We start from the raw sequence: 139,342 nt of genomic DNA, 5'->3' as shown, positions 1-139,342 counted from the left end.
TTTCCGTTCATTCGGATTCCGGATTAGTTTTCCCGCATTGATACATTTAGTGAGTAACGTCATCTATTCTAAACCGGCAAAAATTATTTCACACACCCAAATAAATACAAAAGCGTGCGTCGAGCCGAAACTTACGTGTGCTTCCAGCCGCTTTAAGGCCAGACTGTTTTTGTTCAGCACGGACCGTGGCATCCAGTTGCCGGCGAGTAACTGCTGGTAGCACTTGTCGTAATGTTGCGTCCGGATAAACTCTTCGATGATGTCCTTAATCTCATCCTTGTTCGCCTTCAGCGGTCGATACTTGAGGCTCATTTTGTGCGTCTGGAAACCGAGTATCGTGTCCAGGACGAGACCGGTGGCGAGATCGTCGTTTTCGGACAGTTCCTTCGGTGTCATGCCCGTTCCGGGCGGCACCTGCGCTAGCCGATGAATGTTGCTACGCGTGGATCCCCCGCCGCTGCAGCTGGGACCTCCTCCACCGGCAGCACCGACCGTCTGATGGCTGCCGGCCGTACCCGACGACGAATGGCCGCCGCTTCCGGATGATGCGACAACCATTTTTCTGCAGCCGCCGCCGCCGCCTCCGCCGCCGCCGCTGCCGCCGTCACCACCGCCTGCTGCCTGGTCCGCTGGAATGGTTGGGCTCCCACCAGCCGCTTCCCCCGTTGCCCGCGTCGGCCCCCCTGCCGCCCTGCCGCCACGCTGACTGAATTTGCCCAACGGCAGCCTCAAACCGAAACGGACGAAACGATTCCGCTTCTTCTGCGAAATGTCCTCGTCTGCCTACACCCGTCTCCCGTTCGGGCGCGCACCACCCCGCCCGCTAGCAGTCTGCTCCGCCAAGCTGCACTTTCGCTCAGATGCACTTAATTCACACCCGCTTTCTACTGGAACAGATCTCTGTCGTAGCCGTTTCTTCTTTTCTCTTAAGTTAAGATGGTGTGGCGGTTACAGCACGGTGAGATCGATGAGAGGAGAGCTGCTGGATTGGTTCAGCTAGGGCCTGTTACGTTACCTATTGTTCTCCGTAATACTCACGAGCATTTTCCACCCGGCATTAAGTCTATGGATGTTTGCTCGAAGAATGCTAGTTCATTTTCATTATTTGCTGTTACTCTGCTGCTCGCATTTCCGTCCTAAAATGGAGAACGAAACATAAATGTTAAATACTCATCTATCGCTTAGCGAAACATCTCTTCTTCTCATTTCGGCACTGGGCATTCCGGCTTCATACTGGGATTCTAAAAATTCTTTATAACGTCAACTTGGACTGTCTCGACACGAGACGTGAGCGAAATCGTTGATTCGGCATGATGGTTGATTGATTCGGTGTTTGAATGCGTTTTTTCGGTTCTCGGTTGATTGACCACCAGCACACCAGGCCCACGCATGAGGCACAAAAAGCAATCGTCCAAATGCTCCATTGAATAGTCCTCCCAATATTTCTACCATTGCGCACTATCTAACCCTGCCAACAGTTTGAGCGTTCCATCCCTTCATTTGAGTGTGGAAATCTGCATGATGCACTAGCTGTTTGAGACAGCCTTCATCTGTCGTTTTATCGACATAGCTTTCTTTATGAAAACAATCATCACAGCATGCGCATTAATTGCGCGAGTAGAAGGTGTGCCTGAAGAAAGCACTAGCACACACCAAGAGAGAAGGCGAGTGAGCGGAAGGAAGAGATAGCGAAAGGGAGACAGAAAGAAAAGAAAGAGAGAAAGAGTGGAAGAGAAAGGGAGAGAGAAAGAAAAGACAGAGGAGAGAGAGAGAACGAGAGGGAAGGGATAGCCAGGGAAACAAGATATTTTGCTCCGATAGACACAACACTTACGCTGCTCAGCAGACGCAACATGCAAGTACCAATCCAATAAGGCCAAAACGGGCGTACAAAGCACCCTGCTAAAGTCAATTTATATCAAGTCATACCAATAGCTTGTATAGGATTGCTTCGTTCGTTAAAACACTATTAAAGATGTAAACAAATCCGCTTCCGCCATCACCAACATTGCTGCATAGCCGTGGCTGACAGCCGTCACCATCGCATCAACTCCATATAAATAAAATTAAACGCATGCGCTGCCGCAAAATGACAGCGAGTGTACACTACACCACGCAATTATGCTGGTGATGGCGGAAACAGTTCTTGGAATTCTTCACACGACACTAGCTCAGGCCACAAATTAGTCGGCGGGACCTCCTAGCCCTTATTCCGAACGGCTCCTACTATCCTATCCGCACCTAGTCAGAACGGGTGCCTGCACTGAACTGTTTTGCATGACATCAACACACATTAGAAACGTATGATGAAAACTCGGCTGGATGACGCATCTGAGATGGATGCTATATTCTATGGCAGAGCGTATGAACGACAATGTACACACACACACCCAGGGCACAGTTGCCCACAGAGCCAATCGCATCCCGCACCAACACTACCAGAGCATAGTTTCGTTTCATGGCTGTGCGATGAATTCTTGGATGAATTCAAAAACGAGCATGAAATGTTTCTAGCTAGCTCTGTCGGTAAAAAAATATCAATATGTTGGCGTTGTATGCACCAGAAAATGGTCGTATTTCGAAACTTTTCGGTACGGCCAGCCGTCCCCTTTACCGCCCTCCAAGCGAGTGCGTTTCGACACATTCCTGGGAAAGCATGAGTGTATCGTTCCCAGGCCGTTCTATTCTTTGGTTAATTGTATAATTTTGCTTTTGCTTGTTGCTGCTCTGCTGATGTTGCAGAAGTACAAAGCACGATCATAGAATACGCACTAGAAATTCGTACGAATACAGCTTCGCAGGGGCAGCCGGACACTGTTAGGCACACTTCCACTTCCAAAAATTAAATTAAAATTTATTTTTGTATATAGTCGATGCTGGCCCCAAAGTCATTTGATGAAAGCGAAGCTAGTTGTTTGCATCGTTTGCATTGGCTCCGTAATTGTTTCAGGTGCCCCGAACTTCTGTTTCTCAAACTGGACTTGAGGCAAGATGCTGCGGCAGTGCTAGCAGCGTCTGTTGTCGCGCTGCTGGAATGGCTGAGATGGCCCCCCAGCGGCGAATTTGCCCAACAGATTCCGCGCTTCCGCGAAATGTTCTCGTCTGTTCGGGCGCACCACACCACCCGCTAGGCACAGCAGTTTACTCCGCCAAGCTGCACTTTCCCTCCGATGCACCTTATTCACACCCGCTTTCTACTGAAGCAGATTTCGTAGCTGCAGCCGTTTTTTTTTTTTTTTTCTTGAGTTAAGTTGGTATGGCAGCGCGTCAATGAGCGACGGGATTGGATTGGGTTCTCCCCCACACTTATTGTTCTCCGTTTTACTTCTTTCCGTAATACTCACGAGCATTTTCCACCCGGCGTTAAGTCTTTGCGTGTTTTCTCGAATAATTCTGGTTCAATTACATTATTTGCCGTTGCTCTGCCGTTGTGTTCTCGCATTTCCGTCCTAAAGTGGAGAACGAAAAATAAATATAAAATACTCATCTGTCAAATAGAAGGGGGAAAAAACATATAGTGGACATAAAATACAGTAGTGAGACTGCTGCGAAGTGCTGCTAGTACTCGTAAATGACAAGGACCACGTTCTCTTCATGTACGGTCGTTTATTGCTTTCGTTTCAATAACATTAGCTAATGTGATTGAAATATGAACGAGTGTGTGTGTGTGTGTGTGTGTGTGTGTGTGTGTGTGTGTGTGTGTGGGCGTATTTATATTTTAACTGTAAATGCAACGTGCCGCGTCATTGTTTCGCTTGCACCATCGAAACTTCTATTTAATAACGGTCTAGAAAAAATGCTTGCGAATTGCGCGATTGCGCCTGAATCAGACGTCCAACCGTCTGAACGTCTCAATTGGCTAAACACGGCGTTCGGTTAATCAATATTACCGTAAAAATGGGCCAAACGTCCTGCTTCCTGATTGGTTTAATATTGGCGTTGGCATAGAGTACTGTTACTGTTAAATAGAAGTGCGTAAAGTATGTAAGACTCAATATGGCAAGCTGAACCAAATTGTTGTGTTCTTGCTCTTCTATTTTTCAACTTCACACACGCGTGCGTTCGATTGCTTGCGTGTGTGTGTGTGTGTGTGACGATGGGTGGGTGCGTGTGGGACTGTGTGCTGCAAGTCAAGCGAAAACGAACGACAACACAACTTTGGTCCTCGGTAAAGTTGATTCGGCGTGATGGTTGATTGATTCGGTGATTGGATACGTTCTTTGACATGACATTGGCTTTCTTATTTTTCTTTTACCGGTTCTCGGTTGATTGACCACCAGCCACCACACCAGGCTACGCATGCGGTACAGAAGGCAATGGTCCAAATACTCCGTTCAATTGTCCGTTCCCAATATTTCTATCCTTGCGCACCAACATCCATCCCCTCCAACAGTTAATGTTTCTTTTTCTTCGCTGTCTTTTGAGCGTGGAAAAACACTACATGCACTACCACGAGCTTCTTTTTTTCACGGGCCAACGTTTTTATCGGCTTAGCTTTCTTTCTAAAAAGCGCTTGATCACAGAACGCGAGTTTTCACAGCTGCCCAAAAAGTGCCGAAGGAAAACAGCCTTTATTCCTTTCGCCTAATGTGGCTGATCGCACGAGCAGGCACGCTCCTGCTGAGGAAAACATTTATGTGAAAAAGGGTGAAAAAGAGAGGGTTCAGTAGAGATTGAACAAGCGAGAGCGCGAGAGAGAGAGAGAGAGAGAATAACCAGGAAACAACACATTCCTCCATTAGACACGGCGCTTACGCCACTCAGCAAACGCAACATGCACGCACCCAACTACATAGGACGGACGGACGTACAGAGAGACCCTACAACACATACAAACTAGTATATCGCTATCGGCACAGCTCGATGCTGCAGTCCCACACATTGATTTTGATGCTTTCTGATCAGCATTTTTTGCTGCCGTAAATCTGCGCAGCACTCAGACAAATCAATAGAAGTTTAAACGATAAAAATTGGCCCAGCCACTTGGGCTCCACGAGAACAAACATTAAAATTACATCGATTTCCACACATACATACAGCACGTAAATATATAGTGTGTGCATGAGTGTATACATATACCACGTATCGGGTCCGTACGTTCATAGAAGTATGGATTTCTTCCAATTTCGATACAATTTCAAATACAATGCAGTCTACTGTCATATCGGGACGTATGACAGCAAAACGATTACGCACACATCAACACACATTAGAAACGCATGATGAACACTCGGGCTGACGCATCTGAGATGGAAGCCTATGTTCTATGGCAGAGCGTATGAACGATAATGCACACGCACACAGAGGCACAGTTGCCAGCCAGCACCCGCACCAACACTACCAGAGCGTAGTTTCGTTTCATGGCTGTGCGATGAATTCAGAAATGAGGATAAGGCATTTCATTTCTGTGGGCAGAAAATATATCAATATGTTGGCGTTGTATGGACCAGAAAATGGTTGTATTTCGAAACATTTCCGTACCCTTTATCCCCTTCACCACCCGCCATGTGAGTGCATTTCGACACTTTCCTGGGCATGAAGTTATGGGGGTTCTGTAAATTGTATACCTTGTTTTTTTTCGCTTGTCGGTGCTGCTCTGCTTTTGATGTAGAGAATTACGATTACCCACGATCATATAACACGCACTAAGAACTCGTACTCGTTATAAAGACACACAGCTTCGCAGGGGCAGCCGGACACTAAGCTAGGCACATTTCCAGATAAACACACACACACACACACTCGTGCACCGTGGGCGCAGCAGCAGCAGCAGCAATTGATTTGATAATGTGGCTCTAGATCGGTAAGATTTCGAAGGAGCTTACTTTTCCTGGCCGCCCAAGGAGTGAAGGAAATCGTCGAAGGAAATCTATCCACGATCGTCTCGATCCACGCCGTGGCTGCCTTTTCGCGTTGGTGATCCGCGATCCGTGGCTACTCCTCCGTCTACATACTTTTTCCCGATCTCATACACGATGGCCGACGATGCACTAGTACACTTGTCGGGGACGACGACGACGACGACGATGACGACGACGGGTTTGCTGCTGCTCTACCGCCGCGTATACTGTCTTCCATTGGACTAGGGGCTCTGTCCGTAGCTGCCGCTGTCTGCCAGAATCGTTCCCGACGCGACCAGCCAGCCGTCTCCCGGGAACACGGTTGATGATCGCCCAGTGCGCTGCGAATAGGCCAGCGGCAGCAGTTTAGCCGACCGTCCATTCCATTGTGCACCCGGTGTGTGTGTGTGTGTGTGTGTGTGTGTGTGAGTGGCGTCGGGACGAGCGATCGGTTCGGATCGGTGAACTTATCCGACGGCGGCGGTCGCGCTAATACCAGTCTGGGCCAGTTTTCTTCCAACACACCGCGCTGCTTGGTATGGGGTTACGAAAAGCACTGGCCCGACGTCCGACGTCGGATGCCGCAGGCGCTTGTCGTCGTCGTCTCACGATGAACGCTCGCTTGAGAAGAGAAAAATGGGAATGACAGACCACCGAGAGGGAGTGAGAGAGACCACCGCACACGCTTCGCTATCGCTTGCATTCTCTCCTCAACGGCGGATATCCTTTTCACTCTGGCGCATGTGCTCTGGACCCGTGGGCCTATCGAGACATCTATCGATAGCTTCTTCTAATCGAGGGCAGTCTTACGTCTAAGCGCGATAGTTCACTCGCTCTAACAATAATGGAAGACGCTGAAGTAGACAGGGACTTGTGGCCACAAGTGTGTTGGTGTAGTGTGTGGTGATAATTTTCATGTAAGCGATCTACATCGCTGCAAATGAGAATGCATCAATGGGTTCACGCAATGAATGAACGTACACACCGCAATTTGATGAACGATACGGTGGCCTTTAACTTTACACTTAAGGACCCTTTCAGTGACCTCGGAAGTCGGTTGAGTCAGCTAGAGAAAATCTTAACAATACAAATTTTGCGACTGACAATTCGTTTAAAGATTTCCAATTGTTTTCAAGGATTCACCAACTAACTGCGCGGTATGTTGTGGACGGGTTGCCCTTTTTTGGTGATGAACCAGAATTCAATTATTTTATATGGAGTTGATTCAATGATGATGGCTGTCAGCCACGGCTATGCGGTGATGTTGGTGATGGCGGAAGCATTTGTTTACATCGCGAATCAGTCCCTTGGAAACCCCTAAACGAACTAGGTAACCCGAACGAAATATGGATTGCTTAGAGTTTCTCTAGTAAAGTCAACCAACTTTGGGAACCACCCGAAACCGATACGATAAGATGCTTCGTATTGAATCATTTTGAACATTCTGATGATGATTGAGGATTATTTTGTTTAGTTGATGGCCTGTATGAAATCAGAGCAACAAATGCATGGAGCTAGGCGAAGCTTTTAAATAGCAATGAAGGATGTCAGCAAATGCCTTCGCCACCATCAATTCAAGAGCACAGCGAACACGTGCTGTCATTTTGCAGAACTCTTTCCGTGTCTACACCCATTCAACAAATTCGTTTGACGTTTGCAAGAACTGTAGATGTTTTGTACAATACCGCGGCGGGGAACTCGTCAGATCGGAGGGGAGAGAGTTGCGAGCACGAGATTCATCAAATCATAGATGGGGTATGAGATAGCGAATCGATGCCTGGTGTCATTTACCCTCTAGACAAAAACGGAGAAAGGCTACTACATGTATGTAGCAGCTATGGAGCTGTGACGGTATTATAGAGAGGTATAAAAATCACTGTTCACTGTATAGTGGGATATGAAAGGTGTGGTGTACTATGCGTTAACAGCTCCTAAAGAAAGGGTTTATGGACAACGCTATTGTAGGGAATATACATTAAAACACACGTCAGCCCACATTAATACCGTCTTCCAGCTGTCTCACTTGTAATAATTTGTAAAAACAAAGAGCATGCCTGCTCGAGCAAAATAGGCTAAAACCAGTGCTCATCAAGTCTGGTGGGTCAGTCTGAACACTGCCGTACAAGTAATAGGTCGACATTTGAGGAAGTTGGAATAGAAATAAAAGATATCACATAAGAGAGAATAGACGCTGGAATAAAATAGAAGATATCACATGGCGACCGTGCAGCGTCACGAACCGAAGATATCACATGGCGACCGTGACAGTTAAAATATCACACTATCAACAACGCAATCAATATGTTTGAAGCAAGCTTTGGCCATAAAATAACTAGAATGGGATATAAGAGATAATAAACTGATTTTTCAACATGACAATGCTCGACCATACATCGCAAAACCGATCAAAACTGATGTCGAATGGGAACTGTTAAACTGCATGAATGTTGATTATAATTGAGACAAACATTTTTTCATGACATGCTCATACCTCCTGCTCTCGCCCCCACTCAATTCAGTGGTCCAGCTGGATCCAGTCTGCCCTATGTTTTTAGGTTGAAGGTTGTTCAATGAATAAATCCAATTTTGACAAAAAACGCGCTTCTTACCAGGGCGCTTCCTTAGTCTTGTTACTTTTCAGCCCATGTGTGCCCAAACATAAGCAATCGTCATCACGAGCCGAAGTGCTTGTCGCTGTTTTCTGGTATTATAGAGGATTTGAGTGGTAGCTTCTTTCGTCTCTTTAGCATGGCGATGGCTGTCAACTCTGTATATAAAAACAAAACTGTAGCGCGTGTAAAACGCACAGAGGTGAAATTAAGGAGACGAATGTAGCTTAATCGCTCAAAGCGCTATAATTAATTAACAACAATAACGTAGGATGAGGATTTGCTTTTGTATTCATTTTTAATTGGTTTCCAATTAGTTTAAAGTTTATTAGTTTGAATATGTAACGATACACAAGCTATATTCGGTCTTTCCCCAAAAAACAAACACTTATACTTAAATTATTCATCAAGATTTGTTCCATCAAGACCCCGTCAAAGTAAGGCAGTTTTGAAGTAAAACAAAATACAGTACAGAATCCAACCTTCCAAACATACTATACCGTATGCTACATCCTGCGGTCGAGACCAACTTTGGCACCTTTTTCGACATTTGATTCTATGTAATCAACTCGGGGTACCTTTCTCGAAGCAGTCATCCTAGATGAGTGAATGGAACGAATTGCTTTGAAGAACTCTTTCAATTTCAACTCTTTTCACGACCTATGTCATCCCGAAAACATCACCCAAAACCCTACGAATCAGATTCAGATCAATTAATGAATCATTATTGAAGTTTTGACAATTCTTCTTGGTCTGCAAAGCTTTAATGATGATTTTGCCTGTCAATTGCTACTTTTCAGAAATGTGTCAGGCTCCTGCGCAGCGTTTGCGAAGGATAAGCCATTAAAGCATTAACGACCATTTCCCAAATTTTCTCTGCCATACCAATACCATTCAAGCTTTTGTGTGTTAAACAACACTTCGTACGATTTCACCCTGAAGCTTCGTTTGGAATCATAAAATTTAATTAACTTAATGATACAACCAAAAATATAATACATCGTCTACGTATAATACTAGCGTCTTCGTGGCATACGACTAGTTTGGAACGAATTTTTTTATGATAATGATAAGATAAGCCAATTAAATGTTGCCCCTTTTCAATTGGCTGTGCCGATATTATCAAAAGCATTGATTGCGTGTCGTAAGATAGCGGTCCCGAACGATGAAGCGAAATTTGTCACTAAAACTTCCTCTTTTCACTGGACCAGCTATTGAAACTATAATTATGTTTACGACCGACCACAGAGCCGGGTGTCTGCTTGGTCGCTGGTTGCTAGACGTCGGGCTGAACCCCGGGAGTCGGCAGATGGCTTTCCGCAGGTAGTTGTGCAGCGCGTACCAAGGTTGCGACATTGGTGTGTGCCTTCGGTTTTGCGCGTAATCGTTCCCCAGCAGCGGCTGCTGCTGGACCTGGACCAGGACCAGCTCCCGCTACCGCTGCGCGTCGAGGACGCGTTATGTGCCTGCCTGCAGGCGGCTGGGAAACCAAAATGTCCACAAGAATCGATCCGCGGCCGAAGGCGCTGCAGTCTGTCACCGATGACCCATACGAAGCATGCGGTGTGTGTTGATATAACTCTCGCGGCAAGGCGTATATTCGCATCCTCGTTCGGGGAAGGGGACCAACCAGTAGCACGCAACATCAACACACACTCTGTTGCCTTTGCTAAAATAGCCAGAAAGTTGGAAAACGCCAGCGGGAGCGAGAAGAAGACAAAAAAACGTACACATGACGGCGGCGGCGGCCAGGGCCAGAGCATTACGTACACGACCCCGTCCCGTATTCGGCACTCTCATTCATCAGAACGAAACGGAAAGCCGCTGGTGCTTGACGTTCCGAAAGCGCGATCGGGCTGAACGAGTGCAACATCCCGCATATCCGAAGTCAGAGAGAGCAGAAGAGACAGACAGACACACGGGGAGGCACAGAAAAAGAGAGGGAGAGAGAGTCATCGGGCCGTCCGTTTGTGGCTGAGTTCCGGATTGTGAGCATACTTTACCACGGACCTATCAGTCCAGTGTGTGTGGCGCAGGGGTTTTGTCTAACGAGGTCTGATCCGAAAGTGAAGTGCGCGTGACTCGGTGTGTAAAACCCATTGAACCTGGGGCCCCCGGGTGTGTGTAACGTTTCACCGTGAAAAACAATAGTACACTTCTGTAAAACAAACCATCCTTCGATTCAGTCATCGTATCCGCAAGTTTTCCGCAGTTCAGTCACTCATCATAGGTAGTACCCGAAGAAAGGATACGACGGTGAATTCGATTCGATTCGAATCGAAGCTCTCCACGCTCACAGTGACCCGTGAGTGACCGGTTCAGTCCGGGTGTGAACGGGGAGCGTATAGTTGTGTGTTATTCAGGTTGGTATTTTGTACTACAATGTGTCACCGCTCTATCCCTTCCCATGGCAGGGAGTCTTGCACCGTGTCACACTGTGCACACCCGAGTCACACAGGGACAGGCAGGGTGAGGAGAGCCATGGTCCCTCCAGTGAGATCTTGTGAGGCTTATCCCGTTGTGCGTTAATCGCCCTCATGGATTTGTCACTCAGCTTTTCACAGCAAGCAAGATTGTATAGACGGTGCGACTCCGGTCCACACACACTCGGTCTCGCCATTGGCAGCCCGCAGAGCGGATGGCGCCTGTTCCTTTTTTTTCCTTTCCCGCCGAGAGAGAGAGAGAGAGAGAGAGAGAGAGCCTACAAGCAACCGGCCAGCCAGCCAAAGTGTTCCAGGCCTGCGTTGACACGCACACAAGCAACCGGCTGGCTTACTGCAGCCGCCGCCAAGCTCACGGCTCACGGCTCACAGCTCACAGGAGTATGGAAACTTTGTGACGTCACATTAGCGGCCTTCCATCAAAAAACAACAAAAACACCATGCTTGCTGTGTGGGGGCGAGGGCTTTCTTTGTTGAGTACTGCGTTGGTCCTTGGTCCTTTGAGTTACTGTGCAAGGCTCTAAACATGCTTGTCCTGTACGGGTTGTATTCTGAAGTATATTTTTCCAAAAATTAACGAAATGAGACAAATACAGAGCAGCATGGCCTTGTACGAACGGCGTATCCTAGATTCGACGTCGGAGAAATCAGAGTCTCCTCTCCTAGGACGGCAGGTGATAGTGTTTTAGGTGCAGACGCAGCTCCTGCATATCACCAACATAACTGCATGTTGTGTGTGTTGTACATGCGCTGTCATTTAGTATATAGCATCTAAGGATTCCGAATGGCGGCTATAGTATATGCCGGTAGAATTCAATCCCTCTTTTTTTTGTAACGACTTACTCATTGCTCTGATGTAACAAAGTTATTTCTACTTACTTTTGTTACTGATCGCACATTTATGAAGTTACTTTCAAATCTTCGAAACAATGGACGACCCAAACTTTTAGTACGTTCCGAATGGATTCCAAGGATACTGGTAAACTGATTAAATAGGCTTAGAACAATGTATTTAATGCATAGGGTGCGCAAACTGATACCGATTCGCGCAAGTAACTATAAAATATTAGCTCAGCACTGAGCTGCAGTGAGCCAGCTGCTCGCGCGTGTTCGTGTGTGTGTGTGTGCATAGTGAGAGGAATAAAGGGTTCTCGTCGTGAGGAACGTGCTTTTAGTTAGCACAAACGAGAGGCAAATGGCTCTTCCAGCTGTTGCGCTCTCTGTCTCGTCAGTGGTATGCGGGTATAGTGAGATCGAGAGGCGCTTTTCCAACTCACTATAGACAATTTGAGTATAGCAAATCGATGAGCGGGTAGTGAGCCTCGCAGTTCTCTTACCGCGAGTAAGTAAAAAAAAAATGGGCGCTGCATTACGAGCATATTTTATGTGTTTTCGGTAATCCGAAGAAAAAGCTACAGAAAAAGAACAGAAGAAAATTAACGGGAGGCAATTAAGAGGAAGATAGAGAGAGAAAGAACAAACCGACAGCACCACGGCAATGTTGTGCGTAAGCGCGTTGTGAAGTTATGGTAAAACAAAAAATGAAATAATTGGAACAGCGCGGCGGTTTCAGGACGGCAGAAACGAACCACGGCGAGACCACCGTCAGTATACGTCAAATCCGTACAAAACAAACGAGACATACACGTACATATACCACCAAGCTCAATGGCAGCCTTTTTAGCGAAGGCTGCCTCGAAGCATGCGCCGCTTCGTGTGCGTATAGTATACTCCTGAAAACTAGGTGACAGTTCGGTGAGAGAGACTGTGTTGGTGTTTGTGTGGTATAGTGTTCCTTCATTGTAGGTACACCACCCATTGGCAATCTTCAATCAATCCCATCCCGCGGCAGACTCTCTCGCTTTCTCTGCGTGTTTACTTTCAGTTCCTTGCGTTACCCTGTGCGGAATGCAAGAGAGCAACACAGAGAGAGGAAGCGAGAGAAAGAGAGACCGAAATTAAAGGTAATAATGAAATTTGCAGAGAGCTGAGCAGCAACTTCAATCAACAAACCCGCAGCTACCAACACTACTACTACCGCCACTGCCCAGCAAACTTTCATAATTCCCGCATCCTTCTCTCCTTTTGGTGTCATTAAAGCAGTAAAATCAGTTGATTACCCCCGGACATTGGCTATATGAAGTCAAAGCAGCATGAAGATATCTCGGGGTTGCCGAATGCAATGAATATCAATCAGAGTAGTAAAAAGATGGTGGTTCGCCATCACCAACAACACCTGGATGGCGATGACTGTGAGCATCAAAATCTATATTTAACAAAAAAAACTGCACAAAAACACCGCATTTCATTACACCATGCGGTTCGTGATTGGTTGGAGAAGTCCCACCGATGCGGGGACAGAGCGACCTAACGCCACTCGGTACTCCGGACATTGCGCGCTGGGTCAATAGGAGGCATGGACGTGTAGACTTCCGAATGTCCGAGAATAGCGATCACGGGAAGCTGTTTACGCGATCCCCTGATTGCACCGGGTGTCCTGGAGCTGCGGAGTCAGCGGAACACACACCATGTTCTACTACCCGCGGTTCCAGCGAGAGAAGGTGGAAGGAACTGCTGGCCGCTCTCCACTCACGTCGGACAACCTGCCTTCGACCAGGCCTACCTGAAAAACGACCCCTTTTCATCAGGATAATGCAGCGTGTCACAAGTGCCTTTTTGACAGTGACAAAAATCCATGAAAGTTCGTATCGTTGTCGAAAATGTGAATTTTTGTTCAGGGAGACTACTCTGAATAATAAAATGTATTTCCAGGCATAAAATTGTGTTTTTCTTATCGCAATGCAACACTGATTGAACAGCGTGAAACGTTACACTATTGGTAGTACGGATTCTAACGAACGTTTGTTTTCTTTCCAAAAATCCACATTGGGCGGAAGTTTGCTATGATGGCGAGATCTTCTGATATTTTTGATGCTGGCGGCCATCGCCATACAGGTTTTTGCTTGGGTGGCAAAGCCGAGTGCAAGAAGGAAACACTTCCAGAGGGCCACTACCGCATCTACTAAACTAATCTTACTACCGTGCGACGTGCCTATTTTTTTTTCTTTCGTTTTCTTTATTTTTAAATACGCACTCTTTCTTCCTCCCTTTTGGTCACTACTGAAATACACTCTCCTCTTCACACACTTTCTTTTCCTCTCGTCACCTGTTGCCTCGCTCAGTTATATTGCGGCTCAGTCTAGCTCTCGCATTCTTTCTATTTTCTATAATAGGCTTACATATTGTTTCTTTTTTCGCCACCAGAAATCTGTCCCTTTCCTTTTGCCTATTACCTAAAGAGACTTTCCCGGAAGAAATGTGTGCGTGTTTATGTGTGCAACGTACGATACTGATGTTGGGCAGGACGTTGAATCGTCGTCACGAAAAGTTATTTGCACTTAGCATTTTTTCGCCGCATTTTTTCGTGGGATGCCGTTTTTTTAATTTTTTTTGCTTCACTTACGGTTTCTACTATTGCTTACGCATGTGTTTTAATATTGTTAAAAAAACAAACCCACGCGCAAATGTTGCAGTGTTACATACAATTTGAACAGTCAACATATAAGGCTTTTTTCAAACATAGAGGAACTGCGAATTGGGAATTACGTTGCTACGTTAAATAATTGAGTTAGGAAAAGACTTTTCAATTGAAAGTTATTGAGAAGCTCTCGTACGTTTATCCTATGATATATGGAGTCGATCCTTGCGCTGTGGCACAGTTTTGTTTGCAAAAACCGAGCGAGAGAATGTATGTGTCAAAGAGGAGGAAGCCCTTCAATTCGTTCTAAGTCGTTCGCACAAGGTATGGAGAGGACGAGAAAAAGAGAATGAAAGAAAAGCCAAGAGACCAATGTGTAAGAAAATGTATGTAGATGGTAGAGCATAACTAGAGCGGCGCTGGTGTGCGTGCGGATGTTCTAATACTGTCGGTTTCAGGACAATCCAGTGGTGTAAAACCCTTTAGTGAAAGATAAAGCTCTCCTCGTTGATAGAGTACTCGGTACCGCTCGTCGTTGTCACGCAGCTGGCCTGAGTTCGATTCCCGAGACTGGCCTAAACTCTGTTTAATACTTCTGATCAACACAAAAACCCCGTGGCGTGTTGTAGCTGATTCCAATTAGTATAACAATGTCTTTCACGATCTGTTTCGGCTTCAATGCTTATTCCATTTGGTTGCTAATCCTTTAAATTTGTCTTTCTTTTTTATTGCATAGATGACGTACATGAAATAACATCTTTACCAATGGTATGACTGATCAGATTCGCTTCTCTTTTCGTGGTAAGTGTCTATCAATATTAAGTTTGAAGGAAAACGTTAACCCAGTTGACAGAGGGCAGAGGTAACGCTCGCCGCTGCAGCACGCAACAACACACCGCTACAGTAAGCAACAGAGATTAACATTGTCTGTGTTTTGCGCAGGCCCCGACCACTGGGAGGTTGTGATTGTCGGATAAAAAGAAAAATTATTTATCCCGGCCGTGGGCCAAAGAAGGGGAAGAAGGGAAACGGTCCTTCATATATCTTGCTTCCTTCAAATGTTTCCAATTTATACCGTGAAGAAACCGCGTTCGCTACCTGAAACTGAAACTTCTTCTGGCGTTATGAACGAAAATGCCCAACCTTTTCTGCAGGTGCAGCGGTGAAAATGGATCAATTCCAGACAACCCTGGATCCGCGAAAGCAGGAGCTACTGGAGGCGCGCTTTCTTGGAGCAAGGGTAAGCGTAACATTGAAACGTTTTAAATTTACATTTTACCCTAACGATGCCACAGTCGAGCAATAAGAGGATGTACCAAATAAACTTTCCAACGAGTCTGTCGTTGGACTGCCTCAAGTTACACTCAAGTTCCGTTGACGCCATGGCCATCCATCTCCCGTCGACACGCTTTATACAACGACGCCAACTTTTAGTTAGTAAAATAGTTTGAATGGTTTCTCCTGCAAACGAGTAATGCGCGTTTATGTGTCTCGATCTCGGACAACGTGGACCAAAATTGACCAAAAAAATGTAGCTTCCAACGACGACATTGCGCCGGAATGTAGAGTTACGATGTGTGTGACTTAAGATGCGCATTGAGTGACATTTTCTAATTGGTTGCTATCGCAAACGCGGTGGTCGTGCCGGTGGGTAGACTGCACGATGTTATATGGAACTTTTGCTAGTATAGTAACAATAGCACAAGAGCGAGAAAGAGCGTTAGTGCAAAAGGGTTAGTTAGAAGTTCGCACAGCGGAAGTGAAGACAGTTGTTGTCTGTCCATTGGTTAAACGATCCACGATGGTTATACGCACGTTGGTTGTAGAAAGTCCAGGTGATGGCTAGTCGTCGTGGTTAAGATATATCTGTACTACCCAGGTGATGCCGATAGATTTTGGGCCCACATGTAATTTTGCGGCAGCGCATGCGCTTCCTTTTTTTTCCTATAAGAAACTGCCACGGCCTTTTGCAGTAACGCTCGCGAATGGCGGATGGCATTTTTCTTGTTACATCCCAACGCATTTCTTGGGAATGGGCTGTTGTGGTGGTTTAATGAATCCGGACCACGCCAGCAATCTATCAGAGCTACCTGCTGCTGCTGGGAGTCTTAGTCGTTCTTTCAAATCCCATAGAAATATAGCCGCTACTCGACCCGCTAAACCGTAACCGGCCACCCTTCACCTTGTGTTCGGTGTACTTGATGTCATTTAGCGGATGGCTTGTCATTTGTTTTATAGCGTTGATATCACCATGCAGTTGGCGTCGTGGCGAAGGTGACCGGGCCGGCAACGGTCTTTAAGCGCAAGCTCTGTGAGGCATCGTCGCCAGCGATCGCTCTGTGTCGAAAGAAGGGTGGGTTGAGTGATTATTGTCAGTTACCTACTAACCCGGCGCCGCCGTTGCCGCACAGGGTCCGGGCCGCATACTAGGGTACCCAATTCAAACCATCCAATGTCAAACCATCATGTCAGCGGCAGCTCTGTGATGATGTGTCGATAGTTTTTAAATGGTAACTGACCGTAGAGGCGATGATTATGTTCCGATCAGAGCCTAGCCCAGCTGACAGCTCCGATCATGCTGCGCTGGCGGAGGCGGACGGCCGGGTTGCAGGGTTGATTGAACGCCATTGCGGAAAAGAAAAGAACACTATATGTGCCTCTTGTTTTGTGGGCGCCGGACCGGGTGGGCGGCGGTTAGGAAATGAAGAATTACTAACCGGCGGCCACCGCCACCCGTAAGTTGTGTTTGTTGTCGAGATTGCTACCGTGTGAGATGATGATGATATGGCAATTCCTCCACGCGGTGCACACACTTTGACATGGACATAGTATCGCGTTTGTTCCAATTTTAGAAGCGAAAGCATATACAGTAGGGTTCGTCTCTCGTCTGTATGCACACAGTAGTTAACATCGAGCGGTCCGACGTCGTCTTCGTGCCGCGTTCTTCGCTCTCTCGGATTTCGGATTGTTGCTTAATATTCCATCCGCTCTAACTCTCTCTCTCTCTCTGTGGGTGTCGGTGCCTTGCTGTCGTGTTGGTAGCAGGTTGGTAGCAGGGCTACATGGGTAAGTATGTCTGGTCTGGTTGAAAAATATGCTACAGGCCAAAACGGGCCAACGGGCCAAATAAACACATCTGGGGGGCGGCGGCTGCCTTATTTGCTGTCGGTAGTCGCGCCGCCATCGTCACTATCATCGATCAATAAACGGCCGGCCGTGGGGCTTTCCACTATAGTGTATGGTCATTGCCATGGTTTCGGTGATTTTAATGAATTACCACCAGCCTGGCTTAGCAGACTATTTAAACTGTGGACCTCATCCAAGGAATATCCCAAAATGATGGACCAATTTGACGTCTCGTTACGTCTTCCGTTACGTATATTCTCTTGAAAAAGGGTGTGGAACATTCAGCCATAGCCGGAGCCGGAGCCGGAGCCGGAGCCGGAACCAGGTTGCCCAGGAATTGTCGTGTCGACCATGGTGAGTTGGACAGTTCTTCCTGAGGCGCAACCACTGTGCACGCAGGGCACAGACTGTAGCAGACTCACACACACACGCCCGTCCGTTCGAATATGGCGCCCGGGGTCGAAGCAGGCAGCCTCTGGTGGTGGGCTCTGATAGTTGATACGCACTTTACGATAGCGCGCGCGATCCCGTCGTTGGAGGAGTCGTTTGCTATTTTTAGCTTCTCCTTCTCGATCTCAAATTCAAACCACCACGAACCGCACCTGACCCCGACACATCTACCCCACGCCACGCCACGCCACGAGGGCGATAAGAGAAAGAGAGACCTGGGGTTAGGAATGGCCGCGGCCATAGGGACAGAAAAGGACAGCGAAAGTAGTCGGCAAGCCTTGTTTAGCCCCGACGTAGATAGATAATGAGCGAGCGAAAATTAAATAACCGAAAGAGCGCGCGCGGCGGCGTGGTGCACTAACCACCTACAGCGAAGGAAGGCCTTTATATGAGATAGTGTGTGTGTGTGTGTGGGGTTGGAAAGTGGATTGCAAAATCCTGCCGCAAACCGTTTGTTCTGGTTTCTTTTTTCTCTCTCTCTCTCGCCAATAAAAGCGTTACTTTTTCTGTCGATGTTTTGGTTACTATTACTGGCTTTTTGTTGTCCATTTAAATTCACTCAGTTGTAGGTGATCAAAGCAATCATAGTGTTTTAGCCATTTTTACAGACCGAACCGAAAAAGCTATTGAACTGAATGCAGTTCACATTTGACACACGAACGCCGCTTGAATGTCGCCGGTCACATCTCGACAGCTTCTTCGATCATGCTGACCTGGCGAATAGGATCGGTCACGATCACTCGCTCCATGGAGTGAAGTGGATCTTGTTACGAAAAAAAAGCGCCTGTTTTGTGGTTGGTCCTTGCTCTGTCTTACAGAGTATGGCGGTTCAAGAATGAGATTTGTTTTTAAATGCACAATGCAGCTATACCTACTAATTAGTAACATAATTTGACAGGTACGTTGTTGCTCTTTTTCAAACGCATCCGATTTCGAGCAAATCGGATGACAGATCAATGTGCGCGTTTACGTGTCAGAGTCAGAGTAGATTTACTGGTCACTGGTCAGCCGCTTGAAGCGCTGGAATGTGTCGTCACAAAATGATCCTACCATGACCAATTCGGGCGTACGGAATAGTTGTGACCCCTTCCTTACTAAACAGATATGTTGTGTTAAATCAACATTTAAACATTAAAACTGAAAAATAGCAGTAAATTTCTTCCTTGGCATGGCAAAAATAAGATCTCCAGCGCTGGGTTAAGACATGATGGGCATGTACCGTTGTTACCCTACCTTTAGCTCCCTATTTCTGTGTCGATTTCGTTGACGTTGCGCATAATTTCCGCTCGTACGCAACTTCGCGACTCTACACGTCGCGGCGCCACCAACCGACCAACCAACATCCAGCCCAAGCGCTCTGGCTGGATGGGATGGGTAAGCAATCTCCTCACAGCGGTTTGCCCTTGAACGCCTCTGCGTGCGCTGGTCATCGGTCTGAGTGTGTGCCGGCGGGTCGCTGGCCACGTTGGACGCGGTGATGTTCTGAAGAACTTCCTTCACCCCTTCATATGGGTGCCTTCGCCCAGATTTTCGCGACTCTTTGCTGCTTTGGAGGACTCCCGGGAGGGCAACAGCAGCAGCAGCATATAAAAGCGGAACAGGAACGACGTGGGGCGTGGTGGAAGGTGTGCACCACCACAACACACCGTATACATAATTTTGCGGTGCGCATCGTTCCCCACGCAATATCGATTGGTGGGGTGGTGCATAGTTTGTGTGTGCGCGTGTGCTTTTTGTGTTTCTTACCCCCCACCGTTGTTGGTGTTGTTGTTGTTGCTTCCGTCCGTCCGTGTAGATGGGTTCCGCTGCTGGAGCCGCCATCGATTCGCTGTGGGCTCTGTGACTACAATCACTGGCCTGGCGTTGCCGTTTTCGCTTTTGGTCGTCGTTGTTTCTCGCACGAAAAAAGAGGTCCACCACCGGGCCGCACAGCATAGCCGCAGTATGTTGGCCTGAGGTACATTATTATTGCGTGTTCTATATCCAACAAAACTTTGCACCGAAAACTGCTATCGAATTGCGGGAAGTATTACGCGTCCGGGGCGCCGCGACACATAATTGGACCAATTTTTGGTGCGTTTTCATTTGCAGGGAACATTGCACATTTGTCCCCGATCTTTCATGCTACAAGGCAAGCAATGGTTTTCGAGGGTTCCCGGGCCCCTGGATGCTAGTTTTCCCTTCTAGAGACAGCCCTTTCTAGGAGCATTTCCGCATAGAGCATTCCCGTTATACGTTGTGAACGCAACCATTTTGTCAATTTTTTATCACATCGAAGCATTTGTTTTGTCTTATGAATTCCACCCCGGAAGGAATCTGGAAGGGCTGCACGGCATACGCCAATCCAGAGCGCTGTTGTCATGAGCTCATCATTTGATGAGGTCAGCTTTCCACGCATGAATTTGTTTCCGCCCAAAAACAAATGGAAGTATCCGCCTAGCGGCCGCCCAATCTGGTGAATATCGGTGGATGCTCCCACTGGTTGCCAATTGTCAAAAACACTCTTGTCTTGACACGCATTGCATTGTCCTGATGAAAAGGAAGATTTTCTATGATTTCAGGTGTTGGTGCTGTTTTTGGACGTCGTTGACGTGGATAGTCTTCAACGCTTGAACGGCCACGTTTAAGTTCAGCAACCGGAATGAAGTAACAGATTGAAAAGAAACTTGCCATACGTTCACATGAAGAGTGTACCAACATAACAACCCAATATGCAGTATGTAGTATGAAATATGTATAAACGTAGTACAGAATAGCGTTATTAGGACAATTCTGAACTGACGTTAACATATTTGGTGCTGCACACTCAAGGTGGGGGATTGGGATTCGTGAGGGGCCAGCTGGACCGCCGTCAGGAAAACGGAACCATTTTACTTTTACACGCCCACCGCGCGGGGCACGCACACCCAAAAGAAGCGGTTTCTTGTATGTCTGTACCACGAAATGGTCTACAGTTAGAGATAAAAATAGGAACAACAACGGTCGGCTCGCTCTGTGTTGTTGCCCGCTCCATTGTTGTTGCGCTCCATGTTATTTGGTTCACATTTATGGACCTTTTTTTCTTCTTCTGTTTCCTCTGCTTCTGTTCTCCGAACTCGTCGGTGCGTCGTCGGCAATCCGGCAGCAGACGCGACGCGTATCGGATTCGCGAGGCACGCGAGGAAGTTAAGCGGATTAGCATCGGTGGGGGGGGGGGGGGGGGGGGCGGCGGGGGGGGGCGCAAGCAAAGAGTGGAGTTCACACCCCCCCCCCTCCCCGCATTTCCTAACCCTTTCCACCGCTCACTTATGCTGACGCGCACCGCCTCGTTGCTGCTGGTGATGATGATGACGATGTCCCTTCTGGTTATGATGATGATGTCAGTAGCGAGCCGCCTACGCTGCTGCGGTCGTTATTCGCCGCATACCGGAGTGAAGAAAAATCAAACAAAAAGGCGAACCTTCTCGAGAGAGAGAGAGAGAGAGGGAGGCTGATGGAATGTGATGATGCTTCGGAAGTCGCGGAAAGAAGGTTCCCGGGTTTTCGGAGGGCCCGGCCTTCATCTCTCAGCAAGGCGGGCGGTTGCGTTCTTGGTCTTTCTTCTCGTTGTTGGCCTTACTTGTTGAACGGGGGAGGATTTTTTTCGCACTCTCTCTCTCTTTTTCTTGCTATCTCTCGCTCTCTGTATGTTTCTCCAGAGAACGCTCTAGATTTTTCTGGACGGTCTGGATTTTGCTGGCGCTCCCCGCAGGGATGAGCCTTTGTTTCTCGAATGGACGCGCGAGCAGGGTGCAGCTAGAAGGCAGTAGTGTAACCCTTGCCAAATATCCCTTGGCTTTTTCTTTTGTCGCTGGATTAAGTCCCAAATCAATTTAAAAGTGTCCGCATCGTTTTGGCTTAGTGTATTTGCATGCCCATACATGGTTTCTTTTGTTGTTCAACGCAACGTGGGAGGAATGCGTGAGCTGCATGTCCAGTAGAAATCTACGCTGGGCTTGCCTGGTGCTGGAGTCGCTTACACGCTCTGATAAGACCTCTCGAAGAGAGTTTTTTAATTACTGGACACAGAGAAGCAATGCTTACCGAGACTACTCTACAAAGTCAGGGTTCGCGCGGGCCGGAATTTGGTGCACCAATTCTTCAATTAGTACAGTACAAAGATGGGTTGGTGACGCTTGCCACGTCAAGGACGTCCAAAACGTAACAACAACACCTGAAATTGTAGAAAATCATCAGATCATCATGATCCTAAAACAAAGGCCAAAGAATGTTGTGAAACGGTGTCCTCCTCCTTTGCGAGTTCGTGTCCAGAAATCGGCCAATAATCGGGCATCAGGTTTTTGGGACTTGCAATGGGAATTTCGTTTGTGGCGTACTTGCAAACTGGTAAAACAATAAATTCTGAACAGTATTGTGCCTTTCAAGGGAAAAAATGGTAAAAAATGGCAAACAAACATGAACCATATAGATACAATTGTTGGAGCGACACTTTCCATTCGTTTCCAGACCGAAACAAATGCGTGCGTGGAAAGCTGACCTCATAATAACAGTCTCTCTCACAACAGATGACAGGTCGATGACGATGACGCTGTAGATTGGCATATTTTGCAGACCTTCCAGCTTCTGCTTCCTCCGGGTTGGAATTAATAAATTCTGAATCTCGTCCGGAGCGCGGTGATGCTCAGGGAATAATAAAGTGTAATTCAAAGTCCCATAACATTGTGTTTCTTTGTATCGAGCACCGCAAAACCCATTGAACCAGTCTGGGAGAGACTCCCCCCCGGGGTTGGGATAGGTCAGCATCGGTGAGGGGAATCCTTGATCGTTTTCGTGTTGTGCATCATCAGCATAGACACAAAAATCACATCTATCAGGTGTTCTCAAGTATGCAATGCTTTGTTTACTCCATTTATTTATTAATGTTTATATTTCTATCTGTCAACCTCAAGTGACAAGAGTGACATTGTCGATGACTGGAGCTGATCTCCCTGGTACCTGGGATCTCAATTGATCTTTTTATTAGTCTGTCGCGTCGTGTTTCTAAATCTTATCACTCGGGATGGGGAGGTGGTTCGTCTACGCCCGCATCCACACAACACCCGCGATGGCATTGTTTTCCGTGTTTGTTGGTGTTGGGGGACTCCCGGCACAGCGACACGGTGCCCACCAACATAGACGAAAGAAGCTAGCTCTACGCGCTCTCCACAAGTCTCTTAACAACAACGTCCACAACAACAACAACAACAACACTACCACCATCACGCGGCGGCCCATCAATGTTGCAGGGCCCTTCCCACCGCCGCTCAACTTGAGCGTTGAGATGCCCTGCGATGTCCGCCGCAGTCGTTACGACTTTTCGTGTGAGTTCCGACGATGTCGGTCCGCTCGAGGGTACCAGCTGATTTTGCAGTAGCGGCCGGGCGCCCCCCCTCCTGCTTGTGGCTCTATTGCTCTCACGCCCCATCACGTGCTCTCTCGCTCTCTTCACTCTCCGGTCACTGCGTCTGTTCACTCTCTCTCTCTCTCTCTATGTCGTGAGCTAAACCTCCCGATCCAACATTCGCTGTTCCGTTCGGGTCTTCGGGCCTTTGGGTGCCAAGTCTGCTCTCTTTCCTTCCACCTCACCCCCCCCTCCCCCTCACCCACTTGGGCGGACGTCGAGATCCGGGAGAGCACACATCACAGCCAGCTGTGGGTGACGGAGCTAGTCCGCTAACAGCAGCATACTAACGGCAACCATCAGCGTGATCGGTTGCGCCGAAGAGCGTGTGTGCGTCGAGAGTAGTCGTCGTCGTCGTCGTCTAGAGCTATAGTGGCGGGTTCAACGCGTATCGTGTCGTGTCTAGCGAGTGATTGGGTGGCCGCCCACCCGCCATGCCATGCGTTTCCACCAGGTGTGATTAAGTGCGTAGCCGGAAAGGAAGGCGAATCCTGCCCGGAAACACGTGACCCAACCCGTGGTGATGTTTTGGATGTCGTGAAGCTCTGCTGAATTGGTTGGCGCGGCGGGATGTTGGAGCCAACTTTTTGTGGATGGGTGAGCAACTTTTTAAGCAGGAAGAGCAATAGCGAAGAGCCCTCCGTGTGATGTGATGTAGGTGAAAAACGGTATAGCGGAAACTCGTGCCAGTAGTAGTAGTAGTGGTAGTAGTAGCAGCAGAAGTACACAAAAGCAGGCAGAGATAGGGAGTGCCTAGGGAAGGGGGGGCGAAACGAAGTACTAGAAAGCGGATAGTCGGCCGCCGGGCGGCGCTGCTCGGGAAATGAACGAAAAGTGGTTGGGGAGAGGGGCGAAAGCACACGAAAGAGAGGGGCCAGCGCTATTCTATTAACCGGTCAATGCACCCGCGTGGGGTCCACCCTCCCCCTCCCCTCCAATGCACGTCTTTCGATCGTTTTTCGACCTCTGTCCCAACTCGCCGCCGCCGAACTCCCAAAAGAAGAGAATGGTGTGATGTCCGCGTGTGTGCGTGTGCCAGAATAAATTTTGCCCCCCCCCCCCCCCCCCCCCCCCCCTCCACAAACACCCCCCCGCGAAAAAACCGGAATACATAATCAAAAGTAGCAGCAGCAGCAGCAGCAGCAAACATCAGCAACACACCCCCTTCTTGGTGCAGCGCAACCGAACCGGCCTTGGTCTCTCGTACATGGGGGCGGGAGTGGGGCTCAGAACCAGTGCAGACCAGTCAGTCCCACCGGGGTACCCACGCACGCACGCACTCTCTACTCTTCAACCAACTTCCTTCCGAGACCCGCCACATTGGCAACAACCAGAAGACCTGCGAGCATTTGCCGACGACCCATAGTCGCAGACTCCCTCAGAATTGGAGCTCGCTAACTTCAGACTAGAGTCACTTCTTTGTGAACCCTTGCCGGCGACCCCCTCAGAGTTGGGGCTCCTGTTACTTCTAAAAAAAGAGTCATTGCTTTTGTAAGCCCTTGCCGACGACCCATAGTCGCAGACTCCCTCAGAGTCTTCAAACCTCCCCACCAATTTACGTCTCTCGGAAAGGCCAGGGTTTGAAACGCCCAGGTACCCTGATTGACAACTGGTATTAGAATTAAAAAGAGACGAATGTTAGGCTATTGCAGCTCAAAGTCTCTATAATACAAAACAAAGTACAACTCCAAGACCCGAAGGTACGCTGGCGGCCGCTCATAGACCTCCATTCCTCGGGACACGGAGTAAGGGACTCACCTGGAGTCTCTTTTGAGGAACTTCCGGTTTTTGGGCATAGAGTCCTAGCGACACAGGCACTGCAGCTCGTGATGGCGGAAAGGCTGTTGTTGGTGTTCCTAATTGCCTTATTCGGTCTAGACTTGTGTCTCCCGGTTCCAGAGCTACACGATGTCGTTGACCTGCTGGAAACATAATCTTTCCGGTCCAGAATTAACGCTACATTTAGCGCTCACCTCAGACGTATGAACTAGTTCTTAGTACTTCAGAATTCGGATTCGGGATCCAAAAGCCGTGTAAAGTTTTGCGCTATCAGCGAGCGAGGGGTGATTCGTCGTTTTGGCGTCTTTCGCATAGAAATCGACTAAAATCGATGCGCAGCGATCTACCGGGACTAGAGCATGATTCGCTGGCGACCGTTGTTTTTTTTTTTTTTTGTGTTGTAAAATATTGTTTCGCACACTCTTCCGTAGACCGCGCCGAAGGGCGTCCGACTCTTCCGCCGGAAGAGCGCCACGTCCACCGTAATCTTGTACACACTTTCCATTCCATCGCACTCCATCGTGAGCTCTCTTGAACGAGCCCCGGGTCCAACCAGGCCACGCTGGAACTCCCATGAAGAGAAGCCCATTAATTTGCGCAGCGCGCGCAGTAAGCAGGAAAAGCCGAAACCAGACAGCGGAGAAAAAACCCCCACTCCAACCCACCCACACACCAGCAGCAGCAACCGCGGTAGATCCGCGCGATGTGCCGATTTCCGAAGGTTGTTGCTGTGTGGTAATTTTGCGTTGCTTCTGCTGCGCCTTCGCTGGCTGGTCGCGTCCCCCCCAGATCTCTCTCTCTCTCTCGGTAGCTCGCTGCCGGTCCGGTCCGGTCGGGGTTCGATCGAGAGTATGTTTTGTTTGCTGTTCGGTTCTTCACCATAAAAATCCTTCTCTTTTGTTGGGCGGCCCCCTTCGTCGGGAGTGAAAGTGTGCGTCGTGGCGTGAATGGACGGTCAAACGATACCAGTTGTCTGCAGCTGCTGCGGCTGCTGCTGCTGCTGCCTGTGCCAGCCACATAATCGGCGCGGTCTCTTCTTCCTTCCGTCTTTCGAGTGACACCATGTGGACATTAAAGGCCGGGGGAAGTGAGGCTCTTATTGCTTTCTCTCTCTCTCTGTCTCTCTGTCTCTCTTTCTGTCTCGGCAAGATATCCCCGAGTGAGTGAACCCCGACCAGACAGAGTCATCTGTCTTCTTCTCAGGGAGTCTTCCACACTTCCACTGCTCAAAGGCGCGACACGGGGCCATTAAAACGCAAAGCGAAGCGAAGCTCGTCGCGTCGCTATAGAACAAGGCCGAAAAACAGGAAGGAAGGAAGCAAGCAAGATAAGGAGCGTAAGAAAAAGGCATTCGTTGGCATATTGGGCATATTAGGGGCAATCATAACGTACGTTATGACACCATCACCGATGACTCATCGCACATTTCGCCAAAAGGACAATAAAAGTACAATAAAACACTACGTCACCAGGCGCTGTCGCCTATGGCTGCGCTCGACGACATTGTCTACCAGACATTTTCGGACTATCCGCAACTTCCAAGCGCATCGCGTCCCATCGCGTTGACTGGGCAGTTGACTTTGAGGTATAACGTGGTACGGAAGCTCCCTTATGCGGGAGTCTCTTGAGGGAGAACTCCGTGTCAACTGTGTGTCAGTGCGCAGTGAATCCTGAACTGATGAGACACATTTTTGGAAGCTCCTGAGTAACATTTGATAGGATTACACTATACTCCGTCCCATCGTCCGTCCACAGAGTTCGTCTATTTGCCTTCAGTCGAAGTCTAGCCTTATAGAGCACCTCTTCAATTTTGGCGACGGGGAATGCCACTCAAAACCCCAACCCCCCCCGCGGGGCGTGAATGAGACAAATAGTTCCGTCGCAACGCTCTAGTGGTAGGCTTTGGAACAATATATTGACGTGTAAACAGTGTGTGCACAAAACCAGCTCCCAAAAAGGGGCGCCCCAATGATGAAGTAATAGTAGCGGTGAGCCAATCGGACTGCATGCTGTGTGTGGGTGTGTGTTTCCATGGGAAGGGGGGGGGGGGTCTGAGGCCAGTCTCTCTCTTGTATGCGCCGGTAGCGGTGAGCCAATCGAACTGCATGCTGTGTGTGGGTGTGGGTTTCCGTTTCCGGGGGAGGGGGGGGGGGGGTCTGAGGCCAGTCTCTCTCTTGTATGCGCCGCGGCGTTGGGAGAAACTAAAAAAGCTCCATTGCACTTCTCGCTCGCTCGTCTATATAGTGAGACCGGAGAGGCCAGCGTGAGAAATCTCTCACCTCTGCGTGTGTGTGTGTGTGGAAAAGTTAAGTACCACCCAAAAATCGGCTTCAGCTCTCCTATGCTGCGAATTCCTTTGCTCTCTCTGGCAGTGAACTGAACTGCGTGTAGGCGACCAAAGCTCCCAAAGGTGACGAGCAGCAGAAACAGGAGCAACAACCAATACGCCTCCGCCGCCGCCGCCTCGTCCCAATGAATGAAGAGAATGCGCGGGGAACCAAAACACGACGGGGTCGGGCCGGGAATGAATGAACATGATCGGAAGGGGGGGGGGAGGGGTTGTGGAGCATAAACACACCACCACAACCACCGAAACGCTGTGAACCTGATGCGTGTGTTTGTGGATTACGAGAGCTGCTCCTGGCACACTCGCTGACCACCCCCGATGTTGCGAATGGTTGTGGGAAGGATTATTGGTCTTGGCCGTGACATGTTGTGTCGGTGCGGACGAATGTGTGCGTGCGTCTGGTCTGGTCTGAACCACAACCCAATTCTTTCGTCCACGGTCGAATCGGTCGATGACAGAATGACAGTAGCGCACACAACAAAGAGGGGTTTTTTAGGGTTAATTTTTTTTCCATTTGTTTAGCCGTGGATCTCACGGACGAGCAACCTCCGCGCTGCTTACACACGCTGGGATTAATTATGCTATAGTGTGTGCATGTGTGCGTACAAGCCCCGAATATTTTCTCTTTAAAAAAACACACACACAAGAGGCTAACACAATCCGTTCCAGAGTAAAATGTTGTCCTGAGCAGGGAATGGGAGGAAGGGGGGCAAACAAAACCACAAGCAAAACATGCAAAGCAAAGTTGTGGGAAACGCGAGGCGACACGTGGTGTGTACCGGAAGGTCGCCTCTTGCAGAGCACAGAACTGTCAATTGTCATCCAGCCAGACTTTGGAACCCTGTTTCCTTATACGATTTGCGATTTCTACACCTCTTCCTGTAGAGTATTTGACATCGCAATCAGGCTTCTCCCCAGGTCCATCGACAGCAGAGAATTTTGGTGTCCAAATCCAACTACATGGATCATGGTGGGTGATCAGGACGAGAATAGTTCAGGGATTGGATTCCAAAGATAGGGTAACCTAGGTGTTACATAGGCCAATAGACCAACAGAACATGAATGTAATAAGTGCCCATGCATGTGTGTGGGGGTGTGTGCGTGCGTGGATAGTGAGAAACGCGAATCTCGCCAAACCATAAATGGCAGCACCTTCTCCAGCAGCAGCAGCTGAGCCGCGCGTGTTGCGCTCTCTGTCTCACTGTGAGTGAGACGGAGAAGACCGTTTGTGAGCGTAAAAAATCTCATCTCCGAGTGCAAATCAGTGGTGTAGAGTGGTAAACCTTTTTTTTTTCACCGAGAGGAAGACGGCTAGAGAGACATTGGTGTGTGCCGCCACCGCCGATTGGTGGTGGTGATGTGTGGCGAATTAGAGGGATTGGGGGGTGTACTGTGGGGCAGTAAAAAATGAAATGGAATGAGTTTTTAGGAGCTGCAATCAAACTATAGCGAGGTGTGCGAGCGAGCGAGCCAGCCAGCCACACGGCGGGAGGGAATGATTGTGTGGTGGCGAATATTCCAAGCCTTCCAGTTCTGAGGGGCTTCTGACCGTACCGCAGTTTCTTTAATCCCTTTTTTCGCGAATTCTTGCGCTGGCGGTGACTTTAATTGATTGGGCTTGGGGCCCAATGTATGATCTCCTTTCACAACAAAGCTCCAAGGTGCTGCCTCCGAGATACACTGTGAATTCCGGTTTTGATGTCTAGATCTCAGATCTTGGGGTTTTATTCTTGGGTCAGTGGGTCATACACGGTTTACAACTCATTCCGAGGGATGATTGTGCATGTATGTGCGCCCAGTGACCATAGTGACCAATGTGATATCGGCTCTTGACAACGCGTGCCCCGTATCTTGCAGTCTCGTCGGTTGTCGCTAGTTCGCGAGTAGCAGCAACCCGACCAACGTAAGCGAAGAGCAGGATCGTGGATTGTTGTGTGGCGGATTGCCAACAGTGTGCCCCCGGTGTGTGTGTGTGTGTGTGTTCGTTTTTTGGGTGCTGTGTGTATGTGTGGATAAGGCTGGCAACTAGCGAAAAGCAGCGCAAAACAGAGCGGAGGGGGCACGACGACGGCGTTCCCCATTTTCCGGCTCGCTCAATGAAGAACAAGCAGCAACAGCAGACACCAAAGAAGCAGAAGAAGCAGCAACAGGATCATCAGAGTAAGTCCAGTACAACTGCCGGCCCCATCACTAACCGTCACTATCAGCAACATCATCAACATCATCAACTTCAGCAACTGCTGCCGTCGCAACAGCAGCCGCAACAGCAGCCGCAGCAACAACAACAACAACAACAACAACAGTCACAACCTAATCAACAGCAGCAGCAGCAGCCGGCGCAGCTCCAGCAAAAGAAAAATCTCGATACCATGTTGAGCTCGTCCTATTACATTTACGTGAGTACCGTGAGTACACAGAAGCGCCAGATTCGAGGGAAAGGTATTATATCATCTGATAGGGAGAGCCAGTGCGGCCAATCCTAGACACACACACACACACGGCGAAAGCCGTCTGCCATCACTACTACTACTACTAGTACTACTAGCACTAGAGTGACTGTCTTCGCGTGCGTTCTATTTATAATAGCCCCATGTTCGCCCCTCTCTGAGTTTCTGGCGCCTGGCTGCAGGATTTCTCTCTCTCCCTCTCTGTCCCTCTCTCGCTCGCTCGCATCGATCTGATTGGTCCACCAACCATACCATCCGTCCGTCCGTTCCGTTCCGTTCCGTTCCGTCCGTCAATGACCGTAAACACAAACACAGCCGCGGAGCGCGGAAAATGCACCCGACAAAGTTACGATAACGCGATCTCACGCCGATGATCCGCGGGGTGGGTGGGTGGGTGTGGGTGCCCAACATCAGACATCCCAGGGTCTGTGTGTGGCCGCCCACCAGCACGGTTGCTATTGTTTGTGAGATCATCTACAATGAAGATGCGCGATGCGCAATAAAATAATAGGGTGAAAATATGTCGCCCAAGGAAGATGCTTCCCATTTAAATCGCTCTCTCTCTCTCTCTCTCTCTGTGCACTCTTTTGGGTTCCTTTTTCCTCCGATTGGGTCCCGCCGCCGATGGGCCGAAAATAGTATTGCACCGCCACAGCTGGAATAATCGAATCGAATTCTGGTGGGAGTCGCCGCCGAGCAGCAAACACCCGGTTCAGGACGCGACGCCACGATGCTCTTTGGACCCGGGGGGGGGGGGGGCGGTGGCTGATCGATGTTGTGCGAACATTGGTTTTTTTTACATGTTTTACATCGGTTTGCAGCGAAACAGGGAGAGAGATTCGACAAAGAAGCGTTGCAATCACGGAAAGCGGCCGGTCGAGCCGGTGGATGCGCTCTGATTATCTCATGGCTTGGATGGAATCTGCCCGTTTTTTTGCCTAGTTTCCACCATCATACTAAGTTGTGTATTAAGATTTTGTTTTTCGCTATATTGGTACACCCTTCATATGAACGTATGTGAAGTTTCATTTCATTGAACGCTAGTACGACCACGTTTAAACTCAGAAACTTCCTTTTCAATTCCGTTAATTAAAGGCGAATAGTTTTTCTACCCTTTCAACATTCGTTCATAATTCTTCTTTGCTTTTAAACCTTTCAAAAATAAAAATTAAATCACTGCACGATACTTGATTTTTCCATTGCAAAAAATACTGTGACACGTCGATACTAAATGGCTAATAAATGGCGTAAAAAAATAAAATAAAGTGACCGATTGAAATGAAACTTCACATTCACGTTCATATGAAGAGTGTACCAATATAGCCAAAAATAAATTAGGCTCGTAGCAGCGCTCTCTGGTGTCGAGCCGCAAAACTTAACACACAACCTCTAGTACCTAGTTGTGAGAGGTCTGTGGGGTCTGTTGCGGCGCGATAGGACGCCCGAGATAGACACGGCGCAACGAACGGCAACGAAGAAATAGACGACGACGACGACCGCCTACTCACCGCGTTTCGCACATCGTACAGTACTCGACCGCGCGTATGTGTGCATGAGCATGAGAGAGAGAAATTGCGTGTGATCCAATTGGGGATACGCTGTACGGTTTTTGCTGTGCTCCGAGTGGAGGTAATCTTTGAACCGATCGAGCACCATTCAGCCACTTATGTTGCATGCTGGTGGCCGGCCCGAGAGAGAGATGAGATGAGCGGTGAGATGAGCGGTGCGGTGAGAAGCGTCCTTCTCTAGCCGCGCTACTAAACAAAGTACGCCTTTGCAAAGAAGGCGTAATCTACTAAACCGGGCTGAGAGAGAGGGAAAGAGAGTGAAAGGAGTGTGGTGAGTATAGCCGCCGTTCAATATGCTGCCCGTGAGGTGGTGAGGTGAGCGCCCAGCTGCCTGCATCCGAAAACGGCGATGGCGGGCGGGGGGCTGGTTGAGAGTGAACCATTATCGGAAGAAGAAAACGAGATGATGTGCACACCTCATCCTCGATTGGCCGCCCCGTTTTAGAGCCTGGGTGAGCCCGAAAATGGCGGCCGCTGCTGACGCTGGCGGGGCGAGTGTCGTTGTTGCGGTTTTTCTGTTTACCTTTTCGTCGGAAACCGTTCGTGTGATCCTTGTGTTATGCCGAAAAAGAAGCAAATCACAAGATAATGCACCTAGTTGTACTTTTTACAACAACGCCCCGCCTGCTAACGGGAGTAAAGCACCAATCGTCCGGCATTCCTTTACCTTTTTGGAGCATAAGAAGCATATTTTCACCATCTTTTCTGCAACGTCTTCGATGGAACGTTTTGTGTTTGTCTCAATTATGTTGAGCGTTCTTCTTCCAGAGCGACAGAATACCAGTACCTTTGTGCCCAGGTGTTGTTTGCACGCGTACAGAGCAAGTGACTTCGTGGCTTCGTGGCTCTCCATCTGCCAAAACGTCAAAACAGTAGAGCGCTTGTCTGACGCGCGCGTTGCTATACCCCCGCCACCTAATGAGGTTTCGTTATCTTGGTCCGCTTTTTTCAGTCAAGTGCACATCGACGACAACACAGAAGTCAGAAATCGATTTGACAAGTGGCCACCACATCCCTTAATCATGTTTCTTGATTTGTATTCATTATATTTGGGTGAACACGGAACTCTCTCTCTCGTATCGTACGCGGTGTGTGTTCAAAAAGTTCTTATAATTTTGTATTTACGCGTCATGTCATTGATGACTGTCACTTAAGTTCGGCCCTTTTGAGTCAATTTTTGGAGGCAGCTGTTTTTTGCTTGGACGTGTTTTGGCTCATCATCGATTTTTGGCTACACCAAAAACTGGATGGCAAAGAATATGTAATCAATAATTTGTGTGTGAAAAACGAGTGTGTAAAAGCACGGACGTTTGTTTGTTTGTTTGTTTGTTTAGTGTATTATAGAGACTTTGAGTTGCAATAGCTTAACATTCGTCTCTTTTTATATACTAAACTAAGTACTATTAAACATAAATATATTTTACTCTAATTTCACTTTATTTAAGTTAAATTCAACTTACTTTAGATTAATTCAAGTGAATCTAGTTTCATTTGAGTGTGAAATTGTGTAGTAAATTTCAATTTTCTACTGAATAGTATTGTAGCACAATATAATATTTTTCTAATTTAATCCAACTCGGTTGAATCAGTTAAAAACTGATTCAATTTAATTAAATCTAATTTTATTTATTTATTTTGATGTAATTTAATATAAAACATATAATATAGTAATAATAATAATCAAGATAATAATAATAATGGTGATAATAAGAATAGTAAAAATAATACTTTCTAATATAATTTAATATTTTATCATATGATACCCAATAATAGAAGTTGAATTAGAATGGATTAATCTAATTCAACTTAATCAAAATTACGTTAGTCCTATTTAATTTCCTTCAACTTTGCTGCCGGTCGTTCTTCGGATCGGGATCCTGGCCGCTTTCCCAATATTTCGGCGCGAAGTTCGGTTCTTTCCTGTTCTTTTTCTTGTTTCCAGGAAAACTCAAATTATCGCTTCGTGGTCAATTACTTTTGGAGTAGACAAAAATCGACGATGAGCCAGAACACGTCCCCAAGCAAAGCAGTCGTCAAAAACTGTGACATAACATAAATACAACAAATTATCAGAACTTTTTGAACCCCCCTTCGTCGTAATAATAAGACACACTGCTCGCACACACTAAGGGAGATGCTCGCTGCTGTGTCGCCGCGCGTGTTCCGAAGAATTCGCAATCAAAATCGGCCTGCTTTTTGCTTCATTTTTTCGCACTTCGCGGTTAGTCCGCGTTCTCGGGGAGTGTACGACCGACGTACAGTACTCCTTGCAGAGAGCCCGAGAGAGAGAGAGAGAGAGGAATTGGTGAATCCACCACCCCATAAACTCTGGCCGGGAACCGCGAAACCGCGATGGATCAGAAACCTGACAGAGGTTCTCTGATTCTCGAAAGAAAGAGAACGATGAGAGCGGCAAGCGGGAGGCAAACAATCGGCGGGCGTTTGCGACGCACAAACAAAAAAAAACGCAAGCAAAAAAAAAAAAAACAACGCCAAAAGGAGTGCGTCACCACCAGCGGGCGGTGGCGATAAAACAGGAAGGCGCAATCGACGCGCCGCATTTTTACCTGCCAAGAAATCCGACGCTCGGCGGCGGCGGCGGCGTATCGTTTTGTTGCTCATTTTCCTCCTCAGTATCCCTTTACCCTGTTTCTCCCACTGCCCTCCCACCGCCCCCGAGCCTCTCTTTCTCGGGCGGGCTGGCGGGCGAGCGAGCTTCCTCAAAACCGAGATTGCGTTGTGTCGCGTGCGGCGAGGCGAAACACAGGGTGGTTATTTTGCCTGCTCTCTGCCTGCCCCCCATTACCTGTAGCCTTCTAGCTAGCCCCCCCCCCTTGGGGCAGTATCCCCAATCCCCTCTATCTTTCTCTCTTTGTCTCTCGCTGACGGAGGAGGTTTTCAAAGGCCGCGCAATCGTTTATGTTCGAGGCGATGGCGCGCCGCGGGTTGCTTCTACGGTTCCGACGACTTCGGGGCGGTGGTGCGCCTTTTGCACACCCTCCCCTTTCTCCCTCTTTCTCGCTCTGTTTCTTCCCCTCCCGCTTGCTCCCTTGCTACTAACTTTGAATTACACTGAATGCCTAAGCTTCTCCACGACAAGAGGCGCGCGCGAGGCAGGCTGGCGGCGGCGCGCTCAGGGTCGACGCAACAACGCGCGACGACGGCGGCGGCCGAAAGGTGGTCGCCATTTTGAATTGCTGTCCCCTGGAACACACACACACACACTTTGCACGCCGTTTTTCGAAATTGCCCTTTTTTTGCACCGCACGGGCTATCACCGGGGTGCTAGCTCCTTGCTGGGGGTGATGGTTCGGGGGGAGGGGGGGATCTCGGGATCCACCACCACCACCACCCCACCACCATCAACAGGTCTGGTGGCCCGTGGTGGTTTTTGCGCCTCCTCAACAAAACGCAGTTTGAAGATTTCCTTTTTTATATTATTGTAGAGAAGAAGCGCGGTGCCACCGACCACCGACCGCCAGACCGACCGATTGCGTGCCGCTTACGCAATTGCAATTGAGCACACAGACGCGGCCGCCGCACATCGATGTCTTGCGTCACCACATGCCGAGGCGGCCGGGAGGACAGTGTGCCTTCTTGGTGACGTTGCAAAAGGGATGAACACGAGAGAGCTAGAGAGTGCGCCCTTTTATCATCGGGGTTGTGGGTGGGTGGGTGGTGGTGATAGGGGGCGTGCTGGGTACACTATCCTCCTCCTTCTCGTCCTCCTCGTCCTCACGACGACGGACGGCTGACCGGTGCCCGGTGACAGCGGCAACGGGCAGCAGCTCGTCAACTCTTGATTATTTTTAAAGGACGTAGTGTGGGAGGCGGTTGGTAGGGGGGCGGTTGAGAAAACGGAATGCGGTAGTGGTGGGGCTCCCGCACAACACACCCCTTCAGAGCAAATACACAAACGTCAACACGGGGCGATACGGGGCCACAGACCCAGAAGGCCCCCGCCGGGGGGTTGAAAGTTGTGCATTCGGCGAGAGGTGTGCCTATGTGTGTGTGTGTGTGAGAGAGAGAAAAATGGGCAAGGTGTAGAGTATAAATGTAGAGTTGAAACTCTCCGAGGATCTGTGTGATGTACACAAAAATCGGGCTTCAACTCGCCCCGTGGGTCCCAGGTCTCTCTCTCTCTCTCTCTCTCTCTCCCTGAGAGTGAGAGTGATATGCAACGGAGAGCTGGTTGTGGCATAAAGAATCATGTGGGGGGGGCTCCAACAAGGGGAGCAGGGGAGGGTTGATGGTTGTTGACGCTGGCTTCGGTGTTTCGGTTTATTTCATCCGCGAATGTTGTGTGAGAGAAGAAGAAATAAAAAATAAAACCCGGTCGGATAAAACCCAAAACGCCTTGTGGTGGGGAGCGAAGGGTTGTTAATTTGGGGAGGGAGGGGCTCCGTGAACTTCAGGTACACACGAGAGAATAACTGCAGCGGAGAAAAGGAGATCATGTTCCACGCATCATTCTTTCCGAATCGAAGGTAACCCCCCCCCCCCCCCCCACGTACTTGCTTACGGATGGGAAGGAAAGATAAATAGAAGAGAGAGAGTGATAGGGGGTGGGGGGGGGGTTGAAAGCGTGAGAAGCTTATATAGTGAATCAAACCCCCGGGGTGCATACCGCCGGCCGCGTTGTTGCCCCACTATACAGCAAAGGCTCGTCCCTAGGTTCATGCTCTCTCTCTCTCTCTCTCTCTCGCAGTAACGTTTTTTTTCTCTTTTCTCATTCTCTCCCTCTCTCTATATATAAATACATGTATATATATGCCTATATACATACAAACATGTATATGCTACGTTCAATCCCGCCAATGTGTGTGGGGGACGCTGTGCGTTGGTGTGCTAACATCCTGGAACATCCTTTTCGTCCGTCACTCACAAAGTCTCGTCCGAAGCACACCATCCAGCGCCAGAGACCAAACGGCTTCGTGTAGCGGTTGTTTCTATGTGCCCAAAAACAGGGAACGAACGCGAGAAGAACTCTGCGAGAAGCAAACCGCGTTGAATGATAGAGGCAAAAATGGAGCAAAAAATGCCTCCAAAAGGAACAACATGAAAAAGAAAGAAAAAAAAAACAAGAAAACGAGAACGAGCAAAACAGAGCAAGAATGAAAAAGAGAGGAACTGATAACAACATGTGTCGAGGGCGACGTGAGCCAAAGCAACAATCAAATCAAACAAATCTCCTCTTACAGGGTGCCTCATCATGCCACCCATACTATTTAAATGTTGAGAATAACTGCGCTTCGTGTCAGTCGATTTTGACAAATTAGCCAGATTTTGTGAAACTTCAGTCATGGATCCATTTACGGTAGAACAGTAGAACAGTTGTCTATTACCGAAATGTTGTCAAATGCAATGAAAAGTGTCCCCAAAAAAGACCGCATTGTGTGTGGCCGGTATGGACGTGTATTCTGGGTAAATAAACGGCATTTTTTACCTCAAATAAATTTTGTTCATTTGTCAAAATCGACCGACAAATAGTGGACATTTTTGAGTCACCGTTTTTAGTTCGAAGACTATTTTGTGTGTGTCAAAACAACAACAAAACAACCTCTTTACCCGGCTAGCTGGCTGGCTGGCTACTACAGCCGCCAAGCCTGGTCCTGGATTAGAGGTACTCGGGCCTAGTATAGGTAGTCGATAAGCTAGTCCAATCCACAGTCCTCTGGATGATCGGCTCCCGAGCGTGTGGTGATCGCTATGTGGTAGACGATAGAAGGATTTGAATGTTTGCTCTTGGTAAGAGCTTGTAATACACCACACCTTTCTGGTCCCAGCCGAAAGCGCCCTTTTTTGGAGTCCTCCAACGCTCTTGGCTTGTTAAACCAAAATCGCCGCTTACGGTACTGCGATCTTCCAATGCCTGCGATTACCAACTGCGTGAAGGACTAAATTGACAGCTCATTGAGCGTTCTCATCATTTTAACTTGTCTGTTTTCAACTTTTGGACCTTCTATCATATGCGACCTTTGGAATTCAACGAAATTGTATCATTTTTTCAATCATTCAATAAAGGAAACCCTGTGCATCTTATGGGACCTCGATGGGCCTGCTGCATTTCCTCTGCAGGATCAGTTTCAGTTTTCTACTATCCCCCCCACCCCCGGGGTTTCTTAGTCGCGGCAAAGTTTAGAGTACAAGATTTGCGTGGGCCCAATCTGTGCATCGCCGCCGCCACCCGCGCCCGCGCTGCCCCTATCTAATCTAGTCCACTGTCTCGTGGTTTGTTCCGATGGCAAAGGCACGGTCGTCGGTTCGCGTTCCGGTTTCTCCGCGCGGCGGTGGTGGTGGTGGTGCGTGTCGCTCTCGGTCACCGGTTTCCTCTGCGGCGTGGTCGTGTTACGCGACGTTGCTATGGCCAGACCGTCGTCGCCGCCGTCGCCGCACGCTACTGCTGCTGCCTATATTGGTCTGTTTAACGCACACTATGTTAGGTAGAGCGTGTATCCGCACGCGTGTGAGTGTGTGTGTGTGCGGGCGACAATATGGTTTGCTGCGTGTGTGTGTGTGCAGGAGCAAAGCTCTAGTCCGAGCAGTCAATTTGCTCCTTGTGTCAGAGCCGTGCCCCTGTGTGTGAGTGCGCAAATGGCGGCTTGGAGTGTGCCGCGCGAGCAAACGGTGGTTAAAATAAAGTAGCCAATTGGTCAGGAGACTGGTGGGAAGCGGGTGTGTGAGGGGCACACTTGGGAGAGCAAATCGCCGCCGCGAGTTCTGAGTGCGCGATGAGACCCGATATAGTTGATATAGAGACACACCACACACACCGCACACTTGGCGGTGCAGTTTCGTAGCACGCCATTATGTTTCGCTCGCTACATCTGCCGCTCCATACTCGGTGTCGTCGTCGTCGTCGGGCTACGTATAGTGGGCGCTACCTACCACAAAGATGGTGGTGACGTTGGGTTGCTGACATTTCGCCGCGAGAGAGAGGAGGGGCTCAATACAAACTCACCTCACCTCAACTGGCCGCTGTTAGTATAGTGAATAGTGTGTCCTGTGCAAGGAAAAAACCTCCCACACCCCCCCCGCCGAGTGTAAGTGTCTTGCGCGCTAGAGAGCCAACTCCTTTCGCACGATGTGGAAAGCGCCGCGCGATAGCGGTGACCGAAGGCGATGACATGGCGGCCGCGCAGAGAGTGATACAGAAGATATCGATAATAGGGCGGCGAAGTTATCTGTGTCGGTGTCTCGTGTGTGTGTGTGTGTAGTTCTCATACGGAACCACGAGAGTGGTCACCACTCTGCTGGACTGGACTAGACACTGGACACGAACTTGCGCGGACCCCGCAACACGTATTATGGTGGTGCGTGGCCATGTCTCTCTGACGCCCTGTGACCGTATCTTCCCGTCCCGTCACCGGGCTCAATCGAACCGCGGGCCTCTGAACTTCGCCGTCGTGGTTCCTTCGTAGTTGCCTCTGTGCAAGCCTGGCTGGTGTCTGAGTGTGCGTGCTGCTCCGCGATTGCATTGTGATACGAGTGGAGTCACACACTCACACACACATTTATATATACATTTAAATATATATGTATATATATATAAATATTATGTTTATAAATTCATATATATATATATATATATATATGTATATATATATAGACATACACATCGGAGGAATGTACAGTTCATTGAGACGTTCCGAAGCAAAGCAGGGCGCACGGTTGCCGATTCAGGAAATTCACGATCTCGGCAAAGACACAACGCAACGACGACACAATAGCAGGATGTGCGAGATGTGCTCTCCGTCATCGTCGTCGTCGTCGGGCTCGCACAATTAAACCAAACGGCGGCAACATCATCTCGTACAAGGAAACGGCAGCGGCGGTGGTCATCGTGTGTGTCGCAAACTGCCTCGATGCGTTGCCGCGGCGGTCACAGGCACGACGACGACGACGACGACAACTCGACCGGCGGCGGCGGCGCGGTCTTCTTCCCGGCGAGGGGAAACGATGCCGACCAAGCAAACGGCGGGGGCCACTGACCGGGGCCGCACTAGTGGCGGCGGAGGAATGCGTACCATACGCAAATTGGTTGTCCACGAGCAGCAGCAGCAGCAGGATCGACCGAAAAGAAAGCGTGGCGATGGCGGCCATATTGGTATTAATGTAGCGGTAGGTTTGATTTAATGCGCTCTTTCGTTATAATCTCTATCACTCACCTTCTCCCGCCACCGCCATTTTCGATTTCCGTTCACCGTAGGGGAGAGGTCCTGTGGCGCCTTGAAGTGCGCGCAAGATGTTTTTTGGCGTGCGTTGTCTCTCGACTCGGCTCGGTTCGGCTCGGCTCGTGTCTCGTTTTCGATTCGTATCCGGCGCAGCCCTGTCCCAATATTATCGCCCGCGCCGCGGTTAGATAATTTTATTAGTTTTTCCCATTCGTGCAGTACGTTTGAATCACCCGTACGAAGTATTGGCAACACGGGGGCGCGGTAAGATATGATGTAGTCACTGTTTGTGCGAGAATGCGTACCGTACGGAGAAGAGAGAGAGAGAGAGAGAGAGAGAGAGAGAGAGAGAGAGAGAGAGAGAGTCATACACGATACGACGAGAGAGTTCTTTACAAGCGCTGTGCAGAGCATCGCCATCAACCGAAGCAGCGACTGCAATGAGTGTCATGTTCTTAAAAGTAGCACTCCGGAAAAGAAAGATCCGATTTCTTCTTCCTCCTTCCTACTTCGAACCATAACCGATGGCTCCAAAACAATCATTGGGGTATGGGATGGGGTGATGGTCCAAGATTAAGCGACTAAGTGACTCACACGACGACTAGATGGTCCCACCAATCCATGCCAAGAATGGCCAACAAAATGGATTTATGGAGCAAAAACATTTATTGGGATTTCTGTGGGCAAAAAATAATGTTTTGATCAGTATAAATTATGGTTGTAATGTCTGCGTGAAGCTGGTTGGCAGAAGCAAGCAGTTCGACTTCGATAAAACCATCCGAAACTTCGCCATTCTCTCACAAAAAGACTTACCTAAACCAATCGCCCAATAAAAGGCCCAAAAAGACGAAGGTGTTCTTTCAAAAACGAAGGCCACCGAAAGGTCTTCAACTATCTCTGCCACTCTGGGACGTTTCTTGCGAACGCGCCTAGCGGGGGGGGATGTGGCAACGGGCAAAAGGAATGCCGGTTGCCACCTCCACCGTGCGCTGCGCACACAATCGACCATTTATAATTTTATAAATTTCTCTACATTCTGGTTGTGTGCCGATGTTGTGGTATCACTTGCAAACAGTATCCCTTCCTAACACTATCTTTCTCTTGTTCTCCCATTTTGCGCCCTTCGGACTCCACCCCCTCTGGATGTCTAGATGTCGGCCGGAACTCAGCTGCAGATGGCACCACAAACGACAATAGTACAACAAGTTGGCCAGGACCAAACGCACCACCATCCACATCACATGCAGCAGCAGCACTATAGCGGTGGCCAGCAGCAGCAGCAGCAACATTCGCAAGTAACCGCATCTCAGCAGACTTCCGCCGCCGCCGCAGCCCTGGCAGCCGCTGTTGGCAACCTCTCTACGGTAGCAACAACTTCGCTGACCGGCGGCGGAAGTGGTGGTGCGACTGGAAGTGGAAACGGGCCGCTGGTTGCAATCAACAGTTGCCCCCATCAGCAGCAGCAGCTGAACCAGCACCTGCATCACCATCCGCAGCAGCAGCAGCAGCAGCAGCTGCAACATCATCACCACCACCAGCACCATCATCATAACAACAATAAGGACCAGGACTCGAACATGAGCACTGGTTCGTCGCATAGTGATAAGGAACTAGAGGCGATCGCGGTAGCAACAGCTGCTGCCACAGCCGCTACCGCTACCTGCACCTGTGGCGTCGCCACAGCGCCCACGCCCGAGAAGGTGGCGCGAGTTCCAGCGGAGCGAAAGCGCAAGCGGAAAGCCCCCGACGATAATGGTGGGCCCGGCGGAGGAGGAGGAGGAGCAGCTGGTGGAGGAGTAGAAACAGCGGCGGGTATCGTCGATGCCCGCGGAGGAGGTGTTGGGGGGGCCGCGGGGGTTGGCGGCCATTTACGTGATAGTAGAGATAATGTTAAGGGCCCGCGGCTCTCTTTGCCGCTCAGTGATACTAAGATAAATGATTACTTTCCCAAACAACAACCACCGGCGGGCACGCTGCTCCGTGCGCATCCTGCTGTAACGGTTGCGACAACGGGGGCCGGTAGTGCGCAGCCGGCCGGAGGCCGAGGAGGGCCGACCAACTCCTCCTCGACCAGTACCGGCGGTGGAGCCGGTATAATAGGAGCAATAAACAATTCATCTGCGGTCGTCGTCGTCGACGGTGGTCAGACTAATCAGATCGTCAGCGGCAGCAGCAGCAGTACCACCGGCGGTGGTGGAAGTGGAGCGGCTGGTGGTGGTAACAGTCAATCGACTAAGAGCAGTAGTAGCTCACAGCTTGCTGGTGGCGGGGGCGGACCCTACCCAATGTACCCGCCGTCGTCGTCACCCCAGTCCCAACATCTTCCCGTGGTCGGGAGTAGTGCGGGAGGTGGTGGGTCCGGTGGTGTCAGTCCCACACCCCAGCAGCAGCAGCAGCAGCAGCAGGATCCATTTAGCCGACCACAGCGGCAACCGACATCGGTTAACGCTTCCGTGTTAGTTCCTCCTTCTTCATCCGCTGCCACGGCAGCGGCAGCAGCAGCGGCAGCAGCAGTTGCGGCGGCCGCCGCAGCCATGTCCGCCCTCACCCCAACTGCGTCATCGACCGGTACGTCGATACTGAACGCGTCGGCGGCGGCGACGGCGGCACTACCGGGCGTCGTTTCTGTCGTTTCCTCGGCACCTCAGCAAAAGACTAATTCGGCACAACCTGCCCAGCTACAAAAGCAACTACAACAGTCATTGTCACAGCAGCAGCAGCGTGAGCAGAAACAGTCAACGACGCACTCGACGGTGCAGCAACATTCTATTGCTGGGTCGCAAACGAACGGTGGCGGCGGCAGCGGCGGAGTGTCCGGAGCATCATCGGGGCAGTCTCAAATGACACTCCCAAATTCGTTACAGAAGCAGCAAACCGCGGTGGTGGTGGCGGCGGCGCAACAGACCGCGACCATCACCACTGGTGGCGGCGGCGGCGCCGGTGGCGGTATGCAGCAATCGTTACAAAACACCTCCCAGCACCACCCTTCCGGGCAGCAAAGTAAGAGCACTGGTGGCGGACTGGGGACGACTACCAAAAGCGGTATTCCCACGTCGTCGGCGGCTGCGACGGCGGTGGTGGTAGTGACTTCGTCGGCGGCCACCGTGATACCTAGCGGCGTTGCTGCTGCTGCTGCTGCTGCCGCCGCCGCCGCCGCTAACCACCACCTCAGCACTACTGGAGTGGGTAGCGAGGGAGGTGGCGGTGGTATCGTCCTTCCATTGTCCGGCAGCAGTAACATCAACCTGTTACTCAGTAGCAGTAGCAACAGCAGTAATAGCAATAACAGCAGCACCGGCAGCACCAGCAACGGGGCCGCCGCCGCCGCCGGGGATGGTACAGCAGGAGGAGGTACCGTTGGCGGAGGTGCCAGCAAAGCGTCCATCGCTTCGTCCCTCGCCGCCGGCGGAGGAGCGGCTGTGCTGGGTAGCGGGAACAGTTCCACCGGCGCAGCGCAAGTGCCGACGGCGGGATCACCGTCGACACTCTCCGCCCCGACGTCAGCGCCGGAGGCGGGGGGGACCGCCGGGGTTTCAGCGTCCGCGGCAGCATCGGCTTCGTCGCTGGTGACGACCGCCGTGGCGGCGGCGCCGCCACCGATCATGGCCACGAAGCAGGTGCAGACCGATCTGACGCAGGCGGACATTAGCGAACGGGAGCACGACTTCGATGCGAGTCGGACCCGTGTCGATGAGCTGGCGCGACTGTCGGACGAGCAGAAGTGTCAGATCAGCACACACCAAAAAGTGATCGAGCAGCACAAGAGCCACATCAACAAGTGCATCGAGGTGGTGAAAAAGCTGCTCAAGCAGAAGAGCAACATCGAGAAGAAGGAGGCGCGCCAGAAGTGCATGCAGAACCGGTTGCGGCTCGGCCAGTTTGTGACGCAGCGTGTCGGCGCCACCTTTCAGGAAAACTGGACCGACGGTTACGCATTTCAGGAGCTCGCAAAGTACGTGCCACTCGTTAATAAAAAAAAGCCCCCAAAAAAAGTGTGAATTAATTGTTTCCATTTTTCCACCGTAGGCGCCAGGAAGAGATAACGGCAGAGCGGGAGGAAATCGATCGGCAGAAAAAGCTGTTGATGAAGAAGCGCCCCACCAACAGCGAGGGTGGTCGGAAGCGCAACAACAACAACAGCGGCAACACCGCATCGTCGGCGTCCGCGTCGGCTACCGGCGGGGGAACTGCAACCGGTGCCGGTGGCGGTGGGATCGGTGGTAGCGCTAGCGGTGCGGGTGGGGCTTCCAGCGGTAGTAACGGTGGAGGCAGCGGCGGGGGCAGCAACGCAGGATCGACCGGGGGGTCGTCACTGCACAACGGCAACGACAGCACGTTCCTGAAGCCCGACCCGGTCGTCAGTAGCGGCTCGACCTTTACGCTCCAGGAGTACTACGAGTGCGACGAGATACTGAAGCTGCGCCAAAATGCGCTCAAAAAGGAGGATGCCGATCTGCAGCTGGAGATGGAAAAGCTGGAACGGGAGCGAAACTTACACATCAGAGAGCTTAAGCGGATACACAACGAGGATCAGGTGCGCGGAATCGAATCAGTGGGGTCGGCTTGGAGGGGGGGGGGGGATGGTATGAAGGATAAAGGAAGTATTGACACACTGTTTCACCGGACTCCGGTTTCGTTGGTTCATTTTTCCAGTCACGATTCAACAATCATCCCGTACTGAACGATCGGTACCTGCTGCTGATGCTGCTTGGTAAAGGAGGATTTTCCGAGGTGCACAAGGCGTTTGATCTTAAGGAGCAACGTTACGTCGCGTGCAAGGTGCATCAGCTGAACAAAGACTGGAAGGAGGATAAGAAAGCCAACTACATTAAGTGAGTGTGAGAGCCCGACCGAGCTTTCTTCCGTGGCCCTTAGCCGCCCGCTGTGTTTGTGACAGCCCGCCCGCTGCATCAACAGCCCCCAAAAGCCTGAGCAAATGTTTTCAAGTCGCGCTCTCTTTCTGCTTTCAGGCATGCGCTGAGAGAGTACAACATACACAAGGCTCTCGATCATCCACGTGTTGTGAAGCTGTACGACGTGTTCGAAATCGATGCGAACTCCTTCTGCACCGTGCTCGAGTACTGCGACGGACACGATCTGGACTTTTACCTGAAGCAGCACAAAACGATTCCTGAGAAGGAGGCGCGCTCGATCATCATGCAGGTGAGAAGTGCCCCTGCAGCAGTAGCAGCAGCTCTTCCGGGAAGCTGGTGGTTGGTTTGTTTTTTTTCGATGGTTTGCTAAGACCTTCCCCCCCCCCGCCTTCTCCTCCCGTTTTCTACAGGTTGTGTCGGCACTGAAGTATTTGAACGAGATCAAGCCCCCGATCATCCACTACGATCTGAAGCCGGGCAACATCCTGCTAACCGAGGGTAACGTGTGCGGTGAGATCAAAATTACCGACTTTGGTCTGTCGAAGGTGATGGACGAAGAAAACTATAATCCCGACCACGGTATGGATCTCACGTCACAAGGTGCTGGAACTTATTGGTGAGCGAACGAACGCAAATGCGGCTGAAAACTGTGCACGAACCTCTAACCCGAAAACGAGCGCGAAAAGAAGGCCCACCTTCTTGCCTTTCCTCTTCCTTTTTTGTGTTGTCTAAATGATGTGAATTTAATTCCCATTCCCTTTCGGTTTGTTTGCTTCACCGTGCGTGTCACGGGTGCTTTATAGGTACTTGCCACCGGAGTGCTTTGTTGTCGGCAAGAACCCACCGAAGATCTCCTCCAAGGTGGACGTTTGGAGCGTAGGCGTTATTTTTTACCAGTGTCTTTACGGGAAGAAGCCGTTTGGCCACAACCAGTCACAGGCCACCATACTCGAGGAGAACACGATCCTGAAGGCAACGGAGGTTCAATTTGCTAACAAACCGACCGTCTCGAACGAGGCAAAGGTAAGCGCCAGCTGTGCTGCGGTCTCTCGCTTATACACAACCTAAGCTTCTTCTCTGTTAGATTTGAGATTGAAATAGAGAGCGAGAAACGATGTTTCCTAACATTCTTTTTCTAATTTGCCTTCCTTTCCTCCTTCACAGAGCTTTATCCGCGGATGCCTCGCGTATCGGAAAGAGGATCGCATGGATGTGTTCGCACTGGCGAAACATGAGTATCTGCAGCCGCCAATATCGAAGCATAATCGGTCGTCGAACCAGCAAAATCAGCACGTTGGAGGTAACGTGACCAGCAATAGTGGGCCCGGCGGGGGCGTTGGTGGCGGCGGCGGTGGCGGTGGTGGGGGCGGTGGTTCAGGTGGATCAGGCGGTGCCGGTGGCAACCCGGGAGGCCAGCAAACCTCTTTCTCCACCGGCATGTTCGGCAACATGAACCAATCGAGCTCGTCTTAGCTGTTTTTTCGCAACTACACCAAGCGAAGCAGCGTCGTCATCCCTGTGGTGCCCACTTTCCCTCTCGTAAGCCCCGCATTACTCGCTCTTAACACGCCAACGATCAGTTCGTCCTCCTCGCCCATCTTTGATTCCACGATAGCCGCCCTATCTCTGACGCCCGCTGCAGCGCAGCAAGCTACACTTCCTCGTCGCTCATGGTTTTACGATGTACTAGCCGGAGCGAGCCTAATAGCGAACATAATATCACCACTACTACGACTACTACCAACACTACTGTGACTGTTGCAAGTGTAACTGATGATGCACACCCGGCCTCGGCAGGGATGCTGATTTGTACCTCGGGCGATGCTCAAGTGTGTGCGAAACCACCACGGTTTGTGGTGGCATCGGGAGTGTCGTTATGTGCGAAGCTGATCATCCTTGTTGCTATTTTTACTTCGTCGCACAGCGGCGGTGTGTTGAAAAGACAAAACGTAAGCATACAGCAGCAGCAACAGCACCCACAGCGTGAACAACACGTCAACAAGAAATGTCATGCGCTAGCAAACGTATCAGCAAAAGCAAAATTTCAATTCCAACAATCAACCGCTGTTCGTGCATCCACTTGAAGAAAATGCAATGGAAACAGCAGCACCATCGTCGATACATTATCAGCAACTACGCGGTTGCCGTTGCCGTTGGTCATTGGGCAGCATTTCCACGCTAGTACCGGTTCCACCGATCACTTCAAAATCTTCAATCAACCATCATCAAATGCTGGTGTTACGGGTGAGCAGCTGCAACCGGGCACCTGCAGCGGAAGTGGTCAGTACCACCACCTTGACACAATCCGCAATCCCAGGTGGCTCACGCTACTCATTAGACGACCACGTGGCTGAGAATAGCTAAGTGAGATCAACTATGAAGCATGGGGCACGCGTTCGCTATGTTGATCACCAAATTTCGCAATCGTTATCATCCAACCCATTTCTACCTCTTCGTAGAATATTGAAAAACAAACATCGTCCCACAATCACACACACACAAACACACACACAGACACAAACGTGCGCGCGCAATCTACGCCTTTTCCGATCTACTGAAGGTTTTGTGAGCTTTTCGATTAAATAGAGTCAGCTAGATCTTGTTATGTTCAACCGTTCATTTCGAAGCTTCCAAATGATTCGAAAGCGCACCACCTGCGCTGCGCTTTATCCATCAGATAACATCAAAGATGTACGAAAAGTTAAGTAAACGTCTTAACCACATTTCTCGCACTTCCAAATTTCCCGGTCCGAATTGACATTGCTTTGCGTCACCGAAGTTGTGGAGGATGATGATGAGGGCCATGAGAGAGAGAGAATATTTTGCCTTATTATTTTTGATTCTTTGGTCTCACTTTGGACAGTGAAGGATGGAAGAGAGGAAGAACAGCGGTGCTTAGTAAAAGCCCTATAAAATTACAGTAAAACATTCCTTATTTTTGACTATCCAATACAACAGTGTACAGTCAAAAATAGTACAACGCCATCTTTAATTTTTTAAATTTATCTTAAGATCATCAAAAAATTGTATAGTACTATATTCATATGCACACTTATTTACTATGGTAGTTTTGAAAATCATGAACTGTGACATACTTTTGAGTTCACATTGAACGTTGTAAAACAATCGCAAAAGAGTTATGCCCCTGTATCTTTAATCTCAACGCGCCATACTTACATTGGGTCCGTTTTTTAGTTTTCTATCTCCTAATTTAAATTTGTTTTATTGGTTTGTATCTGAAACGATCCGGCACAGTTTTTTTGTTTTGCATTTCTTTCTTGTTTTTTTTACACCATGCTAATCGATCGCCCTGCCCCCCGCTGATAGAGCAGCCGGTAACGCTTGTAGCTGTCACACAGCTGGCCTGGGTTCGAATCCCGGACCCCGGTTGTCACGCAGCCGGCCATGGATTCGATTCACAATGCCGGCGTGACAGAGGGTGGTTGGCGCGGGATCAACAACCCCGCCCATAACAAACGAACCGTCACAGAGAGCATCAGAGATTAACATTGCCTCCGGTGCAGGCTAAGCGGTTGTCCGGCCGAATAAGAAGAAGAAGAATCGATCGCAACTGTCACTCTAGTTAAATTAAATTAGCAGTGCCAAAAATGCACCGCGTACAGTTCACGGCTATAATTTGCATTATTGTTGATTGATCACTAAAGAGAACCGAGGGCTAGGAAAAGGAAAATCGTGGTGCGATGTGTACTTGTCGCATAATCTCCTTTTTGCTGTAGTTTTATTTGATTTGAAAACAGAAAACCCAGAAAAAAGTTTTAGACACCGATTCAAGAAGACGCTAGAGTAACAGTTTACACCTTAGGTAATAGGGTTTTGTACATTTTGTACATTAGAAAATAGGGTTGTACAACATTACCCATGTTAGTGACAGGAAAGGCTTCACAATTGCAAACGAACCGTGTACACACATACCTACACAAACACTCACACACATGCTAATTTTTCTTACACTTGGAAAGTAACGAAATTTCGATAAAGTAAGTTATACACGATGTGAACCACACACAAACAAAATGGGATGTTTTGATGCAATGCATGTGTGTGTGTGTGGAAAAGTATTCACAGATTGGCCAAAACGTGGCAAATTTTGTTATACTTTATCGTTTCGAGTTACTGGTGCGGAATAAACGTTGACGTAGGTCTCCTAGTTCCGTAGGTACGTTTTGTTACGCATCCTATAGGTTAATAGAAAGTACCCTTAGTGGTGAAATAAAGAACAAAAAAGTAGGAACGAGTGAAATAGGATGATAACGAAATAGAAAGATGGCAAGAGATGAAAACAGAGCAGGAGAGATGCTGTAGAGATCAATGTGAACCAGGTAGTGTGAACAAGCTTGTGCGATAGTTTATTTAAAGGTTAAATTGATAAACGCGTGCGTTCGAAAGCATTTTTCTACTTCAATTTATACGTAAACCACAGCAATATACGAACATACACTGTAAAGGTAATGCTTTTCGAACACCTCGTTTAAGATGAGATAAGCGCAGGAAATAAAAGAAATTGCAGGATAAATAGGATTTCAACAGCTTAAGCATGTGCTTGCATGTATATGTTATGCATGTACCCCCGGAAAACCTACAAATTATAATGAATTACAATTTGAAATATATCTTCAATATTTCATTATTCTCCAGCAACGTAGACCCACAATTTTTTAAATTATTTGCTTTTAGGCTATTTCTTGTATCGAGAAATAGCACTACCTTTAGGAGATTGTACTCAAACTCTTTCAGTAGGCTGTTCCGTGAACACGTAGCCATCCAACTTTCATTCCACCTAGTATGAGGGTTCCATCTGTGCTTTCACAACTTAACATTTTCATCTACTTTCTCCGGTGTCTCCAATGTTTCTATGATCGGATACTGTAACCAAACCAGATTCACATGTAATAGAAACATTTTTCCTACCTTTTAACTCCTATGATAGGATGTGCATGGTAGGTCCGAAACGTTTCACCCATAGAAACTTTTTATTGTTTTTGCTAATGGATCCCAAATGGATGAAGTGCCGAACGCTTGGTTGGGTATGGTTGCTTTGCTGTATAAACTGGCAGTCAATTTTTTGTAGCAACCATTCGATGTTGAAAAAACTCGTCCAAGTACAACGGCCGGAAATAACGCCCAGACTCGTTTCAATACTGAACAAGGAGTCGCTACAACCATTGATGCAAGAGATAACAACGAGCGAAAGCGTTCTAACAACAGGTATTAGGAATTGTGCCCAAGAAATTGGGATGCGCGCGTCGTGGAGAGGGTCAGATCTGCCTGGTTCGACGAAGTTGCGTGTAGAGATGTGAACGGAACGAAAGATCATTGCGTATGAAGCAATGTTAGATGAACAAAGGACACGAACAGCGTAAGTCAATATAAAAAGCTGAGGAAAGCAGGGAAAACAGTTCACAAGAAAAATAAAAGATTGTGGCCGTATGAAAGACTACGTGAACGTGAGGAAAACAGAGTGCGACACGAACCTACAAGAACATTTTACAAAGCGGTAACAGGTCACCGGTTCAGTTTCGTACCTAAGCTGCTGGTGGGACAAGGTTTCAAATCTGATCAGTAACCAGCCAGGTCCTTTCGCGATGGGCCCAGCACTTTGATGAACTACTCCCGGACCCTCTGCTGGTACCACTACCAACCCTGTTGATTGAACAGACTCTAAAGGCCATGCGTCGAGTAAAGAATAACAAGAATACCAGGCACCGACGGAATTGTAGCCGAGCTGGTAAAAATGGTGGAGCGAAAGTAGAGAATCTAATGACAGCCGGGGTATGGGATAGCGAATCGATGCCTTGTGGAACTGGAATCTCGGCATCATCTACCCTGTACAATAAAATGGCTTAGTTCCATTTAAGGATTATGTCCATGCAAAGTACCACGTACAAGATCTTGCCCCTCGTTCTGCAGGAACGACTAGTCCCATACGTTGATGAGATAGTTGATAACTATTACGGAGAACTATTCCTTAGAGGAAAGTCTACCACTGATTACATTTTCAGCATGCGGCAGATCCTTGAAAAAACTGATAGGATTTCGTAACTGCATTTACTATTTCGTCATTGAATTCAAGTCACTGCCGCGTATGATAGCATAGTCAGAGTAAAATTGTATGCGACAATGACTAGTTTCTGAATACCGACCAAACTTACCAGACTTATAAGAATGACCATGACCAACGTCACGAGCCAGAGGTGAAGGCGGATGGCAAGCTTTTAAAGCCTTTCGCTACCACATAGCGATCGCGCTGGAGTCCAGGACTCTGGATTGAAGACCTCACGGACTACTTATTATCAGTCCTCTCCGATTCTGGCCTACGTTGATGATATATACATTATCGGTTGAAGGCGCTCCGATATAGTTCAGGCTTTTGATTGGGCATCTATCGGGAATCGAAGGTTAGCACTAACAATGATATAACGAATCGCAAGACGAAACGTAATCGACCGCGCGGTGGAAGGAGTTTGTTGCTGCAGGTCAGGAACTCTCGACGGTTGTAGCTGCTGGATAATCAATCAATCATATTTTCATCAACTTAAACTTCTGCATTCTGGTTGATGGACTCTTGTAAATCGAGGTGACGTCTTTCGCATTGAAACCGGTTAATTGTTGCGGCATAGATGAATGATATACGAATAAACTTATGTGTATAGAAACCGCATCGAAGCATCGAAAAGAGTTTATTCTAAAAGTTTTCTGGTCGACATGGTAGCACTCTTATGTCAGGTGATAGGCGATAAGTTGCTCCTGTTATTGTTTTGCTTGCACACTTGTTGAGTCTGCTTATGCCCTGTGTACTGTTTCTCTATTCTGCTATGTGGATGCTCTCCGAATCGTACCGCTGGTAACTGAAGCCGAACTAAAAACCGACGATGGTAAATAAGAATGTATTGTAAAAAGTATGAATTAATTGAGTCGAAGGTAAAAAGGAAAGGAATAGTCTTCTATATAGCTTCCTCATCCCTCCCTCCAATCGTAGCAGGATATGCACATAAGCGTCGAGGACGAAACAATGTCAAACATTCAAATAAAATAAATAACTGAATTTAGTCTCATGATAAACAACGCAACATTAGTTCACAGAAACACACAGATACAGAGCGGAAAAATGAAGATGTTGTCTAACTACAGCTGGAACACTTTATAGCATTCAAATAAAAGAAAAAAGAAAAAGGTCTACAGCACAGGACGAACTGTGAGTAAGAAATTCCGAGTAAAAGAAATATCGAAAGATAGTGTGCAAAGCCAACACAGAGTGGTGGTTGGAGGTGGGAGGAAAAAAAGTGTTTGTAAGGAAACGAAAAATATTAGAGGAAGCAAGTAGATAACATGTAGGGATGGATGTTGTAGGAATGTTCAATGCATTAGAAGAAGAAAACACATAGTCCTCATCAACATAAGTAAATTTATTTCATAGAGCAAGTTGGTTACACTGAAGAAGACACTAAAAACGAAACGTTTAAACCAAGAAACAAGATAGCAAATGAGAGAGCGAAAGCGCTATTGCAAAAAAATACATTCAAATACAGTCGAAAAACGGGAAACGCATGCTCATTTACTAGTGAATAGATTATCAAATTTAGTGGTTACATGATGGTTGCATCATAATGAAAAATAAAGTAAATTACAACAGCACAAAAACGGATAATATAAATTAATGGCATATAAAAGAAAACAGAAAAAAACAAGAAATGCAAAGCAGGCAAACACACGTACAGTGCGTGTGTGCGGTGTTGTGTTAAACGTGCTAAAAACCTACTACAAAATTACAAACCATTCTCTGGTAATAGTGCGCGAAAATAAATAAGACCCCAGACAGACGGCAATCCATAACAAACGAAGCAAAACGGCAAATGAAAACCAGAACCACAGCACCTGTTTAGAGGGAAAGGAGGTCTACGGGGATGGAATGGGGAAAACGTAGCACAGGTCAAGAGTTGACTTGTAGCTTCGTTAAAATAAGTTAACTAAAACGATCGTACCAAACAGTTTAAAAAGAAGTAATGAAGAAACAGCATTACAAAACTTGCACGTAAAACGCAAAATCGGCTATTGTTCCCCGGACCAAGGGGTAAGCTCTGGTGGTTAAAGCTGTGTGATTACATAGTTAGACAAGAAGAGGAAATAATCGTATGAAATCTCCCGGGCTACTGCAAGGAACGTAACTGCTCAACTTGCCATCATTAAAACGAGCCAAGTTGAACTCGAAAGTATCGCAGAGAATGCCGGAACGTTCACCGAGTCGTAATCGTAAGTTCAAGATATTTAATGACAGATCGGTGGATCGAGCAAAAGAAAATTCAACGAACCCGATTAAATTGTTCATAAATCGAAGAAAACAAAAACTAAAGCTAACGAAGTTGAAGTATAGAGAAAGCATTAGTATAGCTATGTATAGCTCGCGCGGCGTGTGAAGATGTAGTTTCGCACGCGAAGAATGCAGTGCTGCAGCGTGTGCTGTGGGGGCACAGGGGGACGGGCCATCTCATGTATCTAAGTAGAACGTGAGAGTAAAAACTGACAAAAAAAGGCTAAGCGATCGCTATCGCGGAGCAAACATTTAATAACTTAAAAGTAATAAATACTGAAATATAATTAAATAAAAATAATTCTAATAAATTATTTAAGATATGGCAAACCTTCTATATGTAATTATTGATTAAATAATTGGAGTAAAAAAATAAATATTTGAAATAATAGGCTTTAGCCAAGATTATAAGGAACTTAAACCAAATGTTCGCTGCCATTGGACAGTGTTGCACAGTGAAAGCCTTTTGCAATTGTGGTGTGGCGAGTGTTGGAGATGGGGAAGGGGATAATGGTTACGGAAAAGCAAATATAGTATATACATAAAGTTTCGGACAATTTCCGCCGTTAAAGTGTCGCTGCAGACGAGATCGGGCGACCTGAATTTAAAACTGCGTTTATCATGATGACGCTGGACACAGATAATGCCTTGGTGTAGGCTGATGGCTTTTGGCTTGCATAGTTCCGTTTATTCTTTACTGCTGCTGCCAACCACCGCCAGCACAAACTATGTTGGTGATGGCCAAGGCATTAGTTTATGGCGCGGTTATTCAACGCACAAAGCTATTCAAGCTACCCAAGCGTTTATAATAACGATTTTGAACATTTTGTGTCTTCAAAACTCTTAGTCTAAGCTTATTCTGTTCGAAACATCCAATCCGTTCAAGTTGATATAAAAAAAATCAAAGTCTTAACTAGTGGAAACAATTTATGCGATCTAAATTATTTATGACAATTGCCATTTAACGAGCCATTCCGTACAGCTTGTGCGATGAGTAGCGCCGCAGAGGGAGAAAGTGAGAATAGATGCCGGACACTTCGGACGACGAGATGCTGTTGGCAGTCTCCGGCCCATTTGAAGTTGTGGTCGCCTACGCCGGAAAGGAAGTCCCCATGCAGCGGAAGAGTGAACAACGACAAAGTTGAATGAACTTCTCAAGGAGCAGGACACAGCACTCCTGAGCAATGCACACACCAAAATGTATGAGAGCAAAACTAACGGCTCTCTCGGTAGAAAATGCTGACCTTACGAAAGGAACTGACGAGCGAAATGGATCAGTAACGGACCCAACTGGCACTACTACCAACTTAGCAGCAACAACGAACGAAAACGCATCCACTATAACGGGGGCTGCAAGCGGCTCGTGACAATGAGCAGCAATGGCTGGCGCCATCGCAATAGCAGACTTAGCATTGCACGGTGCAACACAGAAAGCGGCAGCTTCGAGCGACGAGAAGTTCCGGTGCCGGTTCCGGTTGACAGCAGCTGCAACAACCGGCATTTGGTGGGTACTCCATTCCGTAATTCTGAACTTTGCGCGCTGGGGTAGCAGGAAACATGGACGGAAATGGATTTCCCCTTGACCGCCCTAGGACCACGAAGGCAACTGATAAGCTCTCTACCGTGATAAATGATTCTTCCTCTTATCCGGCAATTGTAACCACCCAGCGGTCTTAGCCTGCAGGTTTTGTCTTAGCATGTTAATCTCTGTTGCTCACCGTAACAATGTGGCTATTACGGGCGGAGTGGTTGATGTTTTATGTTTTCGGTTTGCCATATTTATTTCTTTCGCTAAGCTCGATAATAGAGCAACCAGAGTAGATTCAAGTATTTGGAAGTAATTATGTAACTTTTTATATATTTTTGCATTGAAATGCAGAATTAACAATGAGAAACGCGCGATGAACATGTGACAAGAAGTTATGCTGTATCTCAGCTTTTATGGTGACATAAGTAGTAGACGACAAAAACAGTTCGTGGAATGTCGCTGACGACCCTGGTCCAAGCCAAAAGTATATTGGAATAACCTGTATGGTATGGTACCTTAGGTATTACGAGCCGACTGATCAGTTTGTTTCCGCTTTCTGTTTTTCGACTCTTTCGGAATGTTCTGGAATACTCTGGATGCTGTCAGTGAGGCCGGGATTTTGTGCCGGTAGGATAAATACTGTCAGTAAGGCAAAGTTTGTTTGATGTTGGTGCGGTCCCTTTGAATACTTTTCAATCATAAAAGGGACTTGTATACCTTTAACCTAGGTAGTTTATATGACAGGCCCTCATGGTTTTATTTTCAAACAGTTTTCGAACATGAATAAGCCAATTTAAAAAACCGTTAAGGAAGGAAAGGAACATGGATTAGCATTGTCTCTGGTGCAAGCAAAGACCGCGGAGCGGTGGTAGTCGGTTAAGAAAAAGAATTTAAAAGAAAGGGAATGGTATCGTACAATTACGTCGTTTGGCAATATTATGTACGAACAATTGTATTGACACGAATAACAGCAATGGGTACCAATGAAAGGCGGTAATCTCTGTCGCATTTCTACCCCTCTGTCTCTAAACCACATAGATCAGTGCCTGGAGTAGCTGGCTTCTCGTATCGAAAACAACTTTAAAAGCCTTTACATGGACAAGGTGTGGCGATGCAAGTAAATAAATGTATTCAGAGGAACATAAAACTGATCATCGCCGTTCTCTGATTGTTTGAAATCAAGGCGATGTTATACGTGCCTTTACCAGTTTCGGATGTAACTGCGGTGCCAGACGGCACGAAACAGTTACGCGCAACATGTAACTTGGTGTCAAATCTGTTTCGTGCCGTGTGGCAGGTGAAATATTACAGCAACAGAAACAACTAGTAAGAGAAATGTCAAACTTGTTTACATTCGTGTTTTTGGCCCGAGAAAATAGAAATCGGAGAGGTAAGTTGATTTCTGAATAATCTTTTCGCTTTTTTTAGATATTGTTGCTGTACCGGCAAGATGGGATTGAACAAAGTGACAACAGGCCAATCGTCCGGCACCAGGACCGCACATCCAGGATCATTGCTAGCCAAAAGATGAAGAGATGACCATTACGGCGAACAGGATTATGAAGGCGATAGATGTAGCGTTTACGAAAAAGCCACACTAATTCACGTTATTTCCCGAACATCCGGATTCATATTATACTGGGAGTGATCACGAAGAAATAAATGCTTGGTGCCATGCTTGGAATTATGCTGGTTTATTCTCTGCTAAGATTGTTTTGTACAGAAATCTGTAAGCTTGTGTTTCCAGCTATGCCTCGAGCAAATCCCGGACGGCGTCTGGCGTGCAGCTTGTTACTCGTCGCGAAGGGATGGGCGACGCCGAGTCCGTCGGTGAATGGTTTATAGTAAAAACCGCATGTAGGAGCGAGAGATGGTTCCATGGAAGTCGAAGAAGCACTTGCTGTTGGTTTCAGTTACTACGATTGTGGAACTTTGCTCAGGGTTCTAAAAAAAGGAAATACAAAAAGATTTACAATTCAAACAGAACGAAGGAAAACATGTGGATACCCATTCGTTCTGGACCCAAAAAATTTCCATGCTTCTTTCCATCGATGATATTATCATATTTTCTATGTAGCAATTTCATGTAGCTTCATTTCGTTATATTATAAATAAATGAAGCTATTAAAATCTATTTTATACATCTTCCCTGGTTCTTCTATTTAAAACTGTCTTGATTCTTGTGCTAACCAGATATCACATATCAAGTACACAAATCGGCGGAAATCCGGGAGCGTTTCAGACCACTGTCGGCACAAATTTTTACGATATAAAAAGCAAATGTACACCTTCTTGTAAACTTCCAACAAAATTAACCATCAATAATGACCGTCACTAATAATCACCTAACCAAAACATTAACTTCGATGTTCATAACTAATTGTTCCGTCCACCGGATCCGGAGCGTTCCGGATAACCAAGCTCACTACGCATTTATCCGAAACATACTTACCAGTTTTACGTATCCTTTTTGCTCCGGTTTGCTACCCATTTTATTGCTGAAATGGAGATAAACTTATAGTTAAAATTCAAAATAACATCACAAATAAAAATCTTTGCTTGTTAACAAACCTCTGTTTTCGTTTGTTTGTAAACAAACCTCTGTTTTCGTCTGTAATGCGCCCTGTTGCAGGGTCTGCAGACCCACAAAGCTTTTGACACCTACTGATCGCTTTACTGTCAAAATTGTCGCGGTTGGAGGCTGATATATCGTTTGTTTCGTGCCGTCTGGCACCGCAGTAATGTCGAAATTGTTTTCGAACGCTACTGTCACAGTTCGAATATTTGGTGATTGAGTGTAGGAACAAAAAGCAAAACAAGAAAATGTCTCCACATTCAGTTGGAGAGTTGCTATGCGAAACGAAGCGCGTTCGTTTTCCATCAAAACAGCGGTAAACACAGTTGGGGGTGTACGCAGTAGCTCTTTAGAAATCGGTGTCTTTCCTGTGCCTGCTTTGCCTGTGCCTGCTTTGTCTTGTTTTTCGAAGAAGGTAGGCCATAAAAATTCCGAAGTGACTATAAACTGCGTGGCAGCGCAATAGTATTCTTGAACAGTTTAAAGCCATTATACGTGCTTCGTATCGTTTCTTCTAACTTAGTAAAGACAAAGGCAGCGAGTATAGCTCGAGGTTAATAACCTAAAGACTGCTCAGTAAAGTGAACAGGACAAGCAGAGAGCAATTTTCTTCTCGGAATTTGATCGTAAGTAAGAAAGACGGTATTGGAGCTTACATTAGACTAAGAGCTAGAGCTGGTTCGTTTCTGGCGAGCAGAGAGCCAAGCTCGGGTTTTCTAACAATGGCTGCCGGAATGCATTCCAAATGATGTCATCCAGGGTTCCGTCGCTTCTTCTTTTTGCCCTTATGCTTTGCCCTTATGCTTTGCTTGCATGCTGATGAATTTGCAGTCGGATCAGACGCTTGGAATTGAAACCGTTCACCGGATCATCAGGCGCCGAACGATCGGTAAGCTGCAAGCATGTCGCAATCTAAACATACGGCTGCAGGCGATTCCGGTAACGACGGGGGGCCGTTAGACCACCAGGACAATGTTCAGCGTACGGCCGGATTTACCAGGCGTCAGCAGTTTCCGATGCCTGAGCCGGACGATGATGACGACTTTGAGGACAGTGGCGAAGGTTAGTGCGCAAACATCGTCGGACCGACGGTTTGGTGCTCAGCTCTCCGGTTGTTGGTAATTTTTTTTCCGGTTCATTTTTGTTGTTGTTGCTCCGACCGCTGATGGCTGTAGGTACGGATGACGCAACCGAAGACGAGTATGCCAGCAGTCAACACCTGGAAATAAAGGAACAGATGTATCAAGACAAACTAGCTAACTTGAAAAAGCAAGTTCAAGAGGTTAAACATCAAACGCATGCGGAGTACATGAGGCGTTTGCGGTTTCTACAGGATGAGCTAGAAGATCGCTTGGTGCTGAACGACTGCTCGCAGGACTACCAAACTAGCTGCGCTGAGCGGGACTGCATTCTGGAGAAGAACGCCGCCTCCAAGGAGTACGAAGAGAAGAAAACGGAGCTTAAGGAGAATGTTGTGAACGATCTGGAGGACAGGAAGAAGATGATCGAGCACGAGTTCTCGACGATGGAACTAAATAGCGACTCCATCGACGTTAAGCCGACTGTGACGCGCAAGCTGCGCCGCCGTCCAAACGAACCGCTACCGGTACCTGAAAAGAGGCGTAAACCGACCACCGGTCAACTAATCTTTCTCCTCGACGACAAGGAGGTTGAGAACGATCTGAAGCTGATCTCGCGCGGGAAACCTATCTCTGGTCGCTTGCATCAGGCCAACGGTGGGGCAACGTCCGGTGGTGCCAGCAACAGTGGTGCCAGTGGCAGTGGTGGAACTGGCACCAGCGGCAGCAACATATCGTCTTCTGGGACGAACAGCAGTGGTGCAGGCGTTAGCCATTCCGCCGCTTCCGGATCCGTGTCTTCAAGTGTCGTTTTACGTGCCAACGAGTCCGGTATGGAACAAAATGGGGCCTCGTCCAACGACAGAGCACAAAGTGTAGGTTTACAATCCTTTCGCACGAAGGATCCTACTTTTTATCTTCATCTCATGTTTTATCATTTCTAATGAACCTGCAGCTGAACCAATCGTTGACCAGCGCCCAGTATTCATCGGGGCAGCAGCAGTCGCACCAACCACTGATGGAAACGCGTATCGAGGACGGAAAGCTGTTGCACGAGCGTCGCTGGTTCCACCGTGGCCAGCCGGTCTTTGTGGAAGGCAAAGATCTGTCTCGCTTTTCGGCCAACATCTCCGCTATCGGTAGCGAGGCGATTTGGGTGAAGAAGACACTCGATGGTCAAAAGGTGCGCATCTTCTTGTCACACCTACGCCGCAATAAGGTGTCCATCAAGCGTCGCGCCAACTAATTTTACACCACACGGCTCACCGTGTTCGACACGCCTGTACAACCAAGCAGGGTTTTTGCGTCACGCGAAAACAGTATTCTCCCCGTTTCCCGTGTCGGTCTCCTGTCGGCACGACATCATATCGCATACATATCTTTTGACATATTGCTTAGTACTCTACCAGTGTACACTATTTTTTAATTATTGCTTGCTTACTTGTACATACTTCTATTTCATTATCATGAGAACAATATGTTTTATTCTCGGGTTTTTTTCCCGTAACAATGGAACATTATTTATTTTTGGGAAAAACTTCCAATGAATATCCAATGAATGTTTTCGATTCCAATGAACTTGTTTGTTCTATATCATTTCATATCAATGATATGGATATCGGTTTTACCTGATTGTCGAACGTGGCGATCTGACTGACGCATCACTTATATTTCTCACATGATTATTGGTAATTATTTTTCAAATGATTTATTTGAATGCTTGAATCGCGATCATTGCAATGATATTATTCTTTCGTACCATGCTGAACGATGGTGTGTTGTTCCGGTGTTAGCCAAGAAAATGTGGAACAAATGAACTCGCTGAACAAATGGTTGGTGTCGCCAGAAAAGTCCAGTTCGGGATGAAACTGTGGCGCGCGATACTCTTTGCCGGCTTCCGGTCGCAGACCACCTTGCCAGGATACTAGAGTCGTGCCGTGTGAAAACGATACAATCGCGAGTATGAACTGCGAATCGAATCTGATTGAACATTCGCCTTATGCAATTGGAGTACCAAGCATAAGGAACAAACCAGAAAAAGAAACATACAGATTGCGCCTCGTGTGCCTGGGATCCGAAATAATTAAGTTTCTCTGATACCAGTTTCAATTTCAAAAAAGGCAGTTTGTAATGTTCAATAAAACCAATAGAAAACCAAAACTGCGGTAAAAGTGATCCTGCCATTGGCCCCGAAATCTTGCTGAGCAACAGTTTTGATTACCCTATCTTTGTCGTACTGTTTACATTGGTCTCTCGCGTGCAATGTATTTCAAGGCGCAGACTGGACCCATGCGGAATTCGTCGCGTTCTCATTAGTTTTAACAATTTATAAATACGCTCTAGTGCGTTCCTCGATGATTAAAAAATAAAAATAAACAACTATTTTTGTTCATTATTAGAACGGACACAGCCGTATCAAGCACCTACACCGAATCGACCTTTTTCGCATAGAAACAGGCTATCAAATAATGAAAACTTGCGTTACTTTCGACGTTATCATCACACTCAAAAGTGTACAGAGTACAGACAATAAATAAAAAAAGACCGCGTCAACTTTTAGAACTGTTTACATTGTATATAGCTGTAGTCGTTTTTTTCGGATGTTGATTTGCTTGAAGCTAAACTTGGATGCTTGCAAGCTGGGTTGAAATGTGCAGCAGCGATGATTGAAGGAAATACACTAGTTTCGGATCGGTCAGCACCCCATAGATATTGTCTGAGGAGGATTGCTTCCTGTTCCTTCCTGTACAGGACAGAATTATAGAACTGACGGTTTCTTTTCCGTGGATTAATGTTGTTTGGTTTATTATTCATCAAATGACACAATTACAAGTGACGAATTTTGGACCAAACGAATGCAGCGATGAGGGCTAGCGATTTTCGCGACCAGTCTACAGTAGAGAAGAACAGGCATAGTTCTTGCGATCATAGTTTTTGCGATTTTTTCACGGCCAAATTCAGAAACAGGCTTACATGCGATTTCCACGACCAAACCCACCACGCTGCAAGACAAGTTAGAAAAAAAAGGAAATTAAACCGCTGCCCTTCACTGTCGAACGAGGCACCAAACTTACGAATTCTAGGTCACCCGTTCCGGCACCGACGTCCCCCTTCTTGTCCGCGGGACCTGTCTGCTGTGTTCTGCGGTAGGCCTGTCGGTCTTCGCCAGACTTCGGACCATCCGGACGCGGTCCCGACTGTGGCCGGGCCCGCTGCGGCTCTGAGCGTGCTGCACGCTTGAGCGTCGATGGAACGATTTCGGACGGCAGATGCAGATAGGCGCGCAGATACTCGATGCCTTCGTTGGTCAGGTACCAGTAGTAGTGGCGCCATGCGAACTGCTCCTTTACGTAGTTCTTCGACTTCAGCGACTGCATTCCAAATGTCTGCAGAAGGTAGCTCCGAAAGAATTTGGTAGTATTGCAAGTGTTTTTGGCGATCAGAGTGATCAAAGATCGCTCGTCATGTACGCGCACAATTGCGTAGTTTACAATATTAATCTGTTTCTTTTGCTTATTGTAGCTGCAGGAGGATGCCGTAAATGTTTATAAGTAAGTATTGTGCCAGTATTTAAAACAATTGTGCTGTGTTTAAAGTGTTCAGGGGTCCTTTTTTCCAATTACAGGTACCCACGAAGTGAGCTGAGCACGTCCCATCCCGAGAAGGAAGCGCATGAAATGATGCCGTAGGACGCTGGAGAAAGGGTGTATGTACGTATAGTGGTGTTTTTATCGTGTTATACGATTTGTGAGAAATAAATGTTTAAAAATTTTAACCAAGTTTGTCGGTATATTCAGATCCGAAACGTGGGCTAGGCGGGAGGGGGGGAGGTACTGGATGAACCGAGTTCATGACACACACACCACTAAAGCGTTATACATGAAGCGTTTCAGCGCCGGGCAGAAAAACGCGTCTTCATAAGCTCGTTAAAAATTCCTTCTGCAGCCGTTAACCAGCCGGTTGTAAAGCCGTCGCATGACAGATTTTGCCCGCTGGGCGGTTGTAAAGCCGTCGCATGACAGATTTTGCCCGCTGGGGGGGCGGTTGTAAAGCCGTCGCATGACAGATTTTGCCCGCTGGGTTGTAAAGCCGTCGTCGCACGACAGATTTTGCCCGCTGGGTATAAAGAGAGCTATACAGAGTTTTGCCCGCTGGGAACCACCCGACAGCACATAGTAGAACACGCAGCCAAGCGAGAAAATGTCTACCGACATGGTGACACGCTGGCCAAACTGCATTTTAGGAGCGATCCATGAGTTGGTGCCGGTCACACCCGAGTTTTGCGACAAGCTCTCCTTTCCGTAGTTCAGCTTCTTGCACAGACTAAAGCCCGAGATCTTGACCCGCACGCACCCTCGATCGTCGGGCAGGGAGAGCAGAATATTTTGCGGTTTTATGTCCCGGTGGACGATGCCCAGTCCGTGGAGGTGTATAATTCCTTTCGTGGCTTGGCGCAGGATATCGAGGGGAAAGATTTTCTCTCGCAGTGACACCGGCATCGTCCTTGCACCTACGATCGCTGGCGGCGTATTGTCGTCAACGTAATCCTCCAACGTACCGGCACACAGCTCGATGGCAATGTACTGAAACTGTCGATCCTGTTCGGTGCAATAGTAACGCACCACATTCTCGTGCTCATCGCTCTTGCACAGTGCCGCCACTTCGCAATCGGCCATCCTGAAACAGTCGGCTCTCATACGTTTTACCGCCGCTTTCCGATCCCCGAAGCTACCCACAAACACGGACGTTTCCCTACAACCCTTGCCGAGCACATTCTGTTCGTTAAAACGGATGTTTCCCACGCGCATTTCCCCATCACCGAGGTCTATCGTTTCACTGTAGCTCCCGCCACCAGGCCCAGTGGCAGTACCCGTTTTCATGTCTTGCTCGAGTTCGTTGTTGTCTTTATTATCCCGATGGAAGTACGCTGGTGGCGTGAACTTATATCCTCCGTGAGGCCCCACCGCCTCGTCGTAATATTCAATGAAAGAAATGCTCCATCCTCCGATGAGATGTCCGCCATCGCGTGGTAGGTGTGTGAAAATAGGTGCGGAAACCGACTAATCCAATTGTTCATGAACTCGTGTGGAATCGTTCCCAGGGCACGTTGCAACTCCGGCGGCAGTTCGAGGTAGTGATTTTTCTAGTGGTAATAATTGAAAATTGTGTCAACGTTCCTCCTTCCGCTCATACACACGTGATTTTGGATACAGCGCAATAGGTCCTGCACTCTGTCTCTTTTGTAGCCACGGATGAAGCCACCTGTAGCCACATTGCAAAGACCATCGTTCATAACGGCGTCCAAATGGTGGATCCAGTCGTCCCGTACGACTAAAGAAGCATTTTTTTCCAACCACCTCAGTGGTTCGGTCATATTTTTTAACCCTTTTAACCAATTGCTCACATCCTGCAGGAACGCCAGCACACGCTCGTTGTGCCACAACAGTGGATGATTTGCGATTGCACGGGCCGAAGGTCGCTTCGACGCATCGTTCTGTATCATGTCGCGTATGATCTCTTTCGCCAGCACGGTCTGGTTGTCTGGAGGTTTCTTTTTGCGCCACAGCCTACCGAGATTGAACTTACCGGAGAATATGTTTGCCTGCCGCATTTGCTCCTTGCCGAACGGGTGCCAACCATCCGACAGCACATAGTAGAACACGTCCAGTCTTCCCGTACGATAGAGCGTGCATTTTTCTCCAGCGAACGAAGGGGTTCGTCCATTGGTGTTGACTTTTCCACCCGTTCGCTCACGACCAGCAGGAACGCCAGCACACGGTCCGTTTTGACCCATCGCTCTGTAGCATGTCTTTTATGACCTCTTGGGCCAGTATGTCCCGGTTATTGTCGGGCCGCAGCCTATTCAGATCGGAATCACCGGAAAGTATGTTTGCCTGCCGTTTGAGGTTGTCGCCGAACGGGTGAAAACCATCCGACAGCACATAATAGAACACGCAGCCAAGCGAGAAAATGTCTACCGACGTGGTGGCACGCAGGTCAGGCTGCATTTCAGGAGCGATCCATCCGTCGGTCCCGATCACACCCGAGACGCGAGAAGCTCTCCTTTCCGTTAGTTCAGCTTCTTGCACAGCCCAAAGTCCGAGATTGACCAGCACGCGCTGTCGATTGTCGGGCAGGGAAAGAGCAGAATGTTTTGCGGTTTTATGTCCCGGTGGACGATGCCCAGTCCGTGGAGGTGCATAAGTCCTTTCGTGGCTTGGCGCAGGATATTCGAGGGGCAGAGATTTTCTGTCGCAACAGTGACACCGCATCGTCGTTGCTGCGATCGCTGACGACGTATTGTCGTCAACGTAATCCTGCAACGTAGCGGCACACAGCTCGACGGCAATGTACCGAAACTGTCGATCCTGCTCGGTGCAAAAGTATCGCACCACATTCTCGTGCGCATCGCTCTTCCCGCAGTAGCGCCACTTCGCGATCGGCCAACGTGAAACAGCCGGGTAGGATACGTTTTACGGCCACTTCCCGTTTCTCGAAGCTACCCCGAAACACGAACGTTCCCTCGCAACCCTTGCCGAGCACATTCTTTTGGTTAAAGCCGATCTCCCAGCACTCATTTCACCATCACCGAGGTCTTTCGTTTCACTGTAGCTCCCGCCACCAGGCCCAGTGGCAGTACCCGTTTTCATGTCTTGCTCGAGTTCGTTGTCTTTATCATCCCGTTAGAAGTACGCTGCTGGAGTGAACTTATATCCTCCGTGAGGCCCCACCGGTGGTTCACCGCCGGTATGATTAGCTTCCTCGCCGTAGTAGTACTTACGAAACATCGGTTCCCATGAGTTGTTCGCCAAGGCGTTGTAGCTGTGCGAAAGAACCCCTGGCAGTCGCCGAACTTGCGAAGATCTTCCGTCAATTCGGTTTCGGATTCTTTTCTATGGATTAATTTTGTTTGGTTTATTATTCATCAAATGACGCAATTACAAGAGACGAATTTTGGACCAAACGAATCATTCTGACGTGCAACAAGGGGGGAGGCTGGTTCTTGCGATTTTTTCACGGCCAAATTCAGAAACAAGCTTACATGCGATTTCCACGACCAAACCCACCACGCTGCAAGACAAGTTAAAAAAAAAAGGAAATTAAACCGCTGCCCTTTCACTGTCGAACGAGGCACCAAACTTACGAATTCTAGGTCACCCGTTCCGGCACCGACGTCCCCCTTCTTGTCCGCGGGACCTGTCTGCTGTGTTCTGCGGTAGGCCTGTCGGTCTTCGCCAGACTTCGGACCATCCGGACGCGGTCCCGACTGTGGCCGGGCCCGCTGCGGCTCTGAGCGTGCGGCACGCTTGAGCGTCGATGGAACGATTTCGGACGGCAGATGCAGATAGGCGCGCAGATACTCGATGCCTTCGTTGGTCAGGTACCAGTAGTAGTGGCGCCAGGCGAACTGCTCCTTTACGTAGTTCTTCGACTTCAGCGACTGCATCGTCTTAATGACGTGCAGATTGGGGATTGTCTCCAGTTCAGGGTGCTTCGGCGCGTAAAAGTCCTTCTGGGCCACTAGTACCCCTTCTTTGAAAAGGTACTCGTAGATGGCGACTCGATGAGCTTTGGGCATAAACATCTTTCGATGCGATAAGAGAACGTGCAGGCCAAACGGTAGACACAAATTAGTGGCCGAGTCGCCGCAAATTAGTTGTTAAAGTCAATCCAAACCAAGAGCACTATGAAAGTGGTTCTCTAGACCATCGGCGATGGTTTTCTACGGAACAGTGGTTGATTGAAGCAGCAGCTGTCGAGGTACGGCGACACGCACACCCAACCCCTGTTACCACCTGTTCTGTATGAATTTCTTCGCAAAGAGCAGCACCACAATTGTAAAACTAAGGGTAGACGTTGGCAACGTAGTTCGAGGCAAATTTCCTTGGTTTTTTCGACGAATCCGTCACGCTCCTACCTTTAAAGTTTTCCAAAGGATCGTTTCTCGGTTTACCAACGCTCGTTACAACAGTTCAGGGCTGATGCCGGAAGCCAAAAGAAAGAGTGGGTATGGGAAACTTTGACAACTGTGTAGAAAAATTACCTAGATACGGCATAAACGTCGACAAACGCACATTTGGCTTCCGGTACAGTAACGTTGGCAGCCGTTGGAGCGTTACGGTTGACGTAAGCCCAACCAACATTTTACAGTATCCGGAGCTTTCATAACAAAGAGTCAAACAATCAGCAAGCAGAGTTTTTGACTCATTTAGACGGTATAAACACAAGCATTCAACCAATCAGGTCAAATCCCGAACTGGCGTTTGCAAACGTTATGCAGTTCTCATTTATTTACAAAAAGGCGCCGGAAAACGCCGGCGCACGAACATGTAGCGTTACTCGCGTAACGCCCGTACTCTCTAGCACCACCGAAATTGGCATAACGTTTGCAAACGTCAGTTCGGGATATGGTTGAATCGTCAAATTGACAAATCGTGTTTATGAGTATGCGGATTCATATACGATTTGACATACGACAACATGACACGACGTTGAAGATGAATGTCAAATCGTTTATTTTCGCTTCATCTGGCCACTAGGCAGACTGCTTTTACGCTCGGTTTTACGCTTCGTGTGGCCCTAGCTTAACTCTAGTGGTGTGAGTCAATGGTACGAATAACGGGGAACAAACTAACTTGTGTAAAAACCTGTGTCCCGTGGTCCGAATGGGCTGTGGAATGGACGGTGTTGAAAAATAAACCTTTTGATGAATGTTTTACCAAGAGTCATCCACTCTTCGTGTCCCTGTGCGTCATTTAGACCTTTTATAAATTATTATTATTGTTCATTTTTCATACAACAGCTTGTTTTGCAACAAGCTCTTTTAATCCTTGTTATATCAAATGTTATCTCTATTTTGTGAAATTTGTGAAATTTGTAAAAAATTAGCAAACATAATTTCAATGATAATTGCGATTCTTTAAGTACAACCTCTGCATGATTGTTATCTTTATAGCTTATCTTCTTATCTTTATCAATATCTGTTGAAACGCGAACACTGTAAGTTAGAAATCGGCCGAAGACTTCAACCAAGGTAACGTACTGTTTGCCTGATTGTACTCTCATTTGTTTTATGAACACGAAATATCATAACAAAGTATCGCGCTGCAGAACATTGAATCACAATCGTGTGTATCAACGGAAGAATATTGTTCCAGCACAGTGTGAAGCCGTCTGATTGTAAATACCGCATCACAGCTTACTCGACGCCCAACGATGCGCCAATCCACCGGAGAGCGGACGGACTTAGCGGACCGTAGCCACTTTGCCGCAAGCAAGGTGAACCGCCCGAGCTTGCTGTTGACTAACGATGAAAACAACCAACTCTTCCATCTACTTGGTCGTCGCTGTCAGGTGAGTACAAAGAAGTCGATTCACAAAATGTTATTTCATCAAATGAGGGAACGCTATCATTCCCGCGGGTGCGCTAATTATCGCGGGTTGAACTAGTGCGCTAGGTAAAGTCGAGGAAGCTGTCATGACTAAGCTTTGCAAAAGGGCGTTGTGCGTAATAAAACATCATTGTTGTTCGTTCGGCTTATACAGGGTGAGCAATTTACGATACATTAGCGCATATTACGCAATTTACGATACGTTAGTAGCAACGCGCTCTGTTATCGAAGCTTGAAATTTATAGATTTATAGACGCAACGTAACGTAATTCGCCGGGCTAGCTAGTTACCATCTCGACCGCGAGCGGTGGAAGGGTTCTCTAAAGCAGGCCAAGACCGCTTAGCGGTTGTAGCCCGGAGATGAGAAGAATAAGCTAGTTATCATTAGGAAATATAACAGAATTCTAGCGTGGCATGGCTTTGGTTTTTTTACGCCTTTTCTTTCTTTCCAGACTCTTGCAACAGCGGTGGTACAACTGTATTCAACACAATCGCCAGCGCACGCTTCGTGGGTTAAGCGGTGCACTGGGGCTCTCTGTTTCATTAAGGATAACGTGCGCAAGTCATACTACTTCCGGCTTTTCTGTCTGAAAATTAAACAGATGGTTTGGGAGCAAGAGCTGTATGAAAAAATCGAAGTATCGCAACCTAAGTCTTACCTTATCACATTTGAGGGTCAGGTAATTCCTTTTGAAAACATCACAGTTAATGATGATCACACTTTGATATATTGCTTCGTGGTTTCAATTCTAGGATGGTATTGTTGCGTTCAACTTCGCGACCGATGACGAAGCGACTGGATTCATGAATACCACTATTACAACGTTACACAACCGAAATCGAAGACGCGATGGTGAGTTAAAGACCGAATCCTTCAATATAACTGAGTTATTAGAATTATCGTCCAAACCTCATCATTATTGGTAAATCGTGTATTGCGCTGTCCTTAATTCGCTTTTTTATGCTTTCGCTGTCTTTGTAGTTGTTACTTTGCATTCGCATTCGTGAAAACGAAATCCATTATTTCTGTGTGTAATTCAAAACTTTATATAAGATATTTCCGACGGTCCGATATGGGTTAAATGTGCATTGGAACTAAAACGTAACTAAAAAACTTATGCAGTAGAAAAACTTTAAAATGTACCACATTTTATTTTTGTTGACTTGCACAGTCGACACTCTGTAGCTCACAAACCAATGCAACAAACAAACAATAATGAAAACAATTATTTAAGTGTCAAGTGTCAGCTTTAAAACGAGCATAAACTTGAAACTGTACGATCGATACTTCAAGAGATATCGATCACAGAAGTCATCTACCTACAAAGTAATGGATAACTTTTTAGCCAGCCTTGTATTAGATCGGCTGAAAAGAAATTGATTATTTTCTCGGTAGATGCCTTTAGTGATCGATATCTCGTGAAGTATCGATCGTACAGTTCCAAGGTTCGTTGGAAATCTGACACTTTACACGTAATAAAAAGTTGCCACTGTTTTTCGTTTCTTCCATTCGTTTGTGAGTTACAGGGTGTTGAAAATGGAAGTCAACAAAGAGAAAATTCGGTACCTTTTACAGTTTTTATGTTCGTTATGTTAAGTTCGTTATGTTCGCATAATTGAATGGATTTGATACACTATTCTTGGCAACGTTTAATTTTCTCCATAGAGCGCAATAAACGCAACAGTAATCGGAATGATCCTCCGTCTGTAAGGCCTCCTCCTCCTCTACATGAAGGAGGAACCACCGGAAGCACCGGCTTACCTGACTCAGATATGGCTGTCACCTATCGGATGAAGCAACCTTGTATGTACATCATAAAAAATCATCAAATTAATGTATATTTTATTTACTTGCAAGGTGAATTTTTTGTCCATGCTCTAGTTACGAGCCAGGGTGTATTGCCGACTGTCCAGCAGTATCCAAATCAACAGCAACAACAGCTTCAGCTCGTAAACCAACCGCACCAAAAACCTCGCAAAACAAAGGGTATGGGTAAGTTACAGAAATCGGACATTGGATCACCGTCAAACTTTAAGCATGTAACGCACGTCGGTTGGGATCCCCAGAGTGGATTCGACCTAATCGGTGAAGAGGAGTCTCTGAAGCCATTCCTAGAGAAAGCTGGAGTACGAGACCAGCACGTGAGTAGGATCAAGCCTTTTCAATTTATCCGTTCAATGTGTAAAGTTGATTTATTGTTTCTCTTTTCCATTTCCTTGGGGCACGGTCATATTTTTCTTTGTTACTTTTAAAGTTAAAAGATCGCGATACGTGTGCGTTCATATACGACTTTATCCAGACGAACAACGTACTTGATACGGTAAAATCAGAACAAAGTAACGGTCGTAAGAAGCCACCCGCACCTCCGCCGGTAATACCAAAATCGAACAACAGCTTCTGATCATTTCCATCTTGCAGCCAGTAGACTAAATTAACATTCAACCATGCTATCGAACCAATTCTAGAATGGACAAAGGAATCCACCTCCACCACCTCCTCATCGTTCTTTGCCACCCTTGCCACCGATAACGCCGCCAAAGGTGGTCAGCGGAACTCCACCATCGCGGCCTCCACCGATGCTGCAATCAGTGACGGAACCTCTGGTTACTCCAAGTCCTCCACCTCCTCCGCCGCCGCCGCCTCCGCTAACAATTGGAGGACCAACACTATCACCACCGCTACCATCGGTTAAAACCTCACCTCCGGCTATTCCGAGCAATGATGTTGGAGATATTGGAGACTCAAGATCTGCACTTCTTGACAGCATACGGAAAGGAACTTCGCTTAAGGTAATATCCACTTTTTCGTGTGTTTCATTCAAGAGGGACACAAGTCAAAAATTGAATCATCTAAGAAGTAAAAGCCCACACACATATTTTTGTCATTAGTTGCTGTTAGAACCCGATAATTGGCAATACTCATATGATATACTTAATACTTATTTCTATTTTTCTCCTACAAAATTTCAGAAGGTTGATCAGAGTGTGCTTAATGCTGGCAGCAGTGCGGATATGCGCGTGGATTTGATGAGTGAGATACAAGCAGGCTTTCAGCTGCGTCCAGTTGCGAATCGTGAGTTGAGCGGGCCCGGTGACCGGAATAGTGCTAGCGGTGGTGACGTAGGCACAGACGCGCTCGCTGATGCACTGCGTCGAGCACTCGCTGAGCGTGGTCGTGTTATTCGTTCGTCGGATGAAGACGAGAGCGATTCAAACTCGAATAACACGGATTGGGAAGATTAGGCAAATTATTATCGATTGTCGTGCGCCTTAAACTTTCGATGAATGTCGGTGATTTTGTTGAGATTGATTGCATCATTTTCTGATGTTTTCGATGTTTTCTATGTCTATTCTTCCTTAGAGCAATTGTTTCAGATTGTGTAAATCTGCTTTTTCGCCGTCAATTATTGACAAAAGCATAATACAATCTACAAAACTTATACATGTTATATTTCTATTACGTATTATATTTCATATAATTCAATTTTATCTTTGTCAGTAGCACTTTCATTTGGTGTTATCCCTTTTAGACACCATTACATTTGGTGCTGGTTCGTTAACTTTAAAATGTTGTTTTTTGCTTCAAATTAACAGTAACTATAACACTTCATTTGTCTGTTTTAGAACTCAAAACAATGTTAAATGTATCAATAAAAAAAATTTCATATATTTTAAATACAGTGCCAATTAAAATAGGCGAGGAAGAGCATTTCACAACAAAGCAAATACAATAAAAATCAAATCATATTACAACTATATATCATACTTGAATCGATTGAAATAGAAACACAACGAGATGCTGTGATCTTTTATAGTGCGTGATGACAGTTTTGCGGATGAATACAATGTAAGAATATATATTGTACTTGATACAAGCTCTTGTGTTCCAACAGTTTCTCAGCAATATGCTGCAATTGATCAACCAAAAAGACGAAATAGTACAAACTGAACCTATGAGACAGGTACTCCGACTGGTGAATATTTTTCGAAATATAGAGCAAAGTTTGCACACTTTTCTTTCTTGTTCAGCCCCTTTGAATGGTTTTGTTAGTATCTGCATATCTTTATTCACGTGTTTATAAGCCTGAACGCAGAACGATTTGTAAATTGCATCTAATCTGCCCGGTATCTTCACGCAGAAAAGAACGCAAAAGCACCCTGGTCGCCAGTCGTCAGGTGCATTTAGGGGATCTTGTAAACCCTCGTCTAAGCAATCCCGGAAGAATCCAATCTAACTGAGACCTGGAACATGTGGAACATGTCTGCACATCCTATTGACATAGCGCACAACGTCCGGAATAGTTCGGCGGGCCCACCGCTGGTAACGGCTCGCATTAGGTTGCTGTCTCTCATCGGTCCACTCCTTCTGCCAGTGGCTGGTGGTGCGCAGGCGCTCATCTATGAGGAATTTGTATTTGATAGGCGGAAACTACGAACTTATTTCAACGTTTTTTTTTTATTTGCGTGAGTTTTTATTAAATTCAAGGTTGTATGTGTTACAATCATACTGATAATACTCGCCTGCAAATATAGAATTTCGGATAAAAATCTAATGGTCGATGAATGTAAAAACGGATACTGTTCGACAAAAACGCACTGCCCCTCAAAGGAATGGTGATGGATTGAGAAAAGTTGAATAAAATTGAACCGTACATTGAGGCGTACATAAAAGAAATTGAAAAATTGAATTGAACCAAATATCGAATTTCTGATAAAAATCTAATGGTCGATGAATGTAAAAACGGATACTGTTCGACGAAAACGCACTGTCCCTCAAAGGAATGGCGATGGATTGAGAAAAGCTAAATAAAATTGAACCGTACATTGAGGCGTACATGAAAGAAATTGAAAAATTGAATTGAACGATTTTTAGATTAACCGAACCGAAGCTGGATATTATTGTTGCCTATGAGGCGGTGGCATCTTTCAGCTTGGAATGTCGACACCGCGTCATGTCGGCTTTGAGCGCATATGTGTGACCACACGTTTCGCACCGGAAAGGCCGAATTTTCAGATGGATGCCCCGTACGTGCTGACTGAGTCCACCTTTGCGTTTGAACACCTTCGGGCACTGCTCGCAGTGGTACTGGCGGAGCTCGGAGTGCGTTAGTCGGTGCTGCACGAGATTCATTTGGCCACTGAACCGCCTGCCGCACTTCTCGCAGATGTACGCCCTAATGCCGGTGTGCACGGACTCGTGCACCTTGAGACTGTTGTACGATCGGTAGTGCTTGTTGCAGGTGGAGCACACGTACAGCAGCCGATCAATCTGCGCCTGCGATGATGCTACTACCGTCGCCGACTCGCCGACCGCGATGTCCTCGGTGGGTGAATCCTGCTGCGGATTGATGGGGTGATTACTGCACAACGAGTCGTGCAGGTGTTTTTTGAGATCGATCAGTTTGTCGAAGATTTTCAAGCAAATACCACACTTGTGGTTCCACTCGGCCATGGGTCGATGTGTGACGATGTGGCGGCGCATGTTCGACAGCGATATGTACGACCTCTCGCACAACGAGCAAGGGTAGCGCGAGCGCTTTAGCCGACCGTCGCCACCGAGAGGTACGGAATCGTAGTCGGTGCTGGTGGTGCTGGCCGGTGGGGCCGGCGGCGGAACTTTGTTCCGTGCGAGGATCGCTTTCAGGTCGAACTGTTTCTGTCTCTGCGGTCGCTTCGGACACAGTGCTGCCATCCGGTGTACTCGAAGCCTGTGTGCCGAGGCAAACTTTCGCTTACACCGCCGACAGTACTGGGCAACCTTTCGACGCACGGCACACGTCAGCATTCGGTGGTACAGCATTTTGCGGTGCGTGCGAAACGCTTGACCACAGTCACCGCACAACCAACCGACACCGGAAGGTTCGTTGTCTTCGATGCACTTCAGCTCGCGAGTGGCCGTACCATCCGCCGGCTGCGGGTTGCCGGTTTTAAGATCGTTAAATATTTCATCCTTATCGTCCGCCTGAATGGGAAGTTTCGTATAGCTGTGTTCTTCGAACGTATTGATCAGATGCAGCACGTCGGGCAGAGGTAGATAGTAATCATCCTGGTCCGCCTCAACATCGGCCGTGTTTTCCACCTTCAGTCTGCCATCTGCCATCATCGGTGTTCCGGTCGCAGTGGCCGGCAGCAGTGGCGGTTGCAGCGTGTTCTCGTACGGTTGCATCTCCGTGATCGTGGCATTCGTAATGTCCACGATCGGTGGTTCACTTGGGTAGAGGTTCACTATCTCCAGGATTTCGCAGTTTTTCGACGAATCCCGCTGCGTATCGCTCGCGCGATCCTTGCCGCTGGCGTTACCGAAGAGAATGATGCGATTTTTGTCGTTAGCAAAGGTTTGGACCGGCTTGAAGATCATGCCGCTTGCGGCCGGGATTGCATCCGGTGCTGGTGGGTCCTTCTCCTTCCGCAAGTGTCCACTATTGGCACCCTCGATCTTCTCCTCCTTGATGAAATTGATGGGTTCCTGTTTTATTTTCATCGGTTTGCTAGCGGCATCCGGGGCGCTTCGGATCGAAGCCGAGGCCGGAGATGGCTCGGCAACGACGGACCCATCGCACAGGAAGCGATACTCTAGGTCAGTTTGGGCTCTCAGTATGTTGTCGCAAAATGTCGAAAATCCGTTCACCACTTTCAAGCAGTCGAGACAAATCTTCCGCGGGAGGTTCGGTAGGTCAAGGTTCACGAAGGGTAGATATTTGCCTATAACGCCGGCGGATTGGCTTAGATCGAACAGCAGCTTGTCGGTCGCGCGGCTATACACTACGCCACACACCCGGCAAGTGATCTCCGTTAAGTCAGCTTCTTGCAGCTCTTCTTCGATTGCCTCCATTAGACCGACCCCGGGCGGGTTGAACTGAACCTCGTTCTGTCCGGAGAAATCCAGCTCTTCCGCCGGGTAGCAGCCATCGTACTGCTCTAGCACCTCTTCCGTGGTACTTATCTCGTACACGGAGGTGACGACGATATCGTTTTCCCGTAACCCCCCGCCGTCCCGTATCAGTGGAACCGCATTGTTGCAAAGCATTTTTCGGTAAGGACACTCCCTGAAATCGGTCGCCTGAAAGTGCCGACTGCAAATGGAGCTCCATTGCGTTGGTTGCCAACTTGCGTCGCGACCGGTAAATGCGATCCATTGCTTGAGCAGCTCGGGATTTTTGAACGGAAACCTACGGAGGCAATCGAAATGGTTCGAAAAGGAACAGCAAATGTGGCCAGAAATGACTTACTTGTGAAACGAAACGTCCTGCGTGTGCGTGTATTTTAGATTGCAATCCAGTATTGCGCACGAGGCAGGCATTTTGCGTCTTTACCACATCTACCGAATTACCACTTTGGCGCCTAGTCCCACACTGTGAGTTTTTTCTGCAGGTTCTATCCTATAACGTCTACACTAGCGACTTTTGGGCGAAAAATGCAGTGAGTGAAATGACAGTTCGTTTGTTTTTGTTTTTAATTTGGCAGTTTACCATGCTGTTGCCAATTGCAGTTGTACGCAGCGAATAGGCTTCTTCAAATAATAAAATGGTTTTTTTTAAATAATAAAATTAAATCAAAATCGCGAAAAATGTTCTTGGCCTGCCATACGTTTTTTGCCCAGTTTCTCATAGTGTGGACGACGGAGCTAACTGGAGAACCGTAAATCCGAGCGAAAAAATGTCAAATCGATCCCGCTTATGTCAAATCGTACTTGAATCCGCGCACTCATAAACGATTTGACGTTTAAGATTAATGTCAAATCGTTTGTTTTCGCTTCGTGTGGCCCCTCCAGTAAAAGACTTTGGCACACGAAACTGCAGGCTACGAAACGGAACACCGATTAGGGAAATGAAACTAGGTTCAGAGGTAAATGGTCCTGAGGTCCTGGCCTTGGCCAGGATCATTTCGGATCCGCCAAAGCCGACGAGCGGACCGCGGCTGTCAAACAAAACACGTTACACGGTTTGTGTTGTGTCGTTCATGTAATGTGCTTCTAACGAAGCTAGGTGCCATAACTCTAGCCATCGCCTGGTTTCTCTAAAGTAAGGGTGTGGCGGTACGCTTGGGCAGCTGTCTTTAATTTGAAAGGATGCACTTCATATAATAACAACCCCTTCCTCGTTGTAGAATTCATCATAGTTCGATATGACGCTGTGAGGGCCAGCCCCTTCGGCCATTAATGGCAAGTGTGCCCCACGGAGACATTCGCGACCGGGCGCACTAATCGTCAGTAGCGTGCCGTTCTGCTGTGGCTGCCGATTGCAGCCAGACACTTCGCTTACGCTCAAAACACTAGTAGAGAGGTGAATAGCTGTGTTTGAAGTAAAATCTGTTGCGGGGCAACTAATTTCAGCAGTAGAAGTTGTTGTAGCGATAGTACTGCCGCCGGTACAAAGCGTAAGTGCATTGTTGCTGTTATACGGTATACGCTGGTGGTTGGAGCGGATTGGTCTGGAAGACAGCCAGCTTACGTCTGCTTCGCTGCTTATTGATTGGGGTCGATGCTCGTGGCAGCTCTCATATTTCTCTTTAGCACCATCATCACGCGCCCGTTGGTTGCGCATTATTGTACAGGAACTATCGCTCCCGTCATCATCGTCATCGCAGATGCGAACTTGTTGACCAGCGTTACCTCCGGGAGTGCTGCTGTTAGTGCTGCTCGAGTGGGAACCACCCGGCGCCGGCCCCATTAAGGAGGTTCGTGACGGTGAAGGAGAGGCGAGGTATCGTACCCGTTGCAGTTGCTTGTTGCTGTAGTCTTGAATTTGGACAGTGCTTCGGAAGCTTCCGCTGGATGGGCCGCAGACATGTTGCTGGCAGCCGGCGCCCCAAGGTGATGGTGACGTGGTTAGAGGTGAGCTCCGATGTTTGCCTCTATTTGTCATTTCCGGTTTGGCGTCGTGTGACGAGAACGACGATGACGAGAAACACAGCTGCTGGAGGCTGGCAGTGGACCGGCTGCGGTCAACGTCCAGGATTTCGTCGCTGGCGTTGCCAATGCTCGGTGTGGGGAAGGCATTGGGGAACAGGGTATCAAACTCGTGGAAATCGCACGCTGGTCGGTGGAAAATGTCCACGCTGCTTTCGAAGGTATCCGGCGCCAGGCTACCATCGGCGAGCAAGTTGTTCAGCCAGCGTCGTTTCAGCTCGCCGCTGTCGAGGGATCGCTTCAGGACCTCAGCCAGCGGAACCACGGCCGTCGGTTGAGGAGGGAGCGGGCGAGTAGTTTCACGACGCAATTGCGCTACCCGTGCAGGCAGCGGCAATCGCTGCGATGTACCGTCCTTCCCGAGAGTTTCGGTTTCGCTCGACTCATCGGTACTGCTGCCGCCGCCGCCGCTGCTGTTCCGGAAGCGGACCTCTATCTCGTCCGAGTTGTTGTCGATCGAGAAAAAGGTCGCCTTCTTCAGCTGCACGTGCAGATCGGCAGCTACCTCTGCAGGTCCACTGGTGGAAGCTTCCGTTTTCCTTTGGCCGATCTGGCTAGCACTGGCCGATGCAACCGGTCCTGGCCGATGGTCATCGAGTCCGATCGTGCGTCCTTCGTCATCGCTATCACTGAACACGTTGTCGATTTGCCCGACCCGTACGGGAGGACGTACCGGGTGTTTGGGGTGTGTGGCCGCAAGGTTATCCATCGAACGAGCCTTCAGCTGACTTCTTAACGATCGGCTGGCCTCGGCGGACCTCGGCGCACCATCTTCCCGACGTTCGCGCCTTTCACCGCGAACCCCCGGTAGAGGTGGCCGTATTAGCTGAAGTCCGAGACCGCCCGTCGACCGCAACCGGGCAGCGTTGGCCGACTCGCGCTCGACGATGCGAAACAGCTCGCTGCTGTTCTTCTGCCATTTGCCACGATCACGCTCGCTCACTTCCGCCGGACTATAGCTCTCGAGGAGCGTCGCTTTCGGTGGGCGTTTTCGGCGGCGTGGCGGTGCCTGAATCGTAGCCGTCTGCTGTTCCGTCGTTGCCGGTCGTTGTTTGCATGGCGAGAACTTCTCGTGCACCATCTCTCCGCCGGCGGTGGGCTGGTGGATGGTGGCTGGTGGATACCCGGCCACGGCCTGGGTAATTTTGCGCGGCAAGTGCAACAGGATGCCGCGTTTGGCTGCGTTCCGGTCGCACTTCAGCGCGTACAGTCCATAGTTGTCGCGAAGCTCCAGCCCGGCCGGGACCGCCTTGCTGTCGACGGTCGCCGAGATACTGGAGATGTCCGACGTATGGCGCGTATGTCGAAGTGCCTGCCTCGGTATTACCTCGGCTGGCCTTGTGGTGACCGTAGCGTGGGAGGGTGGACGATGTCCGGCAGTCCCTGATCCTCCACCGCCCACGTTAAGGCCGAAATTGAAGGGCGACGGTAGATGCGGAAACGGGCTCAAGTTTAGCAGTGAACCTCTGTTCCAGTGACGGATTTTCTTCATCTTCGGTAGCTTCGGCAGTGGTGGAAGGACACCTGCAAGGCGAGCGCGGGCAATCGTTACGATTAATGCAAATGAAACGCAATCAATTACGCACACAAACTCGGTTCATTTAGCTAACAATTTTCTAAGCTACGGCAAGCCAACCGTCCAGGGGCCAACATGTTCGTACAGCACAACACGCAAAAGCTTTACTTTGGGATCGCACCAGAAAAGAAGGGTTTCGACATACTTTTGAAGAAATCCATTGTGTAGGGCACCGGGCGACTGTGTCGGGGAGCCTCCGTCACAGGCGCAGTTTCTCAAAGCGGCTCACAATGGCGGTGAACAGATTTTACCGCCTTAATCTGCAGATCGATAGACGCGCATCCTTTGAACGCTGGTAGAACTGCGTTTTCGGATGGTTACAGCAGTACTGGCGGCACGTAGCACGTCCGACGACCGATGGAAACGGTCTCCAGACTGTCTATAATTCAATTAACGGCCGACGCGCGCGAGCACAAACTGCATGCAGCTGACTGCAGCAAACCGAGGAACAGTGGTGCGGACGTAAAGAGTGGAGCCAACTGGTTGGTTGTAGTGTGTACAGGAAGGTGCCTCATCCAGATATGCTAAGCGCACAGATAGGGATTGGACGCCACGTTTGAAAGAGAACTAAGAACACTGAATGTACATGCATCATTCATCATTCGTTTCAGACATCGACCGAGGTGGAGCGAAATGAGAGACTCGTCAATGGCGGGCGACAACGAGTTGGGGCCGAACTGGAGGTACACGCTGTCAGACACCGACTGGTCCCCGGACCCCGAGCTGCAGCGGTTGCTGGAGAGCGCTTGGACGGAGCGGCATGATACGGGCACCGGGTTTCGCTACCGTGTGAACATCGAGCGAGAACGTATCGCCCCGGGACGGTTTGGGTTTCTGTTACAGGTACGTCCTTGCGGCGGTCCCTCCGAGACCGCTGAACTTCTTCCGCTGATGTACTGATTTTTCCTTCCACGCATTGATCATCACAGCTCAACCGCATGCGCTTGTCGGACCGCCGTCAACCGCAACAGTTCACACAACACGCACCGTTCGACGCGAGTAAATTCAATTTCAATCGGGTCGCTCCCGGCGAGATATTGCTCGAGCTGCTGGTAACGGCTGACGCAGATTCCGGTGCCAGCGTTCCGGTAACGCTGCTCATAAACAACAGCCCGCTGTCGGTGTTTCATTCGCTCGTCGTTCCGGAGCGGGCTCAGCAAAGGGCCCAGCACCTAACGCCCAGTGCCGTACGCGTGGCTCTCCAGTTGCTCTACCGCCTACCGGACCGACGTTACCGCCTTGCCTACAACAGTCCGGGGGCGCTTGCTTCCGTCAACCACTTGCACCTACATCTGGTGCGCATCGAGCACGAGCTCTACGTTCAACGGGCGGTAAAAATGTTACTCCGATGCTCTTTCCAATCATTTGCCCTTTAATGCATACTGTTCTGTTGCCTTTTAGCCTCTGGTCCCGTTGGACAAGAGCCAACTGCTCTACCGGCTAGCCGATGGGTTACCAGCGCAAGGCTTCTGTTACGTCCTGCGCAAACCTAACCGGGACGCGGCGATCTTCTTCCGTGCACTAAATGAGCTGCTAGCGTCGCTAGCGAGGCGCCAGATGGCGTATAACCTGTTCTTCACCTGGACGCACCTGTCGCCGGAGGAGGCTGACGACGACGCATGCATCCGCGTGTTGGTGTATCCGAGGGTGCAGCCGTGCGCCAATAAGCGGGCTTGCTCGTTCAACGCTGCTGCGCTCGAGCTGAGCGGCTACGTGTCGGTTGGTGATCCGGTTGACTATGAACGGCTCACGGAAGACTCCATCCGAGGGGCGTTACGCGATGCACAGGGTGACGTTTATGGGCCGCTACTTTACAACCCCTGCTGCTTTTGATGCTGGTTGATGGGTTGATCGTTTTAACTATGTGAAACTACCGATGAACGTATTGGTGATATTATTAAAAACCTGCCATGGCAGTCAATTTGGTTAAAAACCCCTTTGGTTCCTGTTTCATCACCATCGTGTCCGACAGCTATAACCGTTCCAGCGGTCCTAGCCAACTCATTAAAACGCCCGTTCTCGCATCACTATCGATGTAGTTGCACCCTTACAAACGCACTACTAATTCATTTAGTAACCATTGTCTAAGCTACGGCAAGCCAATCGTCTACGGCCAACACGCAAAAGCTTTACCTCGGGAACACACCAGGAACGAAAAGGTTTTGATCTACGACATACTTTTCAAGAAATCCATCGTGCAGGGCACAGGGCGACTGTGACTCTCAAACCGGTTGGTCGAGAATGGCGGTGAACAGATTTTACCGCCTTCAATCTGCTGATCGATAGACGCGCATCCTTTGAACGCTGGTAGAACTGCTGGTCCCGATGGTAACAGCAATACTGGCGCGTAGCGTCAGACGAACGTATAAGCTCTACGCATCGCACATCGTTCGTATACGTCTTCACTACGAACCCATTGCAGGAACCGGCGTCGTACCGGTTGGGCCACAGTCTATATAATTCAATTAGCGCTGTATGTGAAAATGCATACAGCTCTCATTGCACCGCCAGTGTGGACGATGTGAACAGCCGACCCGGACACGGGCTTAAAACCCGAACTATACACACCTATAAGAACCTCACAAGTACACTGGAACACAATGGAAAGAAAACGACGCGCAATCCGAGAACATTGATAAACCACATAAAAATATTATTTTCCATTCATTATCTATCTAAGTATCTCGCGATGGTCATCAGTCATCGGTGTTGTCGGTAGATTCAGCCCATTCAGCTTGTAAGCGAAACAGAAACGTGCTGTCGTGCTACGGGCGAGTAAGAAACACGTTGTTCAAACACTGAAAATACACGCGATGCTCCTGATGCCTCTACGTGATCGTTTGTTGCCTAGTTGCCTAGTGGAATAGGAAGTGGACGCACATCGAAGAAAGTTTCGCCAATGAAACTATTACTGCCTCTCTTTGCCAGCCACACTCTCTGTGCTGGGTATTTTGCGGGGGCACACTGTTGCGCTCGAGTACGATACGGTTTTGGATTATGTTGTTTTGGATACGTGTTTTGTTATAATTTTGAAACATCTATAACACAACGACACGCAATTCCTGCCGGGAGGGGCAATTCGTCGTCTCTACACAACTTCTATGCTCAACCGCCTCTGCTGGTGAGTGTAGCCCAGATCCTAGATCCAGTTTCGTTTGCCGAGCAGAAGAGCACAGCAGTTCCCCTCTATATTGGGGGCTCTATAGTTCCCCCCGGAGGTGAGTTTTCGTTACTCATGTACGTCACACAGCAACAAACGCCCAATGAAGGGGGCGGACCCACACGCACCTGGTTCCACCGACCGGATGCTCCGGGTCCGGGGGGCTTCGTCTATAATCTAGTCTGTTGGCATATAGATGAGTGAGTGAGAGGGTGGGCCGTCGCGCTTCCTCTCCGTCAGTCTTACACTGCATCAACCAGCCATGTAGCAGTTATGCTTTCATCTGCGCCTGTAAGTGTACAGCTGTTCTGGGCGTACACGCTGCTGCACTGAGGCTATGACCAGGCTTGTTACAGCGCACGTGCCTATTATAACCGAGCGTGTACTAAAGAGCCACACCGGGAATGGGGGGGAGAGTAGGAGCTCAGATGAACACCTGCTCGTCTTCGGATGCGTTCGAGAGGGAAAGCTGTGGCCGGATTGCTTCGTCCGTCGTGCCGGTAGCGGTGGTCCTGAGTGTGTTCTTGGCAGGCGTAACGGGGTAGCGCGAGGGCCCGGTGTATTTCCGCGACGTTGTTCCTGCCGATCCGCCACGTCCTGGTCCTCGTCCTCCTCGTCGATCGTCGAGGCTCCTCATCTTCGCACTCGTCCCAAGCGGCAGCGTCTTCGTGGTAGCTTCGGTTGCCGCCGATTTGCGATGATGGCTAAGGTCTTCCTCGGTTTCAATAGTCCTCCCACCCGCCATCTGGCGGGCATCATAGGATGTTAGTGGTTGTTCCCTCTCATGGGCGTCCAGCATCTGCAAACAACCGCGAACCGCGCAAAAAGAGGAAAGTTTCAGTGCTGTTGCGTTGCGGAGGAAAACTGGGGAAACGCGAGTGGCAAGTGTCATACCTTTGGCAAGTTGGGCACACTTTTCGATGAGGACCACCCCAGTGACGACGGTACTTGCTGCAGCCGCTGCTGCTGCTGCTGCTGCTGCTGTCGCTTCTGAGAAGTGGTTCTTGAGATGAGTTCAAGTTCGTTGAGAAACGACCGAGCGGAAGCCGCGATCGTGCTGGCAGCGGTACCCGCAGCCACCGTCACCTTCCGTTTGTTGCGAGTGTTGAGGGTCGCCGACGTGACCGGTGTTGACGGTTTGATGTAAATTTTAGACAACACGAGCTCGACCGTACGTCCCGTACGCTGCAAAATGTCGAGCGATTCTGGATACGGTACGTTCAACAGGGACTTGTCGTTCACGGCGATGATCTGCAAGAGAAAGGTACCAATCACAGTCAATGATGGGGCGCTGGAAAGGGAGTGTACACCAGGAGCTTCTCCTTACCTGGTCACCTAAACGGATCCCGCTGCGTGCGCCGGCCCCGTTCGGGACTACGTCTCTCACGTACACGTTGTTATTGCCTCCCTGTATGACGCTAATGCCGAGTGTGTAACGTATGTCTCCTGCTTCTTCCTGGGGCCGGTTGGGAACGCTACCCGGGATCCGTCCGTACGACGGGAACCGCACCGGATCCTTGATCACCACTACCGTTTTCAGGATGCGGTCGCTCATCGCCGTGTTGCTGCAGCCGCTGATGTTGTTAAAATTTTCCAGCAGCGTTTCGGAGATGGTCTCGTCCGCCGCTGGCAGCTCGAACCGGCTGCCGTCGATCGGAATGCTGGAGACTGTTCGGAGGGGTGGGGGGGACAGCAAAAGAGAAAGGAGCTGCATTAACAGAGAGAGAAAGAGAGAGACAGCGGACTGGCCAAAGCGTCGGGGCCAACAGTTTCACTTACGAATGACGCAGGCTCTCGGCGAGCGCCCTTCCATCGAACGTTCGTCGCTTTTTTCCAGGAAGTACTCCGAGCTCATGCTGCTCGTGGCCGATACCGCGTCGTCGTCGTCGGCCAGCGGACGACGGTGGTCACCGATGGCAATCGAAGTGGTGGTGTCTGCCGTGTTTAAGATCGAGAATAAATCAATCAGCTTGCATCTCGAGACAGCGCTGTTGGAGCCATCTTAGTTCCAAACATGTGTATTTTATTTCATCGTTGGGAAAACAAACAAAGAAACAATTATGTCGATGTTTTTTGTTTTAATCATAAAGGAACGGACTGGGCCGTATTTATGATGATGTCGGTTTGGTTCTAATTAAATGGCAAATTTTTTCCAGGATACCTGTGCCGTCAATGTTTAGATAGCCGATGATGATAGCGACCATTGTTTCGCATTATAATTCTCTTCATCCCTACAACAATCGCTGTGTTGCTTTGGTGCTTTTGTTCCACTTCCGTCCAATAATTTCTCAACAGCTTTCGACTGGGGTGTTGTCGGTGGCACAAAGCTGGATTCAAACACTAACACCCCGAAAACATGATTGATTGAATTTCCATATGCGAAGACATGGCGGCCAAACGGGAAGGAACTCGACCTACTTCTTAAACGGATGGTGACTAGGTCACATTCGACAATGCGCTGTGAAAACGATCGTGGTCAATGCATGATAAAGCGGCAAGACGGGAACGCCCAGGAGCGCTCCAATGTGTACTTGTTTGGTGGTCCTTGAAAGGAACCATTTATTATGAGTTGCTTCCGTGTTTCGGGTAGCTTATAGGCCAGGCCTGGCGTGAAAACCACGATCGTACCAGCGAAACCACGTACCGAGAATCGTTTGCTAGAGTTTTTCGACCAAGAAAAGAACCAAGGCTGCTTTTTGAGAGTGAAACATTGTGAAGATACCTTTGCTTTTATATGGCAACAATTCATACAAAAAAACGATGCACATTTGACCCAAATCGGACCCCCATAGAAAACATTTGATATAAAGTTTTGAATAAAAAAAAATAGAAGAATTTCTTTTCCCGCCCACCACCGACGAAACGAAAAGAGACGTATAAGTGTAAGTAGAAGTAAGGCTGTGTTTAGTCGTAGTCGCCCTTCTTGCTCCAATAACCGGTGTAGTCGATGTTCAATCCGCCGCACGCATTACCTTCGTCGTACTCCTCATCATTGTCATCACTGTCATCAGTGCTGTCGTCGTCGTCGTCTTGTTGGCCCACCGCGTTCAGTCGCGCCTGATCCTGATCGGAGGAGTTGATTTCTCGGAGCACCTCCAGTTTCGAGATCGTTGCTGCGTTCCGCCCGCCGTCCACATTGGCGGACGTGTCGAATGACAGGTTGTCGAACGACTTGTTTAGGTACTGGGTCGAGAACGCCCGGGTGCCCATCTTCACCCGGTTCCGGATGATGCTGTTCAGCGCCAGGGAAACGTCTGGCGGCGGCGGCGGCAACACTGTGACTGCACCGGGTGGCTGAACGCTGACACCCGTGGACGCCTCGAGCGGACGAGCCTTGGCGGCGGCCAGCGGAAACCGGGACGAGGCCTCCCCCATCGACTCGTCACCGGCGAGCTTCCCGCGACGTTCGCTGAGGGCCCGGAACGGATTTTCGTTCTCCTTGTTCTGGTTCAGCTTGTTCACGATATCCAACATCGTGTCCAGGGCGGACGTGTAGGGTGGAGGATCCACCGGGAGGCTACCGACACTACCGCTGCACCGGCCCTCGACGCCGGCGGCGGTTGATTTGGAGCGTTTCAACAGAAAGCGCTCGCGCAACCGCGCCAGGTTGGTGTCGTTCAGCATCGACTTTAGGTCGCGCACTAGCATTCCGCTCCTGGGCGGCGCCGCCGCTTTGGCACCGCGTCTTGTCGACGAGCTGCTGGTGCCGGTGGCCTCTTCCCCGCCGGCAACGCCCGCTGTTGTCGTCGGCGGTCGTTCCCCGACTGGTGGCAGTGCCGCCATCGGTGTGTCGATCATCTTCACGTTCAGCGTGCCCGTGAGCGCCCGAATGGAGCTGAACGAGTTGCGGAGCCTCATGTACAGCTTGTGGTGGTCCATGGCGAGATTGAACGCAAAGCAGCTCCTGCAAGGTAAGAGAGGGTGAGATCGACATCGAGCCACGATTCCGTCACAGCCGGTCGTCACTCACTTCCGGTCGTCGTCCATCGTCAGCTTGTACTTCACCAGGTTCTTATCGGCGCCCTTCGTAGCGAGCGAATCGCCCCGGCGCACCGACATGCTGAACTGGTTCTTCGAGAAGTAGATGCTCTTGATCTCGACCCACTCGATGCAGCAGTACCGTCGGCGCAGGAAGCACTCCTTGGCGGTGCGGCAGTCCTGCTGCTCGACGGTGCGCTCGAAGATCGAGATACCGGCGAGCGACACGCCGAGGTACACGTTCAGCGTCAGCTCGGCCGTCCGGTTCCAGGTGGCGCTGTGCAGAAGCTGCCCGTACTCCTTCAGCTCCTGCGCGTAGCGGATGAAGTTGTTTTCCGCCTCGGAGCGCGACAGCGCACGCTGCTGGTAGTGCGAGTTGCGCAGGTAGTGGGCCAGATCCTTCTTCCGGCGGTACACCTCCTCCGGTAGGTAGTGCGAGATGGTGTAGTACTCGGAGCACTTCATCTGCGGCGGGCGAAAAAAACCGAAAATCGATTCCAGAACGCCAGAGAGGCCCCGCCGGGGTGCGGCGCGCCGTTGATGTTTCACTCACGCTTTCGTTGAAGCTGCCCACTTCGGCCTGCAGCGCCCAGCCGTTCAGCGTGATCAGGTCGTCGTTGGTGCACATGATCTGCCGCTCGAGGATGCTCTTCCGGAGCTGCAGGTACAGCAGGTGCTGCGACTCTTCCGAGCTGGCAAAGAAATGCAGCGAGGGCCCGTTAGATCGAGGTCTTAACAAGAAGGGAAGGCGGCACGCCTTACCTGATACCACGCAGCGTCGGCAGGTAGTATCTGATGCGCATGTACAACATAAACACCTTGTTGTCCGCCTCCGGGACCATCTTTTTGGAGGTGTTATACCAAATCTTTGGCGCCACCTTTGGTTTAACGTGTAAAACAATCAGTGTAACCGTTGTGTGTAGCCCCTCCACTCCCCAAAACTCCCACTTACTTTGTAGATCTTGAAGTCGGCCGGCAGGTGCACGAAATCCCCGCCGAGCAGGGAGAAGAGGCCGAGGAAGTAGTTCTCCCGTAGCTGCTCCAGCCGCACGATCGCCTCGAAGATGTGCTTGGCGATGGTCGTTCTCGGATCGCACTTCACGTTCACTTTGGTGCCGTTCAGCAGCAGCACCGTAACGATTCTACGGTACGTCGTCTGTCGGCGGGGGGATAATGGTAGCGATTACTATGACTAATATTACTACTAGCACTCCGCGGGGTCTGGGGCGTACTAGACACACTTGCCTTCGGCACGGTGAGATCAATCGACTTTGGCGGTAAGCTGGCGTTGCGGATGAACTCCGGACTTTTCGGGGTGCTGCTGCTGCTGCTACTAGCATCGTATTCGTCCGCAATGGCGGACGTACCGTCGTCGCAGCAGTATCCGACAATGCACCCGTGTGCCCCCGGTGGTGCCGTGTCGTTGTTTCGCGTTGAGGTCGCAACAGCGAGCTGCGCGCCACTAGGATCTGCCCAAAAGAAAGAGAGAATTTGGAGAGGAGTCAGCATAACGACCTCGAGCGGCTACGTATATCCAAATATTCGTGTTTTTGTGTGGCATTAGGTTGCTACACATGTCAGAGGTTTATGGTGAAAAGTTTGGCCATTTTGAGTAATCGGCCAATTTTTGACAGCTCTTTTGCTTGGACAAGATTTGGCTTGTTTCGTAAGACGATTATAAGATAAAGCCGGCATCGACGATGAGCCAAAACAGCCGTCCAAGCAAAACAGCTGTCAAAAATTAACTGATCACTCAAAATGGCCGAACTTGTTACCATGTGTCACTGATGTCACCTAACGCCACTAAAAAGTCGAAAATCAGATACACGTAGCCTTCGCACTTTATGAACAGCCCTCGTACACGACGCTTACTTGGCATAGAAGGTGGTGAACCGTGGGGGGGGTCGGCAGCTACTACCGGCCGAACCAGACCGACGGGAACCACATCCGGACATCCGGGCATCAGCAGTTCACTACCGCTGACTGCTCGCGGCCTCGGTCGGTTCCGGTCCTTTGCCAGCTCCGGTTCCGGCTCCGGGCACTTCTCGGCTACCTCAGCGATCCTTGCGGTGTTGAGCGAAGCGTATGACGGTGGTGGCGGTTCGACGCTACCACCGACAGCACGCCTAGCAGCCGCTGGGGAGCCACCCCCCGCCGTTAGGGCGTCGTTGTCGCTGGCCGAGCGAGTCCTCGGCAGCGATGTCGTGCCGTCTGACGGCCGCTGTTCGGTTGGATTCGATGCCATCTTCGAACGCGCTACCGACGGCAGAGTGGCGGTGGTGGAGGACGATGCACTAGGTGGCTGCGTTGTTGGGCGGGCGGGCGCTTCGCTCTTATGGTGTAGCACCTCCAGTAGCTCGCCGTGATCGGACGATCGCCCCGAATCGGTGTCGCTTCTGCAGAGTGTGTAGGCACCGATGTGGGCAATGCGTGTGGAGAAGCGGTGTGTGTGTGTACTCACTTTGGTTCCTCAAGCGATTCGAACGAACGCTTTATTGTGTGCTCCTGGGAGCCGCCGCCGCCGTTCGCACGGTCCACGTGTCGTTGCTCTTCCGGTGACAGTCCAACCTCACGGAGCTGCTGAAGCGTTCCGGGCTCGCCCGGGTGTTGATGCTGGTGCCGGCGAACCGAGGACACTACCTCCCGGAACAGGCTGATCAGCGTGTGGGTAAACGGTTTGTGCAGCTGATGGTTTTTGCAGTAATCCGATATGATCTGTCACACGCGCAATGGGGAAGGTTAATCGTTAGCACCACCGCGAGCTTGAAGACACGCTCCGTGAAACCCGAATGAGCCTCCAAAAGTTTGGCGTCGGCTTCGGTAGCTCCGAAGACAGTCAGAACAGGGTTCTCGGAAGTGGAAGAAATGAACCACCGCAACAAGTTCTAGAACATTCTACGTTCACGGGATCCGGTCGGGCAACTGTCCACCAGAAACAAAGGAATCGCACACCAGGACCTGGGACCGGTAAGCACTCAGACCGTTTTCGTGGAATTCGTAGTAGGTGAGATACCGGATGTGAATAGCGAATTCGACGCCCCCCCAGAATGTCGAAGAAAGGTGCAGAATGCTCTGATTCCTCATTCCTCACGGTCCCACCCCGCGGCGACCGGCTAGAGCGAAAGAGAGCGGCGTGTGGGGGACGATCAACGGATCGTCGTACAAGAGACCAGATCGTGGAGAAGAGAAGCGTGTGAGAAGGAGGCTCGGACAGGTGAAAGAACTTTCCCTTGTTGGAGCCTCCGACATAGCGAGAGACAGAGAGAGCGAGAGCCGATTTCCTGGGCCCCCCCAAGTGGACTGATCCACAGACAATAATACCACAACGGAGTGTGGACGTGACGCTAGGCTCGTAATTAAGTCTGAAGGAGCGACACTTTGTAACACTTTGTAGCGTCCACTCGGGACAATAGAGGTTCGGTTCGTTAGGTTCTAGATTGCATGTGGGTGGGTGTGACGCGAGGCCGAAGTAGCCGTTACAGCACAGCTACTACTACTACTACTACTACTCCTACAGAGGACGACTCCTCGACGCCCCGGCGTCGCCTTCTGCTTGGGCACGGATGAAAAATGGCCTGCTCTTTCCCAGAAGACGGACGGACGGACGCCCGGATGATCGGGAGGTATGGGGGAATGGGTCGGAAGGTAGGGGGGGAGGGTTAGCGGTTTGTGGTTTACATTTTTCCCTCATTAATCATATTGACGAGCGCGCGCGCGCGTGTCGCGCTGTACCTAATTGGAGTAATGACAGTTGAGCCCGAGTGATGCGTTGTGTCAACTCACGATCCTCTTTCTGTCCTTCTGGGTGGGCCCGGACCGGGGCCTGCAAAGAGAGAGCGAGAGAGAGAGAGCTTGCTAGCTACCCTGCCTCCTGCCTCGTGACGATGGCCTTGACTATTCTCACAAGTCACTCACTGTCCACAATTGGTCAAACAAAAAATTGGTATAAATACGACCCGGTCCGTTCTTCTAAGAAAAAAAAATGTATAGCAGTCAAACATTTTATTCAAAAATTAAATAATGTATCCTTTGAAAGTTCATTTTATACAGAATTTGGAAAAATAGTATCATTCAACCCTCCGTCTTAAGGATTGCCGAACCTTTCGTTTTACTCCTTCCATCAACTCTAGCACCGTCGCTCTTGGTCGCTTCCAGAACGCCAGTTTGCTTTGAATTCCAGCTCACTGACCACTGTTTTACTGTTAATCTTCTTGAGGTTCCGGTTGACGATGGCCCAATACTTCTCGATTGGACGGAACTCTGGCTTTCTTAGGAAATGCAACAGACGTTTATTTAGGCAATCTCTTATTCAACTCTCGTAACCGCCCATCCCCTCATGAATTCCGTACGCTTCCGAGTAGTGGTCCGAGTCAAATATGTTGCGAAACTGTGTCAGCAAGTGGCTACCACCGTCGCAACAGCTGGCGTGTGGTCGATGTTTGTAGTGAAGCTTATCCCCGTTAAAGGTCGACGGCTCGTTGCAACAAATGAGCCACCAAGCCCCAGCCCCACCCAGCCCCCCGCAACATGCTATTAATCACCACTTCCGGATTCTGGCACACTCCACTCCGGCTCGAAGCGCTCGCGAAAGGATTGGACGACCACCACCACCTGCTACTGCTGCTGCAGCGCCGTACTCAATGTCCCCGCCCCTGAGCCCTGACTCATTTCCTTCATTTTGGGTCCTTTTCGTTTTGGGCCGGGGCCCGTTTCCCAAACCCGGTCCGCCGGTACGTGCAATTGGCAGCGGTGTGATTCATGCACCGACCCCCCGCACTTGAACCACATTGCACCGCCGAGCCCAACTCCGGGGAAAACTGGCACGATTGCCCCCCACGCCCGGCCATTAATAATGGCCGGGAGGCGCCCTTTCCTTCTGGGGACACTTTTTCCCGGCTGCAAATTCGAGTACGCTGGCTCGCGGGGACATCCGCGCAGCAGGAGAACGTGGCCCTTTGCGTGGCCATTTTGTGTGTGCCGAACCTATTGTTCGAGATATCCTATATTAGAACGATTTTGTTATAGACGACTTCACCGTCCTCCGGAACCGAACCCCTTGAACGAACAATGACAACGTGAACGTGAACGTGCTGACAAATGGGCAGAAAACAGAGAAGTCAGTCCACGGTAGCCCAGCTCCAGATGCGCTCCAGTCACACGCTATTCGGATTACCCTAACGAGGTGTCGGCCGACTTTCGGTCACCTGTGCTAATACATGGACATGGGACAACTTACGTCAAGTAGAAACATCAGGCTGACGCGCTGGTACAGGTCCGGTTCGCACATCGCCAGGATGACATGGTCGAGCGGCGTCAGGGCCACGCCATCCTTGGCCAACCGGACGACCTCTTCCGCGTGCGCGCTGGCGCGCTGGGGCGGGCCCGGCCGCCGATGGGGTCCTCCCGCCGTGGGCTGCAGGTGGTTCACGGCGAAGGACGAAATCGTGCGCAGTAGCGTCACACCGAGCGAGTAGATCCATATCTGGAAAGCGGAAATCGGGAGAAGAAACAAACAACGCTGTTCACGATGGATCTGCTGTTCCGGTGGTTTTGGGCACCAGACCCAAGACCCTTGCTGGGACAAGAACTTCCTCCCAAAACGGAGCGAGTTATAGGGGCGATTAAGGAACTAGTGTCAGTTTGCTTGCTGGCTGGAATGGATGAATTTGAGGCTAAATTCGGATCAACTGCTGCCGTTCATGGGCCATCATCAGGGCAACCTTCAGCTGGAAATGACTTCTGCACCGAAGGCTCCACATGGTGTTATTTGTCAGTACACGAGAGGCGAGTGCTGCGAGCGAGTTTACCACCGACTGTTTTCGAGTTCGAGTTTACTACCGACTACCGTCAGAAATAGCGGGGGTTTCGAGCAAACTGCACACACACTGATGGCAGCCGATTGTGGCGGAATTGCTGACAAGGGCAGCGATGCAAGGGCTGCACCTACTAAAAACGGTCTTTTACGACCACAAACGTTACGTTACGTTATGGCTGCAGCGCCGGTGGAGTGACAGCGCCGTTTCCTGCAGAGAGTTCGCCGTTTCCCAAGGGGAAAAAATGGCTAGATAGGAACTAGACGGTCGCCCACTATCGTCGAGTCGTCTATAAAATTGATGATCCCGCGTGCAAACGCCACAAAAGTTGGTCCTTCATTTTTTATGACGCTTCTCAAGCTTCAAAAGCTCAGCGATATCGCAGACCGGTGATGCCCGGCGTCTGCCGAGAACGGGGTTTTTACGATGCACTTTAAATGCAGTATTGCGAAAGAAATGCGCCTTCGCGCGTTCGGCTGCTGGCGATTGACTGGCGAACCCCCTGCAGAGAATCTCCAACAGAGTGTGTGAGAGAGAGAGCGCGCAGGGATAGCTTTGATTAATGAGCCATTTGCCAAGACACGAGCCAATTTGACATTATCGATTCTGGAATTTACGACCGGGGTACGGAACACACTTGCCGCACCGTGCTGCGGATGGTATGCCTTTTAATTACTACTCCCGTTTATTGGTGCAATAAACACAGTAGGTAGTACCTCATCATCATAATGCATTCAACAGGTCCGGGCTCAAATGAAGAACAAAAACAGCAAGAGGGAATCATAGGACCCGTAGCTGCGAATCGAGTTGAAGCGCGAGTTCCGGGAAGTTGACCAACTTCCCGGTGTGACACTTGTCTCTCGCTCTCTCTCTCTCTTTGCTACACCTTGCACGATCCGCTGGGTTTACCTTCTCGGTGTCGGAGTCGCTGAACCGCTGGACGCTGTTGCCGAGCGAACCGAGATACTCCGGCGACAGGTACGGCTGGAGTTCGTCGGGTACCGGGTGGTGGTGCTGGCTCCGCGCCCCCCCGGGCGGCACGCTGGTGGTGTAGACGACGTGGCCACGCGAGCACAGCTGCAGGCTGTCCGGCGTAATCAGGGGCCGCAACTTCGCGATCGACGGCGAATCTGTTGGAGATTGGGAGGCGTCCGCCAAAAGAAAGTCAAGTTCTGTCAGTCGCGTAATTAATTACACTGGGCGGTTTTCTGATGGTGGCGGATGGGTGAGGGGTGCGACGGGGCGGGTAGATTAGCAGGTGCGGGATGGCACACTAAACGCTCCCACACAGAGAGAGAAAGAGAGAGAGAGAGAGAGGGAGAGACAGACAGATATTAATTGAATTAATTATTGAGCCCCGTGAAGAGTCCACGTGGCCCCGCCACCCCCCCGCGGGAGTGGCATTTCCACCTTGCCACAGCTTTTAATGAGCTTGTCAGATGGGTCGGATCCACCTTCACCCCACACGCACAGCGCAGCGGGCGCGCAGGGCAGGGTGGTGTGTCTAAATCCGCTCGAGCCGGCAGGAACATTATTACCTGGATTACCTGCGGAGAGCATGGTAGTGGTGGTGGAATTGGGGTCGGGGAGGGCGGTGGGGGTGCAAGGTGGTGGTTTACTATCCGCTCCGTCAGCTCGCACAAAGCAGCGCTCGTTTTGAATTCGGGAACCGCGGTTTTGGTTTTTGCTGTGTGTGCAACGCGGATTGCCGGCATTTAGGCGTTTTGTGCGTTGGGGAACTCTGGTTGTTGTTGGTGGTCCTTTGCTACTGTTACTGGTTACTGTTGCCGGGGGGAACCCATATTCGCGGTTCATGCTCTCTCTCTTTCTCTCTATCTCTCTCCCCTTCTCTCTCTTTTTCAGAAAAAAACGTGCGAATGAAAAATTAGAAAGCAAGAGGCGAAAGAGAAAGAAACGTGAGAGAGAGAGAGAGAGAGAAAGAGAAAGAGAAAGAGAAAGAGAGAGAGAGAGGGAAGGAGAGAAAGAGAAAGCGAAAGCTCAAACGACGGGAGATGAAGATGTGCAAACCGTTCCGAAACGGTGTTCCGGAAAAACGCGGAAAAGGAAGCGCTCCGGCACCGCGAGGTCATTGCGCGGCGCTTGTTTTCATTACCATAATACCCACCCCACCACCGCAGGCCGTGCGCGCCGTGACAGTCGAGCTGACGGCCGCTTCGTCATTACTACGAGAGCCTACTGTGGGTGTCCTGCTCTGGGTCACGGAGCATTCTCGCGTGCGTGTGTACACAGGGGTTTGCGGTGAAACCCCCCCCACCCTTGTGACCTGTTGACAGACCAGACTAAACGCGGCTGGCTCGGTCCGTGAGGTGTTTACAAAGCGACCCTCGACAGCATCTTCCTGGTGACAGCGAGACAGCGAGAGCCAGGCGAGCCAGGATGATGTAATGAAAAACCCGAAAAAGGCAGACCACGAACTTGACGGCTGACGGCCACGGGTCGCCGGTGCTCAGTTCGGATGACGGGGATGACCCAAAACGGTGCTGTGTAAGCATATGGCAGTGCGATAGCTAATTTCTCGAACTAACGAAACGGATTTTCAAGTGGATTCCAGACTGGATTTCGCGCACAAACGGGGTTGCGCTTCAAACCGAAACGGGGCTGGGAAAAATACCCGACGAGGCGGGCGGGCGGTGATCGAATATCAACATTCCGCCGAGACTACATTATGAGCTACGTGCCTCACCTCACCGCCCTTGGATGATTGGCCAGAGGCACAAAAACCCGTGGCCGGCCGGCCGGTCGATCCCAATAAATTGTGCCGCGATGGAATTTGGGCAATGAGCAAAGGGCGCGCTCGGGATGGGAAGTGGGGAAGAAGGGTGAAACCGCAGTACGAACGGATCGGTGGTCCCGGATGGACCGGGTTGCCAGAAGGCAAGCATCTACAGCACAGCCTCATATCGCCCCCTCCCGGTCCGTTGACACGGGGTGGTTGGGGTGGAGGGTGACACAAAGGCCGGGTAGTAACCGTCGCCCCGTCGCTTGGTCGAGCGAAAACAAAACGAAACAACCTTTTTAAAATGGGTTTTCTATTTCTACAACACAAAAAGTCGATACATAAGGGGAAACATAGGACAACCGAGGGAAACTAACGCTCCAAACGCTGCCCACACCCACCCACACATGGACTCCCAATTTTCCCATTCACATTTCCTGGGAAACCGTGCGAGGGCGCGGCGCGGAAGGGTTGTGGTTGGAAAGGAAAACAAAGTTCCCCAAATCCAGCCGCTTTTTTCGTTCGCAGCAAATTCTGACAGAGGTGTTAAAACATGCCCATACATTACACATGCCCAGGACCCATGGGGACCATCGCCCATCGAATTTCGTAATCGATACATCCGAACAACCGCCACATACGCCACACGGCGTCCGACCGCTAGTAGCGCGAGTTGGAAAGGATAGCCTACGGGATGGCGTGTGATAGCCAGAATAAAAACAGGTACTCCTTACGGAATAAAACTCTTTATGTGCGCTGGAGCGAACTCGCATCCGGACCACTCAGAAGTGGAGGGACCTCAGGGACCGTCTACCCTAACAGATCCAGACAGAACAGTGTGGGGCGCGTAATGCTGATCCGACCGAGGTATAGAACTGGGAAAAACGGACTGTTAAACAGATGGTTCTAGTTGTCAATTTGTGTTGTCCTAGTTTTGCTTTCTGGGCAAGATTACCTTGGTTTTGACAGCAGGTAAATGATTTCAGGTCGAACAAGAAACAATCAATTTAGTTTGCAACCGACCTTTGCAAGGGTTAGATCATGTCAACTTTTGTGCCTGAAAATGCGTCGGAGGACTCCAAAAAAGGACTTTATGATGGGGCAGAAAGCTCCGAAAACCTTGTGGAACCGTTAATTCAGATCGCTACTGACAACGACCAGAACGGCCGTGTCTTCTGGTCCGCCATGGAGGCGCCAGGTGCTCCAAAGCAAAACAGGTTCAGAATACAATCAAATCACTTGGCTGGGAGATGCTACCCCGCCCCGCTGTTTTCACCCGACTTGGCACTCTCCGAATGTCATTCATTCTCATCGATGGGACACGTATTGGCTGAGCAGCCGTTTCGTTTCTTACGTGGAAGTTAAAATTGGAGAACTAATTGGTTTGCCTCAAAAGATGAAGAATTCTTTCGTCTGGGAATCCACGATTCAGCAGATAGGAGATAGGAGAAATGTATGTGAGGAGGCAAGTCTCGGTGTCGCACGGAGATAGCGACAAGGGGAACACCGATACCGCTTTCCTGTATTTAAGGAGGGTAAATTGGTGAATTAGAACAGTCGCAGAGGAGCAGTGACTCAGGAGAGTCGCAGAGTTGCAGTGGTTCTAGACGGTTGTCAGAAGAACGAATCAAGTAACAGAAAGAGAATTTCCAGTGTTTTTTGTATCTCTCTCCTTTACATGTATATCTAGCTATAGAACATACTTTCAATAAAAAATAATTTGTCGTTTCAATCAAACCTAACAAACATTTGGTTTCTTTGAAAATAGTCTCAAGTTCTAGACCTGTAGACATGATAGCGTCGAAGGCTCTCCGCTCCGCTCTCCGCTCCGCTCTCCGCACAATGCACAATGTTAAATCGCCCGTTTTGTTTTCTGTAACGTTGTGTTTTCTACGAGCGCAACGGAACGGACACGGAAACTGAAATGAAGTGAAAGGATGCGGTTTCGGGGGATGGTCAAAGGGGTCGCACTGTACTCACCACCAAGGAACAGGTCCTGCAGGGCCTGCACCGACTGGCTGAGCAGCGACCAGCCCTCGGCCTGACTCGGGCGCCTCAGGCTGACCACGCTCGATAGCGGCACGGCACTACCGTCAGCAGTCGACGGTGGTGCCGGCGGTGGTGGTACCCGCGGTGGTGGCGATCGCCTGCCAACGAGACTTCCGTACGGGTACGTCGGAAGGGGCTCCAAGTAGGTCGAACGGTGCGCCAGTACTGGTGCCGGTGGCTTCATTAGTAGTTGGTACGCCTGCTGCGACGGGGGGTGGTGGTACTGCGGTGGTGCTTCAATGGTGGTGGCGGTGCTGGGCGTACTACGTCTAAGCTTACTACCATCATTACTACTACTCCTACTACTACTGCTAGCACAGCCTTCATCATTGTTGTTGCGGTGTTGATGACGCAACCGCTGCGGTGGCGGCGGCGGCGGCGGCGTCGCCGGCGGTTGCGACGACGGCAGAGGGGGCAGCGGTGGTGAGGTTGGCTTCGGTTGTGATTCGGTTGCCGGTCGATTCGGAGGCGAAGGCGCTTTGGGCTCGCCTTTTGGATGCTCCGGATGCGGTTGTTGTTGTTGTTGATATCCGGTCCGGTGTGGTTGCTGGTGCCGATGGTGGTGGTGGTGGTGGAGGTGGTGCTGCTGTTGCCGGTGGTGCTGGTCGACGTCCATCGTCTGAGCGTACGAACTCAACTCCAGCAGGCCACTGCCACCGGGAGGTTGCCGTTGTTGCTGTTGATGGATCTGTTGTTGTTGCTGTTGCTGTTGCTGGTGTTGATGCCATTTCTGGTAGGCCTGCGCAGACTGGCGGTGGTTTACGGGGTGGTGGTGTTGCTGCTGGTATAGCTGCACTAGCTGCCGCTGCTGCTCATCCCGGTGGTAGTGTTGTAGTACTAGGTGTTGTTGTTGCTCATTATTGTCCTGGTTGCACGGAAAACGGCCAGTGTTGTTGTTGTTGTTGTTGTTGTACTTATACTGAAGATAAGGCCCCCGCGGTAAGGTATTGTTCGTGTAGGCACCGTACGTTGGCGGTGGTGATGCTGATGCTGGTGGCGGTAGTGACAGTGTGGTAGTGGTGGCTTGTGGTGCAGGTCCTGCCACGGCCCGCGTTGCCTGCTGTTGCTTGCCGCCGGTTCTGCTCCCCAGCGAGTGTAGCTTCATTGTCGTTTCTCTTTGGGCGTCAGTGTACTGGTGACGTCATCAATGCTTACTTCTGTTGTGTGTGGTGTTATGACTACTGAAACGTTACGTAGACATCGAGGACCGCACCACCGACGGTGGGGGCGGCGGTGGGGTGTCGCAAGGGGGATGATTGTGATGGCTGTGGCGGTCTGCCCCTCGGTCGGTCGGTGGATTGCGTGGGTTCTGCTGGGGATCAATGACTGTCCGAGGGAGGCGGTTTCCCACTCTGTCCGGGGTCGTGGATGTGGATGTGGGTGGAGGGTAAACCGTTGTTGATGATCCTTCACTGTCGTCGTATGATTCCTTCCTTCTACTCTAAAGACGACGTCGCTGGATGCGTGGTTGCAGCAGGAAGTCTGTGAGAAGTGTAAGAAGAGAAAGAAAACGAAGGAGGATGAATAGGGCGAACCAAAGTGCGGAATGTGTTTTTCTCGTTTGGGATGAAATGAAGGGACACACACACACACACACACAAACTTGGGCCTCTCGTCGGGAAAAAACAATAATGCTAAAGGGCACTGCGGCGAACGGAATATGCCTGAAGCGATTCTTCATTATTTGAAGTTGTGATTGATTCCGGCGAGAAGAGAGAGAGAGAGAGAGTGTGTGTGTGTGAGCGAGTGAGAGAGAGAGAGAGAGAGAGACCACCCTCCCCAGTCCACTGGACTAAACGTATCGAATGAAAAATGCAACGCAATTATTTGCCTCGGCACAGAACTGTCCATGGCGTGCTCCTTGCTCTATTTTCAGTCGCGACGCTTCATCTCATCTTCCTATTATTCTGTTATCGACGCACACACACACCCATGTTCCTGGTAGTGCTCGCCAGGACATCAGTTCTCTGTGCAGGATTGTCCCAGTCCTTCACCGTTGCCGGCTTAGCCATATTCCCTGCTCGGGAAGCTTGCTTTTGGTTAGTTAGGAACAGAGTAGGCCCGTGCTAGGGCTTTCTCTATGTAGATGCCGTCGACTTAGATGTTGCAAAACAACACACGTAAATGCCTCAGGTACATTAGTGTGGTCCAGATTTTTTATTTGTTTTGATTAATTTGGATAACTACTGTGGACTTCTGTTGTACGATGAAATCTTCACCAATAAGACTTGTTCCTTCTGGAATGATCTTTGTTTTCATCAAGTATTGGCCAGCTTTCGAGCCACCAACTTGTGGGGTTCATGTAAATGATGAATCCCTGGCCCATAATGCCGCGTTGTTATTTGTTTCCAATAATGTTGATGCAGACCTAATATAGCAGAAAATTCTTTGTAATGATAGTTGAGTCATACAGAAAAAATTCATCACTCCAGAGAAGCTTTTCTCACAACCAGAGGGAAGGTTTCAAAGCATGCCGATAGTAAAATACCATTCTTGCTTTTGAGAAAGGCCTTTGCTTAAGTGAGGAGTTTTGTTTGTTGAAGGCCAGATTTGTCAGCATTCTGCCTACGAAGTTTTTGGTTGAATATTTTTGCCGAATAGCAAAGATTTTGTGGTTACGATATTCACTATACGTTTATCAATGAACCAATCGACATTTTTCATAGGTTAGTTTAGAATACTGCGAGGTTGTTGTCATCCTACAAGCTAACATGTGAATTCTTCACCGTGGATATCAAAACATATAAAAAATCAGTTAGTAACTACTAATTATTAACCAAATCTGCTCTAGTTTCTTTAGTACCGACCAAAAAGAGAAGGAAATCGGTGTGACGAATTGAAAACTCGCCGACGACGTCGGCGACGACTTTCGACGTCGCCGACCTGCGAAGCGAACGTTCAATGTCAATTAACGACGTTACGACGATTTTTTTAACGTTCAGTTCCGAAACAGAGAAAGCCACGCAGAGAACTGCTCTTTGCTAGAGCTGTTGGTGGTGATGAAGCGTGAAACGTGGCCACTGGTGCTGACCAATTTCCACCGGTGCGTGACCATGCGTGTCCACCACCGGCCGACTTTACGGGGCTTGACACCTTCGGAAACACGTTCGTCCGTGCGGTCCGTGGCGGTCGAATTTTGACACACACGTTCGTTCACAACTAGCAACGGACCGTTACCACCAATTAGCACCACTCATAGCCCCACCCCACCCCCACCCTAACGAACGGGCTGGATGGGCCTGGCCTGGGGAAGTAGTCAGTGTTTTATTGTTTCTCTTGAAGTCTTGAAATCCAAGTTGACCAAGCCTATCAAAGTTGGTAAGTGGCCCGAATCGAAGCAGACCATCGCAGCGCACATCGTCCGGTAATTCTGATACTCCTTGGTACTTGAAGTGAAAGGGCTGCGGTTGCTTTTGAGAATGGCGAGTGGAGCACTCAGTGGAGCGCAACTTCATATTCGACCTCATTTTCGACGCCGAATTGTTGGCCGAAACGCACGTGCTAGGGTTGAATTTGCCCACCGTTTATGATCGATTTCCGAAGCAATCCGCAACTGAGATTTGAGATCCGCAACCAACTCTTACAGGGCCGTCACGACATTACGAGCCAAAGAATTCACTTCTTCCACCGAATGACCTCGCGAAAAAACATGTTTTGGGGGCGCACCTGTTAACGGCACAAAGGCGACACAATTCGGAGCGGAACGCAATTTTGAGAACGACGTCTTCCAGGTACATCCACTGACCGGTAACGCTTAGCGTCCCAGACCCGGTGGCTACGTCGTTACAAGTCTAAAAATGGACGCTAGACGTCCGTCGTCATCGTTTCCGTCGGGTTGCAACCGGACCGGACTGGACCAACGCTTCGTCTGGACACTTGGGCTGTGCAACATTACCGGGGCAAACGCTGTGCTTCTGCGGTCAATCGGTGTGGGTTTCGCATTCTTTCGCGAAACGCAAGGAGGATCAGAGGTTGGCGGTGGCAAAAAAATGGTCGCCCATTTGTCCAAATTTCCAAATGCGGTAACTTCGACGGGACGCGACCCTTGTTTCCGCGCGCTACGATTGATGGGTTTTGCCCGGCGGGAGGGGTTGGTTGAAGAACTGGAACGGATGAACTGCTGCTGACTCTTTCCCCTTACTGCGACTTTCGACAGCCGGTGTCGAAAGTGTGTCCCATCAATACTGTGGCTGTGAGGTGGGATTCTATTTTGAGTTGGGTTTCAAGAGTTTCAAGAGTTTTCGGACTTCGGAAACTTCACCGGAAACATTTTTCGTTCGACCCCATTCGATCTTTGATTCAAGAACTGCGCGTCCGGGACTTTCCCATGGGCCGAAATCCCGAAGTAATAAAGTCCCGAAGTCCCGAAAATGACCAAATGTGACCAACTCTGCTCTTGCATCTCTCTAGGCAGGTCTTATTATGGTCCATACGGACCATGAGGTTGGAATGAATGCCAAAAATAGAGAAAGCAGGGTGGGATTAGCAGGGTTATGGTCCACCAGAAGCTGCAGAATGCAGAATTTACCTACCCAGTGTTGGCGATTTGAACGGCCAGAAGAAACTGGTATTGTTTCGAAGAATTTGCATTACAATTTGTTTAGTAGACAATAGAAAAAGACCACGAAACACATGGCTACAAAATAAGATGTTCAGCAAATGATAAATAATTTAAATGTTTCGTTCGTTCGATTTCTCCGACGAACGGCGATGAATTAAGGAAGAACAACAATAATAAATAGATATGACATGAGAACGAAACAAGAAGACAAACGAACAAAGTATAAGTAATAAACAAAGTAGTAAAGTCGAGCAACCGAAGCTACTGGAATGAAGGGCACAAATCTCGAGGGTGCTGAGCCTCAGCAGCCCAGACGAAGTGGACCAGCACGCACACACACACACCAGAGCGCGAGCTCGAGAGCAACGTGCCAGCAACGTGGTCGCACCGGATATTACGCCCAAAAGATGGCGGCGCCGGCGGCAATTGATTGGCCGGAAAATGGGCCAAATTTTCAATAAAAGTCCCCCCTGAACACAGTGGAGCACGATGGTTGACGACGGTAATTGCCCGGGCGGGGGGTGGTGGAAATAATGGAACAACCGACCTGACAGCACGCCTGACAGCACGCCCACCAGCAGTCGGCCGGTGTTCGTCTAGCCGAGTCAAGAGGCCGCCGCTCGCCCGATAAAATTACCCGACAAGCAGGAGGACTGCCGATCGTTGATGAGTGTGAGGGCGTTTAGAGGGAGGTTGTTGGGAGTGGGGCGGGCGGGCTGCATAATTGTTTCATTCGCACTACTCTCTCGCCCCCGACTCGGCTCCGGGTCCCGGGAGTACTTGTCTGGCGGAGTCTGGCGCTTTTGTGTTGTCTTTGATTTCTTCCCCGCCGGGGGAGGGTAAAGCCAGCGGAGGGAAGAAACTTTAAACTGCGGTGCGGTGGCGCTGAGGGGTCTCGCCGGGGTATTTATGCTGACGGCGGCGGCATCGGCATCGGCATCGCGGGAAATAGTTCCATGAAATAGTTTTAATTAAAACCAGCCTCTAAACGGGGGCGAGGAAGTAGTGTGGGATGAGGCAGAGACAGGGCAGGAGGATCAAGTGGCCCACAACAACCAGCACGGGGGGCGCCGGCGCCCCGCAGGTTAACAGACTCTCCAACGGACCCCGGGGTTTTACGACCCACTTCCGGCTGGCTCCGGGAGAATTTATCGGAGAATTCGGCCAATTCCGGGCAGAACGGTCGTCGGGATGAATGGGAATGTGCGGTCGAAGTGGGTAAGGGCAGGCGGTGGGTGTGGGGGTGCTTAGGAAAGTGGGGGTTAGTGGGGGTTTAGTGTTAGTAATCGCTAAAGTGTAAAGGCTAGGGTGGCGGCGGCGGCGATGCGAAACATCTCAGCACACAGTTTCTGCTACTAACCGGACCAAAAACTAACCCGAAATTTGCTGATAACTGAATAAACTCTTCCTTTATTCTTCTAAATCGGTGTCATCACCATGAAAATAATCCCTGGGAATGTAGAACGTTTCCACTTTTTCCAAACGGTCGAAAACCGTTTCTTTTTACGAACGGCTGGATCTGTCTGTCTGGACAATCAATCTGAAACGACTGTCATTCGAGGATTCTGAAGTACCAATTCTTGCATTTTATTTGACGTGTAGCTCGCAACTGTTAATGTTGATGGTTGTCCTGGCCGTTGCTCGTTTTCATCCTTTTTTCTCGACCTGTCGACTTTGTCCACCGGAGGCCTTCTGGAACATTTTCTACCTTCTTGTGGTAACAGAATCTTCATTCCCCACACAAAATTGCATTGTTGGAACACTGCTTCGGACATTATAAAAACTTAGAAATAAACATAAAAAATAAGCTTTAGCGAGCTTAGAAATAAAAACATATGGCCCGATCCCAGAATCCCAAACAATTTCAACGTCAAAAATATCCGATATTCTTTGGCCACAGTGTTACATAGACATAGACATAGAGAGAAGTTTTTGATAGGGATCGCTTAAGGCGGGGGTCTGCTGTGCCAAAATGGTTCTAGGCTCCTAGGACCCGCCGTCAAACTTGGCTCGGCTCGGCAAGTTCGACCTCAGTTCTCGGCCGGAGTTCAGTTTCTTGGTTCCGGTATCTTGTTGTTAGCTTTGCCGCATTGTTTGCGTATGCTGCGTTTGTTGTTGGAGTTCAATCTCGTTCCCATACACCGAACACTGATCACACACACACACACAACTAACCACACCGTGCGGCGGCCCGTCCGTCATTTCGTTATGTGACGGACCGTAAATTCAATGCCGGGCTCCAATGCCTGAATTTGCCCTTTTGTCTTGGCCAATTGCTGGCAGATCGTTGCGTCATTTGCAATGGTTTGCAATGTCTCATTAATCACAGCTATCCCTGCACTCTCTCTCTCTCACACTCTGTTGGAGATTCTCTCTGGAGTTCGCCAGAAAGGCCAATCGCCAGCAGCCGAACGCGCGAAGGCGCATTTCTTTCGCAAAACTGCATTTAAAGTGCATCGTAAAAACCCCGTTCTCGGCAGACGTCGGGCATCGCCGGTCGCCGGGATATCCCTGAGCTTTCGAAGCTTGAGAAGCGTCATAAAAAATGAAGGACCAACTGGCGTTTGCACGCGGGATCATCAATTTTATACGCCCGATGATGGTGGGCGACCGTCTAGCGTCCCGCTTTTCCCTGCGCTGGGATGAACTCTCTGCCGGAAATGGCGCTGGCAATCGAGCGAATTTGGGTGGCACGGTTCAACGCGGTCGGCTCCGTCACGGGCGTCCGGACGGGGACCGGACGTAATGAATTGCGATGCGTGACAAACTGTTCAATCAACGGTTCCCCCCCCACCATCTCGCATCGACCCACGAGCCGCTCACTTACTTTAAACGGATAGCGGGATGTTAATAACAGCGCCTCCAATGTCCTTTTTATGCGCGCACTCGGGGGCTCGTGTCCCGGGCTCCTCGTCGAGTGGTTGAAAAGGGGCTGCGAGGAGCAGCGAGGGGCTCCATGTCACTTGGCGCGGCGGATGACAGACGCTTGTGCGCCCGGGGAGTACGAACCACTCGTGTAACCACAGATGCACCTTAACAGGTCCCGTTAATGGCTTCCGCCGAGATTTAGCTCGGTAAATGCTCGCGTCAAGGCTCGCACTATAGTTTATCGGCATCGGGGTCTCCTTCTTTTGGTCCAGCCCGTAGACGTAGAAGTCTTCCGTTATTCACTGTTTGTGGATACTTTGGAAGCTCGTGGGCTGACGCTAATCGAGTTTCGGATACTAGCCTTCAGGCCCTCTTGGGCTTGGACATACTAGACAGCTACAGCTGCCGAACGCTGCTTCGAATGGTCCGATGAATCTGATCTCGAAAAAGGTCCCCAAATATTGCCGAGGTCAGATAATTGCAAATTTAATTTCGATGGAGGTAATACCCAAACGCACCAACAGTTCGTGGATTCCGTTGGATATCATGAAGTCACCGAAGAAATGGGAAATGGGTTCCACGTGGACTGAAGGGAAACACCAGCGAAGAATCCCTTAGATGCCCTATGGTAATGCTCAATGTGGAGTTTGGTGGGATCGGTTCGGGTGTGATCTACTGTGAGCTACTCAGCACTGGGGAGTACCTTCACATGACTAGACTACATTCTCCGGACTTTGCTCCTGACTGGCAGCACTTCAATGCGGACCGACCAACTGCCGAATGACGTTCTCCAGGTATGCCATTGAGCTGGCCCCCCGACTCCTTGGTTGGACATTTGTTGGTGCATTTGACAGCTGGCTGACAGCAGGTCTGACAGCAGCTGGCGGCGGCGGCGGCGGTGCAGCATGCAGAGACCTCACAGACAAACCGGCCACCAGGATCGAGGACCGGTCACCAGTCCGGGTTGAGGGGTGTGTGGGCGGGGGGTGGGATGCTGGGGGGGTGGATGTTTGGGTGCTTGGTCCGAAAATTAGGTCTGCCTGCAACGGTGACGTTTAACCATTCGGGCGATTGGTTGGGTTGGGATCTTGGTCCTCGATGGGTCGAATGCTGAACCGGAAGGGGGTGGGATGCAAAGGGGTGGGTGGTGGGCGGTGGGCCGGCAGCATTTTAATTAAAATTTCCGCCACATTGTGCTGTGTTGGAGCGTTGGTGGGAGGGGAGTGGCGCGGAGGTGGGTGGGTGGGTGGGTGGATGGGTAGGTGGTTTCTGTGCCCATGAATCGCTCGCTCGGTCGCTTTTCAATGTTTGGATGCCGGACCAGGGCTGGTGGTGGGGGGTAGGGTGTAGTGGGGTGGGGTGGCATGAAGAAAGGAGACGCCATTGTCGATGTGATGGTGATGGTCATCAATCCAAGCCGGTTAAGCTTTGAGGCCAGTGACAGTGAGTCCCCCCCTTCCCGCCACCAAACCCACCCTTCTCTTCGCCCTTCTTCCGTGACCGTCGATTCGCCTCTCTGTGTGTGGGCTGTATGTTGGGCCGACCGAGATAAACGACCTCCTTAGCCCCCACCCCTCCGCCCACAACCCTCCCCCACACTACTACACCAGCCGGTTTGTGGGTGGTGGAGGGGAGAGGTGGGGTGTTGTGAGCTGTGCCCCTAACACACCGCTTCCTGCCCACCCTCCTCCATAACCGAGCTCTACCCGCCCTCCCCTAATGCAACACCTACCTTCACCATCACTCACTCTCTCCCCCTCTCTCTACACGCTGAAGACGGGGCCGCTGCAGTCGCGCGTGTCCCGCGGCGCCGCCCGCACGTACCGCTGGCCCGCCCAGTGCCCTGCCGCACCGCCACCCCCGTCGGGGACGGTGGTGGGAAACACCACGCCCGACGGCTGGTGCGGGGCGTCCCCGCACCGGCTGCAGACCAGCGGTGGTCGCTGGTCGGCCACGGCGCGGTACCAGGGTGACGGGTGGGGGATTGTGGCGGTGGGGCGATGCACCGCTAGCTCGCTGGTCGTCGGCGGCGACGGTGGGCGGCGGTAGTGATGGAAGGCGGACGACGACGAAGGGAACGGGGAAGAAGGGGCGTCACGCACGAAGAGCGGGTGAGCGTAACAGTGCCCCTGTTCCCCGCCCGCACCGATGGAAGCGTCGCACGGGAACCGCACCGGGTACGGTCGTAGGTGATGCCGTGGCGGGTACGGGTGGTGGTGTTGGCCGGGGGGTAGCTGGCGCTGGAACTGCCGCTGATCGTTGCAGTCCTCGTCGGCGTCGTCGGCGTCGGCGTCGTCGGTGGGCGACCACGGTTCCTCCCGTCGTCGTCGCCGCTGGGGAATGTCCTGCTGCCAGGCGACGGCGGAGGCTTCCGACGCCAGGAGCACCGGCGTCCCGCCCTGGCCCGAAATACGGCGGGCGGCGGCCGGGCAACTCTGCGCCTTAGGTGCCGGTGGTGGGGCTGGGGGAGGTGGTGGCGGCGACGGGGCCACCGCCGCCGCCGCCGCTAGTTGCTGGGGTGGGCCGTCGGGCAGCTCGAGCGGCAGGCGGTGCACGCGGAAGCGCCGCGGAAGTAGCCCCCCTCCACCGGGTGGCGCCGGCACCGCGGGGAGTTCGCGGGGCGGCAGGTAGTAGACGAGGCAGGTGACGCCGACGAGGAAGAGGAAGAACATGAACACGACGTCGAACATAAGGAGCGAGTTGAACGTCATCAGCTGCATCGTTTCCTTGGCCTCCGCTGCTCCGCCACCGCCACCAAATGGTGCGCCTCGCACTCCTTCTCCTCCTCCGCCGCCGCCTTCTCCTACGCCCCAACCAACCAACAGGCCGCCGCCCGTTCCCCGCCGAAGCGCGGACGTCGCTGGGCCGAACTCGACACACACACACACACACGGACTTCACGCGAGGACCCGCCTCCACCTCACGGGGCGCGAGGTTGACGGTGCCTGGGTGTGGGAGTTTGTTGCTCTCCTCCCTTTTCGCTTTGACAGCTGTCACTTGTCACTGACTTGTCACACTGCACTGCACGGAAATAAACGGAAAAATACCAATGCGGGGAGGGAGAAGAGGTTACCAATACAACATCAACAACGACACAGGCATACATGCAGTGGCAGGTCGAGGGGGTCGGGTCTTTGGCTGGGAACGGGGATCAGGTCGAGAACACCAGGGGGGACAGGATATTCTCCGAAGTCAGGTTCCTCTGTGTCAGACCAACAACCCAGACAGAACTCCCAAAAGATCCCCAGCTATGGTCCAGTATGGTCTACCACCAGCTCCAGTACATCGAGAACCCAACTCCCAACTCCAGGTAGTGAGTCGATTTTGAGGCTCCTCGGACTTCCTCATAGAGACTCATCGAGCATCGAGCAGTGGAGTCTACTCATGGAGTCCCCACGCGATGGGACTTGGCTCCAAAACGAGTGCCCGAGCACTTGACTGATCATCCCAGTCATCCGTTTTCTTCAAAGTCCCTCAGTAACACCGTATGTCTAGTAATACCGTGTTAGAAGCAATACGAGGGCGAGGGCCCAAATGGTTCCAGACCAAAAATTCTTTGAACACTATTGAAGAATTGTAGACATGGACATGAAAACAGTGACCAAAACCATCCTTCCATCCAAGAACCGTACTTCTTCAAGAAACTAAGTGAAGCTCTACCACCAACAAAAAATACACTAAGCGGACTAAGCGATATTGGTTATTAGGGATGGACCATGAGTCCGAGAGCACCCAGGAAACATGAACGCATGGACTTCCATTTATTTCAGGTGCTCTCGGGACATGGATTCTTCCGAGAGTATCTACACGGGAAGGGGTTTACGCCAGCCCCTGACTACACTCGGTGCCCTGGAGTCGCAGAATCTGGTTTCAGCGATAGGAAAGAGAGGAACTGCTAGACGATGGCAGGTCGCTCCCGACCGGACTAACACCGGACAACCTGCGGGCGAGAAACTGCGAAACCCGGAGAGCAGCTGGAAGTGGTACGGAAGGTCGTCATCATCGTAAGCTTCGCTATGCAGGAGCCTCTTGAAGAATTCTGTCAACCAGCGTCTGTGACTCAAAAGAACCCATGAGACACAGTTTTGGAACATACATTTCCGGCATTACTACTCGGCAGAAGAGTTCGTTTATTTGCCCTCAAGAACCCGCCATGAATGAGACATGAACACTTCCAACGCGGTAAAGGTAGGTAGGTAAACCGGCCTAGGGGGACGCGCGAGAAGGGCGTCGAAACAAGCGGACCTTCCACCGGCTAACCGGTGTCGGAGTCGGTGTCGGAGTCACATGTCCGACTATTATCGAGGCGGACTATTCCCAACTTCCCAACAGAACCAGCGGAACCGTTGGAATGGAGCCGGAGCCCAGGAGCGGTGCAGATAGAGATTGCTCTTCAGCAAACCCCACGGCCGCCCGGTAGGGGGTGGACGCGGTAGAGGACGGGTTGCAACGGGGAGGGGCATCACACCCTTCGGCCAAATAATAGGAGAACCTCCGACCATCCCAGCATCGAATCGAGTGTTAGAGATTTCTTGCTAGAGGGGCGACACCGGACACGAACTGCTTCATTAGCATAGAGGTGGGCTGCCCTCGGATCTGTCCAGCCCCCCTCCCACCCCGCAGAACACACAAAGCTTCCCGCCGGGACTTCCGTTCAGTGTAAGGATCGGTAAAATGCAAATCTGCGCGACGCTGATCGGGGAAATGCGGCCTTTCCGGCCGTGCTTCGTGCGTTTGGAATATTCAACATTCCCCCCCCCCCCCCCCCCCACCGGTCCATCCTCCCCTCACATCCCCCTTCCCCAACCCCCCACCAATAGTGCTGCAAAAAGTCCGACCAACCGATCGACCGACCGACGACGCCGTCCGGTTGAGACTGCATTTGTTTCACCTTTTACTGCCTGGCTGCCCTGTGAGACCGCCCCCCGCCCCCCCCTCACACCCCACGCGAAAAGGGTGGGGGTGGCGCGGGGTGGTGGAGCGGGGCGGGGTTGATGCCCGTTGATAGAGCATAGCCGTATCGATAAGCCTCAAATTTCGCCACGGCCTCAACAACAATCGAGAGCAGAACACGAACAACGGGACAAGTCGGGTCCCGCAACGCCCTCACTCTCCTTTCGAAACCCTCCTCTTCCCTCCCGCAACCCCTCTTTCTCTCTTGAGGGGTTGCGAGGCCGCGTGAATTGAGTGTGAACTGCGAGCGAGCGATGACGACATGCGGCCCCGTATTATCGGCGAGTTTGCATTCGTGTGTAACGGGCGAACGGTGTGCGTGTGTGTGCGTGTCCCGTTGGGACCAGGACCAGGCCAGGATTCGCTAAAGTCGCCGTTGACCCATTTTGTTTGGAGCTATTGTTTTCGGCTTTTTTGCTTCTCTTGTCGCTCTTGTCATTTGTTTAATTAGCCCGCGTTTTTCGTAGGCCCCCTCAATGTGTGTGTGGGTGTGTGTGTTCTATGTTTTTGTATCATCACCCCTCCACCCCCCCACGCCCTGTTTTTCTTTTGTTTCTTCCGTTCCCTTGTTGTGTGCTGCGTTAATTGAGATTGAAGCACACGCACAAAGCGCGGCGCCGAAGCCGAAGATGCCGCGCTCGCGAATCGCTCCGCCTGAAACGGGGGAGGTCGGACGTCGGGTAGTTGAGTGATAGGAGGATTCCGCCGAAGAGGAGGGGGGGGATTTGAGTGGTGGTTGAATCGCGGAACGAAACGGAAGCGGAATTTTGCCATTTTCTTGTGCCAATATTGAACTTCTCGTGCTCAGCGCTAGGCGTGGGAAGGGGGCCGTTGCCCCCGCATAGACCACCTTTTCTCCCCCTCCCCCGCTGCACTATACTTCCTCCGTGTGCCACCTGACCCTAGCGTCCCGTTCGCGTCATTTTGTCTCCGGCCAGGGAGCCATCGGAGTCAAAGAGGACTTATTTTTCAATTACAAGTGTGGTTCTCACGTCCCCTACGCCCCTTCGCCATCCTTAGGCCTCTCTTCACACACACACACACACACACACACGAATACAGACACCTGGTGAGCTATGTAACAGATTCGCACGGGACCATCTCAGGCATTTCGGCTTCAACACTCTCTCTCTCTCTCTGCCAGCTCTCTCTCTCTCTCTCTCTCTCTGTGCCAGCTCTCTGTCACTGTCTCTCTCTGTCTCTTTCTTCGATACCATCCGGATCCGGACCGGCCCCGGTGATACATCTACCACCACCCCAGGCGGCCCCAAGGACGAAGGACCCAAAACCCTCAGACTCAGTTGTCAGCCGTCAGCCCGCCAACCCATCGGTCCGTCCCGTCTTCCCCAGCCCCGTTTTCTCTCTGCCGCCTAGCCTTTTACCCCCCCACTCCCCCACTCCACCCCGCACAACCCAACCCCCACCCAGGAGCAGGAGGGATAGTTGCGGAGCTTAATGCTGATCCAATATTTGCTCGCGCCCTCTCACGAGCAGCTGCTTTGACTTCAACGATGTGTGCGTGTGTGTGTGTGTGTGTGTGTGTGTGTGTGTGGTTCGCTTACACGCTTACACGCTTTCCGCACCGCAGAGCACGCCGGTGGACCGCCAACAACATTCTCGCCCGCGTTCTGTTGACTTTCGGCTAATCAATCAAAAGGTGTAACAACAGCAATAACAACCGAAACCCTCTCTCGCTCCAGCGGAGCAGGGGTGGGTCGGGGGAGGCCGGGTCGGGGAGGGTTAATGGATCAGCCCGGTGGCGCTTTAAATTTCGTCCAAGCGATCTCCTGGCCTTGGGAGACCTTGGGAGATAACGTTAAGCTTCTGTTGCTTTCTGTAACGGTGTGTGTTTTCTGTTCGATATTTGACAAAAAATTCAACCGAAAGGGAAGGGAAGTCCCTTCTGTACACCCAGAATGCAGACAAAACTGGCCTGCAACAAACAAGTTTCCGCACCTAAGCAAAGGCCACTCTAAAACAAGAATGGTATTTTACTGAAGTGATGAATTTTTCTTTATGACTCAACTATCATTATAAGGAATTTTCTGCTATGTTAGGTCTAAATCAACATTAATGGAAGCAAATTACAACGCGGCGTTGTGGGCCAGGAATTCATCATTTACATGAAGCCTACAAGTTGGTGGCTCGAAAGCTGGCCAAAACATGATGAAAACAAAGATCATTCAAGAAGGAACAAGCCTTATTGGCAAAGATTTCATCGTACAACAGAAGTCCACAGTAGTTTGCAGTACCTCGTGGATAATGATATCGAGGTTTTTGGGCTACTAACATCGTTGTCCAGACCAGGCAAACTATTCCTGAACCATGGAGTACCAATAATCCCTAAATACAGCAAAACTATCATTCGCACGCCTTATATGATATGTTTGATTTTGTTGTTCGATTGACTTGAGTAAATATTTTCATCGCTGTCGTCTGTCATCAAAATCTGATGTGTTCTTGACCTGTTGGCCGCGTCCGGGAGAAAGTTGCTCATATTGTGGTTTTGGGATGTCCCGTGGATGTCTGGAGAGACCAGACTGGAGCAGTAGCGCTACGCAACAGCGGCTGTCCCTGGTGTCCATCGACGGGGAAAGTCCATGTGAGAGAGTTCCTCCAAGACCCAGCAGCACTGGGAAGATTTCGTCCAAAGTCCAAAAGCTGGATCAATGAATCCTCGACTCGACAATGACGGGGGCCGCGGTTCGATTTCAGTCTCCCTCTGTACATTCTCGTACACACACAACCACGTGGCGTGGCTAGGGTTCCGAGGCCGGTCTTTGGGAAGCGATGGAGGCGCCCGGTAGGTGACCCGAGGCCGGGTCGATGGAGGCGCATGGTGGCCGACTTCCACAAATCTGACAACGACATCGACACCGACACACGCACACACACACCCACGCCGGAAGTGGGCCTTTGTTGGCAAGAAGTAACTGTAACCATGGAAGGAGCCGAGAGGTTTGGATGGCTCTCGGCAGGATATACGGATTTAATACGGTGCGATGGGTTGCGTTGCGCCGGCGAAAGTGGTGTCATCGAAGTGTCCCCTGCCCGCCCCGCAGCTCCTCGTCCTCCTCCTCCTCCTGTCATCGATGGCCATCGAGAGCCTTGCCGTGTGGCTTGAGCGCCATAGTGTTACTTGTGTGTGTGTGTGTGTGTGTGTGTGTGTGTGTGTGTAGCAACGTATGTAAAGCAGATTTATCGAGTCTCCCACAACCCCGCCTTCCGTTCCTTCCCTTCCTCCCTGCTTCACCACCACGTCCGAGAATCCGAAAGTGATGAGTGGCCCGTGGTCGTGAAAAATGTGTCTCCCCCCCCCCCCCCACTTCGGTTCGCTGGCGCTGGCACCCCTCGCCTCACAACGCCTCCCCCTACCAACGCCCCCACCCCCGCCTATTTTTCTGACACTTTTCACTTTTCGCCCCACCCAGCGCGGGAGTGGAGTGGTAGGATGTGATGGAAAACTCTGCCGAAAGTTTTCCGTGCCTGCCTGACTCCTTCTCGTGCGTTGCATCTCGCGCAGGTGTGCGTGTGCGCCTACGAAATACTTCCTCCATCGATGTCCATCAACAATCAAAATCAATCACCAAACAGGTTCGCCGGGACGAAGAAGGAAGTGGTCACCGTTGTCCGGTCCGCCGGCCGGCCGGCCGGAAGTCGGGTGGACTTAAAGCGCAAATCAAAAGCTCCAGCTCCAGTCCGCCCAATCCCCCCACAACACCTACCCCCCCTCAACTCACTGTTGTGACTGTGATTGTGTGAGTGTTTACGAGGTGTGAGCAAAAGTTTTTGCAACTTCTGAATTTCCGCACGCTACGTATATACGATTTTCGTGGCGTTTTTTGTGGCGTTAGGTTAGCTACACATGTCAGTGACTTATGGTGAAAAGTTCGGCCATTTTGAGTAATCAGTCAATTTTTGACAGCTGTTTTGCTTGGACAAGTTTTGGCTCATCGGCGATGCCGTCTTTATCTCCTAAATCGTATAGTGTCGTCCTTTCATGGTTTCCTTCAGTTTCCAGGAAAGGAAAAAGGAGTCAGGGGCCAGATCGGAGAATACGGTAGCTTTGGCATCATTAGTGTGTTGTTTTGGCCAAAAATTCGGCAGAAACCACGATGTGTTACAGAGGAGCGCGACAGCCAATTTTGGTTTCCCACAAATCGGGTTTGTAACGGATTGCTTCGGGCGAATTGCGCATAACTTGCAGGAAATATTCTTTATTGACCGTTCTATCCTTTGGCAACAACTCATGATGCACCACGCGCCCCTGCAATCGAAGAAAACTGTAAGCAAAACTGTTCACATTCGACCAAACTTGGCTTTTCAACGTTCACATCTTCTCGGACCTCTGAGCATTTTGAACCACCGATAAGTGCTGCTTTTGTCTTGAAAGCTTCACCATAAGCCACAGTCAACATTTCGATTGCGTCCGAGCTCTTAATTTCGTTCTTCACACAAAATTTTATAAAGGTTCTTTGCAATCCATTTTTTGGAAGAGACAAAAATGAGCCAAATCTTGTCCAAGCAAATCCGCTGTCAAAAATTGACCGATTACTCAAAATCGCTGAATTTTTCACCATAAGTGAGTGACATGTGTAGCAACCTAACGCCACAAAAGAAATCGAGAATCGACATACGCACCTCGCGGAAATTCAAATGTCGCGAAAAAAATTCGAACGCAGCTCGTATGTAGAGGAGAACAGAGGCGAAGTTCGAAGGGAAAATCGAATGACGTTAACGACACACACCAACACGCCAGCCAGTATGTGTGTGTATGTGTGTGTGTGTGTGTGTGGGTGGGTGTCAGCAGCCACCTTTTTCCGCGGCAGCAGCATTTATCGCGGTCCGGCACGCGCAGCACGCGCTGCTGACCACCAGCAGCTGCCGCCTGCAGCGAAAGCCCGCTGCTACCTGCCCTCCGCGTTATCCCGGCCTGCCCACCTGCCCCCAGCCCGTCACCCAGCGGGGTCGATCCTAGCTTCGGTCGTCTCAAAACTCGTCAAGAGAGAGGTGTGAGATGGGAACTTCCGGCTCCAAACTTCCCCCGTTCGTTCTCACTCACCCTTCCCGACTCACTTATCACCGACTCGCTCTCTCTCTCTCTCTCTCTCCCTCTCTCTCTTTCTCTCTCGCGCGCGCGTCCTTTCCTTTTTCGAAGGATGAGAGCAAAGTAAAAACATCCTTCACGCGGGCAGGAAGGGTTTGGTGTGCCCCCCCCCCCCCCCCCTCCCACGCCCGTCAGCCACGAGATTCCGAGGTGCTGTTCGTTGCCAACAACCCACCGCCCACCGCAGGCCCCTGCCCTTTTCCCCGGAGATTTCTCTCACGCGCTGACGCTCGCGAATAAATCATTCACCCGGGACCGGGGGATGCGCGTAGGCGAGGCAGGAGGCACGCCGATGATCTATGTGGGCCCCTTCGTTTCGTTGCCTACTGTTGCCTCCTCCAGCACCGTCCCCGCCACTCTCCGCTCTCACTCGCAAACTCCGCAGAGGATAAATTTCCGTTTAATTAGCGCTCAAGCTCCCCAAGCACTCGGTGGCTTGGGGGGTGGGGGGCACCGGGGAAGGCGGCGGATCACGGAAGAGGAAGAAGAAGGGCAGACGAGAGGCAATAGGTAATTGATTTGCCGATTGACTGCCGTAACACCTGCGTTTGGGGACCACAAGGACGACGACGACGACGACGACGTCAGAGGCCGGTGATTAAAGTGGGTTAATGGTGCAGGTGGTGCACGGAAGGAGGAAGGTACGCAGAGGAGGAAAAAAGCCCCCCCCCCCCCCCCCCCCCCTTCGTCTTTAAGGCCCGTTTCAGCAGCAGAGAGCAAAAAACTGGAGAAGAAAACACGAAGAAGTAAACAAATGAAACCGCCGGACTCTGATCTTTGCTCCCTCCACCCCCTGCCCACCCGCGGGCGAGCACCGGGTGTCAACAATCCCAACCCCTCACTCCCGCACCACGCCCCCCGGCCCGGGAATACCGCACCCGATGAACTGTCTCGATGGAAGAATGGTCACGCACACAGCAGGAAGATCACACTTTTGGGTGCGGAAAGGGCTTCCGAAGAAAGGGTGCGGGGCTAGTGGGGGATGTGCGCGGCTCTGAAGTGGGCCCAAGTGGACCCGCACCCGCTACCCGGAAGCGGTCGTCTAGCTGAAGTACAGCTCTTCCGCAGAGTCTTCTTCAGACAACTCAAGTCCTCAAGTCTGTGACAGGGAGGGGTGCGGCATGGGAAGGGAGGGGGAGGAGCCGGGGTCCCTGAGGAGCCTGAGCATGGGCACTCGTACCGTAGCGTGCCACATCACCAACCGCAACCACAGCGCAACAGAACAGCCAACGTTCACCGACCGCGCTTGACACGGAGTAAGAGTACAATGACCCGCGAGAGCAACCACCCTACCACCAGGCTGCCGCCACCTGCCTCCAAGTTCGCCCGTTCGTCCCCACACTCGGTGTACCGCTCTGCATTTCGATCCCAAAACGTGGCACGGCTCGGCGGCTGTTATTGTGTTCTGTTTTTGTTGGTGTTTTTCTTTCCTAAGAGAGTCGGCTTGCGAGAGAGATTAGCGGTCTGGAGTTCTGGAACATACACCCCAAAGATACACAGAAGGATCAGTGATGGTATCAGAGAGAGCAAGACCCGACCCCGACAACAACACCACAGACACGCTGACGATCAGTGTGACAGCAGAAAAGCCGACAGGAGATACCATATGGAGTCCACACCTCAATCCGTCCGGATCACTCGGGTATACCCTCGATAGGTGGCACACCTATTACCGGTGCATTTCCACCGCCAGGGACAAAAGGTTTTAAGTTCTCTGGCAAGTCTGGCTAACAACTAACAGCCAAGTGTTGCGATGTATCATACATCGCAATACTTATTATTGCTAACAAAAGTGAATGCATGCGTTTTCCACAATGTCGGAATGAAGATTCTGCTTCGAAAACAGGTGGTAAGTGCAAGTCAACAAAATGTGAGAATTGGTGCTCCGAAATCGTCGACTGACAGTCCGAGATCTTGCTGACCTTGTTGGAAGGATCGAAAGGGTCAGTCGGAGTCGTTCTTGGGCGTTTTTGGGAATGGGAGCCGAGGAAGACTAGGAATGTGTTGAATGTTACGACACAGATTTGGAAGAATAAAGAAAGATTGTGCGACGGTTTTCCACGGTTCCACGCGAATCCACGGGTTTTTTTTGGCCACATCACTCTCTCTCTCTTCTTGAGAGCCGCATCCTTTCCGCGAAGGTGGCAAAGGCTTCGATTGATTGATGTAAGGAATTGATTGCAGAGAGCTGCTGCTCGATTGTTTCACCACACACGACACGACGACTGGATATGGATCTGGATCTGGACCAGGCGTTCAGACCAAAACCTGGTGACATCAGTCAAACCACACAGACCAAGCAGACAGAAAGCGATCGTCGACTTCGGGCAGTCGGGCGATCTTGGCGATGGTTTCGTTCGAGTAGTTCGAAACGACACTTAAAAGAGTCCTCCAGGAACGACCAGGGGTCCTTGGGGAAAACTCCGGACTTCCTTCCGGACCTCGACCTGAGAGACCTGATCGGCATTGTGGAGGGAGATGACGAGGATAGGTTCAGGAAGCAAAACTAGGTGCCGAGGTTCTAGGAGTGTTCTAGGCACCGATTCCCGACACCGACACTGTTGTGGTAACGCACCACCAGTAGCACCCTCGCAAGCGCCACTAGGAGCGGACAGAAGAAAAAGACGTAGTGGGCTCAGAAACATCCGCTCACTCCGCGCACCTGACACTGCTGGCACCGGTGGTTAGTTGCACGCAATGAACAGTAGCAAAACATGGTAGTAAAACAGGAAGTAGAACGAAAAGAGCACTCCCAGCGAGAAGCACAGCACCACGAACAGCAGCAGGTGCCCGGTGGACCGAGCGGTGAACATCGTCGTTATCGTGCACCGCAAGAAAAGCGCAAAACGTTCCGAGGATTGGAGCTTGCAGACACTGCCCCGCGGGGGATGCGGCGGGTGGGGAGGCCACCACTAGAGGGACTTTACTCCGGTTTACGCATCACTACCAGCCCGGAGCGCCCGTAGCGGGATTATGGGGCGAGAGACGAGCGCCACGCCACGACCGGAAGTCACGCACGGAAAGCCAACGTCTGGACTGGCCAGCATCCGACACTAGACTGATACGCTCGTCAGCCACCGTCGGAGACCGGCTGTTGCTTTCTGGCTGGTCTGGCCTGATTCGGGCTTGCTTCGGTCGCCGCCCCCCGAGAGGATCGCCGATGCCCGACAGCATCCCGACGAGAGACGAGCGAGCGAGCTGTAGGCGAAGGCGACGGCATCAGCATCAGCAGACAGGGACCCGAACCCGCGGCCCGAACGTTCCCGGTCCCGAGGCACACCAGGTGCGGTGCCGGCCCGATATCTGCCAGAGAAGTGTCAAATTCGGCAAACGGATTAGAATTCAGTTTTCAGTTGATTGGTCCCCCATTCCCGTCTTTTGTGCCTGTTTTCCGATTTCCGTACTTCTGCTGGTCACCCGAAGTGACCGCCGGGGAGTGCTCCTCACCAGTGGTTCGGGTGGTTCACAGGCGTCCAGGTCGATGTCCTGTTGGACGCAATCAAATTCGCACACCTGTCGAAAGCTGAAGTAACGTGAAAGCTGTAGGACCTGCGTGGACCTGCAGACCTGGTAGTTATTAGCGACATGTGTTTGATTGGAAACCAAGAACTCCAGCTATGGGGGGCAAGTTCGTCCTGCCAGTGACAGCAACGAGAGAAATTGGTTCGATTGATCGACGGATCAAAGGCTTATGAAATAATTAGAGCCTGCGGGGACTAATCAGTTGAAGGTGGTCTTGCAGTGTAAGTTGTGGTGCTCAACTCATCAGCCCGCCAGTTGGTTTGCCTAAAGGAAGCTCTGATCCTGGATCCAGAATTTGCTCAATGCGTCTTGGTGAACGTCTTGTGAGAAACTCTTGGCAGTACTGTCAAGTGCTGTCAGTCGAAGGATAATTTTGATTGACTGGAAGTAGTAATTAAATAATACACATGGTCTGGTCTATCTCGTTGGTCTGGTCTAAAGCTTTGAAACAGGAATCCAAAACAGGAGGAAAAATACCCTCATGAAATAAACTAGGCGGCAGGATCAAAAGGTAAGAAATAATTAGGGCCTGCGGCACTAATCCGATCAGGGCTTGTTTCTGGCACCTTTGCCCTTTCAATCTACGAGGGCTGTTCAAAAGGTAGTAAGACATTTGAATTTCCGCGGGCTGCGTATTTGAATTGCTACCGAAATGCCGTACAGACGAAGAAGAATTCGGATTGACTGTAAAAAAGAATTATTTGTCATGAATTTCTAATCTATGAATTTGGACAATCAACTTCTCGATGTTTAAAGTGTATGTTTGATTGATTGATTAATTTTAATTATTTGAATGGTATCCGCTTTATTTAAATACCCGTTTATTTTTGCCTTAGGGCAGCTAGCGAAAGGTAGTGAGAATATTATTCTCTGAAGCGTCCTGTCTGAGGATTAACAGTTCTAATAGACCATAGGAACTGAACCTGAAGCCAGCATTCCTGGAACCCATTGCCTCTAGAGTTTCTACAAAGAAGCGAAAAATGCGTTTTCAGATGATTTATATTTATTTATTTATTTCCGGTCGCATTTTATTATTCCAGTCGCACGAGCGACCGTATTTAAAGAAAACAGTGTTGAAAAGTAGAATAAAAGTTAGAAAGAGATTCGAAATCGAACCAAAATGGTCGTAAACTAACCGAAGAAAATCATAAAAACGAGAAGGAAAGCAAAATAGAAAATGTGAGAGAGAAAAAAGCAAAAGAACTCAAATCATTAGAGGCAAAGAGTAGGGCATCAAGCATGAAAGAAATGAACGCTCGAAAAGTGAATAAAGTGAACGTACCACGTTCCCCACCAAGAGGCTATATGGCAATCGACATCGATTTGATCATATCATTATTTCTTCTCACCGGCTGTCTGACTTCACCGATCTCCTCTGCCTATCGGCCGATCGAACTCATCCGCAACCAACAACCAAACGGCACGCAAATTTCGAACGGAACTCGGCATCGCGTGATGCGGCGGCACCGTAACAACGTAGCAACACTTGGGGCTGTTGTGATATCCGACTTTGAGTCTGAATCGCTAATGAGGGGAATTTGGTGAGCTGTGAGCTACTGTAACCTGTGATATGAGCAGAATATAGCAGGCTTTTCGCAGGCAGCCTCTTTCCCAGGAAACAAGATCAACAAGTTAATCCTAGAGCCACCCTTTTCGTCCATCAGTTCTCGAACTCCGGCCCTGAGTGCATCCACTTTTGAGTGCTTTACAGCTTCAGCGCTTGCGGCTCCGTCAGTTTTAGTAGTAATAAATAAATAGCCTTCCAATCGGGCATACCCGAGTGCTGTGCGAGTCGGTTTCGAAGACCTTGAATGAGGCAGCAGAACTTCCGGGCCAACTTCACCAAGACCAAGCGCACCGATTCAACCCAAAGACCACTGGTCTGTCGAGGACTATTTGGATTGCGATTGTCAAGGACCATGCGATTTCTAAGAATTAGAGATGCGGCGAATGCGATCAGGGAACCCGGTCAGCAAAAATAATTACATAGTTATAACTTTTAGTATCTTTTAGCCGTTGGACCCTCCATGATTACGAATGTTCAATTAATTGTTCATTTTGACAGCTGTCACTCAAATACGGTTGGTTAAAAAAGGTGGCCAAAGGTGGCCAATTTTCTATTGCTTCAATTTACAGAATTGATCGTTAAAATAGCACCATTTGTTTTGCACTTTTTGTCTACATAGATATCTTCCGTTAGTTTTTCATACATGGATGCGCAGAATGCATCGAACATCTGTGAGTCTCATTACGGAAGTGTCCGGACGTTCACCTTCGCATCCAAAAATTGGATTGAGATCGAAGAGTTGACCCCATTGACATGGCCGTCAATCGTTTGCCGGCCATGATGTCATAGGTCGAGTGCCCGATTAAGCCAAAATTAATTCATCTAATGGATCCGATGTCGACGAAGCGAACTGTTTACACGGAGAAACTTGCAGCTGACGGATACGGATAAAGCTGGGCAAGTAAAATAAATAAATGACACAGAATGGCAGCAGACACTCTCAGACATGGCGAGAGCGCAAGAAAGAGAGAGAGAAGGACGCGACAGTGCGCAAACGAGTGGCGAAAATAAGCAATCGCCTATCGCCAGGTTGGCAGAAGGCGAAGGCTCCTGGTCGTCCAAACGAACTACTAGCCCAGGTTCTAGAGGTTCTGCTCTGCTGCTTGTTGAACCCGGTCGCCCTGTTGGTCGGTGTATGGCTTCCGCGGCACTCCAGTGCAAAGCTTCCTGCCGAGCCCGACTCGGTCCGTGCTAGGACGCATTCTCCACAAGTACCAAGTACTGGGCGCTCCCAACTCCCAGACGCAGTTTAATCTGATTACGTAATGGGTGCGCTCCAGACCCGTCACTGGGGAGCTCCCGAACGAGCCAGCCAGCCAGCCAGGAGCTGTTGTTTTCCGGTTTACACTCGCCCCAACCCCGACCCCACCCCGGGCCGGTTTTATCGGCTTATTCAACCGACCGACCGACCGAGGATTCGAGGTGTTCTTCGTGGCGGAGGTGGGGGGGGCGCGGTTTGACATTTGAAAGGTTTCTAAAGCGCCCTGGATGCGCATTTCAAGTTCTTCTTCCACCAAAGGTTCCGATCTTCCGTCGGTGATCGGATGGGTCCCACGGAGCGGCCGCTAGTCGCTACCCGTCAGTAGCTGTTGGTGGGTGGTGTCGTCCGGCTCGCCGACGACGACTGGCTGTGTGTGACATACCCGGACACGGACAACTGTAGGCTTCTAGGGAGCCGAGATTCTTGGACAGCGACTCGGATCGACCTGCTGCTGGACCTCTTCCCAACACATCAACAACAGCAATCATCGTCCCATCCGGGACTGGTCTTGGACAATCGGTAAGCGGCACTACGGTGCGCCGGTGGATCCTGGGACTCCGAGAGAGAGAGAGAGCGAGGTCGAGAAGCGGTCGACCTACGCCGCCGCCTTCGCCCGGTGCTTCTTGTTGTGCATAATTAATGATGAAGCAAGTGTGACTGGGCCGCCCAGAAAAAAAGGAAACCGCGAAACACACACACACACACAGAACCACAACAGCCAACAAAAACACATGCTGCTCGTTATCGCCCATCGTCCCACTGATGGAGGGCCCCCCGCATCGGAGATCATGCGGGGGAGGGAGGCCGGTAGCAATTATCCCGTGCCGCGCGCGCTTCCATCTGTCGTCTGATGGGGGGAATCAACCCCCCAAGATGCCCCTTGCAGTGATTCGCGCTAATGAAGGGAGCAGAACCCGTGGCACGCGCCGAGCTCGCCCTAATGCGATGCGGGAGGCGAAATGCGGGCAGACCGAACAGACAGACCTGGTGTCATTATCACCGGCAGCAGCAGGTCTTCTCCTGGCAGCCAGAATGTCGTTTGAAAGGTCGAGCGAGCGACTCGCGGAGAAAGAAGGCACCAACAAATGGACCCACGCTGTGGCCAAAAAGTAACCGCGGATTCGCTTATCACTCGAAGGCTCTTTCATTATTCTTCGAACCGGCAAAAGAATTCTGCGCTCAGTGCGCTCTCTCACTCACCTATCATCTCGTCTACGTTTGCTCCAATTTTGCGAACGGTCCAAAAAGTTCTACGTACGTAGATAGAGGTGCGATTGGAATTGATTCGAATGGTCCAACCTGATCCTTTCGATCCAACTAGATCCAACAAGGTCGGCAAGCTCTCGGACTGTGTCCTTCGACGATTTTGGGAGCACCAATTCTTGCATTTTATTGACGTGTAGCTCGCCAGTGTTCAGGTAGGATGGTCGTCCTGGCAGTGCCTCGTTTTCAACGCAACGTTGCCGACCGTGTTCTTTGAACATTTTGTACCACTTGTACAGGGTGGTCCATTAAAGATATTTTTTTATTTGGTTATAAAACAAAAACCGGTTTAATGTTTTCCGATGGTTGGCCATTTATTCGAAAGGTTCATTCATTTCATTTTATTGTTCTACTATCGAAAAATATTAAGCCGTTTTGGTTTGATAACCAAATACAAAAAAATATATCTTTCGTGGACCACCCTGTATAAACTCTTGTTTGCCAATAGAGCTTGGCCACCGAAGACCTTCTCGAACAACTTTGAACGTTTTTAAAGTAGAACTTTTCTTTCACACACGAAATTCAATGGAACTACGTTGTTGACATTAAGACACTTGTCCCGATCGAAATCCCGAACAAGTGTAGAATCAAAATTCCAAAAATTTCAAATACCAAAAAAGGAAGTGCGAAAAGCAACCCAAAAAGAATAGCAACGAGACAGAGTGAGAGAGAGAGAGAAAAGAGAGAGAGAGAGAAGGTAAAAGGCGCGAGATAAACATACAAACAGAGAAACCAACGTCACAAACGGAAAGGAAAAGCAGCAAGGATGCAATGGGTGGCGCGACAGAGGACATGACTATGGGGTGGATGGTCAGGTGAGGTAGGGAAGGGGGGGAGAGGGAGATGAATGCGGGCAAACGACTGTAGCAAGCTGGAGCCGGAGCCGGAGCCGTCAATTGAATTTGTGTCCGGGCGTCCGTCCACCCATCAAACACAACGACCACTACCCCACTAGTGTGCCTGCCGCCTGTCTGGTTGCAAAATACCCACCAAAGCCGCCCACCCCCCCACCCTTCCACCTCCACCTTCAACCCGTTCGTCCAAACCGTCCGCTTCGATCAGATCAGGCCGGGCCGGGTCGGGCCGAGGCAGCAATTGACGGGCGCTTCCGGTGATTCCGGGGGCCGGCCGGAATCAGGCAGGCATCCCGCTCAGCCTTATGAGCCCCAGTTGAGTCCGGGAGGGGGTGATTGCGGGTGGCCGTGTGCTCCGGTGGGGTGGAGATCGAAAGGATAAAAATAAAACCTCGGGGCACCGCGCCCCGGGATGGCACGCAAATATCCCGTGACGATCTACGGGACCGTGGGGGGGGGGGGGGGGGGGGGGGACCACGAGTTCCCCCCTTGCCCCTCCCCCTCCCCGCCACCACGATTCTTCTCTTTTTTTTTGGGTAATAATCGCTCCGGGAGCGACACGCGGAACATCGGACAGTTCGGACATCGACCATAGCGCGCCATGCGTCCGCTCTGGGTGTGTGTGTGTGTGGCTGTGTGTGTGCGTGTAATGTTGTTTGTGTTTGAGCAAATGGCTGCTCACTCACTCACACCATACTCCTTACCACCGATCCGGGGGCTTTCCCGTTTCTTTTTTCTGTTCTCGCTAGCCGACGTTCGTTCTTCTACTTGGGCCTGGACCTCTCTTCAGCAGCAGCAGCAGCACCACCAAACCACTTCCCTCACCTGAAAGCCCACCTCCCCGACTCCCCTTCAAGCTCCCCGCTCCAAGAGCCACCATAATCAGATTCACTTTCAACTCTCAACGCTGACCATGCCGGCGGCTACGAGCCGCAAGGCGGGCGGCGGCGGCGGCAGGAACAAGGTGGCGACGGCGGCAGGAAGTGAGCAAGGGGCAGCAGTGACCCGCAGCAGTCGCCAGCAGCAGCAGCAGCAGCAGCAGGCGCTGGACGCCGACGACGAGACGAACGCCGGCTTCGGCAAGTACCTACGCTCGCAAGAAGGTAGGTGTGCCGGGGGGGTTCAAGAGGATGGTGCCGGGGCGAGGGGTGGTCGACAGAACATTTGTCGGTCGGTCGGTCAGACGGGGATTTGATTGGATGGATGGCAGCCCACAGCAGCCCAGCCCAGGCTCAGCTCATGCTGCTCCTGCGGGCAGCGTTGGTGGTAGAGGAGGGGCTAGGGCGGGTCAGGGATTCTGGCAGACAAGTTGCGCATTTTCCGGGGATTTCCCAGTCGTGCAGGAGGGAGTGGTGGGGGGGGGATTGAAATGAGGCAAATGAATCCACTTCCGTTCTGGGCGGGAAACGCTGCGCCCTCCGCTGAAGCCAAGAGTGTCCGCCGGGGGGGATGGCGGAGACAGGGAGGGGTCGGGGGAAGAAAGGTGGAAATGAGTTTACAATGAGTGACAGGCGCGCTCGTGGCACGGCGGACGTTGACGGGGCGGGTGCGATAATCTCATACGAAACAGCCCGCAAGGACCTTTCTCTCTCACTGTCTCCCTCTCTCTCTCTCTCTCTTTCTCTGTCTCTCTCTCTGCAAGGTATCGAAATGATGAAGCTGTTCGTGATCGCCAACACGCTGGTGGTGTTCATGACGATGGCCTGGCCGCAGATGCAGCAGTCCTACCAAATGCTGCGCTCCATCTTTTACGGCGAAGCCGACGAAGACACCACCTACCCGTAGGCCTCTCTCTGTGTGTGTGTGTGTGTCGTGTGTGGTGTGTGTTTGTGTGGTTGGGTGTGTGGGACAGCCCACAACGCAGCTTGCCAAGGGCTTGCAATAGAGGGACCAACCACGAGAAACAATTTTAATTCCCAAAGGACACTACTTTGCCGTACCGTAATTTGTGAGCCTGTGTCTGTGTGTGTACCTGCCACCACCCTGCATCATGCTGCTACTAGCGCTGCGCAGCTTCTTCTTCGTGACCATACTGCTCGGCTACAGTACCGGCATCTGGCGGCTCATAAACGACTACTTCCGGCGCGAGTTCGAGACCTTCCTGCAGGAGGAGGCCAAAGCGAACAAGTACCTCCTGCAGGACCCCCACCCATCGGAGCTCGCCAGGGGGGCGGCGACGGCAGGGGTACCAGCACCACCGGCCAGCACCACACCGCTGCCGCCGGTAGCGGGCATCGCGCCTGTGACGTCATCAGGACTGGAAGTGGGACACACGACTGGAGCGGACGAACAGGAGTGGCTTCGCTACTGGAGGCGTCGGGCGGCCAGCGAGGGGGACACCACGGAGCCGCCATCGAGTGACAGCGGAAGTGAGCCACAGTTCTGTTCGGCACAGGCGGCACCACGCCAAGGTCTTCCGCCGGAGTCAGAGGGGAGGATGGCGGTACCGGAGGTAGGCTGTTGACGGACGAAGACGAAATAAAACTGCGAACCCCGAACGCCCTACATGGCAAAACCCTAGACATGTCGTACTCTGTGTTTCTCTGGGCGGAGCGGGAGGGTACTGGGGTAGGTGTGTGTAGAGGGGAGTGGACCTCACTTGAACACTCTTTCCCGGTCCAAGTTTACACACAGACCCCAAGATATCATCGTTTGTAGGAGCTCCCATCAGGTATTCCATGGATATACCATTCCATGGATTGGCTGGCGCCAGTAGACCTCCACAACACTCCACGAATGAGAGGAAATCCCGCCCGACAAGCAGTGCATTGTTGGTGCCACCAGCCGCCAACTACATTCTCAGGAATCTTAGACAGTTGGGGACAGTTCATTCATTCTAGTTACTCCCGCTTTCCAAGACTCCGTCGCTGACCTCTAGCATGCTTACAGCCCCCTTTGCGATTCGCGATTCGTTCCAGTCTAGATGACAAGTCTGTCATCCAGATGTCATCCATCCATGTCATGGCAGAGGCATGGCCCCCCATTTTTGGTCGTTCTCTGCTGGTCATTTTGAACATAAGTTGGCTACTGTGTTCCTCAAGTCAACTTTGGTTAGTAATCCAGCTGCAACTGTCTAACGAAAGCTAGTGTTCCAGACCCCGAGATGGAGATTCTTTGTCGAAATCCCAACAAAAACGAAACCAACAGAACTTGGCGATCTATGGACTCTGGCATACATAGCTTCATGGAGAACGGAGAAGAAGTTTTTGGTGCCTACGCCTCTACCGGGATTCGAACCGATGCATGTTTTGCGCACACCGAAGAAATCGAGATCATCAGCGTAGCGTAGGATGATCTACGCACGAACCACCGTTGCAGCACCATAAAACACCCTCAAGAGCGAGAAAGAGAAAGTGAGAGAGATAGAGAGAGAGAGAAAGACCAAACTGCGAAGGCTTCTCCACTTATTTACGATCGTTAAGGCGCCGTTCACCATTGGAAGCGGCCAACAGACGCTTCGCGTGCGCCGCGCGAAGAGCGAGAACTGCCCTACAAGTAATAAACACATTAAAATTGCACATCCACATACACACAAACACACAAAAAAAAACACACACACACGCGAACGAGTGACTCATTGGGCCGCTCTTTGGACCGAAATCATCCAACCGCCAGTGCCGTCATCACCCATTCGATGGTGTATGTGGCCAACCCAAAGGTATGTGGCCGGTGGGGTTGGAATGGGAAACGATGGAAACAAACGCCCCCACGTTACTCCTTCCTCCTTCCCTTACCCGACTACCCATCACACGAGAATTGGTCCGCGGAACGCGCACATTACCACGCAGCTGAAAAACGGAAACCGGAAACCGTGCTCGAAGAAGCTCGCGAGAGTATAGCCTCGAGTGCTTCTCGAATATTTTTTTGTTCTTGCGCGCCCGAAGTGCGCCAGAGACCGGGGTGGGGTGGGCAGAGCAGAAAAGTGGCGGCTAAACTCTCTCCACGCTAACTCATTTATGGTAATCACTCGGCGGCGACTATCGGCTGTGTGTCTTTTGCTGTCGTCATCCAAATCGCTCCCAAATACGCGCTTCTTGGTGGTGACTTGGCGCCACTGTGGGAGAATCGCCATCGCCAGATCGCCAGGTTGGTCACAAAATGCACGGAAAGCTTGATGTCTTGATGTCTTGACTCGTCTTAAGACAACGTGAAGGGAAACAGTTGTAGCGGCATCTCGGACAACCAACTCGATCCAGCAACCCGCTCGTCTAAACGGTGTAGCGACCCGACTCAACCATGTGCTTGGGCATGAGGTTGAGTCAACCCTGCTCAGACGCGGCTGTCTGAGCAGGTGCGCGAGTGTGTGGGTGCCGGCACGCGGCCGGCACTGACAGCATGGACACTAGATAAAAGAGCGTGCACGCGGCCGCTCAGTCTCTTTCGACTCTTTCTACTCTTGCTACGCAGTCTCGACTCATCTTTCGATCATCCGACATCGATCCTCCCTGTTCGGGCGCACGCGCGCTTCATCCGAACAGGGAAGCGCTATGCCCGACGTGGGCACTTATTAACTGTGATACGACATAATAAATTTAAGGTGTCTTCCATTAAAAGACTTACCTTAAACAGTGAACAGACAAGACAGGAACAACGCAAATAGAAGAACGCCCCCAGCCGGCACGGGTTCTGTGAACGTTCCGGAAAGTTGGTAGCAATCATCGTGACGTCATCATGATCGACAACTCTATCGACGACTCTATCGTGTTGAGATCTGGTGCAAAGGATTTCAGCTTAAAACCAAAAAACCGCTTGAGGAGGTCGAAAATGGACTTGGACTTGGAAGTTGGACGTGGAAAACCTCAGCCAGAAAGTTCGACTGCAAGTTTTGGCGCCCCAAAGTTTGACCGATAGGATGTCCACGATGAGCTCCGATTTCGGCGAACACCTCGCCGAAAGGTGCAAAAGGAAGCGTTCGAGTCCACGGTGGAGAAAGTGAGTCTCTCTCAGATAATGCTGCCCACCGGCCACCAACCGGACGACATTTGCTCCCACTGTGCGCGACACATCCACCCCGCCCTCCCCCGAGGGGGTTTCGGTTTCGAACGGTATAGAGTCAACGTCTCCCGCGGCAGTCGCGGCATTAGCATTTCCGCGCACCGGGCGAGGCGAGGCGAGTAGAGAGAGAGAGTAGAGTAGAAAGTGTCTACGGAGGGGCCTCGGGGGCATATCGCGAAGCACACCGTAACACCCCCGCCCCGCTACCCTCCCTTACCTGGGCCACCAAAAGAGAGAACGCGTAAAATCACGACCGTCACACGTCGGTCGGTCGGTCGGTCAAGTGTGTGTGTGAATGTTGTGAAAGTGCGCAAAGCTCACGGCCAGAAAAAGAAGTCAAAAACGCACGCACCTTCACACACACACACACACGGGGTTAGCACGCACGTGGACGTAGACATTTCCATTCTCACCTCACCGGAACTCGTGAACGAACGTTGATCGGAACCGAACGCCAAGAAAGTGAAGAAAAAGGGGCGCCAAAGAAGCAAGAAGCAAGCAAAATAAAACATCGAGAAAAGCGACAAGTTGGGGGCTTTATCCGAGGGGACCACCGCCACCTAGACCGTCCAACTCCGGCTCGCGAGAAATTGGCACGTTATCACTAATTGATATTGAACACTCCTCACAGCCAGTCAACGCCTGCCGGGGGTCTTTGAGGAAGGCGTGAAGCGGTGTGTAGCGGTACTACTGTGGCCAAAAGATAGCCGAGAAATGGATTGCATACTTTGCATTAATTCATGCACTTTAAAATTGGACTGCATTACTCACTGTCACACTGTTTTATTTTTATGAAATATGTGTTTGACAGCTACTGTCATTCTACGCATCTAACGCAGACCACCTGCTGAGAGCATCTGAAAATGTCGAGTTTTGTTTGTGGTAAAGGCATTTTTGCGTGGGAGTACTTCTTCATTACTTCAATCTGAAGAAAAGTGCCTTTCTCGGAGTAATCGGATTTTAATTGATCTTTATGGCGAACATGCTCCTGCTGTCAGAGAACGTGTCAGATGTGGTTTCCGCGGTTTGAAAGTGCTGGTTTTGGTTTCCAAGACCAGGAGAGGGACCGGGACCGGGCAAGCAAAGTTTGATGATGAAGAATTGGCAGCATTGCGTGATCAGACGTAAAACGAGGGTTGCAGAAATGTGCCATGGGAATTAGATTAGAAAAATGTTTTATTGGGTTCCCCTTATGATTTGACGAAGGAAAGAGACATTGAAAAAGGGAAAACTATTTGCGAATTACTGCGATGAAAAGGGAACTGGTTATTACAAGAATCCTGAAACGTAAAAAGGTCTGGCTACAGCCTGGTGAACCAGGTCCATCGCCGAAACCAAAGCGAAATACATATTTACTGCACAAAGGTGGGATCGGAAAGGTGTGGTCTACTATGAGCTTTAAGACCCTAATAAAATTATGGATGGACAGCACCATCGACAACGATTAATGCGTTCGGAGCAAGCCTTGGCGAAAAAAAGAGACCAGAATGATGGCATAAAGGACATAATAAACCGATTCTTCAAACTGACACCCGTCGAAACTCCTTCCGGCTACTACTGGTTACGTTGCGCGAGTAACGAGTTGACAGCAAAGCGGTTCAGTTGTCGAATAAAAATCGCAAGAATTAATTCCAAAATTCCAAGTGACGTATAATTTAACACAGAGAGCTTGGTGGAATCGCGAATCGCGTGTTCAAAACCAAAACATTCCCGTTACTTGATAGCCACAGTGTTACGCTAGGGAGAAAGTGCGGCCGCGTGGGAGCCCGCCTGCGTGTGTGCGCGTCAATTAACACACCAATCAGTAGCGGCGGAATCGACGAACTCCGACCGAACGGAACCGGCTCGGACTGGGCCGGCCGCCGCCGGGACCGGTGGTCCGTTAGCAACAGAAGCAGAGCGTGTGCTCCAACGGCTCCTCCACCAGGTGGAGCACCACCACCTGTTGCAACTGGAGCATATGCGGCGGTGATCCAACTGAGCGGTCAACTAGTTCAGGGGCTCCGCACGGCAGCAACGGTGGCCGCTCTTTATCCGCACTTCGAATTGCGGATTGCGCCTTCGAAGCACTTGCCACACACTTGGCTTGGCTTGGCTTGGCCGGTGGCGTGACCCTGGTGGCGTGCGGTTTTACGACTCTCTCGCCGCTGTTCCGTGACTGTGAGTTGGCCCGATTTCCGGTTACGGGCTACCGGACCGATACCGGCCAGCGACCCCCCCATGTCTAGCGAGAAACCCACCTGAGCTGTAGCTGGCTGGTACCGGTGACATCGAATATCCTGTGGATCGCTGGTCCACAAGTCCAATTACTTAGCACCTCCAGTCTCCCATCAATCTCGGAAGGAAGAAACTGTGTGCACAAAATTGGAATTGAGTTGTTTGACGTGGACGTGGGTAGCCGGCCGACCGGCCGTAGGTCGTGGTTTTCTTCCAGAAAACTCATCCCCACAGAGCTACGGCGGTCGAGAGCTTCATGGCAACTGGGCTCCAAGAAACTGGCCGTCCTTTCCCTTGGTCCATGGCTCTCTCGCTGTCTGTTCCGGGCTTTCTGGGAGTTCGGCTTGACTTGATTCTTCGCGAAAACAAATCAAAGGCTACAAACGCGCAAACTTCGGGTGACCTTGTCCCTTGACGCTAGCTGGCGCACTTGGAATCCTCTCCTGGAACAGGTAAGTTGCCGCATCATGCTAACGCGCTCAGTGTGTGGGTAAGTCCGAAACTATTTGAAGCCAATTCTCTGTGGTATTTTTTCTATCATTCGAAACGTCTGAACCTTAGTGAGCCATTCAAGCTGAACCACGCTAGTTGGTCCAGATAATCACGGAATCCAGACGTCACGGCTTATTGGCCCATGTGCTCCATGCGGAACACGGACGCATGGAGTGAAAAGCGCAAGTAATGCGGGAAAAATTATTACAACTGAAACAGCACCACCAGGCTCCTCCGACGTCTATGTCACCCCTTTCAGTGTCAAAGTGCCCCATCCGAAATGCGGAGTAGGCCTCAGAGTAGGCAAGTCAGGCGTTTTTTCCTACGAGACCATCGAGATCACTATCACCGGCAAATGGGCGATAGTCGAGCAGCAATTTGTTGAATTCCCACTGCCCAACTTCTCCGGTTCTCGGCTCACAACTGTTTCGTCGTTGGCGCATCACTTCAATTGGTTTGTATGACAGTGCAAAAGCACTGTCTGCTATTACTCTTACTTTGACGTGCACTTTTGTTTTATTTGGGTTTGTTGGAGCTCGCCTTTTTGACACTGGTGGCGCCTAGCTTTGCGATACTCTTATCGTTAGGAATAGGTATTGTCTAGATCTTGTAACTCGTCGACTTGCAACGAAATCAATAACTCTGACACTTGTCGTGACTTGTCTGATATGAAGACTTCCTGGTCTGGGGCATGTGTGGCGCGAACGCGACTAAGAATAGAATCAAATTCGACCATCCGGCCGCAGCCTCCTGATGTTCGGATCTCCAGGCTACCAGACCGACAAAATGTAGCCAACGGAAATGGCGCATTACGATACCGCCCGCTTTAACGGCCCAACAACACCAACACGCAACACGTTGGGCATCAATGCATAATGCCCAACGCATGTTCGTCGGCACCGGCACCAATGGTGGTACCGGGCTCCGAGGTTTCTCCGATTTGTGTCGGACTTTGGTCTTTAAATTTTTTTTTTATTTTCGACATCTTGTCGAATTGTTCTGCTCTTGGCAGGAAAACTCCTGTGGTCTGGTCCAGCAAATGGAAAAGCGCCTAGCCAAGGTCATAAACCTTAAGCAACAGCAGCAGGCGTCGGAAAAAGACCACAAGTGTGCCAAGTACTGTCCCGCGAAGAAGGGATTGAAAGTGAAAGACTAAGACTGGGAACCGACCAGCCGACCATCATCTCAAGTGGTGAGCAGAGTTGTGAAATAAGATACTCGAGATAGGAAAAGAAGGAGAGCGAGAGCGAGAGAGCGTGGCCGAGCGAGTGATTGAGTAACAAATCGGTGGCTTAAAATAAAACTTACAGTGGGCTTAAGAATGGAGAATCCAACATAAGACCTCCGCCGAATATAGGCCGGACGGAAGGCGAATGCTACAAAACAGAGAGAAAGAGAGCGAGTGAAGGAGGCGAAGAGAGAGGCGCCGCCACCCGCACACTGTGAAGACCGAAGGGTCTCCTCCGGGCCGCTTGGTGGACGCGCAGAGCATAACAAATTTGAAACAAACCCAACCCAGAAACGGAAGAAGACAGAGAAGAATATGACACAAAGTAACGCATAAAAAGGAACCGAAACAACGCGTTTCGAATGCTTCTCTTATCCGGGCAGTTACAACCGCCGAGCCCGTAAACAGAAACAATGTAAATTTCTGTTGTTGTTTACTGTAATGTTGTGTTCCCCCCCCCCCCCCATGGGAGGGCCACCAAGAATCTAGGCGAACGTTACCGACTCGTTACTCTAGCATCGAACGGGCAGAACGGGGTCTCAGATCTTTACCGATAATACAAATGCGAAGCCAGAGACGGAGGACCATAAACTGGATGAAGCATAAATTTGAGGAAACGTGCGTGAAGACACAGAGAAAAACATAAGAAATACATAGAGCGAGAGAAAGGGAGAAAGAGTGCTGGTTGGAGTGATGGATGGGCGCTATGATCCTCTTGGTTTCGTGTGTGGGTGTGTATGTGAGGGTGAGTTGGTGCGGTTGAATACAGTGTTAACGATCGCCCAGCCGAGCCGAGCATCATTTTGGACTGGCGAGACCAGCGCGGAATCACGATGCGATCAGGGCTCTCACAGGGAAAGGAAAGAGAGAAAAGAGACAGAAAGAGCGGGAGAAGCCAGAAAAGACGATAGGAGAGCAGCGTAAACGAAGATACGGAGCAAACAAAACTCGTCAAACAGCTATTCCCCGTCGGGGCAACGTTTAGCGCGTTTTCTGGTACTCTAACCTTTAGCCGTATAAGTCCTCTCGATCAGCAAACTCGTCTGCCCGTGTCTGACGAGATAGCGACAGAGAGACAGAGAGAGAGAGAGAGATAGAGAGAGAGTGAAGCCACGAGATCACAGAGGCTTACAGCTTCAAGTACCCTCTCACGGCGCTTCTCAGGTCTCAGGCTCTTGGAGGCGCTGACGGGTAAAGATCTGCCTGGTCTTGGACCAGCATCCTTTCGGGCTCTTTCGCTGGAGCAAGCAAGAGAGAAACTCGGAAAACCTTTTCAGAACCCAATACTCTCGAACCCAACATGCAAATGCTTTTTCGATCGTGTAACCCACAAATCAATGCGAGCACGCGGACCTCTAGGCGAGGTCCGTGACGCCATATTTGTTGCCCTTTCGCTTCGCTGACATTTCGGCGTCACGCACGCGCGGTGCACTGATTTGTCGCGAATGCGGGCAATTCGACGTGTTCTCAGCGGGGGAGTTTTCCCCGATCTTCGCGAGGGTGTTGACAACAAACGGCGTAAGTCTCACGCTTTCACGCCTCGCGCTCTGGGAGGCCTTTCACGTCCAGAGCGCCCAAACGACGACCGAATTTCTGACCCAAAACTCCGAAGCTACCGACGGTAATACATTTGCTTCCTTACGCCGTTAAAGGTTCTGGGCCTCTGGGGCAGGAATGTGTTGCGAAGACACAAACACATATACCTGTGGACACATGTGGAACCAACGGTGACCTACCTTCTTCGACATAATCCAGCCGGCACGCCAAGGGGGCCAGCCAGCCAGCAGGAGCAGCAACCGAGGAGGCGTTGATCGTTGGGCGCTGACGCTGAATGCTGCTGCTGAGTCGGCGGGAAACCGGGAACCGGGTTCGGGCGCGTAACGTTGATTGGAAGCGATCTGACGGATTTGAATGCTGACCACCACGGGCACGAACTGAGCACACTCTCGGTCACCAACTCTCTCTCTAAAGCACTAGGTAGACTACAGACTAGGTACGGACAGGACACGGATACCCGAAAATCATCTCCCGTCACTCGTAAACACTTGGTTTTAATCGTCGTCGACAGACGATACGCACAAAGCACCTTCTGAGGAACACCTCGTCGCGGACACCTAAAGCATCAACCGGCACTAAAATTGCGGCACTGTGGGCAACAACAACACTCAATAGCTGTCACTCGCTGCTCACTGTTGTGTTTGGCTTTGGGGTTTAAAGGAACCCTCGGACCAACGGAAGACCTGCCCGGCTGCCCGACTTCGGGTGGGTCCTGTGACACGGCGATTGCACCTGTTGCTGCACCTAGCCTAGGTTGACTGGCGCAAAGCGCGAAGTCTGCGTCCGCGACGATTCATTTCAATAAGACGACAGCAGCCACCGCGTGCACTCGAGAGAAAGTTGCCGGAGCCGGACGCGGACCACATTCGACGACGACGACGACGGAGCGCTTGCACATTGTGCGGGCTCTCGGAACCGTTTGACGGATCCGCTTGCCCAGCCACTGGCCAGCACGGGTGGCTATGAAAATTTGAAAATACTCGCAGACACCGCAGACTCACACACACACACATAGACAGGCGGTTGGTACATTTGCACGCACTTGAGCCACTCACACACGCCCCGGGCCCGATCGTCGGCCAGTCGATCGCGTGCGAGAGGGTTAAAAGTCTGCCTCTGTGGGGATGTGTTTGTGCGCGATCGATCACAATCGAGCAGCTTCTCGAACCACTCGAACCACTCGAAGCAAGCTCTCTAAGCGGAAGCTTTGGTGAAGCGACAAGCTTTCGAAAGTGTCGCGCGACTTAAAGCGCGAAGCTTGAAGTCGTACGGCGGGCGTCGATAGCTTTCGGGCGGTCATAAACCAACTTGTAAAAATATGGAGGATTTTAGTTATTTGTTCCTAAAATAGACGTGTAAGTTATCTATGACCAATTCGGAGTTTTAGATTTCTGCGTTGCGTAGATTCCAAGAATGCATCTGTCAAAGCGATTAAAGAACGTATCGTTTAGTTCATGGGTTGCGTACTTCGGATGGTAATAAGTACTTGTTTCCAAATTCCCACAAACGCAATGGCACAAAGCTCCTCGATCATTTGATATCGTTTTCTACACTCCCAAGCCATTAGATTTGGATCCGAAATTCGATATTTGCAGACGATTATACATCAAAACATTTTAGTGTCAAGCAGATTGCATAGCTTGCAGGCGTTTAAATACTTTAAAATATCGAAAAACAGGTTATTTATTACACTTGAACGAGTGTATTACGCATAAACCGTTGAGTTTTATCAAAACACATGCAAAGAAAACAATAACGTTGAAAACAGTCCGTAGATTCTTCCCAAAAAAAACATATATATCCGCCTATCCTATATTAATTCCCCACCGTGTAGCGGTTAAAGCTTTGTGACTGTTGTGTATAGGATAAGGATAACAAAAAGGAGCAACACGTTAAGATCACCACGTTGTAGCTCATGCAATAAACGAACCGCCGATCGGGCAAAGCTCTTCCCATCAGCGATTAGCAATGACTCAGAAAGGAATCTTTCAATCTGACCACTGCGATCGCCTCACCTAATCAACGCAATCACCATCCAATCAACGGGTGACCGGCAGATGCAGATCCAAAGAACATCCAAACTGCTGTGAGCGAAAATAGGTGACGACAACGAACAAACAATAATAAAACGTTAGTTTGCTGTCAAAGTGAAAAGAGTGATAAAAAATGCTCTTTTAAGCCAATTTTTATTGAGTACTTTAAAGCGATCATTTACACGGTCTTCAAACAAGAATGTACCTATACCACATTTCATTAGAAAGGTAATATATAGATTCTTCTTTGATATAGAAAACATCAAATATTCCCATTTCGAAGTTTTTGTCTAGTTTTCTCGGTAATAAAGACTGCTTCGCGTTGGTCCGCCTAAACTAGGCATTAGAATTTTAATTTAGTTTATTGTTTGAATGTTTCCAGCAAGTTTCAGCGCATTGGGTATATTATGAGAACACTTTTATGTGCCAGGAACGTCTGATCTCTTGTTGGGACGCCTACGAGATCTACTTGTTAGGAAGAAGATAGTATCGATATGAGTGCGGACGAAGAAATCAACTAATTAATATTCCTTTGTTTCCGGTTAGACGTATAAGTAGGAAGATTTTTACTTTTGCAGCTACTGTTGCCTATTCTAATCCTCAGCCACTGGTATAATCCCTTGAGTTACTCATTGAGACCACACAAGAAATAAACAGATGGACATAGCCGGTAGTCGGAGAAATTGTACCAGACTTAAATGCAACCCGAACAGTTTTGCAAACCCCGTTCAACAATGGTCAAAGTGTTATTCAACTTTTCCAACACATTACACGGAGACCTTTTGGCTGCAAGAAACAATATGCGCCCCCAGAGTGCCGTAGGTTTTCTACCGTTTTCTCCCATGAGGTGGTGAACTGCAAGGTCGGCTTCCACAGTCGGCTTCGATGCTCACACACGTGATTGTGGTTCGGAATCACACAAACACACACACACACGCACCGATGCGTGTGATTCGGTTTGTGGAAAACCGGTGACGAGGAGAGGGAACAGGGAAAATGTGTCGCCACATTTCCCGATTGAACCGAGCGTCACCTTACGCCACCTACTTCGCCAAGGAATAACATCTTCCCCCACGAACGCTACAATTCCGCCATTCGCAATTGTGTTGTTGCTGTTTGTTTATATTTGTTGCACCTGGCGTGGTGGGTCTCTAGTAGAGAGAGAGAGTTATGCTTGGAAAAAGTGCTTCTTATCTCGCGTACCGACAACAATCTGGAAACACTTCATTTAAAAGTGTTGTAACATACGCCGGTCATTGTCGCCACATGTCTCAGCAGTATATGATGCATTCGCGTACGCACACATGCACACGGTCACACGGAGTGCAGGATTGGGTAGCTGTTTTCCCATCATCCACCACAGCACCACCCCTGCCCGGCAGACACTTACTTGTCACCCGCGCATCTTAAGCAGAGGTAACCGTTTGCTGGTAATGTTCGCCTGATATTTTTTCGACTCGATCGATCGGGTAAGGACCCGAGTCAAACAAGGCCCGCAGATAGGCTCATCCGCCTGGCGTCTCTTGTGCCACCGGAAAGGCGAGGCGGAAGTGATACAATCTGTGATCATGAACTGTCACAAAATCTCGATCTCGACGGAAATGGTCGATGGATTCCACACTATGGGGAGCCCGTGAAAAATGAGTTTGGTCTTGGACATGAGTCCATGGGTGGACCCCCCGTCTTAGGTTGGAGTTCCTGGAACACAGCAGCGCCCCGTGCGTTGCGTAATGTCGTTTGCGTTTCGCCACGCGCTTCAGAAACAAGAACGCAAGGCCTCAGCAGAATGACGGACGCATACCCCAAAACTTGTGCGCAAGACACGCAAATGAGAAAGAAAGACCAAGGGAGCGAAAAAGACAGATTGAGTGAGAGACAAAGAAAGATAGAGAAAGAAATTCATAACAATAGAATCAGTGCAGTTCACACGCGACATGGTGAGGGCCGCGCGGGAGACTGAATGTAATGTTGAAGTCAATTTCAATGGGGTGGTGGGTGTGTGCTGCTTAGCAGAATAGCGTGTTTTTGGGGCGGGATAGTGGGTTGGGTGGCATACCACGAGGGTATAGAAGGTTGGCTGTCGGGTTGCAACAGGATGAGAAAAATTGTTGTTACTGCGCGAAGGGCCCAGCATAGGAGAGTTTTGACAATACCTAATGAGTGGCGGGGTGCGGGCAGAGGCCTGTGGTTGAAGGAATTGTTCCACGGCACAAGGTGAAACCGTAGAGTATCCCACCTTCGCACTGGCCAAACCCACCGACGCTGACGCTGACTTAGGTTAGAGAAAATGACCGTGAGCCGGGCGCAGGAAAACATCTAAAGTCGCCTCTAGCGCCGTAGAAAAACTCTATTCGCTAATGATAAGGACCACCTGCCTGTTGGTGAGTGAGGTTTATGGTGAGAATTTTGCCGTCGTTATTGCCCATTCGGTTGTTTTCGAGGCACCTTTGCCTCGGCTGGGAGGCTGTGAGCGTAAGTGTATTCAACTATGCGGGCTTTTCGCCTCACTGGCTCGTCCTTGCCAACGCTGGTCAAAGCATAGCTAAAGAAACCGCGAACAAACGAAACAAACAAATGAGATGAGTACGGGTGACAGATTAACAAAGCTGCGCTGAAGACACGGAACGAAACCTCAAACTAACCTAAATGCCTCGAATTTTTGTTTAATTTTGTTATCGTTTAACGTTTATTAGCGATAAATTAAAAAAATTCGAAGCGGTGCAGAAGTTTGGAACGCAGAAAAGGGAGAAATAAAACTATCTAAAAGTCAAGAGAAGGAGTTACAAGAAACCAGAGGAAAGAATGAAAATAATCGAGGAACTGAAGACACCGAAAACAGACAAATCGACGGCAACAAAACTGTAAACAAAACACCTGTCAAAACCGTCTAACACTATTTGGAATAGCATACGATAAAACAATAAGACAAAATAAGCGCTTGAAACCAGGAAGCAGTAAAACAGCACGAATAGGAACTCCCAAGCAAATCGCAATTCGCAAACAATGGCCAAATCTCGACGGGCGCTGATTGCTGTGGCAAGTAATCGGCATTCGTCACGTCCTGGAGCACATCCTAGAGCACGCTCCGGTGACGGGGCCGGGGGCATTAATTCGCATTGGGAACGTCTTCGTCTTCTTCTGAAAAAAAAACCAAGAACGGTCGAAGGAACTTTACACAGCGAACGGGTTTTGGATTTTTAATTGACGAATCCGGCCCAAGCCGTGCCCTACTTACCGTGTCTTGAAGACACACACAAACGCCGGCGGCGCACTTAGTCACGGATGTACTGTCAGGCGAAGGCCTGGGTTTTGGGCCTGAAAAAAAGTAAAGCAAAAGGGTTGAATTATTCATTCGTTCAGGCTCGCGGCAAGGTGTCGTTAGCGGTCGCAAGCGGCGCGTCATGTTTAATTTATTGACGGTGACGTTTGCCAGGGCGACGGTGCTGTTGCACACCCTGCGTTGCGTTGCGTTGCGAGCCCGAATTGTGCGGATAGAGCTAAGCGGCACCGGATTACGTGCACCTTTATGGGCGAGCGCACCCGTCCAACCTGTGACCGACGCCGACGCCGACGTCGAGGATTGGATTTTTTGATGGCTATTGACTCTGACTCCCTCTGGGTTGACGCACACACTCACTCTCACTTCTCGGTAGTGTTTGGGCGCTATCAATCGATTAATATATGGAACTTGGCACCTCATATGGTGTGTGGCACCCGTCAGCCACTAATATTCGGTTCCATGTGCTTTATTCTCGCCTGTGTCTGTCTGACCCCCGAACCTTACACCACACACTTCCCAGCACGCACGCGCGCGTATGCAATTCATGCCGTTGCGGGGGCTTAGTTAATCTTCAATTGAGCAATAGGACACACCTCGTGCGGGCGTGTGTGTGCGTGTGGTTACCAGTCGGTCATCGAAGAGACCGCGCTCGAACACAAATAAGACCTTGACGTCGCGCATTTAGAGACACTCCTGTGCGCAACGCGGCTGGGCGGCCATTTTCCCAAAGCGCCCAACACAAAGCGGCGCACTCGCAGGCATTGTTTTTAACGGGTCACAGGACCCGACAACGGCGGCGGCGGCGGCTAAGAACGGTGCGCGCGTGTGACAGCGCGTGTGCAACTCCCCGGCGCGGACCGGTCATAAAGTACGTCACCCACACGTCACGCCTAAACCGCCCCCCGGGTCGCTCGATATTCAGATTTTTTGCAGCCCCCACCCCCCCCTCACCGCCGACTTTTTGACGGCCGACGGTTGTCATCGTAGCGGGACAGTTGGGTGTCCCAACAGCGGTGGCAGCAGCGGGGTCTTTCGAGGCCCCGAAACCGGACTGGGCGAGCACTATTGTTTCGGGACGTGAGAAAATCGCAGCCCGGTAAGCACCTGATCCGCCGGCAGATACTGCGACAGGCGACCATCGGCAGGGGAGGCCCGCGGAGGCCCTACTTTGCTTACGCGCTCTCACTGCTGTCACGCTGTCCGGAGGCTTCGAAACCGACCGTGTCGTAGGCTCCAGATTCGTTCCGCTGCGGCGCCCGACTCTGGCCGCGCTTCTTGGGGGCCGTTTCCGAGGCTTGGTCTTTTGGAGGCTTAGAGCGAACTACTGTTTAACTTACCAAATGGGAAAAAGGTGGCCGCAAAAACGCAAAAAAAAACCCGCGCCGGGCTCAAGGTCGAATCGGGCGGGCCGTGCCTGGGATGCGCCGCGACACCCATTTCGATTTTGGGGTTTTTCACCGAAACCCCGAGCACCGGACGGGTCAATGTTGTTTTTTTGTGTCTCCGAAGGTTGTTGCGGTGCGGTGCTGTGCTGTGCTGAGCGCAGAGGTATGCGAAGTAATCTTGCTTGCTTTGTTTTTGTTTTAAGAGTTTTTTTTTCGGTGGAAAATGAGCTCCGCAAGCTAATGGGAACCTTACGACAGCTCCAGTTGCGCTCGGAGGTCGCCGGAAAGAATAAATTTAGGTCCAAGATCTGCCACATCGCGGTATCCAGCCCAGAGATACGGGGGCGCACGCCAGACTCCCATCACCTTCTGGGATGCTGCCGTTGTTGTTCCTGCCTTCGCATCACGCCGAGCCGAGACGGCACGCCGAGACCCTTACGCTTGTTTGGGGTAAGCGTCCAAGATTTATCGACCTGACCTTGACGACCAACGAACAATGTAGTCGACCGATTGTAGTCAATGAGCC

At 50.2% G+C, this 139,342-nt stretch overlaps 11 protein-coding genes and 1 pseudogene across 16 annotated transcripts; 6 read left to right on the top strand and 6 right to left on the bottom strand.

The window, feature by feature from the left end:
* Positions 1 to 29,585: 29,585 nt before the first annotated feature.
* On the top strand, positions 29,586 to 46,025 carry LOC128267086 (serine/threonine-protein kinase Warts). Its single transcript, XM_053003879.1, has 10 exons — positions 29,586 to 29,885; positions 40,830 to 41,108; positions 41,217 to 41,837; positions 41,991 to 43,630; positions 43,705 to 44,212; positions 44,332 to 44,510; positions 44,649 to 44,841; positions 44,963 to 45,168; positions 45,356 to 45,575; positions 45,717 to 46,025. The coding sequence occupies exons 1-10, from the start codon at positions 29,586 to 29,588 to the stop codon at positions 46,023 to 46,025; spliced, it is 4,455 nt and encodes a 1,484-aa protein (XP_052859839.1).
* An 11,260-nt stretch (positions 46,026 to 57,285) lies between these two features.
* On the top strand, positions 57,286 to 60,358 carry LOC128273376 (sin3 histone deacetylase corepressor complex component SDS3-like). 2 transcript variants are annotated; one of them, XM_053011324.1, is made up of 5 exons: positions 57,286 to 57,396; positions 57,505 to 57,607; positions 57,813 to 58,043; positions 58,157 to 58,935; positions 59,016 to 60,358. In XM_053011324.1, the coding sequence occupies exons 3-5, from the start codon at positions 57,884 to 57,886 to the stop codon at positions 59,304 to 59,306; spliced, it is 1,230 nt and encodes a 409-aa protein (XP_052867284.1). In that variant the 5' UTR covers positions 57,286 to 57,396; positions 57,505 to 57,607; positions 57,813 to 57,883; the 3' UTR covers positions 59,307 to 60,358. The 2 variants fall into 2 exon arrangements, with proteins under 2 accessions (XP_052867284.1, XP_052867291.1); XM_053011331.1 differs by lacking the exon at positions 57,286 to 57,396 and having other exon boundaries at positions 57,398 to 57,607.
* Positions 60,359 to 60,812: 454 nt separating this feature from the next.
* On the bottom strand, positions 60,813 to 62,940 carry LOC128267075 (serine/threonine-protein kinase/endoribonuclease IRE1-like). Its single transcript, XM_053003868.1, has 3 exons — positions 62,273 to 62,940; positions 61,135 to 61,459; positions 60,813 to 61,062 (listed from the first exon to the last, which is right to left on the bottom strand). The coding sequence occupies exons 1-3, from the start codon at positions 62,938 to 62,940 to the stop codon at positions 61,030 to 61,032; spliced, it is 1,026 nt and encodes a 341-aa protein (XP_052859828.1). The 3' UTR covers positions 60,813 to 61,029.
* Positions 62,937 to 64,710, bottom strand: LOC128267064 (serine/threonine-protein kinase/endoribonuclease IRE1-like; annotated as a pseudogene).
* Positions 64,711 to 65,059: 349 nt separating this feature from the next.
* On the bottom strand, positions 65,060 to 65,645 carry LOC128273442 (40S ribosomal protein S10b-like). Its single transcript, XM_053011411.1, has 2 exons — positions 65,205 to 65,645; positions 65,060 to 65,131 (listed from the first exon to the last, which is right to left on the bottom strand). The coding sequence occupies exons 1-2, from the start codon at positions 65,643 to 65,645 to the stop codon at positions 65,099 to 65,101; spliced, it is 474 nt and encodes a 157-aa protein (XP_052867371.1). The 3' UTR covers positions 65,060 to 65,098.
* Positions 65,646 to 67,072: 1,427 nt separating this feature from the next.
* LOC128273366 (actin nucleation-promoting factor WASL) lies at positions 67,073 to 71,195 on the top strand. Its single transcript, XM_053011313.1, has 9 exons — positions 67,073 to 67,094; positions 67,224 to 67,414; positions 67,905 to 68,132; positions 68,206 to 68,305; positions 69,119 to 69,256; positions 69,335 to 69,594; positions 69,708 to 69,824; positions 69,919 to 70,242; positions 70,423 to 71,195. Exons 2-9 carry the CDS (start codon positions 67,277 to 67,279, stop codon positions 70,693 to 70,695), a joined length of 1,578 nt encoding a protein of 525 aa, XP_052867273.1. The 5' UTR covers positions 67,073 to 67,094; positions 67,224 to 67,276; the 3' UTR covers positions 70,696 to 71,195.
* A 692-nt stretch (positions 71,196 to 71,887) lies between these two features.
* LOC128273323 (uncharacterized) lies at positions 71,888 to 74,797 on the bottom strand. Its single transcript, XM_053011267.1, has 2 exons — positions 74,682 to 74,797; positions 71,888 to 74,621 (listed from the first exon to the last, which is right to left on the bottom strand). Exons 1-2 carry the CDS (start codon positions 74,750 to 74,752, stop codon positions 72,359 to 72,361), a joined length of 2,334 nt encoding a protein of 777 aa, XP_052867227.1. The 5' UTR covers positions 74,753 to 74,797; the 3' UTR covers positions 71,888 to 72,358.
* Positions 74,798 to 75,405: 608 nt separating this feature from the next.
* Positions 75,406 to 79,840, top strand: LOC128273402 (GDP-D-glucose phosphorylase 1). 5 transcript variants are annotated; one of them, XM_053011371.1, is made up of 6 exons: positions 75,406 to 75,473; positions 75,559 to 75,828; positions 75,965 to 76,285; positions 78,548 to 78,779; positions 78,866 to 79,267; positions 79,338 to 79,840. In XM_053011371.1, the coding sequence occupies exons 4-6, from the start codon at positions 78,570 to 78,572 to the stop codon at positions 79,767 to 79,769; spliced, it is 1,044 nt and encodes a 347-aa protein (XP_052867331.1). In that variant the 5' UTR covers positions 75,406 to 75,473; positions 75,559 to 75,828; positions 75,965 to 76,285; positions 78,548 to 78,569; the 3' UTR covers positions 79,770 to 79,840. The 5 variants fall into 5 exon arrangements, with proteins under 5 accessions (XP_052867331.1, XP_052867348.1, XP_052867324.1 ...); XM_053011388.1 differs by having other exon boundaries at positions 75,946 to 76,128; XM_053011364.1 differs by having other exon boundaries at positions 75,946 to 76,285.
* LOC128267053 (uncharacterized) lies at positions 75,466 to 80,226 on the bottom strand. The gene is made up of 2 exons (XM_053003848.1): positions 80,115 to 80,226; positions 75,466 to 77,884 (listed from the first exon to the last, which is right to left on the bottom strand). The coding sequence occupies exons 1-2, from the start codon at positions 80,128 to 80,130 to the stop codon at positions 75,528 to 75,530; spliced, it is 2,373 nt and encodes a 790-aa protein (XP_052859808.1). The 5' UTR covers positions 80,131 to 80,226; the 3' UTR covers positions 75,466 to 75,527.
* Positions 80,227 to 81,520: 1,294 nt separating this feature from the next.
* On the bottom strand, positions 81,521 to 96,778 carry LOC128267042 (uncharacterized). The gene is made up of 17 exons (XM_053003837.1): positions 96,284 to 96,778; positions 95,605 to 96,106; positions 91,797 to 92,017; positions 90,311 to 90,556; positions 87,643 to 87,789; positions 87,536 to 87,579; positions 86,947 to 87,470; positions 86,320 to 86,543; positions 86,027 to 86,230; positions 85,837 to 85,952; positions 85,628 to 85,766; positions 85,067 to 85,539; positions 84,069 to 85,000; positions 82,876 to 83,031; positions 82,424 to 82,764; positions 81,991 to 82,347; positions 81,521 to 81,895 (listed from the first exon to the last, which is right to left on the bottom strand). The coding sequence occupies exons 1-17, from the start codon at positions 96,776 to 96,778 to the stop codon at positions 81,521 to 81,523; spliced, it is 5,496 nt and encodes a 1,831-aa protein (XP_052859797.1).
* Positions 96,779 to 119,786: 23,008 nt separating this feature from the next.
* LOC128273463 (uncharacterized) lies at positions 119,787 to 123,418 on the top strand. Its single transcript, XM_053011434.1, has 3 exons — positions 119,787 to 120,031; positions 122,379 to 122,732; positions 123,272 to 123,418. The coding sequence occupies exons 2-3, from the start codon at positions 122,543 to 122,545 to the stop codon at positions 123,412 to 123,414; spliced, it is 333 nt and encodes a 110-aa protein (XP_052867394.1). The 5' UTR covers positions 119,787 to 120,031; positions 122,379 to 122,542; the 3' UTR covers positions 123,415 to 123,418.
* Positions 123,419 to 123,619: 201 nt separating this feature from the next.
* LOC128273453 (uncharacterized) lies at positions 123,620 to 124,143 on the top strand. Its single transcript, XM_053011423.1, has one exon. It carries the CDS (start codon positions 123,620 to 123,622, stop codon positions 124,091 to 124,093), a length of 474 nt encoding a protein of 157 aa, XP_052867383.1. The 3' UTR covers positions 124,094 to 124,143.
* Positions 124,144 to 139,342: the final 15,199 nt, after the last annotated feature.

This window comes from Anopheles cruzii, chromosome X, assembly GCF_943734635.1.
Source record: "Anopheles cruzii chromosome X, idAnoCruzAS_RS32_06, whole genome shotgun sequence".
In the NCBI taxonomy this organism is placed as follows: Eukaryota; Metazoa; Arthropoda; class Insecta; order Diptera; family Culicidae; genus Anopheles; species Anopheles cruzii.
Note: the sequence above shows the minus strand (reverse complement) of the source record. Positions and strands in the feature narration are given on the sequence as shown.

What these genes read in the sequence shown, in the direction of transcription:
- LOC128267086 (XM_053003879.1), top strand. Translation starts at nt 29,586, where the DNA reads ATGAAGAACAAGCAGCAACAGCAGACACCAAAGAAGCAGAAGAAGCAG. An exon ending in GAAGTGGAAACGGGCCGCTG is followed by an intron (nt 41,109 to 41,216) that starts GTTGCAATCAAC and finishes CACCACCACCAG; the next exon opens with CACCATCATCATAACAACAA. An exon ending in AAGAAAGCCAACTACATTAA is followed by an intron (nt 44,511 to 44,648) that starts GTGAGTGTGAGA and finishes TTCTGCTTTCAG; the next exon opens with GCATGCGCTGAGAGAGTACA.
- LOC128273376 (XM_053011324.1), top strand. Translation starts at nt 57,884, where the DNA reads ATGTCGCAATCTAAACATACGGCTGCAGGCGATTCCGGTAACGACGGG. An exon ending in CTTTGAGGACAGTGGCGAAG is followed by an intron (nt 58,044 to 58,156) that starts GTTAGTGCGCAA and finishes TGATGGCTGTAG; the next exon opens with GTACGGATGACGCAACCGAA. An exon ending in CCAACGACAGAGCACAAAGT is followed by an intron (nt 58,936 to 59,015) that starts GTAGGTTTACAA and finishes ATGAACCTGCAG; the next exon opens with CTGAACCAATCGTTGACCAG.
- LOC128267075 (XM_053003868.1), bottom strand. Translation starts at nt 62,940, where the DNA reads ATGAAAACGGGTACTGCCACTGGGCCTGGTGGCGGGAGCTACAGTGAA. An exon ending in TTTGGCCAGCGTGTCACCAT is followed by an intron (nt 61,460 to 62,272) that starts GTCGGTAGACAT and finishes ATTCTTTCGGAG; the next exon opens with CTACCTTCTGCAGACATTTG. An exon ending in GAACGGGTGACCTAGAATTC is followed by an intron (nt 61,063 to 61,134) that starts GTAAGTTTGGTG and finishes CTTGTCTTGCAG; the next exon opens with CGTGGTGGGTTTGGTCGTGG.
- LOC128273442 (XM_053011411.1), bottom strand. Translation starts at nt 65,645, where the DNA reads ATGTTTATGCCCAAAGCTCATCGAGTCGCCATCTACGAGTACCTTTTC. An exon ending in GAACGGGTGACCTAGAATTC is followed by an intron (nt 65,132 to 65,204) that starts GTAAGTTTGGTG and finishes CTTGTCTTGCAG; the next exon opens with CGTGGTGGGTTTGGTCGTGG.
- LOC128273366 (XM_053011313.1), top strand. Translation starts at nt 67,277, where the DNA reads ATGCGCCAATCCACCGGAGAGCGGACGGACTTAGCGGACCGTAGCCAC. An exon ending in AGCCACCCGCACCTCCGCCG is followed by an intron (nt 69,825 to 69,918) that starts GTAATACCAAAA and finishes AACCAATTCTAG; the next exon opens with AATGGACAAAGGAATCCACC. An exon ending in GGAAAGGAACTTCGCTTAAG is followed by an intron (nt 70,243 to 70,422) that starts GTAATATCCACT and finishes ACAAAATTTCAG; the next exon opens with AAGGTTGATCAGAGTGTGCT.
- LOC128273323 (XM_053011267.1), bottom strand. Translation starts at nt 74,752, where the DNA reads ATGCCTGCCTCGTGCGCAATACTGGATTGCAATCTAAAATACACGCAC. An exon ending in CAGGACGTTTCGTTTCACAA is followed by an intron (nt 74,622 to 74,681) that starts GTAAGTCATTTC and finishes TTGCCTCCGTAG; the next exon opens with GTTTCCGTTCAAAAATCCCG.
- LOC128273402 (XM_053011379.1), top strand. Translation starts at nt 78,570, where the DNA reads ATGAGAGACTCGTCAATGGCGGGCGACAACGAGTTGGGGCCGAACTGG. An exon ending in GGTTTGGGTTTCTGTTACAG is followed by an intron (nt 78,780 to 78,865) that starts GTACGTCCTTGC and finishes TGATCATCACAG; the next exon opens with CTCAACCGCATGCGCTTGTC. An exon ending in AGCTCTACGTTCAACGGGCG is followed by an intron (nt 79,268 to 79,337) that starts GTAAAAATGTTA and finishes GTTGCCTTTTAG; the next exon opens with CCTCTGGTCCCGTTGGACAA.
- LOC128267042 (XM_053003837.1), bottom strand. Translation starts at nt 96,778, where the DNA reads ATGAAGCTACACTCGCTGGGGAGCAGAACCGGCGGCAAGCAACAGCAG. An exon ending in ACGATGGACGACGACCGGAA is followed by an intron (nt 85,001 to 85,066) that starts GTGAGTGACGAC and finishes CTTACCTTGCAG; the next exon opens with GAGCTGCTTTGCGTTCAATC. An exon ending in GTGTGCCCAACTTGCCAAAG is followed by an intron (nt 81,896 to 81,990) that starts GTATGACACTTG and finishes GGTTGTTTGCAG; the next exon opens with ATGCTGGACGCCCATGAGAG.
- LOC128273463 (XM_053011434.1), top strand. Translation starts at nt 122,543, where the DNA reads ATGCCGGCGGCTACGAGCCGCAAGGCGGGCGGCGGCGGCGGCAGGAAC. An exon ending in GTACCTACGCTCGCAAGAAG is followed by an intron (nt 122,733 to 123,271) that starts GTAGGTGTGCCG and finishes TCTCTCTGCAAG; the next exon opens with GTATCGAAATGATGAAGCTG.
- LOC128273453 (XM_053011423.1), top strand. Translation starts at nt 123,620, where the DNA reads ATGCTGCTACTAGCGCTGCGCAGCTTCTTCTTCGTGACCATACTGCTC.